Source organism: Talpa occidentalis, unplaced genomic scaffold, assembly GCF_014898055.3.
Source record: "Talpa occidentalis isolate TD23 unplaced genomic scaffold, MPIMG_talOcc4v2.1 talOcc4.2, whole genome shotgun sequence".
NCBI lineage: Eukaryota > Metazoa > Chordata > Mammalia > Eulipotyphla > Talpidae > Talpa > Talpa occidentalis.
The window spans coordinates 13,580,458-13,701,331 of NW_023602073.1; the positions used below are offsets into that span (position 1 = coordinate 13,580,458).

General features: G+C 42.2%; 3 protein-coding genes and 1 long non-coding RNA gene across 6 annotated transcripts; 2 read left to right on the forward strand and 2 right to left on the reverse strand.

Moving 5' to 3' along the window:
- Positions 1-326: 326 nt before the first annotated feature.
- LOC119251691 (uncharacterized) lies at positions 327-15,009 on the reverse strand. 3 transcript variants are annotated; one of them, XR_008553010.1, is made up of 6 exons: positions 14,851-15,009; positions 12,661-12,831; positions 12,297-12,347; positions 5,587-5,651; positions 4,161-4,265; positions 327-580 (listed from the first exon to the last, which is right to left on the reverse strand). It is a non-coding gene; the product is annotated as an uncharacterized LOC119251691 (long non-coding RNA). The 3 variants fall into 3 exon arrangements; XR_005126571.2 differs by having other exon boundaries at positions 4,161-4,287; XR_008553009.1 differs by having other exon boundaries at positions 4,161-5,651.
- Positions 15,010-15,107: 98 nt separating this feature from the next.
- On the forward strand, positions 15,108-38,262 carry MRS2 (magnesium transporter MRS2). Its single transcript, XM_037518930.2, has 11 exons — positions 15,108-15,366; positions 16,190-16,263; positions 18,616-18,652; positions 20,675-20,787; positions 23,515-23,688; positions 25,546-25,676; positions 26,711-26,827; positions 28,086-28,238; positions 28,468-28,585; positions 32,215-32,328; positions 33,167-38,262. The coding sequence occupies exons 1-11, from the start codon at positions 15,198-15,200 to the stop codon at positions 33,266-33,268; spliced, it is 1,302 nt and encodes a 433-aa protein (XP_037374827.1). The 5' UTR covers positions 15,108-15,197; the 3' UTR covers positions 33,269-38,262.
- Positions 34,517-81,987, reverse strand: GPLD1 (glycosylphosphatidylinositol specific phospholipase D1). The gene is given in 28 exon segments (XM_054698347.1): positions 34,517-35,763; positions 36,535-36,675; positions 40,129-40,179; positions 40,289-40,315; positions 41,420-41,580; positions 41,933-42,109; positions 45,274-45,367; positions 45,455-45,560; positions 46,674-46,815; positions 47,736-47,892; positions 47,985-48,059; positions 48,890-48,924; positions 48,927-48,999; positions 51,872-51,921; positions 51,924-52,057; positions 56,253-56,392; positions 58,485-58,605; positions 60,711-60,776; positions 64,434-64,573; positions 64,673-64,700; positions 64,928-65,035; positions 68,710-68,764; positions 70,224-70,272; positions 71,158-71,268; positions 71,686-71,783; positions 75,748-75,826; positions 78,880-78,935; positions 81,619-81,987. Coding segments are annotated over 27 exon segments (2,517 nt in total). The 5' UTR covers positions 81,716-81,987; the 3' UTR covers positions 34,517-35,763; positions 36,535-36,588.
- Positions 81,988-87,840: 5,853 nt separating this feature from the next.
- Positions 87,841-119,576, forward strand: ALDH5A1 (aldehyde dehydrogenase 5 family member A1). The gene is made up of 10 exons (XM_037521030.2): positions 87,841-88,179; positions 95,243-95,326; positions 96,335-96,505; positions 98,078-98,194; positions 103,037-103,180; positions 105,228-105,371; positions 106,761-106,919; positions 111,593-111,762; positions 114,528-114,586; positions 116,187-119,576. The coding sequence occupies exons 1-10, from the start codon at positions 87,841-87,843 to the stop codon at positions 116,390-116,392; spliced, it is 1,593 nt and encodes a 530-aa protein (XP_037376927.1). The 3' UTR covers positions 116,393-119,576.
- The last annotated feature ends 1,298 nt before the right edge of the window (positions 119,577-120,874 follow it).

Sequence of the window (120,874 nt, forward strand, 5' to 3'; positions counted from 1 at the left end):
CATTAGGGATCTAAAGTTGCTAAAGTTATAAAGAAAAGGGAATGTAACAGACAGTTAAGGAAATGGTTAGCCACTGGGGTAGAGTCAGAGCCATAAAGAGGATGCGATCTAGCAAGAACACCCTGAGATGGTAGGAAAATGGTGAGATCTTATACTTTGCTGGGGGCAGGGGGCATACAATCTTTTTAATATTGTTAATGTTTTATACCCCTCACATACATGATAAATGCTTGCCACACATTCACATTCAAAATTTAGTAATACTTATTTTTGAAAAAAGTTTTGAAACAAATAGGCAAATTCTTTTTTTTTAAAGATTTATTTACTTATGCATACAAGAACTGGGGTCCAGGCCAGAGGTGTGGGGGGTGAGAGGATTTACCAGAGACAGAGTGGGGAGCAGAACAGGCAGATTCACCGAAATACACTGCTGAGGGGAGCAACAGGTGAGGCAGGAGAGGTCTGCTGCGCCATGTAGGTTGCTCCCTGGCCGGCCAGGGATCAAACTCGAACTCGTGCTGCAGAGGCTGAGTATAGCTTCATAGTGCTGTGCTTAACCCCTTGTGTCACTAGGGAGACCCTGAAACAAACAGGCAAATTCTTAATAGAATGAAAAAAATAAGGTATAAAAAAAAAGAAGAAAGGAGGGCCTCCCTGGTGGCGCAAGGGGTTAAGACGCAGTCTATGAAGTTATCCGCAGCCACTACAACACGAGTTCAATCCCCAGCCAGGGGGCTACTCACATGGCGCAGCAGACCTCTCCTGACTCGCCCACTGCTCCCCTCAGCAGTGTACTTGGGTCTATCTGCCTATTCTGTTCCCCACTCTCTCTGGTGAATCATCTCACCCCCACACCTCTGGCTGTACCCCAGCTCTTATATGCATAAATAAATAAATCTTTAAAAAAAAAAAAAAAAAGATCCCAGGTACTTGTGGGCATTCAGCAAAGAAGAGATTATTGGAAGCACTAGCAATCAGGGAGGACCACAGAGAGGAGGTGAGTCTTAAGACAGCCTTGATGAACCTGACATAGTGACAAGATAGAGAAGAAATAAAAGGAAAAGAAGATAAGTGAAAAGATGAGCAAAGGCAATATGGATAAACAAGACTGGAAGGAATAAAAAAAAACAAATAGTCCTCCCTGATATCAGGCCTGGTCCCAGAGACTATGAGGTGGCCTGTGCAGCTTGGGGCAGGGGGTGGGCAGTGGAGGGTTGGAGGTGTGAGGTAGGGGGGCTCATGATGCAGGACAGTGACACTAGAGGTCAGAACCCCTTTAGAGAGGGGGGCTCTAGATGCCCTAGGACCAGGAAAAATCAGTGAGGCCGCCTGAGAGGAGGTCCAGCCTGTGATGACCAATGTCTTCTCTGAGGAGATGAAAGAGAGACACTGATCCTCATGGGGGTGCTAGACCCTCAACCCCCAAGTCCCTTAGCCATCTTGGGGAATCCAGGTTTTTTTTTATATATATATTTTGCTCTCTCAGAAATGCCCCATGGAAATTGTAGAAATTTCTACAATTTCTTTACCTGCTAGAGTTTAATTATATGGAGTTTCCTGAGAAGAAGGGGGATGTGGGCTCCTTACTGCCTTCTCACTGCATCTGCACCTGAATTGGGATTTCCCTGAAGCACCCCTCCCTGTGGGATGAGGTTAGAAACCCTGAAAACCATATGCCCAGAGGCCCCATTAGAGTGTGTGGTGAGTTGGGAATGTGACTGGGTCCCAAGAGGGATCTGCAGAGGGTCCCCATCGCCGAGGTCCCTCTGAGACAGGGTCACTCACATGGCCTGCTCCAGATGGGTTCTGACAGCAACCTGGGGGAGTGGAACAAGCCAGCCATGGGTGGGTTCCATGTGAAAATCTCACTTCTTACGTCTTTAAGGACAGGAAAGCTCTCAAAGGCGGATTATAACACATAATATAAATATAAATGCTGTGTATAAATATAAATGCTGTGATTTTTAAATGTCAGGTTTTTGTATATTATGGGGAATTATAGGGTCTTTTTTGTCATTCAGGTGAATGACCTTCCCTTTATAAAGTGTATCCTAGCTATGTCTGGCAGGATACCCTGTCCTGTTTCCTATTCATAACACCTGCCACTTTCTAGAATGTTTAGGAAAGTGGGACATTGTCTGTTTTGTCACTGCTCTAGCTGAGGTGCTTAGAGCAGTACCTGGTACATAGTTGATGCTCGATGAGTGTGTGTGTGTGTGTGTGTGTGTGTGTGTGTAAAGGAGGGAGATTTAAATAAGGGTTGAAGGGAGCATAATGGAGGAAGGGCAGGTCAGAGGAGGAAGGTGACCTAGTTCAAATCTCAGCCATGTCCACTACAGGGATTCATCTATATTTTCACATCTTCTCTACTGTTAGGCAGACCTGCCAGGAATGTGTTTTTGTGAGAAACTGATGCATCACTTGAGGAAAAAAAAAAAAAAACTCATCCAAACATACAACATAGCAAGAAATCAACTTGGTCCCAAATAGAAAGACTAGATGGTGGGAGGAAGACAAACTTAAATTTTCCATCTCATCTGTCAGCTTCTGATCCTCATATGCTTACTACAAGGAATTAGACTCGGTGTCAGTAAAACTTGTAGTCAGTATTTCACTATAAATTCCACAAAGCACTGAGCACAAACAGTTCTTTTACACTGTCTGTATAACAGAACATGGAGACGGTGTGTGGGGAGGTGACAGGCACTCTGGTGTTGGGAGGCAGTGCCTCCTTGCACCTGAGGACTCTAATCTAGCATCCATGGCACAGATGTCTGGCAAGAGATCAGGTTGCCTCACAGAGGAGACAGTGCACCAGTGCTGGTTTCACAAGCAGTAGAAACCTTTGCACAAAATAGCACCAAAAGCACATACAGCAGAGAATTCAGGACATGCAGAAGCTGTGCAGACTTAAGAGCTCACTTCCTGGGGACTCCTAGAGTTAATAGGGGGACTTCTGAGGGGAGAGGTTATGGGATGCACATGCACATTTCGTAGGATGCAAGAGCCCATCAACCTCTGTCTTACTATTTTTACTTTTTTTAAAAAAAAGATTTATTTATTTATTTATACAAGAACCAGGGTACAGGCCAGATGAACGGGAGGGTGAGAGGATTCACCAGAGACAGCGGGGAACAGAACAGGCAGACTGACGAAATACACTGCTGAGGGGAGCAGCGGGTGCGACAGGAGAGGTCTGTCACGCCATGTGGGACCCTCCCCGGCCGGCTGGGATCAAACCGGTGCTTCAGAGGCTGCAGACAACTTCACAGCGCAGCGTCAACCGCCTGCGCCACCAGGGGAAGCCCTCTGTCTTACTATTTTGACCAGTTTTATCTCCTAGCCTGATGTGACCTAGGAAAATCTAGGGGTTTGAGCTCTTGAACTTGAGAACAAGGGAGAAAGGTATAGAGAAAAAAAAAATCAATACAGCTTACTCATTGGCAAAAGACAATTTAGTAATAATTACTTTAAATATGACAGATTTTGTTTGTTTTTGTTTTTTTTTTTTTAAGAAAAGAAACAAGTCTGCATTAGTGAGTTTCTTAGAGAGATAATGCCAGGCAACATCAAATCTACTTTCCAGTTTCTTCACAAACATGCCACTTCTAGAGCTCCCATTCTAAGGGGCATGATTAATGAGATTCTTTGACCAATAAGGCCACATGTAAATACAGAAATCCGCAGAGGGATTCATCAATGCCCCATGCCTTCTGGAGGCATTTAACTAGCCACCTGGAGGATTCCTCTGTCTCTAGACTATTATTTCACGGCAAGGAAGAAGAATTGCCTGAGGTTTTCAAATTCATCGGAGTCAATAAACATGTCGACAGTCTGTGTATCTGCCACAGGTCAAATTTGGCACAAAACTACTCCAGAAGGCTTGCTCTTTTTCCATACTGGATAGCATACAGATAGGACCAAATGACAGAGAATCGGATCTCCACAAGAAACTATTTTTGGTAATGACGGACTTTTATTACAAGAGAAAAATGAAGACAATTGTTGACTAGAAATATTTTATATTTCAAAATGCACACACATTGAAATACATTCATCAAATTATTTAAGTCTCTTCATTTGGTAAAGATTTACATCTATTTTACAGTTCTCAACATTGACATTAACTTGCTTCATTGAAAATGTGCTATTGTATTTACCTGTGTTGTTTTTATTTATTTGTATTCTGGTTTTGAATCTTGATCCTGCCACTTAACAGCTGTGTCACCACAGGTCTGATACTTAATAAGTCTTAGTTTCCTCTTCTGTAAAATGAAGAACAAAACACTACCCACGCAAGATTTAAAAAGATAATGACTGCAACACCTTTACCCCTATTAATTAATTAATAAAAAAAAAGAATGGGAAAAGAATTGAAAAGGCACAGGATTTAGCATGTCCCTTTCATAATGTTCAGAGTTTCCTATGGCTCCATTAAGACAAACATCAGTCTAACTTAGTTCAAGTGATAATTATGGGCAAAACAAAATTCCTGTGAAAACTGAATAAAAAGATGATGGAGAAAAATTTTTTAATAAAGATAATGACCGCATAGTGATTAAAGAAGTGCCCTATATAGTAGATGCCAAATTAACTATTCTCTCTTTTTTTTAAGGTCTTTCTTCTCCTGTGCAGATGAGTGTGAAACATGACTGTTGGTGGTCAGCCCAGATCCTCTGGGATTCCTATGAGCCTGGTTATATTAGCAGCCAGACAGAGGGGTACCCCAGGACTCCCAAACCTGCACACTCTCTATGGGTTCTGCCATCCAGTGCATAAAGACAAACTTATTCTTAGTGCATAAGATCATCCATAGGAAAGAACTTTAATAGAATTTGTGTGCAATAGAAAGAAGAGAAGATAACAGTTTCCAATGAAACACCTGCTACCCATCCCCTTGTGGGTAAGTGTCCAGTTACAGGGTTGGCCCAAAAGCCTGCCACAAGTCTAAGGCAGCTTCTGGTGGGAACCATAAGAAAAGGGCAGAAGGGGCCAGGCAAGTCTGGAAGAAACAGGCAAGATCAAGGGTAAAATACCTTAGCCACTGTGATTTATAATAAATAGAAGACACTGATGAAAGAAACTGACCCCCTGCTGTGAACAAATGAGAGAAGTTAACCATTACAAAAATAACAGTTTTGCAGGAAATTATGTCACTGTTACAGAAGTTACTGTTTAACTGCTCTCCAGTTTCTGGATTATTGGGAAAAGGCTGTGTAAGTGAATGATGACAATCTGTTGTCATTCAAAGTCTGGAAATTCTAATTTTAAAAATTTGTATCAATTAATAAGACCATGAGTAGCATAAGAGTTAGAATGATGAAGGCCAGACACCCTAATATTTTCTATTCATATGTATTGATTTCTAACAATTACAAAGTAACTACAGTCGTTTCAGTGATTGCACAAACTAACATTTTTCAACCTCTCAGTTTTATGACCTATTTGATCATTTCCCAGTGACATTTTCAAATAGTGTGGTAAAACCATTATTGGGATAGATTTGAAAAGTACTCTTAAAGACATCTATGTGACCAGATGAAAAATATTTAGGGACAGTTAAGTTAAAAATATAGAAAAACTTACTAGTAAGAACACAGCACATCCTGAACACAGTCTAAATATTTTCCCATGATTAACTCAATTTTAATCTGAAAGAGACAAATGATGAAACAAGTTAATACCAGGAATTTTCTCAAGCCAGAGGGAGTGGGGAGAGGAAGAGATGAATCATCACAGTAGGAGAGCAAAAATCTGCATCCCCAAATAAGCTTTTTGGCAAAAGGCTGATTTAAGAGGAGGGGCTCTGAAGGCTGGGGCCTCTCTGGTGGTGCAAGGGGTTTGGACGCAACTTATGAAGCTCTCCACAGCCACTGCAGCATGAGTTTGCGCCTTGGCCAAGGAGCTACCCCTATGGCACAGCAAACCTCTCCTGTCTCGCCAGCTGTTCCCCTCAATAGTGTATTTCAGTCATTCTGTGTGCTCTGATCCCCACTCTGTCTCTGGTGAATCCTCTCACCTCCCCACTGCCCTGCAACCCTGGTTTGTACCCCAGTTCTTGTATGCATAAATAAATGTAAAAAAGAAAAAGGAAAAGAGGGCCTCCCCGGAAGCACCGCAGGTTGAGCACAGCGCTATGAAGCTGCCTGCAGCCTCTGCAGCGGGGGTTCGATTCCCAGCTGGCCAGGGAGCAACCCACATGGTGTGGCAGACCTCTCCTGTCTCACCAGCTGCTCCCCTCAGCAGTGTTTTTGGTCCGTCTGCCTGTTCTGCTCCCCACTCTGTCTCTGGTGAATTCTCTCACCCTCCCACTCCTCTGGCCTATACCCCAGTTCTTATATAAATAAAATAAATCTTTAAAAAAAGAAGAAAAGAAAAAGATGTTTACATATAAACTTTTGTAGGGATGGGAACCAGGAAGTTCCAATCTCTTATGCGCCATATGGGTAATCTCCCTGACCGGGGATCAAACTCTTGCTGCAGTGGCTTCCGGCAGCTTCATAGTTCTGAGACTTAACCCCTGGCACCAGTGGGGAGGCCCCTCTTTATTTCTTTTCAATGCAGAAGATAGAACTTAATCTGTATACAAGTATCCAGAGCGCCTGCCCTGGTAACCTTCCCAGATGACTTCCCTTTCTCCCCTGACTCCCAGTCTCCCTTGTTTTAGCTTTTTAAACTGATGGTGTGTGAGGCCAAGTGGGTGAATTAGACAGTCATGCTGGGTCTTATCCAGGTATACAGGATGGCATACATGCCATTAGTAAACTTCTTTTGACATTTTTCTCTTATCAATTTGTCAGATACTTATTTGATTATTTGCCAGCCTAGAAGCAGCCAGAAGGCTATGGGATGATCGCCTTTGCACCTGATCACATTACATTTATTACAGCATGCACATTATTTTCCACTTCTTTTAAGTCTGAAATCAGGATGTGTCTTAGTGTCAAAAAAATCTTACATTTGTCATTGACCATGTGGTACTTTTTTGCACAGGCAGTAAGAAGAACCTGGCCATACTGCTAATATTGCCAGCACTTGAATTGAGCTACATGCATGGATACTACCTCATGTTAAGTCTAACTGATTGTTGCATCAGCAACACCCCACTGATGAAGAAAAGAAACAGGAGTTGTGGAGCAGGCTGTAGGATGCAGGATGCTGTTCACAAGCATGAGCCTGGCATTTTTACTGACAGAGAAAAGTGTGGGTCAAACTGAATACTGAATTTAGGGCTTTAGGGAGGGTGAGTCCACTGATATACTCGACCCCCACCCATGGCTCCAATCTTATTAACAAGGCATTCCACTGATCAGCCCCTGGGATGCAAAGTACATCAGTCAATGGCCCCCCTGGACTTTCCTGGTCACACCTCACCTATTGCCCCAGGGCAATCAAGCATCATGCTCTTGACTAACTTGAAAGGAGCCTTGTACACCCACAATTGACTTTTAAATTTTTTTTTAAGATTAGCATTAAAACAAAAAAAATTAGGAATGTCTTCACCAATATTTTGCTTATATTTTCTCATCTATTTGCAGGAATGTTACACAGTAGAAATTTCATCTCTATGAGTCTAAAAGAACACTTTTAACAAGTATAAAAATTTTAAGAATCTATGCTGTAAGAAAGCATTGTGTCATCACCATTTTTTCTTTGTTGGGTTACATAAAAGAGTGAGGCACTTTGTAATCACAGGTCTCTGAGATTAGAAAAAGTAATATCCCGGTCCATAGAGTCAGCACTCATAAATCTCTCCTACAGTTTTTACATGTACAGCTGGCCTCTCCCATCTGACCCTCCCTGACAAGACTATACTCTAGTTGCCTCTCAAATCAGTTTCCCTGTAAAAGGAGGAAGCAAACCCTGGGGCTGGTTTTTCTAAACCCAGTCATCATCTTATACTCTCATCAGCCAGTTTTGATTCCAAAATAGTATAAAAATATTTTTTCATAATATTCCTAGGGTAGTTTACCTCGGGTAAGGCCAAGTGCTAGTATATTAACCAAAAAGAAATTACACTTAGAATCATGACTCAGATTACCAAAGACTAATTGTTGTAGGAAAAAATAACAAAGTCTAGAATCATTCCGAAAAAAAAAAAAGCATTCATGACTCTCTGTCAACTAGACCTGGAACCATTCCCTGCCCAATCTGGTTAGCTTATGTTACACCATTCTGTATTATAATGTGGACTCCAGGAGCCCTTTCTTTAGGCGGTATACAGATGTATTCTACCAGTTTCGAACCTTCACTTCCACATTGGGTAAACTGGGGAAAATCCAGAATTATTTCCAACCTTCCTGGGAAAATCAAATCAAATCATTTTCATATCATCCTAGATAAAAATTCATGTCTTATGAGGCTTCATATTGTGTTGACAAAAGGGTGCAGAAAGAAGAGTGACAGATCCTATACAAGCTAGGTTTTTTCAGATAATGAAATGATAAAATTGAATGAATAGGATACCATGTCATATAAGATTATTCTATTCAACCATCACTCCCAATCTAAGTTATTTTAAGGAAATTTTTATCAAATTCCTTGTATCATTTCTACCTCTTAAGTAGAGCCAATTCAGCATATCACAATATGAATATATAAATACACATTTATTATTTTAAAGCACACACAGATATATGCAGTTGCCCCTGGAACAATGCAAGGGTTAAGGATGCCAATGCTCTGTGCAGTATAAAATCCACTTGTAACACTTTTTCTCCCCCCAAAATGTAACTACTAGTAGCATGCTATTGACTACAAACCTTACCAACAACAAACACTTCATTAATACATATTTTGTATGTTGTGTCATGTTCTTACAATAGACAACAAACTGGAGAAAAGAAAATGTTAAGAAAATCATAAAAGAAATACATTTAGGTATTTATTGAAAAAATCTACATCTAAATGGACCTACACAGTTCAAACCAGTGCTGTTCAAGGGTCAATTGTAGTTGGTATTTGTCTACTATATTTACAAGTCCAAGCAATTTTAACATTTCGACAGAAGCTAACTCCTAAAAAGCAAAAAATGCTGTCTTCTCCACATGCCTATAGATATTATATAAAGGCAGAAGCTCTATCAATTATCTACTATCACCATATACCACGTGTTTTCTTCAAAGTGGAGGATGTTAGTTTTAACACTTTTATTCTCAGGAATTCTTTAAAGCCACTGTGTGGTGTAACAATGTCGTCTATGGGTGCTGATTTCAAAAAATATAATTAGGAAAGAAATGCGGTTGTAGGTGGGTATGACCTTAGGTTACAAAAACTGGGGGTGTGAACAAAGGGCAGAGTAGGCCCAGTAGACTGATGGAGGGTTACTGGTGATTCGGCGGTGGGCATGGTGTAGGAACATGCAATGGAAGAAGTGTGAACTTGCACTCCCTAAAACATATACAGTGTTGTAAGCCAACGTCAACTCTATTAAAAAAAGATAGTGAGAGAGAGAGATTAGATTAGTTGTGAGGGTTAATCTTGTATGTCAATTTGACTGGTCCATGGAGTACACAGATTAGACATTATTTTTGGGTATCTGTGAGGGTGTTTCCAGATGACATCAGCTTTTGAATCAGTAGACTTGGTAAAATGTATTAAAAGAGTTAATAATAAGCAAGCATATGGATAGTGCTCCCTCCTGTGGTCAAATTCCTTGAAAATTTTCCAACATAGGAAAGCTAGTCTTTTGCAAAGCCCACATGGATGGATCATGGACCCAGACCTCAGAGTCTACCTACCACTCTAGGTGCTGGGAACAAACAGGGACTTTTTTTTAATTTTAATTATTTTTGCATAGAAGAACTGGGGTATAGGCCAGAGGTACAAGGGATGAAAGGATTCACCAGAGACAAAGTGGGAAGCAGAACAGGCGGATTTACTGATATACACTGCTAAGGGGAGCAGCAGGCACTGTGCCATATTTATCTCCCTGGCTGCGGATCGAACTGAGACCATAGCGGTAATAGCACTGAGACTTAACCCCTAGGCCACCAGGGAGGCCCCAGGGACTTTTTATTTGAAACAAAGGACATAAATAAATCAGGGCACACTTTTAAGTCATAAAGACATTGAGGAAAATGGAATTTAATTAATTTAATTTAGTGCCAGTGTCTGATAACCTTAGATTTTCATATTTTAATATGCAATTATGAATAACGGGACTATAACATTTAAAGAAATGAATCTTCTGAAGAGAAAAAATGGTCTTGAGATTTGTGGATTCTTCTCGTTATTATTAAATGTAGTGGTTTTCAACCAGCAGTGATTCTGCTCTCCAGGAAAGAGTAACAACATCTGAGACTTTTGGTCATTCACAATATCACGGGGCCTCTGGAATACCCTGGTCCTTGTTTGTTACCTTCCTGTTGTTGAAAACCTGATGAACTGGAATACCTTATGTGGGATGGAGAGTGAGATTAAACATGAGCCCAAGTAAAGCTCCTGTAAGTGCTTAAAGGCCCCCTGAAACCTGAGCTAGAAATCCTCTGAGTCCAGTCTATAAGCTGCTTAAAAACCCCAGCCACCTGATACTCTGCTTCCCTGCTTCCTTGCCCTGGTGACCAACCTCATAAAACCAGGATCCCCACCACACTCACCCATTCCCACCACGCTCACCACACTCACCCCACTCACCCTTCCCTACTATATGATCCTCAATAATGTTCCTCTATTGAAACCACAGGCTCTTTCAAAATTCATATAGATTAACTAGTGAAAGTCAGAGAAAGACCCTTCAGAATCAGTAACAGCACCATAGGGTGCTATGGGACTTAGTAGGTAGAGGCCAGGGATGCTACTCAGCATCTTCCAATGCACAGGACAGCCTTCGCCCCCAACAATCTGACCCCAAATGTCAGCAGAAACAAGGTTGGGAAATCCATATAAAATATTCTATAATCCTTTTCACATTCAATATATAAACTTCAAACTTTGAGCAGCTATATCATCCCTATGCCTATGCCTATGCAGGCGTCTCTTTAAACAAACAGGTCCCTCTCAGAAGTAGCTCTTCCTGCTCGCTTGTGTCTGCGCAAGAGTCTTCTTCTCCTTTCCTTTTTTTTTTTTTAATATAATAAACCTGCCCATTTGGATATAAGCAAAAGTCTCTTCCTCATGGGGAAACTCACTACATGCTGCTGAAAGGGAAACTCGGGTTAAACACTAATATGAAGAACCAAGTTTGATGAGGTAGGGAAACTAGATTGTCCTCACGTGTGTAAATCAGCAAACTATAAGACAGGACTCAACGTGTCTTGAATCTCCCGCTCCTTCCCCCTCAGTGGAACTATGGAGGAGTTTATATACAGTTATTAGCCTTTGATTTGGGGGAGTGCATGTAGGTCTTGCCATAAATGCACTCCCTAATCAGTCCTCTCTTCTATTGTTTTGTTTCCAAATAAATCCCATTTGTGGTTGGAATAACTGATGTCTTCTGTTTGAGGTCAATAGCACTCAACAATGTCCGTTTTAAAATCTGTACGGCCTGTAGAGAACATGATACTACCTTCCAATAAGAACTTCTGGTTTATCTTACTTTGCTGCACAACCCTGCAGTCAGAAAGTTACCACGGAGAAAGAAAAGCTACATGAACTGGTATAGAGAGATATTCTATTCACTCCAAAATTTCCCATTTGCCTCCAAACCCAACAACAGGAGAAGGGCCAAGCCTTTCCTTTGAATGAAGATCAAAGTGATTAGTAAATTGAGTCTGACACTGCAAATTACTGAATTGAAATTAGCACATAAAGTGAACCTTTTCAATGAACCTAAGACTAAGACTGAGAGATCAGAAAGTCGTGGAACCAGCCAAGAGGCAGAAAGACTTGCCCCACTCAGCAGAATTAAAAGGACAGAAATAAAGTGACTTCTCTAATTACACCCCATGAGTCCTAGTGTTCTGGGAACTAGGCATAGTGGTTTCAAATTGCAACATCCTATTGGGGTAGAGAAGATCAGCCAGAAAAGTTCTGATGGGAGAATATAATCATCATGGGTTTGAAACTTTAAGGAGGCTATGATCAAAGAAACAGCTCTGGGTGAGAACAGAATCTACAGTATGAGGTTGGGGTTACATAAGCAACATGCTGTGGAGCTAAAGCGGTGGAGGAGAGCATAATTTGCCACCCCAAAGTATGCCTCCTTGGCATAAGAATTACCTGGAGCTAATTATTTTTAAGAATTAACAAACATGGGAATAGAACCCGCTTTGACTCAGACAGACTCCATCCAGTAACTGTATCTATTGGGTGTTGTTTAAGCATTGAGGAAAACAAGAAGGGTTGTTAAAATTTACCTTATCCCTTGCACTGGTGAATTGGCAGTGGAAATTCTATGGGGACTACACCTGAGAAAAGAAAGCAAACATTGTAAGAATAAATAAATAAATTTTAAAAATTCAACAGGCAATTATAAGTCAGAGGTATTCTGTAGGGGAGGTGGGAGAAGGATCAAAATGGGGTGGGAAGGGCACAAGGGACTATGATGATGGGACATGTGTGAATTGGTGGTGGAAATTTCATGGGGACTACATCTGAGAGGAGAAAGCATACATGTACAAAAATGAAGAATGACATAAAATATATACATTAAAAAGTGGGGTAGGGTGGTTAGTGTGAAATTTAATAAAATCATTTTCTCCCTCAAATTTTTTTTTTTACCTTTATTCCTTCAGAGCCTTATAGTCTGGAAACTGAGAGTTTCAGCAAGGCCATAAATTTTGAAGTCTTTACTTGAAGGTACTTATTTACTTCGACACAACTTTTTATTGTTGCTAATGCAGTATCTTCCCAAGGTCAGGTCAGCTGTTCCTTGGCTCTTTAGCTTGATCCCTTTAGTTGAAAGGAGAGAAAAGAGAAACCTTTTAATTGTTTTATGTTTACAATTTAAAGACAGAAACTGAAATGAGTCTAACAATGTTAGAAAGTATAGTCTACCACCATTTTTTTTTTCCCTTTCTTGGTGGTGTGGAACCAACCGTAAGTATTCTTAGCCATTGCTTTGTCATTTTGTGTGTAACTGCCATCTTAGAATTTTAGGTTTTGCTGTCTCAGGAAAGACTGCATTCCAGGGAATGTTTTGACTCCCACCCCACTCTGGTCTTATCTCAGACGGCCAGCCACAGTGGAGCCGAGTAATGGGTTTAACTAGCCATAAAATAGAGCCAAGCAATTAGTGCCACTAATGGGGTCAAACTAGCCATAAAGTAGAGCTGCATCTTGATGTGACCAATCAGCTCAAAAACTGAAACTGTGTACCCACTGTTGTTAAGAAATGCACCTGTGTAACCAATGAATGATTGCCAACATGATTTAATTTTTAGGAATCTACTTGTAACCCTATATAAGATCCCTGTTCCCTTTGTTCAGTGCTCTCGACCTCTGCCCTTGCATCGGTGTGTGTTGTGAGCCCGGACTCGAGCCCGTGATAAACTCCTTTGTGTTCTTGCATCGGCTGTCTGTGTGTGTGTGTGTGTGTGTGTGTGTGTGTGTGTGTCCTTGGGGGCTGCACTGGTCGACGTTGGGCACAACAGGTGGTACATAAAATAATGGTAGCTTAAAAAAAGATACTCTTACAGTTATTTAAATATGAAACATATAAACCTTAAACATTTTACCTCAGTCTTCACTAGCAAAAATAAACTTATGGAATAATGCACTAAACTTTTGCTAGTGTGGAAGGAGCACAAGGGACTATGGTGATGGGACATGGTTGAATTAGTGGTGGAAATTAAAAACCTAAATGTAGTCGAGACGAGGCATAACTTCCTTACATCCAATTTGCAGGTTTTATCCTATTTATCCAAACATTCCAGCTATTGCAAAATCTTCTGCACACGTTGTGCAGTTTTCCTATTTAATGACTATCAGTTTGTTAGAGGGAAGAGGATGTCCTAAAGCTAATTCCATAAAGGCTTTGTGGACTCCACCCTCCACTCCAGACCAAAGCCAAAAGACATTGGGAACTCCAAATCCCATCACCACCAAAGGGAAGGTTGCTGGGACCAGAGGATGGGGTTAAGCAGCCAGGTGAGGTATAAAGCCAGACACGTGGGCTTTGGAGGGGATTCCCCCATCTTAGCTCCCCACCAGCTCACAGCATCCAGCCAGCTCTGAGAGTGCCTCTGGGTTTCCAGGTAGGCGGATCGGGTAGGACACATTAAAGACTTTATTTCCCTATTTTCTCCCTGAGTTGTACATTTCCTCATTTCCCTTTCCCTTGTAAATAAACCTTTTATTAACCTTTTTTGTGTGCTCCTGTAGTGGAGTATTAATAAGTCCCTTTAAAGTGTGCAGGTGAGGACCTGTTGAGGGCAGCCCCGATACTGAACGGGTTGCCTAGCTGTGGGTCCTCACCCGCGCGCTTAAAAGGGACTTACTAATACTCCACTACAGGCACACACAAAAGGTTAATAAAAGGTTTATTTACAAGAGAAAGGGAAATGAGGAAATGTACAACTCAGGGAGAAAATAGGGAAATAAAGTCTTTAATGCGCCTGACCCGATCCGCCAACCTGGAAACCCAAAGTCACTCTCAGAGCTGGCCAGACGCTGCGAGCTGGCGGAGAGCCAAAATGGGGGAACCCCCCCCCCAAAAAAAGCCCACGTGTCAGTCTTTATACTCACTTGACTGCTTAACCCCACCCTCAGGTCCCAGCCACCTTCCCTTTGGTGGTGATGGGATTTGGAGTTCCCAGTGTCTTTGGCTTTGGCCTGGGGTGGGGGTGGAGTCCACAAAGCCTGTATGGAATTAGCTTTAGGGCATCCTTTTCCCCCTAACAGACCCACAGCCAGGCAACCCGTTTTTATATCGGGGTGGCCCCGTAACAAGTTAATGGAAATAACCCCTACTTTTTAAGTGTGGCCTGACCACTCCCAGCGTGCCAAGGTCGAACTTCGAACTTCGCCGGGACAACTCAGCCAGCGCAGATAAACACGCCCTGTCCCTCCACTTCTCCCAGGTAAGCGCCATAAACGAAGGACGCAAACTCCGATTGGCCACCGACGCCGAGAGCCTGCACAGAGACCTTCTGAGCATGCGCGGAAAAAGTACGCAAGCGCGGCGCGCCCTGCGCATGCCCAGTACGCACCTGTCGCACCTGGGGCGCCCGCGCCGGGTCGCGTAGTGCCGGCTGCTCCGCCACCGTCCGGCATGAAGCGCGGGGGTCTCGCTGCAGCCTGCTCTTCTCTCCGGCGCCATGGTCTGCCTGCGGAGCCTGACCCGCTCTCTGCCGCTCGCGGCGGGGCTGCCCCGGCGCACCGTGAGTGCTCTGGCCTGGAGCCTGACCCCCGTGACGCGTCCTGTGATCGCCCTGGGAAGGAACCCGGCGGCTCTGCGCTGTGGGCCCCGCCGGCTGCCCGTGGCAGGTACCGACCTCCCGCCCCCGGCCTGCTGCGGCCTCGGCCTCCGGGCCCGCCCTTGGGCGCCCAGGGGTCTGTCGGCTTGCTCGGTGCGCGGGCCGAGGTCGCTCTGTGCCCTGCAGGGACCCGCCCGCCTTCACGCCCCGAGCTGCAGGTCTCCCCGCTCAGGTGCCCTTGAAGGTGTTTTTGTTTTGTTTTACTCCAGCTAGTGTTTTCCCCTCTTTATGCTTTACTGTAGTTCTGAAGTCAAGATCTGAAGTCAAGATCTGAAATCTTTTATCGATCTGAAATTTTATATCCATCTGAAACCTTTTTCTGTGTGTTCATTTCTCCTCTCGGTCTTCTCTCTCTTTTGTACGTTTGCGCAGTTCTCAGGTGTGGGGGTGCGAGAACGCACCCAAGAGTGAGACGGGGGGCCTCCCTGTGGCGCAAGGGGCTAAGACGCAGCAATGTGAAGCTACTAGCCTCAGCCACTGCAGCATGAGTTCGATCCCCAGGCCAGGGAGCTACCCATCTGGTGCAGCAGACTTCTCCTGACTCTCCCGCTGCTCCCCTCAGCAGTGTATTTCAGTAGATCTGTCTGTTCTGCTCCCCACTCTGTCTCTGGTGAATCCTCTCTCCCTCCTGCACCTCTGATCTGTACCCCAGTTCTTGGATAAATGAAATCTTCTTTAAAAAATAACAAACAAGTAAGAGTATATTTTCCCCTCTAGGGAAAAATGCTCAAAGCATAATAAAATTGTTTGAAGAAAAAATAGTATGAAAGTTGTATGTTAGCTGTGTGTGAAAACCAATTGTCTGACCATAGAGAATTTACTTCTTTCTTTAGGTGAAATACAGCGGTTTAGAACTTCTGATGTCTCTCAAGCCACTTTAGCCAGTGTAGCCCCAGTGTTTACTGTGGTGAGTATGGCATATTCATAACTTACAGAAATTAGTTTCATACTTATTAACTGGGTTGGACTGTGAGCCATGATAGTACTTATTATTTTGTTTTAGAATGAGTCATCATCAACCATGTTGGCTTTATGTTGTGAGCTGAGTGCCAGCATCCTTGTTGAAATTTTACTAGTGTAACTCATCTTTTTATACTACAACAGAATTTTTAATACTACACAGTTCAGATTTTCCTACTTGAATGCTCACTTGATTTAATTGGGAATTTCTTGAAAGCTATAAGCCATGAAGGTGCTAGAATCTGTGCTGTGCAACATAATGTATGCAGGAGCATTTTGAGGGCAGGGCAGCACAGTTTCAGAGTGCGTTTCAGCACTGTTTCAGAGTGGGTGCTTAGAAGGGTCATCATTTCTGGCACTTTTTTTGAGATGGTTCAGGGAAAAAAGTAAATAAAATGATAAGAACAATATGTATCACACACATATTTAGAGAAATGAGGTCAATACAACGCCCAGAAGTGTTAAGAAAGGGTAACTTGCCAAAAGGCGCGGTTATAATCTTGCAACATTTTTGTAGGTTTTTAATTTTTTTTAAAGATTCATTAAAAAGTATGCTGTACAATTGAAACTACGGGGGGAAGGAGGAGGTAGAGAGCAAAGTGGGGAGAGAATACAGTTGAATATGGTAGGAGGACTATGAATGCCTTGGTGGTGGGTGTGTATAGTAACACACATCTGAACAGTGTGATCTTTTAAGTCTAAATAATATACAATGTTGTAAACCAGTCACCGCAATAAAAAAGAAAAAATAACCTGTGGAGAATTCAGATCTCAGCTCTGCCTCTACCATTAATTTGGACAAGTTAAAATAATATCCTTGTACCTTTTCCATAAACTCAGGATAATAGTACCCACCTTATAAGATTGTAATAAAGCTGAAATTGACTCATGTACATATTTGTGTGTGTGTATATCCCTTAAAATAGTGCCTTATGTATGGTAAGCATTCAGTATATAGTAGCATCATATATTTTGAAGACTTACTAACTATGAACTTTTCTTTATAAACTATGCCAGACAAGATAACCCCACATTTGCATATAAAAGTTAGCACTGTTATTTGGTATTCTAGAAGAGCTGGCCATTTTAGTTAAACAAGCATATAAAATCTGATGCTTGTAGGTAAAATCTTAGTCCACCAGGATACTTAAGAAAATCAACAGATGCTGTTTGAAATAATGACAGTTTAGACCATCAGGTATCAATTCACTTTCTGTGTAACAGAGTTGCATTATAAAGTAAACATTTTTTAAAATTAATTTGTATAATCTTATTTTTTAAATCAGAAAAATCCCATTAAAGAAAAAAATGAAATATAAATAAAGTGATTTAAAAATGAGTATGTATTCTTAAGTTGAAAGCAAAGGAGAGAGTGCAAATTAGTGTGTAACCTCAGTATGTTAAGAGAAGGGCTAGAAGAGAAAGATATTCAATAAATGGTTGTTTTAGTTTTCTCTGCAATTTGATGTTTCCGGTGATTCATTTTACTTTGTTTTCAGATTTTCTGCCACAGGCAACATTTGTGGAGGAAAGCTAAATTTACACAAAACAAAGCTTCCTTTGACATAAATTTCCCTTTTACACTGATGTTCTGTGGTATCCTTTATATATTCATATTGCTATGTTTTTGCTCATGAGAAACAAGCAAAACTATATATAGAGATTTTACTATTACTAGTAGCATGCATATATTTCTGTGGTAATAACCCACGATTTGTACCTACAACTGTACCCTAGAGTATGTCTTTATGAAAATACATTCTTAATAGTACTTAGTGTAGCCCCAGTACCTAGTGATTCATTATTATTTGACTTGTTCATACTTAACTATGGACAGATAGAAAAATGTTACCTCTACTTTATAGAAAGTCCTCTCCTTTGGAAAGTCCTCTCCAAACTATCAGAAGAGGCCTTTTTATAAATCTTGATTGCTTCTGCAGCACCCACCAGAGCTGATTTCCCACCAAGGACCTGTAATTCATTTATAGTCTTCCCAATCCAGTGTGGTCCTAGTCCAGTGGGCATTTTTACCATAAGCAGTGTTGCCTAGTAACGTAACTGATAAGCCTTTATCACGTTTCCAGGAGAACCAAGATAGAAAGCTAATTCAAAGTCAATATTGTCCTAGCATTAAGAAAAGGATTTTTTTACCTCATAACTGAATTTAACCTTGTAAGGTAGTTATGGGCTATAGCTCTATTTCAGTATTTGAGAGAGAATGCCATATGGGATATAGTACCAAAAATAGTATGCTAACTTGGGAGGAAATAATATTTTTTTTTTGTTCATCTTTCTTTAGACAAAATTTGATGAAGGGGGAAATGTTACTTCTTTTGGTGAGTATCTTTAATTTTCTTCCAAATTACTTCTTATTTAATCATTGAATGAGTTAATCTGATGGAATTTAAGAAATTACAGTGTTTTGAGTCAGATTCTGTATATGGGTATGTTGAAGGAGATCTTCAGCACTTAGCAGTCCTAATTGGAACAGGCAGTGCCTGTAATGTACAGTTTCTTCCAGAATTGATTTTTCTTTTTTTTCTGTTTGGAACCACCTTTACTCTGCAAGAATATTAAAAGGAGTGTTTGGAGAGCAGAGGCTGGTTCCTGGCTACAGCACACATGCTCTTCCCTTTCTCTTCTTTGGTCGCTCTTTGACTGCCCTAGTCTTCAGGTTTATCTACTCCTGTACCATGTTTAAGTAGAATCACATAGGGCCTCCCCTGGTGGCGCAGGCAGTTGAGCACCACACTGTGAAGCTGTCTGCAGCCTCAGCGCCGGTTCGATCCCGGCCGGCCGGCCGGCGAGGGTCCCACATGGCGCGGCAGACCTCTCCTGTCACATCCGCTGCTCCCCTCAGCAGTGTATTTCGTCAGTCTGCCTGTTCTGTTCCCCTCTTTGTCTCCTCTCATCCTCCAGCCCATCTGGCCTGTACCCCGGTTCTTGTATAAAATTAAAAAAAAATAGAATCACATAATTCTGCTGAGATTGCAGTGGCAGCAGGGGGCAGAAGACAGGAGGACTTAGTCTTTGGTGGCAGTCAGGTGGAACTCTGCAGTGGTTGCTGCTATAGACAGTTACTGTTTCAAATGAAAACAGACATTACTGTCCAGTCTCAGATTTAGCTCTGCCATGCACTGACAGCCCCATGATCCTGTTCCTGCTGTTGCTGAGATCCTATTAGAATATTTGAATTTTTTTTCTCATTGTCTCCTACAAAGGATTGTTTTATTTGCAAATCTGTCAGAGGTGTGACTTGATTCTCTAAGTACATATAAAACTAGTATTCTTAAAGTAATAAATTTAGTCTTGAGGTAGGAGAATCTAATGAAAGAGCTGACTTTACATTCTCATTTTGTACTAATCCAAGAATAATAAAAATTGAACTTAACTTTTCACAGATTAAAAATACTGAAGATGGGCCTCCTTGGTGGCGCAAAGGGTTGAGACACAACCTATGAAGCAATCCACAGCTACTGCAGCACAAGTTCAATCCCCAGCCAGGGAGCAACCCACATGGTGCAACAGACCTCTGCTGACTTGCCCACTGCTCCCCTCAGTAGTGTATTTCAGTCAGTCTACCAGTTCTCTTCCCCAATCTGTCTCTGGTGAATCCTCTCACCACCTCCCCCACACCTCTGGCCTGTACCTCAGTTATTGTATGCATAAATAAATCTTAAAAAAAAATAAAATACTGAAGATAACATAGATATTATAAAGAAGAAACAGAAAATGTATATGTCATCTTTAAAAAGTATGACCTGTTTTTAGAGCTAGAAATTGATACTGTAAGTCCTAATGCTGTTCAGCAATATTTTTAAAGATTTATTTTTATTTATGCATGCATGCAAAAACTGGAGTATAGTACAAGAGGTGCAGGGGGGCGGGAGGATTCACCAGAGACTGAGTGGGTAGCAGAACAGGCAGATCTCCTGAAATACACTGCTGAGGGGAGCAGTGGGTGAGACAGGAGAGGTCTGCTCTGCCATGTGGGTCAGCTCCCTGGCCAGGGATCTAATTCGTGCTGCAGTAGCTTCAGATAGCTTCATAGTGCTGAGTCTTAATCAGGGAGACCTGTGTATAGCAGTATTTTTTATATTCGTTCCAAGGGGCTTCTAAGTACAAAAAAACATTTTACAAAGTATAGATAAGAGGAGAAAAGAATAATTAGTTTGATTACTTTTAGCCTGAGTACATTTTTTGAGATAAAACTGAATATTAAAAGGATCCATTTTAGCTTTTTTTCCTGGTAGTAAAAGAAAATTATCTTGATGGTGGCAGGAGGGATGCTCTGATAGGAAAAGTCTGAACATTTTATTGGTTTAGCCCTGTCTTTATCGAGAACATTTCTTTTATAGAGAAGAAGAAGACTGACTTATATCAAGAGTTAGGCCTACAAGCCAGAGATCTGAGGTTTCAGCATTTAATGAGCATCACAACAAGAAACAATAGAGTCATCATAAGAATGGAGGTAAAGGATTCATTTCATCTGTTTCTCTATTACAATCTTACAAAAGTTACTTCTTGACTTCTTGACTAATATGTAAGTTAAGAGTAATTTTGTAAAATCTACAAAGAGCTGATGAGACTCAAAAAAAAACAAAGAAAATAATCCAATTAAAAAATGGGCAGAAGAGCTGAAAAGAAACTTCTCCAAAGAGGAAATGCAAATGGCCAACAGGCATATGAAAAAAATGTTCAACATCGCTTGTAATCAGGGAAATGCAAATCAAAACTGCAATGAGATACCATCTTACACCAGTGAGAATGGCACATATTAAAAAACTAGCAACAACAAATGTTAGCAAGGATGTAGAGAAAAAGAAATTCTCCTGCACTGCTGGTGGCAGTGCAAAATGGTCCAACCACTATGGAAAGCTGTGTGGAGATTTCTTGACCTACTAAAGATAGAGCTTCCATATGATCCAGCAACTCCTCTCCTAGGTATTTACCCAAAGGACACAGAAACATTAATTCAAAAGGGCACGTGCACCCCTGTGTTTATAGCAGCACTGTTTACAATAGCTAAGCTATGGAAACAACCCAAATGCCCAAAAATAGATGACTGGATCAAGAAGTTGTGGTACATATACACCATGGAATATTACTCAGCAATCAAAAAAGATAAACTCATGCCATTTGCAGCAACATGGATGGAGCTGGAAGGGATCATGCCCAGCGAAATAAGCCAGAAAGAAAAAGAAAAGTACCGGATGGTCTCACTCATAGAAGGAATTTAGAAAACCTAAACAAGGGACCAGGAAAAAGACTAATTGCAATAAAGTAAAAATCAAAATCAACAAGCAACTACAGACCAGAGACATACTACAGTGAGGGGCGGGGGGAGGAGAAGAGGGATTATGGTCAGAAAAAGGGGGTGAGAACTGTATGGGGAATATAACCAAAACGAAAATGCATACATTATGCAGAAATGAAAAATGATATAAGAATTACATAAAATAATTCATAAAAAAAGTAATTTGGTAGTCAAAATAGCTATGAAACAGCATTTTATAATAAAACACATTGTGAGAAGAACTCATTTTACACAGATTATTTACATATATGCGCAGCAGCCATAACACTGCACTACTTTATGTTGTGAAAATTCTGACTGTGGTTTTCATTCTATTTAAAATCAGTCTGAGAGCCTCCCCTGGTGGCACAGCGATTGAGCACTGGGCTGCAAAGCTGCCCACAACGTCTGCTGCACCGTTTCTATCCCCGGCGGCCAGCCAGGGTCCCACATGGCGCGAAAGACCTCTCTACCGCGCCCGCTGCTCCCCTCAGCAGTGTATTTCATCACTCTGCCTGTTCTGTTCCCCACTCTGGCTCTGTTGAATTCTCTCACCCTCCCACGCTTCTGACTGTACCCAGTGCTTGTATAAATAAATAAATAAATCTTTTTTAAAAAATAAAGTCAGCCTGAAATGTAAGAGAGAGAATTGGATTTATAACAGACATTTTCAGAAGTATACAGTTATGTGTAGTTACAGAAATAGCAAGAAAATGTCCAAATAGCAAGAAAATGTCCTTTAAATTTTTCAATCTTAAACTTTTGATTTTATGGAACACTCTCTAAAATATTTTTATTCCCTTCTATGCAAAGTATACCAAATACCATCTGACTTTCTGCAGAGATTCAGAATTTATATAAATACAATTTTGGTAGGCTAAAGTTTAAGGTTTAGAAATAGATGAGGAATACAGGTGTCAGTGGTATTGGTCTTACAGTGGGCATGTGACAGTGGGCAGGTTTTCATCTATCTAGAATTAATAATAAAAAAATATGGAAGCAGTCTTCACGCAAGTGATTTTTTTCAAAAAATATTCATCACTTTTTTGTCAATATTTAGCACCTCCAAGACCGTATGTCTTTGGTAGAGAAATATGAGAGAGCAAATTTAGTGGGATATTAGTTACATAATCTAATGGCTATATAGATGTTTGCTGAATAGGTTTTCAAATTTATAAAAATTGTCAATAAAATGTTTAAAAGCTAAAAAATCATATTCAGTTTTCATACTTTTTGTATTAAAAATACAGGGCCACAGTTTGCTAGCTTCTGTTAATCTTCTAACATGATAGATACCTTTCTCTTTGGAATCTAAATTTCTAATTTCATAGTGTTCTAAATTGAGCGCTAAGGCTGTATTTTGTCTTTATAATTTCAATTTAGCTTACTGTTTTGGTGATATTTTAAAAAGGAAACTTTCCAGTTTGAACCAAACTATTTGTGATTAAACTATATCTTTTCTGCAGGTCTACCCAATACATGATTTTTAACACTTTGTTTTCTTTATTCCCTGTTTTTCTCAGTTACCTTAAAAGTCTTAAAGGGGTTTTTTTTTGTTGTTTCCAATTCTGTTAAGAGTTATTCAGGACAAGATTTTAGGCTTCCCTTTCTTTAAAAAATAGTTTAGATTGTATTTTTTTGAAAACCAAATGAATAGTGGTTTTCTTTAGGCTTAATCCAAAATTAATACAATATAAACCCAATTTTATCAATGTTTTTTTTTTTTTTTTTTTTTTTTTTGGTGGGACCCTTGCCTGTGGCCAGGGAATCGAACTGGCGCTGCAGAGGCTGCGGGCAACCTCTCAATCCAGCGCCCAACCGCTGCGCCACCAGGGGAGACCCTCAATGTTATGTTTTCCTACAGCTTTACAACTTCCATATTTTTTTCTTTTGTTTTTACAGTATTTGAAAGCTGTGATAACTCCCGAGTGTCTTCTCATATTAGATTATCGTAATTTAAATTTAGAACAATGGTTATTCCGAGAACTCCCTTCACAGTTGGCTGGAGAGGGCCAGCTTGTTACATACCCTTTACCTTTTGAGTTTAGAGCTATAGAAGCACTCCTGCAATATCGGGTAAGTGTGTTTTTATTTCATTTCTTGAATTTATTCTGGTTTTAAAGTCTTACTAGTAGGAAGATAAATTGATATTGTTACCTGACCCTTTCCCTAAACATCCCTTCCCCCAAAGTCATAAAACATCTTTAAAGCTCTGTTTGGAGAAATACTTAATTCTTAAACTTTATGACCTAATCTGAGGCTGTAGGATGCAGGATCCTGGCCTTTTTATTTACAGAAAAGGGTGGATCCAGCTGAACACTGGATTTAAGGCTTTAGGGAGGGTGATTCCAAGATAAACTCCCAACTCCTACCCATGGCTCCAATCTTATTAACAAGGTGGTCCCTGATCACTCCCTGGGGCACAAAGCACATCAGTCATGCCTCCCTCTGGTGTTCATACCTTGAGATGTATACCTATTGCCCCAGGGGGATCAAGAGTCCTGCCTGCCCTTGTCTAACTTGAAAGGAGCCTTATTCGCCACATCCACAGTAATCAAATCTGAAGTCTCTAGATATTGTGTGTGTGTGTGTGTGTGTGTGTGTGTGTGTGTGTGTGTGTGTCTGTCTTCACTGTTATGACATTCAGTGAAGCACTTTTCAAGTTGGTGATCCTTTGTCCAGTTTTAATAACTATTCAGGAGTGATAATTCAGAATACATAATATCCTAAATATGTTATAATGAACATAAGTTTCAAATTGTACTCCATTTTAGTCTCTGGCTAAATTAAATTGTATATGGCAAAACTATTTACATGTGATAAATATTATAGCCTAAATCGTTCATCAGATTATACTAATACTTTGCAGATCATTCTTTGATTTCTTTGCACAAAGCTTTGTTTGAAGCAACTAAATGATGCCTGTTTGAGATCTGTTTTAACATAGGAATCTTATATAATTCTCCTAAAGACTCCCCCCCCCCCCATTAAATTGATTCATTAGTGTCAGCAGATCCTGTTAGGCCCTGAACAAGAATGGTCACAGCTTTTCTGGCCCCCATAAAGCTTTCATTATCTTTTCTTGACCCTGTTTGACACTTCGGGAACTGAGTGCCTGCAAGAGTTAGTGAGTGCTAAGAGCATGCTACCTTGAGTGGGAGGAAGAGGGTAGGTAAAAAAGACATGAGTTGGTAGGGACTGGGTGATCCCGGGACCCCTCTCTTTTTTCTGCCTTACTCTACTGCTCAGTAAAGGGGGTAGGAGGTGACTACCTACCCTACTTGGGCTAATTAGGCCACAGTACCAGCCAATACCAGCCTTTCCCTAATTGGAGCCCAGTTAGCATGCAAGGAAAAGAAAAGGTCAGTGGTCAGTGAGGAGTTATAGGGTTAGTCAGCTCTCAGGAACTCATGCTGATGTAAACAGACTATGCTGGAATTTGTATCACTAATTAATTTTACTGTTTAATTTAGTTACTATTATGCTCTTTACCAATTAGTATGGAAGATTTTTAAAGTCCAAATTTTATAGTTTTTCCAAAATTTTGTTCATAACAATTTTGAATTATATTCCATTTATAAAAAAACATAAGTATTACTTACCGAATGTAGAGTTTGTGTTGTAACTATGGGATGACATATTTTAATCAACGCCCCATTCCTTTTATAGTAAGTGTTTATAGAAGGAAGACATTTATGAGAGTTAATTTCCTGTCAATAAGATGCAAGCCTTATAATAACATTTTGCATGGTTATTTTTAGGAGATACGATAGTCCTTGAATCATCTAGAATGGGCATTCCAACAGTGACCATGTTCTGAAATGAACTTTCCTAACTGCTGTAGATTTCTGTATTGAATCAGAGGATTCACTGACCCTAAATATTCTAAAAAGATTTGTTTTAATTCTTATGAAAGGTCATGTTGTTATCTAGATCAACACCCTTCAGGGGAAACTTAGCATTTTGCAGCCACTGGTCCTTGAGACATTGGAAGCTTTAGTGGATCCCAAACATTCTTCTGTAGACAAAAGCAAACTTCATGTCTTACTGCAGAATGGCAAAAGGTAAATATCTTGAACTTCTCTTTCACTAGTTTTTTGTTTTTTGTTTAAAGATTTATATATTTATGCATACAAGACCTGGGGTGTAGGCCAAAGATGCGGAGAGTTAAGAGGATTCACCAGAGACAGAGTGGGGAGCAGAACAGGCAGCTCTACTGAAATACACTGCTGAGGGGAGCAGTGGGCAAGACAGGCAAGGTCTGCTGTGCCATGTGGGTTAGCTCCCTGGCCAGGGATTGAATTTGTGATTTAGTAGCTGCGGATAGCTTCATAGTTCTGAGACTTAACCCCTTGCACCAACAGGGAGGCCCTCTTCCAGTAGTCTTCACAGTGAAATATTCCACTTAAATACAGATATAAAATTAGTGTGATTATTACCAATGAGATCATTTAAAAATTGCCACCTCATATTGCTGATGGTAATAAGTAATAACTAACAGTGCTTTCACAATAGAAAAGTAGCCTGTGTGGGAAGTTAAGCCTAACAGGACACACAGACTAACGTTCACTGAGAAGCCATTTTACATGAAATGTTCTGTCAGGCTTCTCTACCTTTGTGAGTTTATCTCTTCCTGTTGGTAATCCTGCTTAGCAGTTAGTAGTGTCCTCATTTTCAAGATGAGAAAACTTGAAGTTTAAGTAACTTGCCTAAATTTATGCAGCTGGTAAATAGCAGATCTAAATTCAAATCCAGTTTTCTCCCAAGATAATGTTGTTCTTTCTTTCAGTTTAGTATAATGCATTTTAAAATTTAAGAATGATATTTAATTAATTTGTATCATAACTTGAATAAACATGCTTTCAGGAATTGTATACCCCAAGATTCTTTCAAGAGTTAACGTTCCTCAGTCAATAGTTCTTTTGTCCAAAAATGTTGGGGTGTTTTTATCAGTCCTTATATTATCACTGCCATAAATTTCCTAACCAGAAACCTAAAAAAATTCAGTGATATGTTTCTGAAATAAGTAATATATGCTGAGATCAATTCCAATGAGTAATTTATGTTGTTGATCATTTCTGTACAATTACTCTTACAGTCTATCAGAGTTAGAAACAGATATTAAAATTTTCAAAGAGTCGATTTTGGAGATCTTAGATGAAGAAGAGTTGCTGGAAGAGCTCTGTCTAACAAAATGGAGTGACCCGCAAGTCTTGTAAGTATATAATCATGCTTAGGATCAATCTTCTGTTCAGGATGATTTTTCATAAAGAACATGACATTTTTCTGGAATGTGAATATAAACACATTGCATTCCTACTCGGTTTTCTCTTTCTGTGCTCTATTGCGTATATTAATAATTCAGTTTAACAAAGATATATTAAGTGTACAACACTATGCTGGGCTGTGACATATTAAACACGCCAGTGGCTTTATCGTATTCTTACAACTGACCACCAAAATTGCACATCTGCCAAATAGCTTATCTAGGGAATACGGAATACAGCAAAAGAGGAGGGGAAATTCCTATGGGGAAGGGAAAACATGGGGTAAAGGGAAATGCGTAAGACATTGGTCTAAGTTCTGTAAATTTGGTAGAATTGAAAATTCTCATCTTACCAACTTTTTCATCTCTAATGAATTTAGAAATTACTCATCTTGTGTAAACTCAAGTTGAATGTTTACTTTTAAATATTCACAGTATTTCACTTTTCATTATAGACTAGTCTTAGAAATTAATACAGACAACTTTGTCATGTTTGTTTCCATAGCCTGTACAGATTTTTAAACCATATTAAGAAATTATTTTCTAGTAAGAAAACATTAAGATAAAAAGGGATATTTTACTTTTAGTCTTATAACAAATACAGTAGCAAAAACTTGAACAAACTTGTAAGTAACTCAGTTGCATTGCTTATTAGGCTAATCTTTCTAATATACTTCATGATATAAATATCTTTTATAGAGTGCTTCATTTTCACTGAACTTCTTGTTGGGGCTAGGGATGTTGGTAAAGGGGAGCAAAGTATGTCTTGACATGAGTCAAAAGCAGTCTTCATATATGAAAATGACATACATTTGAAACAAAATGTTCTTTATATTCATGGTTAGTGTTTGGCTTTGTTTTGTCTCAACAGTTTGAGGTTTGCACTATTTCATCAGCATTCACACTTGTGGATTTCCTGTAACTGGTAGTATTTATTTGCATGAAAGTCCCTTGGATTAGGGGCACAGATTATAATGACTAGCCAGTATAGAGGTGGGACTTATGCCCTGGATGTACCTCCAGAGTGCTCAGGGTCAGTTCACAGTGCCACGTATAGATTGGCCTCAATCACAGTAGTAGAAAAGGCACAGTCTAGTTTTTTTCATTGACACCTGAATATTACCTACTAATTCAGGAAATTTTTAGTACTGAAGGCAGGGTGGATATATTAGGGTCGTGTTAATTATGCTAACTCTTTCAATTGAAGTGAAAAGAGCAGTGCTGGCATTGACCACGCAGAAGAGATGGAGTTGCTGCTGGAAAACTACTACCGATTAGCTGACGATCTTTCCAATGCAGCTCGGGAGCTTAGGGTGCTGATTGATGATTCACAAAGTATAATATTCATTAACCTGGACAGGTAAGAAAGCATTATATAAAATAATATTTTCTGTATTATACAATAATTATTAAGTAGTAAAACTTTTAAGGAATCATCATTTTGGGAAGGATTTATACAATCATTATCATCTAGAACTATATGGAAGTCTGTCTTTTTTTTGTTTAAGGTATAATCCATGAGGTCTTTAATAGATTATTCGGTGAATTTACTAAGTATAGTTCATAGGCACTTCTGTTCTCCTCTCCAGCCACCGTAATGTGATGATGAGGTTGAACCTGCAGCTGACCATGGGAACCTTCTCTCTTTCGCTCTTTGGACTAATGGGAGTGGCTTTTGGAATGAACTTGCAGTCTTCCCTTGAAGAGGTGAGAATATGTTATTTCAGTAATGTAGAAGTTATTTTTTAATATTTTGAAGATCAATAGTAGGTTTTTAAAAAGCAAATCTTATTATGTATACTCCCCTAGTGAAATAAAACAAATGCCCTAAAATCATTTAAAATTCAGGCAGTATCATTATACCCTCCACTGTGAAGCAGTGTTTTATACTGTGAGGCATAAGATCTTTAATGAAGGATTTAAAAATTTTTTAATTCCTATGCATCAGGCATTGATGTCCTGGCAGTTTGCATGCTTTATTTGGCTTAATCATAATTCTGAAAACTGAACTGTTATCCCGACTTCATAGAAGAGAAAACTGAAGCTCAAAAAATTTAAGTAACTTGTCCAAGAGCACAAAACTAGCATTTAACCCAAGCTCAACTTTCCATTTTACTCTATTGCCTTTTCATATTAATATGATTTGGAATTCCTGGAGTTCCATCATAAACTTGTATTTTTTAAAAAATCTTAGTGTAAGATTTCTAGAAGTGTATCTGAGTATTCTTGTGGCATATTCTGGCACTGGGTTCTTTGTCCTAATTGACCTAGCAGGTCTGTTCTCTCTCTCCCTCTCTCTCTCTGGCTGTTTCCTTAGTTCAGCCCATAGCATCTCATAAGGACCACTGCATGATTTTAAAGATAAATTCATACCAATTTCCAAAATGGCTGTTCCAGTTTACATTCCTACTAGCAGTGTATCACGGTTTTTCTTTCTCTACATCCTGTCCAGCACTTCTTGTTGAAGTCTTTTTGACGTATCGTCATTTTTTTTAAAGATTTATTTATGCATACAAGAGCTGGGGTACAGGCCAGAGATGTGGGGGGGTGAGAGGATTCACCAGAGACAGAGTGGGAACAGAACAGGCAGGCAGGGGAGCATATGCTAAGGGGAGCAGCGGGTGAGACAGGACAGGTCTGCTTCACCATGTGGTTTCTTCCTGGCCTGCCAGGGATCGAACTCATGCTGCAGAGGCTGCGGATTGCTTCACAGTGCTGTGCTTAACCCCCTGTGCCACCAGGGAGGCCTGATATATCGTCATATTTTAAGATTTTTCATGTTGTTATACTTAACACTATTTTTTTCTTTTTATAACTGAGTAATACTCCATTGTATGACTATCCATTGAATTCCTTATACATGCACCTCTTGGTCTCTTGGATAGGGGCTTCCCTTTTCCACTAGGAAATCTTCCCTTTGATTCAGAGTCAGGAAAAGTGGCTGGTGTCATACCAGATGTATTCCAAATGACCTTACAGGAGTTGGGAGCTGTCTCACAATCTTATTCCCATCCTTTGCAGTGTTTCCCAAAGGTGTTTCCCATCCTTTGCGGTTCTGGTCTGGATTGAAAGTGCTTCTCTGGATTAGTTCTTTAATCTTTGTCTTTCATGAACTTGACATTCACAAATAGCGGCCAATTATTTGACATTTTCATTATTGGCTTCTGGTTTTGCATTTTGTCAGTGTGTTCTTTACATTGAATTCCATAAGGAGACACATGATGTCAGTTTGTCCTGCTAGTGATACTAACTTTGATCAATTCATTAAGGTGGTATCTGTCAACTTCCCTATAAAATTACTCTTTTTCTCTTTGGAAGGAGGTATCTTATAGGGAGGTACTTTGAGAGCTGTGTAAAAATCCTGTTTTGTCCAATATTCAACCTCTAGTTTTGGCATCCTCTAATTGATCCGAGTTTAAATATTACTGTGATGGTTTACTCAGTGCAGACTTTCTAATTCTGTCTCCTCCTAACTAATAAACTAACATTTATTAGTTATAAAGTAAAGCATTCCCTCCTCTCCCAGTTATTTATCCATTTACATCAGCATGGCCTCCTGGGATCGTATTTTAGTCAATGAGGTTGTTATCATGTTATCACTGTTTCTTTTGATGCTCAAATTATCCCTTTTTGCTTCTGAGTACTTTTGACATCAGTTTTTAGTGTTTTTCTAGCCTCTGGCAGCACATCAAGAGGTTATAGGCATTTTATTTCTAAGTGTTATCGACACAGTAAATAGTGGAGGAGATAAAGAGGGCTGAGAGTTGAAAAGTGGGGACTTCAGGCATCCAGCAAGGCTCACGCAGAGCAGAGGTAGCGTTAGACCACCCCCTCTCAGACATTCATCCTTTCCATTAATTTCCTAGAGGTCTCACACTCTGCTGTGTGTGTATTTTAATGACACATGACATTTGGAGTTTGGTTTGCCTCTCACTTGCTTACCTGTCAAGTTGGCACATTTTGGTATTCCCAGACTTTTGATTTACGGGGTATTGCAGACAAACTTACAGCAAAGAACAATTGTAATCTTTGTATTATATTTTTCCTTAATAAATTAGGAACCTCTTTTTGGATAACTAGAAATGGGCTTGACATTTAAAAACAGTTAACTCGTGTTAGCATGCGTCTTTCTAAATCTATGCCTGAAATCTGACTTCATGTTAAAAGGATAGATTTCTACCTGATCTGAGATAAATTTCCATCAGTGCTAACTGATCACTTGTGTAAGAGGCTATCTTGAAAGAAAGTAACCTCAATCACTGATAGCAAACTAATGGTATAGCTACAAATGGGCTATAATCTTCCCTGTGGGAGATTAAATATTTTGTGAAAAAATAAAAAATATTCCGTGAATCTGTCATAAATACATGAACTAAAAACATTACACAGCAGAAATAACTACAATTTTGAAAATGACAGTGAAGAAAAATGCTTTCTTGCTTTCATGATGCTTTTTAGTGTCTTAGTAATTTTTTCCATAGCATCTCTAAACCAAAAGTTTCTTTTATTATTAAGTTACAGCTCTCTAACGGTTTCTTCATGAAGTAGCCAGGTCAGAACATTTTAAAGGTCATAATTTTCATGGTATCCCACAGATGTACTGTGTTAACCTTGAAAATTTAGAATATTTTGGGGCAGTATGCTATTTTGTACCTGAGTTCACAGTTTGGAAACTGTGGTTCTAAGCAAAAAATTTAAATTAAGTTGAATGTCCTATCTGATTATAATTGTTCAACTTTGTATACATAAAAGCAAACACAAAGTAAATTTTTTCATTATGGTATTCTTATAAGCGTCATATTGTTACCATTCTAAGAAGTACAAAAAAGATTTTCATATTGGGGGAAAGATGTACAACTACCAGTGCTTGATTCTTATCAAATGTTCAATTGCTTTCAGTTTTGTATTCACCAAAGGGATATTCTTATGAACCTCAGAGTATGTGCTTTTTCTTTATTACATCTTTTCCCCAATGTGGAAATCTTTTTTGTTCTACTTAGAATGATAACAGTATGTAGCTTATAAGGATACTGTGAATCCCTGCCTTATTTTTCATGATCTTCAGATGAAGACAAACACTTTATCTGGAATTCTTGAACTGGTAAATTTGCAAGGAAACTGTTTTGTACAAATGAGACTTCATACCTGTTGTCACAGTCTAGTCTGCCTGGAGCGGACTCTGGATGCTCTCAAGGCACTTATTCTTAGTTCTTTCTGTAAGAGAGACCTGGGAGGGAAAAGTCTTCTTTTAAACTCTGGGGCAATCATAATTCGGGAAATTTTATCTCTATGGAACATAACCTTTTGTGATTGAAACTTACTGTGTGTTCTCTTAGGACCATCGGGTGTTTTGGCTGATTACAGGAATTATGTTTATGGGAAGTGGCCTAATCTGGAGGCGTTTGCTGTCATTCCTTGGACGCCAGCTTGAAGCTCCTTTGCCTCCTCTGGTACGAAGGGTCTGGTTCACAGCACAGTGACGAGATGACACGAGGCCTCTAAATTCTGACAACTTGGGCTTAATCTGTCACAGGCTATGTGACCTTGACCGAGTTCTATAATTTCTCTAAGTCTCTGTCAGTTTTCTCATCTGTCAATAAAGCCAGTGACCCCTGGTTCAAAGAGTTAATGGGAGAATTAAATAAGGTAACATATATAAAGTACTTACTTAGGATTTATTAGCAGTGACTAGCACAATAAATAAGTTATATTTATTTTGTACAGAACACTGTGACAGGCATTATATTTTATGTTTAGACAGATCTTAGTATTTTGGGTGCAGATTTGTCATAACCAAATTTAAAATGTAGAAAACATGTGTAGTGTTCTCATTAAAATACAAGCGCCCGTTTTTTTTCTTTTCTACTTGTAGTTCATACTACTGGAATAGTTAAAACATTGATAATTGACATGCAGTCCTTCCCTCATTTAGTATTTACGTATCAATTTACTAGGTTTTTGTTTTTTTTTTTTTTTTAAAGATTTATTTATTTATACAAGCACTGGGTACAGTCAGAAGTGCGGGAGGGTGAGAGGATTCACCAGAGCCAGAGCGGGGAGCAGAACAGGCAGACCGACCAGGTACACTGCTGAGAGGAGCAGCGGGCGGCAGGAGAGGTCTGCGCGCCATGTGGGACCCTCGCCGGTGGCTGGGGATCGAACTGGCACTGCAGAGGCTGCGGACAGCTTCGCCGCCCAGCGCTCAACCGCTGCGCCACCGGGGGAGGCCCCACTAGTATTTGTTTGTTTAAGAAAGACAAAGTAAAATTAGTTTTCTGTTTTATTTAGATGGCATCTTTACCTAAAAAGGCAGATAGAAGGTTGGAATTGAAACACAGCTTCCGACCGGATGGACTTGGATCAAGCAGGAATGTCCTAACAAACCGTTAGGAAATACCCACTGGCAACTGGTATTTTTCATGGTAGTCATTAGAAACTCCTCTTATTCTTATGACTTTCTTTTATAGATTCAGGGACTTGGAAAAAAATGCTGATATTTAAAATATAATGCCTGATGATAAAAATAATGGCAGTCACCAAACTTCATTGCTGTCTCAGAATTCTGAGGACAGAAAGTGCTTGCTTCAAAAGGCCAAAATTCTATTTCCTGTAAATTTAAAAGGCTGTTTTTATAGACATGAGAATTGTAAAGTGTTAACACAAGTTATATTTTAATTTATACCTAGCAAGAAAAGTTCAATTTAATGCCTAATAAAGCCTGGAAACTTGACACACACACAGTTTTTCGATCACATAGCCCCTTCTTACCACAACGAATTATATTCTTGTGAATTTTCTCACTCCACAGGTCACTACAAAGCTAGTAAAAATGTATTGACCTTAAAATAACTCTGGAAGTTTGTGCTTTAAACCTTGACTTATAGTTGCCTTTTTTTGAGGTGAATAAAAAGGAAATACTTTAACATGAGCTTTTGATAATACTTAACATTTCACAGAGCACTCTTTGGCACTCCTTAAAACTCATCACTGTAAAATAAAGTAGTATTATTATACTTAACTGTGACATAGGAAGAATTAGAAGCTCAGAGGGCAAAATGTGATTTAACTAATCAGGTATAGGATAGAATGTTGGTCATTTTTCCTTGTGTTCTTAGTTTATAAACTTTTTTTTTGATAAGTCTGTTTTTTATTGGAAAAAGGGAAAATAAATGCAGCTACCTCATTAAGTCTCATAAAGGGAAGTCACCGATGTTTGATAAAATTTGCGAAGGTGCTTAGATCAAATCTGATTTGATCTAACTTTCAAACTCAACTAGCTCTGCTTTGGTGATTTCAGGATACTTCTTATAAAGTTCCCTTTAATAAAACAGCCTACGCAAAAAAAAAGTTGATTGGTTTTAAAGTTTAAGTTAAAATAATAAATTGAGCACATAAAGTACTATTTGAAAGTAAAGTGATGGAATAAATGCCAAACTTAATTATGTAATTAATCTTAGCCCCCTTTTAACATGTGAAATGCATAATATGACACCCTTAATAGACTACATTTGCTTTTGGAAATCCTCTTAAAGTGTGCAGAATACATGTCATTTTCGGATGCTAATAACACTTGCTTTATTCTTGATAAATATAAACTGTGTTGAATAAAGTTAAACAATCTCATATTATAAAGCTGTTTATTTTGGTCAGTTGCCCCAAAAGTTGTACACATCTTTATTATTTAGAATTGCAATATTAAGCTCACGCTTTAAATATAAGATTTACTTTCATTTACTTCAGTAATATCTACAGAGTGGTCTCATGGGTGATGCATGGGATATGGGCTTCAGAAACATCAGTTGATCCCCAAACTTAAATCATATTTATTCTCTTAGATCTGTGATGCAAAGGCATAAAATAATTTTGATCTTAAAGTTGAAAATTGTTACATATATACACATAATAAACACTGTAAAGCTGTAAATGTGATTTGCCATCTTGAAATAAAAGTAATTTTGACTTAAATGGCATAAAATTTAAGATTTGTATTAATGAGAGCATAAAACCCTACCAGGTATTTCCATTTTTGTTCCTCTACATTTCAGAGTGAATGCTTTAGAACTACAGTTAATACTTAGTAGAATGAAAAATTAATCCACCTACCAGAGTAATACATTTGATAGTCACACAGATTTTTTTTTCCTGAGTGCCAGGTTCTTACATATCTGCCATACAGGTTTTCCTTCACCAATAAGAGCGCAGTTTACATCATTTCTTACTATGGGGTTAGTATGGTTAAATGTCCTGTATGAAAACTTGCTTACGATTGGTAATTTTAATCTTCTGCAGCTGGGGGTTGCTACCTGGTATGTTCAGACATTATAAAAACTCGGGTAATAATGATGGTTTAAGCATGAGTCCTATCATGTGATAATTGATATAATAATGACAAAGTACACATTTTTCTAAAGGAAAGATCTAGTACAGAGAGAAACACTTCTGACTGAAATGCAATGTCATCAGTTTGTTCTTCACCCAGGCTTCTTGAGAAACATCTACGTAACTCCTTGTCGTTTAATATCAGGCTTCCTTTTAATTAAAAACACTTCCTGAGATGAGTTGCCAATAATTGTCACCCAAACTAAGCCAGTTTCCACAGGGAAAAATGCAGCAGCTTATCTCTTCCAGAAAGATGGGACAATGCCAGGAGTGAGCCAGGGGTGCTGTCTAGCTGCATGCCTAGTCATGTTCTTTTCCTGTATAGACTCACTTTATGCTCACAATTGTAACTTTTAATTTTAGTTGATTTCTAATTTACCTTTATGCTTCACTGGACGCCTCTGACCATCTACTTCTGCCTCTAGGAAAACTGAGACAGGCTCTTGCCCTGTGTTATTTTCTCCCGTTTTTAGTTTCCTTTCACTGATAGCAGAAGAAGTTCTCCCCTGATTAATAGAGAATCAAATAGTTACGTTTACAGATAACCCTGTAATTTTGTAGTAAAACTAAAACCCCATGATGCATTCCTAGTCCTTAAATATGCCTGCACGCCTAATGGGCGAAACCACGCTATTAAACCAGCCCGGGAAGAAGGAAAGCCAAGCCTGCCCCACTCCTCTTGGTCACGCTACTGCCTTTGGCTCAGCCCAGATCTCTCTTGTCTGCTTTCGTTCTGTTGGCACAACTTGTGGCATCTAATGCAACAGAGGCCACTCTCGGGGTGACTGACTTAGCATTCTCTACATTTGTCCTTCACTAGAGGGAACATTAAAAATAATTCTCGTTCAGAAATGACCGCATCATTTACATGATTTGAGAGTTGTGAGATCATTCCTCACACCCCCATACTTTTTTCCTCATTCTGCTGTTTCTCTGCACTGTTTGACCCTGTTCTATGCTATGGCATTTTGATTAGAGAGGCACCAATTTTAAAGGACATCTTTAGAAGAAATTGTATATAGAGGTTTTCCTAAAAGAAACAGAAGCCTTTCTAGGCCCCAGAAAGATAGGGATTCATGTGAAGGAAGAAATACGTTGTACAAAAGGGCATGAATAACCACTGTCTGCCACTTCCCATATTTCTGACGTCGTCATAATGTGTCGTATGTCCAGATAGTCTGGCTGTGTATGTCTTCACTCCCAGGAGCCTCATCTCTATCTAGAAGCATCTACAAAGGCTCCACTGGTCATGACAGTTTGTCCACCAGACCTCTCACCTTGGAGATGACGTGGCAGGAGAAAGGGAGGGGTAGATAGGAAAAGCGAAATCTTTAATCTAAGCCAAGGCTGTAGATGTGGAGGGCGCCTGAGAGCCGGGCTCCAAAAGAACTCCTTCCGGCAGCAATGACCACTTGATTCTGTAGAGAACATGAAACAATTCATTATTCATCACTACTGTTACATTCCTGCTATAGTCCAGGCATCGTGTTAGGCTCTGGACATCCAGACACAGGTAAGAGACTGGCTACACCCTATGTTGCTCACTCTCAAAATATCTCCTTTCCCTCAGCTTAAAACCACTTTGACCCTTCAGTAGGTTAGAAACCAACCACAGCGAAGGAAGTTCACTACAGCCCCCTCTCTGGCACACAGAGAATAAAGAACATGTTCATTCTGGTTTTCTAGTGGAGGTACATGACAGACAGCAGACCTGGAATAATGATGATTGTCAGAAGGGGCTGCCTTTGTCAGTGTGTTTGCAACACTTCTACTGCCCCTGCTGCTAAGATCCATCCTTCAGAATTCCTTTCAAAGCCTGGTACAAATTATTTTTAAAGATTTATTTATTGATGCATACAAGATTTATTTATTGATGGGTACAGGCCAGAGGTACGGGAGGTGAGAGGACTCACCAGAGACAGAGTGGGAAACAGAACGGCAGACTGAGTGAAATACACTGCTGAGGGGAGCAGTGGGCAAGACAGGAAAGGTCTGCCTTGCCATATGGGTAGCTCCCTGGCTAACTAGGATCAAACTCATGCTGCAGAGGCTGCGGATAGCTTCACAGTGCTGGGCTTAACCCCTTGCGCCACTAGGGAGCCCCAAGCCTGGTACAAGTTTTTAAACATTTTCATTGGTGGCAAATCTATATGCTTTGAGATTGGATTTCATTTTTGGAAACCACCAAGAGATATTCTGAACAAAGGCTGGTAAGTGAGGTGTAAAAAATATTTTCATATGCCTACTGGCTGGCTGTCTTTAGAGAAATGTCTGTTCACATTCCCTGCCCATTTGTCATTCCATGTAGTTTATTTCCACTCTGATTTTTATTATTTCCTCCCTTCTACAGACTTTTGGTTTCATTTCTAGTTCCTTTTTTTTTTTTTTCATTTCTAGTTCCTTAAGGTGTAAGGTTAGATTATTTGAGTTCTTGTTTCTTATAGGCCTGTATTACTATACACTTCTCTCTTAGTACTCCTTTTACTGTTTTGCATTTGTCCTAGGCATTTTTAACTCATCTCCAGGTATTTTTTAATTTCCTTGATTTTTCTCATTAACCCAACAGTCATTCAGTAGTAGTATTCAGTCTCCATATATTAGAGATTTTACTGGTTTGGATTTCTAGTTTGATACCATTGTAATCAGAGAAGATAAGATACCTGATGTGACTTCAATATTCATGAATTTGTTGTCAGTTGGTTTATGACCCAAAATGTGGTCTATCCTTGACAGTGTTCCATGTACTCTTCAGAATAATGTGTACTCAGCTCTATAGTACCCTTAAATGTTTAGTCCATCTGGTCTTACCAATTTTTCCTTGTTGATTTTCTGTCTGATTTGTCCATTAATATAGGTTGAAGTCCCCTATTTTTTAAGATGTTAATAGTTGTCATATATTTTGATGCTTCTTCATTTGGTATATATGTGTTGATGAGTGTTATACAACATCTGATGTATTGGGGCCTCCACTGGTGGTCCAGCGGTTGAGCACTGGGCTGCAAAGCTGCCCGCAGCCTCTGCAGCACTGGTTCGATCCCCGGCCACCGGCAAGGGTCCCACAGGGTGCAACAGACCTCTCCTGCCGCCCGCTGCTCCCCTCAGCAGTGTACTTCGTCGGTCTGCCTGTTCTGTTCCCCGCTCTGGCTCTGGTGAATTCTCTCACCCTCTTGCACTTCTGACTGTACCCAGTGCTTGTATAAATAAATAAATAAATAAATAAATAAATCAGGGGGAAAAAAATCTGATGTATTGATCTTAATCGTTATGTCCATCCCTATCTCTTGTTACCTTCCCACCTTTTTGGGTTCTGTTTGCTGGTAGGATTGTCTTAACAACCATTTACTTTAAACCTATGTTTATCTTTGAAGCTCTAGAGTCTCCTGGATATAGCAGAAAGTTGGGTTTTGATTTCTGATCCAGCCAACTACATTCTGCCTTTTGAAGGGTAAATTTAGTTCCATGGTTTTGCTACTGACATTTTGTCTTCAGTTTTCTGTTTCAATTTAATCTGGTTTTTCTTTATTTCACTTTCCCAACACTCCTGATTATAATTTTTATATTGACTCGAGTGAACTACTACTAGGAAGGTAAACTTGCAGTGTTGTATAGAAAAAGTTACTTTTGGATGATCGAATCACTCTCAGTGTAAATAATTGTTGATTTATTGATAATATCTAATTTTTGAAAAATACATAAAATTTCAAATGCAAGGTAACCTAACAGTATTTCTGTGACTAGACTTTTTGAGAATCCTGTCATAAATTTAAAATGCTCTTTTGTTTGTATTTAACCCAAAAGTTGTGCTGTGAGGCTTGGCCACTTGAACTGGTGACCAGTAGGGGACAATATCACCATAATTCTTATAAACCAAAACAGGGTCCACAACACTTCACATCTTACAAACCTTAATGTACAACATTACTTAGTGTTCACACTACTCTTTAGCATTTAATCTTATAGCATGTAATCTTTTAGCATTTAATCTTAATGATGTAATGATTTGCATTGTATTTAATTTCCCATGTGTCTAATTCATATACTATATATCTCTCAGCCTAGCACACATATGTCCTGAGATGAATGAATGGATCTGGCATAGTTTAGCAGTATAATTTAAAATAAAACCTTGATCTAGCAGATATTTGCAGTTACATAAAGAGATAGCTGCAAGAATGCTCAATAACATTATCTATAATAGTAAAAATTTGGAAATAAAAATATGGTCCATCCAGACAGTAAAAGAGTATGCAGCCATTAGAATCAGGTAGCAAATAGCTCTATAGGTACTTCTCTAGGAAGAGACATAATATAGTATATGATTATCAAACAATGAGAAGTGGAAATGTGTCTATGTATATGTCTCTAAGTCTGGAAGAAAACATCAACATACTAACTACAGTTACCTAGTGTGGCAGTAAATTTTCTAGGAAGGGCCAATATAATTTAGAGACTGTGGGACATTAGCAGCTAAACAGTGCTGTTATTGTAATAAAGTGGCAAGACTGTGTCCCAGTAAAACTTGATTTACGGACATTGGAATCCCAACTTCATGTCAATTTCATTTGTCATGAATTAGTCTTTTTTTTCCCAATTAAACATGTAACAGTGTTTCAGTTTCTGGGCTATACAAAAACAGGTGACCCAAGGGAGTTGGCCCCACACGTTGGGATAGGTCAGTCCAGCCCCCATTGTAGAGGATGAAACTGAAGGGGAAGTAGGGGAATTAAAAAAGTAATGAGTTATGTGAGAATGTTATTTTTATGTTTTATGTTCCTCTTCTTCAAAGAAGAAATGAACAAAATGAGATAATCCCAAAATACCAACCATAAAACAAATATCAAAGGAGTATAGTCTTGATACTTGGAACTCACCTTGTTCTTGGACCTCACAGTGATCATAGCGCTCCCAAACCTTGAGCTTGCCTGTAAGATAAGCCGTGTTATTTTTCTCACCTTAAAATAAGAGAAAGGCTTTGTTTTTTTTCCGGGGGTGGGTAATTTTTCTTTCACCATTCCTTCAGGCAATACTTACTTCAGGAGAAATCAATACATATTGGGCCTAAAAGAAAATAGTGAGAAAGGGAGGCTATTAAAATTGGTTTTAAAAAAAACCATCGTGATAGTAATATCATACCCTTACATTGACATTCCTACATTTCTAGTGTAGCCTTTAACGTTTGCATGCTCTTTGGCACCAAAAATTCCACTTGCAGGAATTTAGCTCAGAAAAGAATTCATTAGTCTAATAGTACTAATAGTCATTTAAAAAAAAAAATGGTTAAACCATGTTTTATCTGTAAATAAAATAGTAAGCATCCAGAAATGTGTTGTAAAAAATACAAGCTGGCACAGAAAAATCCTACAGTAGTGATAAAATCAAATACACAGTTGCCTACAAAATCATCTGCGATAAGATGGTTGTTAACGTACACAGTGAACATCAGCAGCAACTCTTGGCTCGAGTGCCTGCTGGGCCATTTCCTAGCAATTTGATTTAAAACACCTTTTCTGATCTTCAAGTTCTCTATCTGTAAGTGGGCACAAGGCCCATTTGGTAGCTTCAGTGTGCTTAGCGTAGTGCTAGACAGAGGAAATGCACCAAAATGGTATCAAGGTCATAGCAAAATACTAGGCAATATATATCAAAGGCTAACATGCACCTCTGCTGAGTCAAGCTCTAGGTAGGTTTATTTGTGCTTTGTAAGAATTTTACAATAAACCTTTTTTAAAGAGGTGGGGTGGGGGCCTCGTGGAGGATTATGGGTGTGGTAGCATACATCTTAAGAGATGTGATCCTGTACCTCTGAATCATGTCCAATATTGCCTCAATAAAAAAATAATAATGGGTCAGTGTTTAATTCCAGGAAACCTGAGCATGGGAACAATGAAATAGGAAATCGGTACTCCAAGGGGTTGCAGCCAGATTCCTTCTGTGGTCTCTAACCAAGCACCAGAATGATACCAAGTCCAAGTAAACTTTAGCTCTAGGGAAGTGCTGCAAAATGCAAGTACCTGGGCCAGTGAACTACACGCAAGTGATTGTGCCCTTTAACAAACCAGGACCTCCCCATAAACATGGTAAATTACAGTGGATGTAACAAGGACTTGGCAAAAGGCCATCCGTTCCCAATAGGGTATAGACGTTTATATGAGAACACTTTACCTTTTCTTCTGGACATGGAGTAATCCATGATTTACATTTTCCTGTCACGTCACCTAAGGTGGTGTGTTTGCCATTGTATACATAAACACGGCCATCTTCTCCCCCAATCAGTCCGGAGGTCACATCTGCTATCCTCAGTGGGGCTGCCATGATGATTTCATCTGTAAACAAAACCCGCCAGAAGAAAGTTTCTTGTCATCCTTTCCATTGTTCCCCTACTGGAACCTCACCCAGCCTCCCAAATATTACTAATGTGCTCTTCAATTAGCCTACCCTAACTGTATCCCATCATAGTCAAAAGCTTGTGTCATGATTTATCACTAACGATTGACATGGGTGACTCATATTTACCACCCTCGAAGAACAACTCACTCTTGTACATCTGGCGCCAGTCTCACCTGACTCAATCTACCTAAAGGCCCTAGGGCCCTGGACTGTCAAGCACAAGGACAGAGCCTAGATGATCTGGTTAGGGGACCGGTCTGATGGGCAAATGCACTAATTCTTCCCTACCTAAGCCATCGTTATCCAGGTCACTAAGGTGCAGAACTCCACCAAACCGAGAAAAGCGGCGGTCTCCACTGAAAGTGCTGAGCAGAGAAGGCTGGGAGTCTGGTGTCAGTTCATACATCCGAGTAGTTCCGCCTTGGTGCAAGGTCATGGTCAGGAATGCCATTTTGGACACATCATCTGAAATAAAGCACAGTACAATTCCTGCTGCCATCCTGAGAGCAAAGCTAGGATGCAGAGCACTGAGTAAAATCTCAGCGCCACAAGGGACCCAAATCACTCAGTCATACCGGACAGACTATTTAGTGTCAGTCAACTCTTAACTGTCAGGAAGGTGAAACTATCTGGGACCCCAAGACCCAGACATTTGAGAAAGTTCAGTGATATCCCATCAGCCTTTTCAGTCTTCCACCTCCAACATATCCTCCACACAGCTCTTGTTTTACATCACAAAGCACCTATGTCACTCTCCTGACTTAGAGCCACTTGGCTGAAATCCAAACTCTTCAAGAATCTAACTCCTACTTGGGACTCTAGCATTCTTTGGGGCCACACCACCCTGGCTCATTGCAAATTTAAACCAAGTTTAATATTTCTTAAATCTAGGCCTTTGGAAATGATGTGCTCTCCGCCTGGAGTAGAGACCCCTCAATTTGAGACCCCAGAATTTGACGGAAGAGTCGCCTCTTCTGGAATCCTTTCCTCACCTCCCTGATCTAGAGTAGGTGCTGGTCCCTCCTGCACAGTCATCACCAGGGGGCAGCACCAGCTCCTGTGTCCCAGCCTCAGGCTGTCAGTTTACATGGTGTGTATTTCTGTCTGCAAAATGATACACAGATGCAAGTGTGTGAGGTGACATACACACACGTACATATAATCACATGTTTAACCAAAGTGCAGACTTTTGAAGATTAGGAAGTTCTATATTCTTTTTACATTGAGGCCATTTCTAACTTTTTGCTATTATAAATAATACCATGATAATTCTTCCCCAGTTTTAAATATTTTCTGAGAACAAGTCTTAGAGGTGGTCCACACAACATCCATGGGGACTGCCTTTTTTGAAAGGCTTTTGCCCTGTTTTCAAGCAGTATAATGGTCCATATCTCACTTCCGCCTTGCCACCTCTGAGTGTTTTTCATACTGTTAAGTATTTGACAGTTATTAATCAACACCCAAAAATTCCCACTAAATATTTGATTTGATTCTCAACTGCACACTGAAGCACTCTGCTGAACTCACAAGGACGCTGCAGCTACTTTGAACCTTTGAAGGTAGCACAATGACATCTGTCTGATGCTTCATCAACTACCCGGAGGCATTCACAGTGTCAACGCTAAAGCCTTACATTCCTTTTGATGACATCCTACCTTTGCAAAACTGGGGTTTCCATGGTTGTTAATGACAAAATGATGGCCCCAGGAGCAAAATCAGTGTGGAATGGAAACAAGATTAGTAGTGTCTGAAATGATTCCCAGGGCCTCCCTGGTGCCATAAGGGGTTAAGACGCAACCTATGAAGCTTTCCGCAGCCACTGCAGCACATGTTCGATCCCTGGCCAGGGAGTGACCCACATGGCACAGCAGACCTCTCTTGACTTCCCTGCTGCTCCCCTCAGCAGTGTATTTCAGTCAGTCTGCCTGTTCTGTTCCCCACTCTGCCTCTGGTGAATCCTCTCACCCCCACACCTCTGGCCTGTACCCCAATTCTTGTATGCATAAATAAATAAATCTTTTAAAAAATGATTCCCGGGTTTCAGAAGTCGTCCAATGGCCAAAAGGAGCTAACTCGTGTGTGTGACATATGCAGTCACAGCAGGGGTGGGGTGTACACTTAGAGAGGTGCTGTGTTTGGCTTTAGCCTCCTGTCACCAATTTGAAAATCAGAATAATTTTATAGCAAAGGATTCTGCATTTTTATTTTGTTTTAGGGCCCATAGATTATGGTGAAAATGGGAAAATCTCAACAGATCAGATCGGTGGAGTATACCAGTGTCGATAACCTGGTTGTGATATTATAGTTTGCAAGACAGTGCTGGGGAAACTAGATAAAATGTAACTGGATCGCTCTACTTTTTTCCTGCAAGTGCATGTGAATTTATAATTTCCAAAAGTTTTATAATAGATATAGACATAGTCACCATTTTATTTTACAGACTATTTTAAAACAAAATTACAAAGATAGCAAGGAAGTGGGAAGCTCTAATTCACAGCATTCTGACAGAAAGACCAGTGAGACCAATAAAACCAGTAATGTGTGTTGCGAAAGCTGAGAAATCTCTACCTAGATTCTGTAAAGGAGAAAAGAAAAGGAGATGTTATCCCAAAACCAAGTCAGCCAACTCTTAGCGTTCTAATGCTGTGTCTTGTGTCACGCAATACAAATTATAGCTATTCCGTTGCACACACTTCTGCTTATCAATCATATCTTCCCCATAATGTATTATGCAAAACTTTCTGAAAAATAATCTGTCAATATGTAATAAGAGCCTTAAAAAGATTAGACCCTCTAGTCCAGGAAGTCTACCTCCAGGGATCAATCTAAAAAAACGATTCACAAAGGCCATCAGATTTATGCACCTGGACTTCAGTTACACCTTATCCTCCATGGTAAAAACCTGGAAAGTCTAGATTTCCAGCAATAAGATTATGTTAGCAAATGTTGGCATGCGCCTATGGAAATCTGATACATTTATCAGAAATCAGTTTTAGAAGAGTATTTAATGACATATTCACATACTATCTGGCTGGATAAGGGGTGATTTATATATATGTAAACTTCCTTGTATTTTCATAACAAACATAACTCTTGTAACCTTGGAGGAAATAGTTTAGTTAAACTCTCCCACACTAAATCAATCTTTCTTTTTGTGTAGAACTGGAGTATAGGTCAGAGGTGCAGGGGGGGTGTCAAAGGATTTATCAGAGACAGAGTGGGGAGCACAACAGGTAGATTGAATGAAAAACATTGCTAAGGAGAGCAGCTGGTGAGCAGGAGAGATCTGCTGCACGTATGTGGGTCAGCTCCCTGCCTGGGGATCGAACTCAGGCCATAGCAGTCATAGTGCTGAGACTTAACCCCTAGGCCACCAGGGAGGCCCCCCACACTAAATCTTTCATGTGTGATTTTCGACAATCTTTGAGGTGGGAATTATAATTTGTATCTTGCAGACGATGATACTAAGGTTCAGGGAGGTAAAGTAATTTTACCAAGGTCACGCAGCTTGCTATTAATGAGAAAAGAAAGCAGTCCAAACAGTTCTAACTCCAGATCTCATGACTTGCCCTCAATATAGTCAAGGAACCACATGACTAGAAAGAAATGCTTCATGTTTCATGACCTACCGTGAGTTGGGGCCCCAACCAGAAGCACTTGTCTCTGGGTTCCGTTCACCATCACGTAGCCACTTGACAGAGAAGTACCCAGCTTCCCCATTGCCTGTGAAACGCAGTCAATCAATAGAGCATAGCACTTAAGAAAGCTCCCTGTGACCTCCACTGTCCTGGGAGGGAGTGGCCCCCATACCTTGTCTCCAGAAATAGTAAACCGGCTTTGGCAGTTTGGTGGGAAATAGCCATAGACCCGTCCAAGACTCTGTTTCTCATCCTGAGTGCGGAACAAACTGCCCAAACTAGAAAGAAACACACTGGGCTTAGCTGCTGAGACAGAACTGGCTGGGTATTCAGGTGCAAGAAAAGGGCACATCTCCACCTCACCCATATACCCCTCCCGCACGCCTGGGGATGGGGTTGCTCTCAGAGTGAATCCCAACATCAAGATTCTCCAGACACAGAGTCCACCATCTTGCCTCTCAATTAACAGCAGAGCCTGGGATACCTACTCTTCTGGGCTGAATTTTTATCTCCCCCAAATTCATGTGCTGAAGTTCTAACACCCACTGCCCCAGAACGTGACCTATTTGGAGATGGGATCCTTAAAGAGGTAATTATATTAAAATGAGGTCATTAGGGTGGATCCTAATCCAATATGAGTGGTGTCCTTACAAGAAGCTATCAGGGATGGACACACAGAGAAGACGAAAAATAAGGACAGAGGGAGAAGCTGGCCATCTACAGGCCAAAAAGAGAGACCTTAGAAGAAAACAACCCTGCCCGTACCTCAATCTCCAATTTCCAGAACTTGAGAAAATTAATAGTTTAATTAAATTAATAGCGCTGATAGCACTGAAACAGTGCTATCCATATGGACAATTCCTATTGTTTAAGGCCCCTAATCTGCAGTACTTACATGGCAACACTGGCAAATTAATGCAACTATCTACCTCATTTTTAAGCTTCTAAGGGGGCCTCCTTGGTGGTGCAAGGGATTAAGTGTCGGCACTATGAAGCTATCCACAGCCACTGCACCACGAGTTTGATTCCCAACCAGGGAGGTGACCCACATGGCACAGCAGCCCTCTCCTGTCTCACCCGCTGCTCCCCTCAGCAGTGTATTTCAGTCAATCTGCCTGTTCTGCTCCCCACCCTGTCTCTGGTGAATCCTCTCACCCCCCGCACCTCTGGCCCATACCCCAGTTCTTGTATGCATAAATAAATCAATCTTTAAAAAAATAAAATAATAAACTTCTAAGAGGACGAACTTGCAACTTTTTCCCAGAACCTTAGCTTGTCCTTGATGGGTGACAATTTCTTCACCCCTCTTTCTGAACCCTACACTTAATGGGTTCCCACGGCAGCAGGTACCTACCCTTTGGGCTGCCTTGGATCCCAACATGTGCACTCACCTGCTGGCATTCTTCCAGGTCGGGCTCCCAACCAACAGCAAAGTTCTGTTGTTCACGCTGACCCCGTGAAGCGAGTATCCCAGCCAGGAGAAATCTTCCTCGCCTTTCACCATCCAGTTGGCCGCCTCCACGTTCAACTGTTCTACACAAAACAACCAGTCCCTTCTACTTTAGATGGGAGGGATGCTGAAGTGGCAAGAGTTATCTTTGGAGGCTAATGAGAAACAAATTCATTCTGCTGAGATTTTGCCAGAACTCATATGCCCCCATGCAGTTCCCATTCAGAAATGGATCTGCCACTTCATACAAGAAATAAGTTTGTAGAGCTCACTTCTGTGGTGCATAGAAGGCTACTTAAAAAGAGCCTCTCTCTGGTATAGCATAGAGTGTAACATGTTACTTCCCAACTTTTGGAATGCCAGCTCTTTTGTAAATTTTTCATGACATTTAAAAAAATGTATTGTTGGGCCTCCCTGATGACGCATAGCACCGTGCTATGGAGGGATCCGCGGCCTCTGCAGCACGAGTTCAATTCCTGGCCAGAGAGAAACCCACATGGTGGAAACAGATCTCTCCTGTCTTGCCCGCTGCTCCCCTCAGCAGAGTATTTCAGTCGGTCTGCCTGTTCTGTTCTCCACTCTGTCTCTGGTGAATCCTCTCACCACCACCACCCCTTCTCTGGCCTGCGCCCCAGCTTGTATATGCATAAATGTATAAATCTTTGAAAAAATGTATTGTTAATGCAAAATTTTTTTAAAAAGCGCCTTTGGACAGAGCACCACTGGGGTGCTTTTATTAGTGTTTCAATTCTTACACCGGGAAGCTATGAGAAGAATCCATTGGCCCTGGTAAATTTGGATCTAGAAGTTGGGTCCTTTTTTTGTAGCTTCAGGGAATCTATCCCTATCACTCACCATAACATCTGCAAAAGTAAAAGACTATTAAAAAAATGGAGGTGAAATGATATGGAAAGAGGAAGTAAAGACATAAATCATATAGAAAAGAAGTCATTCCAGGCATAGAGAACAGAAGGTAACCACCCATCCCTCCAGCCAGCACTACCTTTGTCAGTCCGTCTAGGGTCAGAATAAAATGCAGCCACAACTCCCTTCTGTTTCCCTCCACCTGGTGCAAAAGGGGAACCAATCACCAGATCAGGCTTGTTGTCCCCATTCATATCTGCAGCCAAGAGTGTCCAGCCCAAGTTACAGTAGACGTCCTTAAGAAGAAACCACATTTGACTCAGCCTTGGGGCCAGTTAAGATACAGTGAATGTTAGTTTTCTGCATCTGGCTACGGTGATAAACATACCTGACAAGAGATGGTGATGTTGGGGGAACTTGCCATTCTCCCTTGCTTGGAACCAAAGTAGATGTACACTGTACCCTAGGCAAGGACAAACCTCAGGAAAGTCAGATGGCTCATGACTTTAAATAGCAAGATAAAGAACCTTAAATTGCAAGACAAAGATGGCTAATGATAAATCACCATCAGAGCTCAGGGACTGACAGAAACCTGTTCTAATGGTTGCTGCTGAGCTAAAAAAAAAAAAAAAATACTTTTTTAAAGCTTATCATTTCCATCAGACTATTAGAGACCCCAAAGTAGAAACTGTTATTTCTATCTTTGCCTCCACAGTGTCTTGCCCAGGATCTGACATCCATGACTGTTGACTGCATTTGCAGAATAACTTGTTCAGCTCCTCCCCCTTCAAGGCCCTGCTGGATTTCTGGCTTTTCCAGGAAACCTACCCCAGCCCAGCCAATCATTCCTCTGAATACCCTGTTAATACCATTCATTTGCCTTGGGACACGTGCTGTACTTTCATTCTGATTTATCAACCAGTTCCTATCTTATAACTTGCCTGTCTCTAGGCCTACCCATTACACAAGCAGTTATTTCCCATGCGGGGCTAAAGACTGGATATACAACAATAAATAAGACCAATCTGTGGCCTCCTGGAAAAGTACCTGATGGAACTGGAAAACCATGAGGCCAAATCAAAGCCAGGAAGGCAGGACCAGGTAACCCAAATTCATGTCAAGGACCCAAGGAGGTCCCTGAGGTCATCTACCCACAAATGTTCTGCCAGATAGTTGGCTGGCTGTATTTCTCCAGAGGTTCTACTCAGCACTGGCCTCCCCTCAGCAGCACCTCACCTCCCCCAGCTCTCCTCCCCCACCTCCCCAACTCCCCAACTCCATCAGCAGCCTTACCTTATATGTGAGCTCCTCCGAGCCCACTGAGGGGCCCCCACCGCCAGGTCAGGCAGGCCGTCCTGGTTAAAATCTAACACGGCCAAAGCTGACCCAAATCGGCCTGAGGGCTGAAGAGGCACAAATTAATTTTTCCTGGGCTGAGGAAAATTAAAATTTGCAAAGAAGCCCCAATTCTCTGGCAGTAGAGAGGCCGGGGACCCCATCCAGCATGCAGAGGGACTGGGGCACAAAATTAGAACAGCATGTTACACACCCAGGAAGTGTCAGCTAGGTAGCTTGGCCCTCAGGATATTTTTGGCATGTCTGTGTTTTTAGGGGAAGATGAAGTACCAGAAAGAAGGTAGTCGAAGGTATTCTTCTAAGTCCTAGGTCTTTAGAAAATGGGCTGGTGTGTACTCTATTCTACACAATGGCCAAACTGTTAACAGCAGCTAATATGTGTTGCGGACTCAGGGTGTTCACTGTCCATCCAGTAGCCACTAGCTAAAGGTAACAATTGCACTGACATTTAAAGTAACAAGAAACAGGGGCCTCCCTGTGGTGCAGGGGTTAAGTTTCAGCGTTATCCATATGGACAGCCACTGCAGCATGAGCTCAATCCCTGGCCAGGAGCTAACCCACACATAGCTCAGCAGACCTCTCCTGCCTCGCCCGCTGCTTCCCTCAGCAGTGTATTTCAGTAGGTCTGCCTGTTCTGCTCCCCACTCTGTCTCTGGTGAACCCTCTCACCTCCCTACACCTCTGGCCTACACCCCAGTTCTTATATGCATAAATAAATTGAATCTTTAAAAAAAAAATAAGGTAATGGGAAACAAAACAAATTCAGCTCCTCAGTTGCACTAGCCATAGTTCAAATTCTCAAAAGTCAGTGCAGCTATTGGTTCACACACTGGACAGCCCAGCTGTAGATCATTTTCATCATTACAGAAAGTTCTATGGGACTGCAGTGCTGGAGACAACATTGTAAGCACTTTACATGGGTTAAGGTAAGGACTGTCGCTACCAGCCCCTTCATAGTTTGTAGATGGAAAACTCAATCCTGGAATGGTGTTCTTCCAAGATAGATTTTCTAGATCTTTCATCTCCGACTGTCTAGAGTCAGCTTAGACTCCAACGTAACTCATTTTTAGGTTCTCAAATTCTTTCACAACATACATACATATGAATAGTCTTGCACAAGGGGATATTTGCCACGTAATACACATGCCACAGGGCCAACATCTATTATTTATTGCCTAATATCTGTATACCTGAGAGCAATGGCATCTGTGGACACTGCCCTTTCAACAAGACTGGAACTTGATAAACAAGAGAGGATATCCAGAACACAAAGCACACTGGGGCAGGGTGGGAACAACAGGTCCCCTCTGTCAAGTCAGGATGGGTTCATTTCATCACTACCAGCTGCGCCACCAAGCCCTTCTGTTGATCCACCAGTCATTCCAAGGAAAACACCTAATGTTAAGATGGGCAAATGCTTGAGAGTTGCATCCTAATCCTTCAGTTTATAGGCAAGGACACAGAAAGGTAAACAGACAAGGGAAACAGTAGGGGATTCCCATCCCCTAGTACATGCTTTAATTAAAGCACCTTCCAAATTATCAAAGAGAGAAGAGGGCATGGAGCCTCCTCCATATCCTTGCTTCAAATATCTTAGAGTTTATCATCCATAGGGTGCAGCTGTCTCTCTTGTTCCCTGCCTACAGGAGCCCAAGGAATGTATTTTACACAACACTGATGGGACTAGCTTCATGAAGAAGTAGGAAGCAACAGGAATGAGTCACTCTATTTTGGAAGTTTCTCACATGGTTTCAGAAAACACTGTCCATGGGTGAGCATGTGAGCTCACACGCTGGCCAGACAACTTACTCACACCTTTCAGATTCAGGACTCCTGCTCTCAGAACCTAAACTAGATCACAAACCATTGTAGTTTTCATTTCGTAAAGGTTGTTCAGGCATGCCATCTTATTTTATCTTCACAACATTAATGCTGCTATAACAAGAAGTTGAGTCAAGAACCCTCTCACCAAGAATGAGAGTTTCTTTTCTTGTCTTTGATATTCAGAGCATGTGGTGCCCCAAGGCCCTCACAGTCATCTGTGACTAGTAGCAGGGCTACCTGCCCGGGGTATTGCTCTTGTAAGGACTCATGTCAATGATGCTCTGGAGGAAAGCCACCCAGGGCCCACTGCTCCCAGCAAGAAGAGTTAATGCTCAGTCCCTGAGGAGTTTCCTGGTGATAAATAACTCCTTAAAGGAATGAAATCCAAGCAAAGTGATGGACCAATGTTGCTTTCTTCATTTTTGACAAGTCTACCGTAATTATGGAAGATATTAATATAGGAGACTCTGGTTAACAGGTAAATGGGAACGCTGAACTGTCTTTAAAAATTTCCCATGAATCTGAAAGTCTTACAAAATAGAACCTTTATATAAAAAGGGGAGGTTTGGTATTATCAAGAAATCATCCCCTAGGGCCTCCCTGGTGGCGCAAAGGGTTAAGCACCGCACTATGACGCAATCCACAGCCTCTGCAGCATGAGTTCGATCCTCGGACGGCCAGAGAGAAACCCACATGGTGAGGCAGACCTCTCCTGACTCGCCCCCTGCTCCCCTCAGCAGTGTATTTCAGTCAGTTCATCTGTTCTGCTCTCCACTCTGTCTCTGATGGATCCTCTCACCCCTCCCCTGCATCTCTGGCCTATACCCCAGCTCTTGTATACATAAATAAATAAATCCTTAAAAAAAAATCACCCTCTAATGGACTCTTCAAAGCAGTTCTAAATTGTATGTTGGTGAGACTCAGAGGAAGAGACAGACAGAGAGAAATGAAGCGAACATGTTTTGAAAACTGAAAAGTGCTATTTCTTACTATCATTATTCTTGTTAGGGGTAATTTGTCCTGGAGAATTTTCCAGGTAATGTGGGCAGAGGCTTACTGACACTAAAGGGGGAAAGCCTAACATTAGTGTCATACCTGGAAACCCTCCAGGATCTCGTGGGCCTCCATGTCCAGGTCCACGTCGATGGGGGCAGGCCCAGGTCATTGCCATAGATGAGGTACACACGACCAACCTGGATGTGGCCAGGGTGGCTGTAGCCCGGGGCACCCACCACCAAGTCACCATAGCCATCCTGGTTGAGGTCAGCTGAGGCCATTGCCCTGTAGGGGAAATGAGGAAACCCACCACAGTGACGATGAGTACTCTGGGTAAAACTGTCTCCTGCATCTTCCTTTTCTAGAATCTAACATTTTGACTTCCTCTCAGTGGTTCTTCCATCTGCATAACAGCTGAAAATATGAGATCAATATTGTTTATGTAATTCACAGTCTTGCTCTCCAAGAAATTTAAAAAATCAAGCTGAACAAGTTAAGGCTCTGGGCTTTTCTGGATCATATAACCTGAGTAGCTGAAAAGCATGCGCACAAGGCATCCTGGCACATATGAAAGCCCAGAGCAGCAGCAAAATCCTGGGCTGACCTGGTAACCAGAAAAGTCGTCTTTGCCAACCCCCTGCAGCTCATGGCACATGTCCATTTCTAATCTGCTCAACTCGTTTTAATTTGCAACCTGACCAACAAAGGCAAGCTTGAGTTAAATACAGCATTTTATTTCTACCATAGCTATATAGGGTGCCTTTCATTGGGCAAAAAATTAAATACTTGACATATTTAGCAGATCTTTCTAAAGGTGATTCCATGATCTACTAGTTATAGAGATCAACAAAATGAGACAGAGCTTGAAATGTCTCTGTTAAGGGTGGAGAAACCAAAGTCACTTATTTATTCTAGTGCGGCAGGCTGCGCCTCCCATGCTGTCTCTTCACAAGGTCCGGGGTAATTTGTCTCCCGGGAGTCGGGGGAGACTCCCGAGAAGCGGGGAGTTCCTGTGCTCCCCCGAAGAGGGAAAGTTGTACTTCCCAGAAGAAGGAAGTTCTTGCACTTCCCAAAGAAGATCTGAACTAGGGAGTCTCCATGGCAATGCCTGCTAATGCTCTCCTCTTTGTTCTTAGTTAATGCTGAAGTAAGTCAGTTACAAATTGGCCTGTGAAAACCTAATTCGGACTCAGGTGACAATTGGCTTATTGTTCTTACGCATGAACTATCACAAAAGTAAAATAATTGTTTAAGGTATTGTTAGGAAAGAAATGTTTTGGCCCTGAGAACTATGGAGAACAAGCTGCCCTGAACCACCTTTGCTTGGAAACCATAGCCTAATATGGGGGGTACCTGTTTGCAGCAACAATACATTTCCTGGTGTATGAGGTCAATAATTCGCAGGCCGTGTGGAGGCTAAGAATTTCTAGTTAAGAGTTAGACTTCAGTAGAACTTACGTAGATCTGATGAATTGTTTTAAACCACTTTGAAGTAATTAATATATTATCCAAGTTATTTGAGTGCTAGGAAATAGATTGATTTTAGTAATTGAATATAGAATAGGAACTTTACACCCACATTTGTAACTGGGAAAGTTTAAATGTTGCCAAATGTTGTGCTGTTGATCATGCTAGTAAATGAGCTGTACCTAGGAAACTAATTGTTCTTAGGTTACAAAAAAATGGCCTACAGGTGTAAGGCCAAGGGAGTCTTTACATGACCATGAAAAAATATGTATTGATTATCTTTGCTCTGCTTCAATGCTTATGCTGATGTAATCCCACCGCTCGCCTTAAGGTATAAATAAAGACCCGCTGAGAGACCCTCAGCAGGAGATACTTGCACCAGAGAGGGTGTCTGTGTCTACCTCACTTCTACCTCGCTCCACTTCCCCTCAGCCCTCAGTCCTCCGAGAGAAAACTTGGCCGACACCATCCTCTCCTCTCTGAGACCCCTGACACAATTTCTAGCTGGGGCTGGTCTCCAGCATTCTAGCTCCTACAGCCACATAAAAAATGACAGAGTAGAAGGAAAAGAAAAAAAGTAGTTTCTGAAGAGTTTAGTACCAGGTGGAAGGGTCCAGATACACACAACATGGAGAAAATGCTGTTTTCTCATCTCCTGAGGTGGACACTGACTAGTAGTGAGCCCAGAGATGGCCTCTGCATTGCTGCCCCACAGTGGCAGTGAGCCTAGAAGGAGGCCTTCTTTTGGATCATTCTGGAAAGCAGCCAAGAAGTGACATGATTCACAAATGAATGGCCAGTAAAACTGTATTCACCTCCCAATCTCTGTCTGGAGCTGAAAGCATTTCTAGCCAGGGAAATGCAGTGCACTGGATTTAAGCTGTATTATTTTAAAAGGCAATTTCAGAGCTTCCAGGTTGGTGAATAGATAGATTCAAAGGGAGAGGTATACTCAGAGTCTTTCCCCTTGTCTTGCCCTATGCTTCTCTTTCATCTAGCTGTCCCTGAGTTCCAACAAAGGGGTCACTGGAATTTCCAACCTATAGACGATTCTGATGGAAGCACAGATTGTTTTCTTAACATCAAAAGCAAAGGTAACAAGCACAAAAATAAACTAAAAGACTTCTTTCCAGTAAAGGAAGCCATGCATGGCAGAAAATAGTTGCACATCCTCATCTGGTACAGGGCTAATATCCAAAATATATAAAGAACCCATACAACTCAGGGAAAAAGAAAAACACAATCTAATTTAAAATGAACAGAGGAACTGAGATGTTTTCAAAAAAGACATATTGATGGCATGAAAAGGTGCTTAGAAAGTACATGAGAGGTACTTAGAAAATCATTAATCAACAGGAAAATGCAAAACTAAAACCACAACGTATTTTTACTTCACACTTGTTAGAATGGTTATTATCAAAAAGAGAAGAATTAAGTGTTGGTAAGGATGTAGAGAAAAAAGAACTCTTATGCACTGTTGGTGGGAATGTAGGTTGGTGTAACCACTATGGAAAACAGCACGCCATGTTTCAAGAAATTAGAAATAGAACTACCAGATAATCCAGCAATCCCACTTTGGTATTTGTCCAAAGAAATGAAAACACTAACTTGAAAAGAGATGTGCGCCTCCGTGTTCATTGCAACATTATTTATAATTGCCAAGACAAAGGTAACCTATAGAATGGAAGGAAATATCTGGAAACTATATCTGATAAGGGGTTACTATTGTAAAAATATGAGGAAATCATAAACTCAACAGCAAAAAAAAAAAAATCCCAATTAAAACTGGTCAAAGGGTCTAAGTAGATAGTTTTCCAAAGAAAACATATAGGTACATGTAGGTACATGTTGTATCTATATATAGATAGATAGATAGATAGATAGATAGATAGATAGATAGATAGATAGATAGATATAGATATATAGATATAGATATTGTTGGTAGATGAAAAGACATTCAATAGCTTAATCATCAGGGAAATGCAAATCAAAACAACAATGAGATTTTATCTCATGCTTGTTAAGATGTTGCTATGTAAAAAAACCAAAAGATAACAAAGATAACAAACATCCTGACAAAGATGTTCAGGAAAATCGAAACTGAGGTACTGTGGGTAGGAATGTAAATTGGTTTGGTCATTTTGAAAACAGAATGGAGGTTCTTCTAAAATTAGAAATGGAGCTACCACATGATTCACCAATTCTACTTCTGGGTGTTTATGCAGAGGAACTGAAATCAAGATCTTACAGAGACAATCTCCAAGGAATCTGATTTTGGTCAATTTTTTTTTAAACCAGAGGAATCCCAAATAATTCTCCTATAAATTATTGGGTATCATAGGCTTTTGCCATATGAAGTTACCATATTCTAGTCACCATAATAATTTTCTCCTATTATCCCTCTAAATCATTAAATTCCAGATAATCTGTAACAATATATCTCCATGAAACCATTACAAAGATTCTATAATACTTTATTGATGTGATTATTTAGCAAAGCAGTTCCTCATATTTAAACATTTTTTGACCAATTATAAGAAGATAGTTTTTATCTTAAAAATAACTTAATGTTATTGTTCATTTATAGTGCTATAGGGCCTCCCTAGTGGCGCAAGGGGTTAAGCACCGCACAATGAAGCAATCCACAGCCTCTGCAGCACGAGTTCGATCCCCAGCCAGCCAGGGAGCAACCCACATGGCACAGCAGACCTCTCCTGTCTCACCCGCTGCTCCCCTCAGCAGTATATTTCAGTCAGTCTGCCTGTTCTGTTCCCTGTTCTGTCTCTGGTGAGTCCTCTCAACCCCTGCATCTCTGACCTGTACCCTAGTTCTTGAAGGCATAAAAAATGAATCTTAAAAAAAAATTATATTGCTATATAAATGAATGAATTAAATTATTAATGAATTGATTAAAAAGTAAGGTACTAACAGTCACAATTTTAAACATTTGTTGTATGACTGAATGAAATTAAACTGATGAAAGTGTTCAAGAATTAGGTAAACTTACACCTACCAACCAAGTCTTGCATAGGGCAGTGTCAAGAAATAAGATGCTGAGGGGCTGGAAATGTGCTTCAGGGACTGCCAAGAGTCCTCTGCAAACATTTTCCGTAGGTTCCTTTCCACAGTCCGGTACATAAATGATAGGGAATGCTGAAATAGAAAAATCACACAGGCAGATGAAGACAGATGCATCATCAACAAAGCTACCAGTTCCCATCAAAACCATTTCATAAAGGAAACAAGTTTTTACAAGTCCTAGAAGGTAAAACATTCATTCTCGTCAGCAAGGAAGATCCCTTAGAATAGGCAGTTAGGTATGCTAAGGGATGGAAGTTATAACTCTGGCGGGGGGGGCTGGGGGAGAGGCAGGGCAACATGGAAGAGTCAGCTGGGACTTAACCGGAACCAACTAGCCAGCATGAATCTTGCACATGTGAGTTTCAATGCATCGTTATAAATCAAATCTGTACAGGCACTATCTTGTACCAGGAGGCCAAAATACCCTCCAAACCCAAATTGAGATGTTGCTGCATTTGCTTTGAGACCCAAGACATCCTGTGCACTGTGCTGGGAGCTATAAGAAAGAGAACTGTAGGGACAGCAAGACTCTCAACATGGCTCAACGTGGTTACTGCACACCAGAGCTGCCCTGGACAACCTGACCTGACACTACATCCATGTACGTTCAGGAGACATGATTTTAAATCCACCCAAAGGTGACATGAGACCAGACAAGAATTCCCAGGCAAGCCCCAGAACACAGCAGGATGTGCTCAGAAGCATTGGGGAAGCCCTGGCCAGCTCAGACTCTGGAGGAGAAGCGCAGGTACTAAGGGTCACTGGGGAAGGGATCAGACAGCCTCTTGCAGGTTTTACACTGATCGTCTATCCTCATTCCAGTTCTTACTCATTCATCCAGAAATTATTTACTCAGCTCCTACTGTGTCTTAGCCACCACCATGACAGGCCATAAAGTAGACAGTGCTTCTCTTATGCAGCTTATTCTGATGCACATTTGATCCCAGTAACTGCAAGGTAAAATGTTATGATTTGATAGAAAGTTCCCAGGTCCAGAGCTGGCAACATCATTTGTGGAGCTAAGTGAAAAATGAAAATGTAGAGTCTAGTGCTCAAAAGGGGCCCTTCCCTGTGACTGTTTTGGGTGCACACTCCTGAAGCAGGTTTTCCACAAAGCCATGGCCCAGCTCCTAGGAACACTATTCCCCAGGACATTAAATCTTTGTCCTGATATCAGGAATCCCCACTCCTACTTTCCAACTCTCTTTTAGTCTCTTCTATCTCTTGTCTCCTGTTCTAGGCAAATAAGACTACCCATATTTCCAAACATCCTGAGACTTTCCCAGTTCACTAGCAGAAAAACACACTCACGGATGAAATAATATCAGCTATTCAGTATACCAGCTCAAATGCCACATTCTCCATGAAGATTCCTCTGATGCCCTCCAAGATCACAATTATAGCCCTGCTAGCAAAACACCCCGCCATGTTATTTGTTGCATTATACTCATAAATGGTTATTTCTGTATTTATCATTCTTACCAAACTGAAATGTTCAAAGTCTGAACCTATTTTCATGTTATATCCCTTCCTCCCAAGCCCCAGCACAATATCTGACACTTAAATGACATCAAGAATGAATTCCAGGGGCCTCCCTGGTGGCCTAGGGTTAAATCTCAGTGCTGTCACTGCTATGGCGTGAGTATGATCCCCGGCCAGGGAGCTTTGGCACAGATGGTGCAGCAGACCTCTCCTGACTCACCCGCTGCTCCCCTCAGGAGTGTATTTCAGTAGATCCGCCTGTTCTCCCCACTCTGTCTCCGATGAATCCTCTCACCCCCACACCTCTGGCCTACACCCCAATTCTTCTACACACACACACACACACACACACACACATACACACAAAGAATGAATTTCATATACAATTATGTCCCTTAGCATAGAGCTAGATAGTGAGTCCATAATATTGCTCATACACTTTGCACTGAGGACACAGCAGCCCTGGCCTGGGTGCCCAGGGTCACCCTGAACTCTATCAGATTTGCTGAATATCTCAGGAAGTCTCTGAAGCAAACCAGATTTGGAGGCCTAGGATATCTGCCAGCCTGTCAAATGCCAGGTGACTTTCAGGGAATGGTGAATTAACCAGCGAGTCTACGCAACAATGAGATCACAAGAAGTAACTTGTCCTCTTTCTTTATTCAAAAGCAGAACTTCTTACCGAGGTCCAAGGATCCATGCTAAAGAACACTCCTCTCTTGGTATGGTTTATATTTCTTCCAATATCTTTAGTGAGAGATGTAGTCAAATTTCTATGAAAATAATTCGTCTGTACTTTTGAGCTGCTGAAGAGAGAGAGGAGCAAAATGGTTGTGACTGAGAAAACAGCAAATGCCCTGAATAACTGAGTTGAAGAAGTTAATCATGGGTTAAATGACCATTAGAATTTTCACATCTGAAAGCTGAAGGAACAGAAACACAAAAAAATAAACTTTTAGAAAAACCTTCAAAGGAGAGTCCACAAAATCTTTCAGTAAATGCATTTCCAAGGCTTATGGCTTGTCCTGATGTAAAGTATTTCCTATAGCCTCAAAGTTCTATAGAGCAGAAGCTTTATATTACTTCCAAATGACAAAAAAATGTAAAGTGTTCCTTTTTGAATTATTTGTTTTTAATTGCGGTAAACTCAGGATACCCCCATCAAGGATCACCACCATGGTGTACCCACCTCAAATCACCCATATTTCACCACCAGAACACAATGTGCTTCCTTTCTCCTTGTTTCTCCTCACCCAACCCTGCCTCAAATTAAAGGTATTTCAAAATTTCACAAAAACAGGCAAGAATTAGGTCTATAGTGGGTAGAGAAACTGGTAAGCAGGTATACTGATTTATCTTTAGACACATGTTAGAGTTAGTTATACACTCAAAATATATTTCAAGTTCCTATGTTTTTAGCAACCTCTGAAACCTGAAGGATCCAGATAGCCACACAACAGAAAAAAATGGAGGGCCCATTACGACACCAGTGAGAGCAGGGATTTGATGACCAAGAGATTACCAGTGTAATCTAAAGTCAATCAAATCAATTTTAAAAATTTACTTAATTTAAATAAATTAGCCAGTGAAGTCTTAATTGTGAACCCTTTCTGCCTTAGAACATTTCATTGCAAGCCCTCTTTGAGTATCCAACTCAAGTTCGGGCTTAAATATTTCCATTGAAACATCACTTCTTCACACCAAGCTCTCCAGTGACTGGCTTAGAATCCTCACCCATCCCCAGAACACCTGGCATGTTCCCTTCTTAACACCTAACAGGGTTTACGAATCCACCAGCCAGGCAGTACACCCAACCAGAGCAAGAACTACTTGTTGGGCCTCCCTGGGGGTGCAAGAGGTTAAGCACAGCACTATGAAGCTGTCTGCAGCCTCTGCAGCACGAGTTCAATTCCTGGCCGGGAGCTACCCACATGGTGCTGCAGACCTCTCCTGTCTCGCCCACTGCTCCCCTCAGCAGTGTATTTCAGTCAGTCTGCCTGTTCTGTTCCCCACTCTGTCTCTGGTAACTCCCCTCAGCCCCCACACCTCTGGCCTGTACCGCAGTTCTTGTATGCATAAATAAACTTATCTTTAAAAAAAAAAAAAAAAAGAACTGCTTATCATTCACAACATGGTGTCTAAAACCTAAACTAATTCCTGGTACTTAATGAGGAGGTATTATTAGTACTATTTGATAAACAATAAATACGTATAATATTAATACAGTTATTAAGTATTAGTACCTGACTCTAACAGGAAATGCCATCTCTTAGAATACCAGTCAGGCCTTTTGGCCCTCTTCTTCAGAAATTACCATAGAGGACTTCTCTCCACCCAGTCTCATTATAAAAACATTTTAAGGATAAAAAACTCAAAAATACTCTTTGAGTTAACATTCATGAGTAATAACAGTACTAATGAAAGGAATACTATTAACTACCATTTGCTATTGAGGAACTTACTGATAGGGTAATTGTTTTATACTAATTGTTTATACCCAATCCATACCATAATTTGGGGAGGATGCATATGTGTTTTTCCCATTTTTCCAAAGGAACAGCCACTCAAAAACATTAAGAAATCTTGTTTAAAATCACACAGTTGTAGGGAAGAGAAGGAAGAGGCGTCAAAACAGAGGAGGGAAGAGCAACAAGGGACTGTGGTGATGAATCACAGATGCAATCGTGGTGGGAGAACTACAGGGACTACACCTGAGGGAGAAACCAAATATTGTATAAAAATGAACAACAATGTCAGAAAATTAATTAATTAATAAAAATCACATAGCTGTCAATGGCAGAAATGGAGTTTGACCCAGTCTGTCAATAAGTCCCAAGCATTTGAGTCTATTGAACACCCCTCTGGGTGACATGTTCTTTTTCTATGGACAATTCTGGAATCCACTTACCCACTGGTATTCTTCCGCTGGTCACCACATGCAATGAACAGAGGGTTCTCAGGTAGGCTGCAGTCACTGGGGAAATAATAGTCCAATCAATTAGGCATATTTCTTTTTTTTTAAAGATTTATTCATGCATACAAGAGCTGGGGTACAGGCCAGAGTTGTGGCGGGTGAGAGGGTTCACCAGAGACAGAGCAGGGAACAGAACAGGCAGACTGACTGAAAACACTGCTGAGGGGAGCAGTGGCAAGACAAGCAAGGTCTGCTGCACCATGTGGGTAGCTCCCTGGCCAGCCAGGGATCGAACTCATGCTGCAGAGGCTGCGGATTGCTTCATGTGCTGTGCTTAACCCTTTGTGCCACCAGAGAGGCCCAAATTAGGCATATCTCAACCTTCTTTACAGATAGGGAGTTTACGGACAACCCATGGTGCACTTCAAACCACCTCCAAAATTCTTAGTGCAGAGGGTGCTCATTACTTACAGGTACAGGACAGGACAGGTAAAGTCCTTCCCAACAATGGTGGATAACTGATTGTAGAGTATACTGTGATGCAGGCAGCCCCACACTGCCCGTCACCCCGAACCACAGCCTTCCTCATCCCACCTCCCTCTGCTGAGTTAACCATGTGCACAAGAACCTTCTCAGAGTCAAACCCTGTGAAAGGAGCCAATCCCCAATTATGACATCCTCTGCCTGATTATGCCCATGTATGCCCAAATGGGTCTTCATTTTTTCATCTCATTCCTTTAAAAAACAGAGTTATTCTCTGTAATTGAAAGGATATCTAAATACCCCCTTTAACAAGTGAAAAGGCAGCTGAGAGAACAGAAGCATCAGGGAGTGGGTGTTGCGCTGGAAGAGTCTGCTCCAGAGTGAAGACTCTTTTGAAGGAGAGACAGGTTGACATGGAGGACCTTGCGGGAGGTCAGGGTAGTATGGAGTCTGGAGGACTAGTTGCTGGAAAAGGATAAGTGGGTGTGAGTAGAAGGCAGGTTCCCTATCAAGGTCTTTCTTCAGGCCAGTTTTAGGCAGAGGAAAAGGTTTTTCTTTAAATTCTCTTTTTCTCCACCACCAGGCTTCAGACAATAGTCTCACAACATCAGCGCTACTGCTCAAATACTGTTTGAGTTAAGCAGAGTTCTGACTGGGAATGTAACATTTATTTCCATTTCTTTAGGAAGAGACACTATGAGTTTCAAGTAATATAAATTCACCTTCGACGATAACCTATTATTAGAAAGTTGAGCAGTATCTATAATAACTATAATATGTATATAATATATAAAATGTTCCTGTTCTTCTTACTGTCATGAAATTGTATGGTCTTTCTTTGGAGTCTTCTCCAGATTACCCATCAGTCCTGATGAGTGTTTGTCAGTGTGTAGAAAGATGCAATTAATTCAATGAATGTCCCACCTTGATAAATTAGGACAGGTCAAGAAACAAGAAACCTTTTCCTTCTCAATGAATTCTTCCTAATTAAAGGATGAGGTTGAGCTATACTTTCCTTAGCTACTGGACAGCCTAACCAAAAGCAAACACATAGATTGTTTTCCAGTTTGAGGATTAACACACATGGGCTTTTTAAAACAAATAAAGGAAGGTCACTCACTCTAACAAGGCCGTATGTTACAAATCCACTATAAACTTAACTTCCTTCTAATAATAAATATGGTACTAGTAGCAAACACTGATTAAGAGTTGACTCCATGCTGAACACCGAGTGATCTCATTTACTGCTCACAACAACCCTATGATAAAAAGAGAATTGTTATTGCTCCCATTTTACAGGGAAGGAAACTAAGGCTTATGGAGGTTTAGTAACTTGGTTGGGATAACTCAGTGGTAAGTGGCAGCTCTCAGATTCCAAAGCTCACACTCTGCTTGTTAACTCTTAGACACCTAAAAACCCACAGCCATAGGAGAGCTTGGGGATGTTACTGGAGGTTCATTTCACTGTTTAAAAAAAAAAAGGATCTCCCTGGTGGCACAAGGGGTTAAGACACAACCTATGAAGCTGTCCAAAGCCTCCACAGCACAAGCTGGATCCCAGGCCAGCCAGGGAGCTACCCACATGGTGCAGCAGACCTCTCCTGACTTGCCCACTGTTCCCCTCAGGAGCGTACTTCGGTCAGTCTGTCTGTTCTGTTCCCCACTCTGTCTCTGGTGAATCCTCTCACCTCCCACACCTCTGGCCTGTACCCCAGCTCTTTCATGCATAAGTAAATAAATCTTAAAAAAAATAAAAAATAAAATAAATTAAAAAACTAAAAAATAAATAAAAATAAAAAATAAAATAAATTTAAAAAATGACATTCACATTGAATTATTTGTCTGCCAAACTGTTACTCACTGAGTCTTAAAAACAAGTTTAATTATCCACAAGGCCAAAGTTGAATTTATCATCAAAGGGGATTTTTGTTTCAAATTAACACAACATATAATTATGGTTAATATGACCTGAGTACCAGCAAATGTTTTTAAGGACAAAGCAACATGATCCAGTGTGTAATATTGCAGAGCTATGCCTACATAGGCCACTGAGCTAAGAAACCCCCACCCTCCTATGATTCTTTCATGGAACAGTCACTCAGGGGCAGCTTCTGCCATGGAACCCTCTCTCCTTTTGTGGTTACGGTGTAATCTTCCTACGTACCCCATTCCCTGCATCCAGGGCTGCCCCCAATATCCCTCTCCAGACCCCATTCCTGCCTCACTCAGTACAGCAGCATGGGAAGAGCTGCATACTCAGTGATAGGGCTGGGAACAGCTTCTGAGAGGAACATAGACTTTCTGGGGCCCTGGATAGATGCTCTGAGACCTGGAAGTGGGGATAATCTCAGTATACCCTGGTCTGGCCCTGGTCATGCTGGGGAGAAACAGAAAACTTACTGGAGGTTGACCAGCTGTCACATCTGGACTACATATCAAATTGCAACAGAAGGCTGTGTTTTACAAGTACAGTCATTTCTGATTTCATTTTAGAGTATGGAGAGCTTGACCTGACAGCGGTTGGTAAAGTGGGGAGAAAGGAGACTCTCCACATCCAATGCTGGAGTCTCTGGAGAGCTGACACTTGGCCCACAATATAGGTTCTTCCAAAAGAAACAGACACAGCTCAGTAGTGGAAGCCAGTTCCTCCTGAATTGAGCTATTTCTCATAGACCACAAATTTTGCAATATTTATCAGCCCCCAAAACATGAGCAACAGCAGCAAATTGAACTAGATGGGAGTTAGCTGGGTCTTTGAAATGATTGAGTTTTCACTCTTCCCTCTTCATTAGGTGGGACAGCACTTCATGAGACATCTTTTTTGTTGGTTTTTTTTTTTTTGTTTGTTTTTTTTTTCCATTTAGTCAGTTTCAAGAAAACCCAGAGGGCCTTCCTGGTGCCCTAGGGCTTAAGTCTCAGCACTATTACCAATACAGCCTCAGCACAATCCCCAGCCAGGGAGCTACACACATGGCGCAGCAGACCTCGCCTATCTCACCCGCTGCTCCCCTCAGCAGTGTATTTCAGTCAGTCTGCTTGTTCTGTTCCCCGCTCTGTCTCTGGTGAATCCTCTCACGCCCGCCCCTCTGGCCTATACCCCACCCAGCTCTTCTATACACACAAAAGTAAATAAACATAAAATAAGAAAACCGAGATTTACCTTAGGGAGTGGGGAAGAGGAAAAGGAAAAGCAAGGCAAAAAGTGATGAGTGAAAAAAAAAAGCAGTAATTCACCTGGTTCCATTCTCTAACATGAAGCTTGTCAGATGATAAATTTTAGTAGACCAAAATGCCATGTCATCAAGTCCTCCAAGGAAATATTCTTGGAATTGTTCCACCAAAAATGGGGACTTTCTAGAAAAAGTAGGATAAAGCTATGGCAGAAAGAAAAACAGTTAAGTAAATAAATAAGTTGGTTTTCCTGGTATCTTTATAATCCCTTAAACTAAGATTTTGAAGGATGAAGCTTTTACCTTGGAAATGGCTAACATCTCACCGTGCCTGCAACACAAATAATAATTTTTTAACCATAAGCTGTTGTTTCTTTAATGAAGCGAAACAAATAATGCAGGAAAAACCCCACCAACATGTATCCACCATTACAGTCATCTTTGCATAAGCAAAATCCAAGAAATCAAAATTCACTCACAGGAAACTAAATCATTAAGAAGCATGCCAAAGAAATCACAACAACATCAGCTGCAAATTTTCCTGTAGGTTATACCTACATTTCTAAGAACTGAAGGTAGGAACAGTCTGTAATCACATGTTTACTGATGACTTCTCGCCCATACAGTTTCTTGTAAATTTCCAGGAGATCTGTGACAGGCACATACCTGAGGAATGCGTTAGAATAAAATAAGCATTGTTTTGATTATGAAGTAGAATAACAACAATAGTATGTATCAGATACCATGCGAAGAGCTTTATAGCCACCATTTATTTAATCCTGCCAGCAGGACTTCCCTGGTGGTGCAGGGGTTAAAGATAGCACTATCAAGCTGCTGCCAGCCACGGTAGCATGAGTTCAATTCCCCAGCCCTTGCCAGGGAGCAACCCACATGGCACAGCAGACCTCTCCTGTCTGGCCCGCTACTCCCCTCAGCAGTGTATTTCAGTCAGTCTGCCTGTTCTGCTCCCCACTCTGTCTCTGGTAAATCCTCTCTCACACACACACCCCCCCCACCTCTGGCTTATACCCCAGTTCTTGTATGCATAAATAAATAAATCTTTAAAAATAATAATAATTCTACCAACAACCCTGGGTGGTCAGTGTTACCATATTTCTTTCACCAAGAGGAAACTAAAGCATAGAAAAGTTTAATAACTTGTCTAGTGATGCAGGGGAAATGTCTGGTAAAACATTTATGAAGGTTATTTATGAAAGTACATGCAAAGATAGGAAATTAACTATAAAATATAAAAGGCACATTTAATTTTTGGATTAAGAGTTCAAAGAGCAATAAAGTGTTCTTATCCTTTAAATTGAATTATTCTTGAGTTATTATTTTGAAAACACCAAGATGGCTCCTCACCCCAATCTCTTACGTTTAAGATGCACAGTGCAAGACAGTAAAAAATGTTCTATGTCAGGCTTTCGTTTCACAGATATTATTTCAGTTGGAAGAATAGCATCTTAAACATTAGATTTGTATTGAATCACCTTCATCTCAAAATCCTTAGAATATACCAGACAGAAATAAGAACCAGTAAAATCTGATTTTACTATCTTTAATAGAATCTATTGAGATGTACACTTTGTCCTCTTTAACAGCACCCCAGAATGCTCCTCCAAATATAAACAACCTGAGAGGCTAGACAAAAATATTTTTTTAGATGAATCACCAAGCTAGTAACAAAATGAAAATTTTCCAAAGGCCAAAACAAATTGAAACTGGAAATTTTAGAAGGTAAATGAGTATGAAAAGCAGATTTTGCCTTCAGGACTTCTGACAAACTTTGGGAACCTGAACGTATTTTTTTTTTTCACAATTTTTGTGTGAAAGAACTGGACTGTAGTCCAGAGGTGTGGGGGACAGGGGGTTGGTGAAAGGATTCACCAGAGACAGAATGGGGAGCAGAACAGTCAGATTTACTGAAATACACTGCTGAGGGGAGCAGCAGGCGAGACAAGAGAGGTCTGCTGTGCCATGTGAGTAGCTCCCTGGCAGGTGATCAAACTCAGGCCATAATAGTGATAGCATAGAGACTTAAACCCCAGGCCATCAGGGAGGCCCCTCAAGGTATTTTTGATGGTTGTGCAGTTTGCAGGAGGCAGGAGATAAAGTATAGGAACCAGCTAAAGAGGGTCATCTCAGAGAAGACCCCCGCTTAAAAGGTTACCTCTTCTGCACAAGTATAATCTAGTTGGAAACCCAACATACAAGTAAGAACAACAAAGAAACATGTCCATCTTCATTTTGACAATGGATATAGAGGGGTTAAAAATCATCTTCACTTAGAATTAATAGCCTCTACCTAGCCCCACAAATATTTTGTATTATAATCATGCTGCGCAGTCAGAAAAATCTGTAAGGGTTGACAACATACATGGAGCTCAAAGGGATTATGTAAGCAAAATAAACCAGAACAAGAATGACAAATACCAGATGGTTTCACTTATATATGGAATAGAGAGAAACTAAACAAAGGGTCAGATAAAGTCAACTCAAAAAACCAATCCCTGAAAGCTGATTATAGAACTGAGGCATCCAGATCGGGAGGGGGAAGTGGGTTATAACAAAATGGGGAGGAGGCACAATAGACTATGGTAGAAGACTGTAGGTGCCTTGGTGGCGGGTGTGGTATGGTAGCATATTCTGAAGGGGTGGGTTACTCTATCTCTGAATCGTATATAGTGTTGAAAGCCATGTTTAAGAAAGAAAAACTTTGGGCCTCCCTGGCAGCGCAAAGGTTAAGATGCAACCTATGAAGCTATCCACAGCCTCTGCAACACGAGTTCAATCCCCAGCCAGCCAGGGAGCAACCCACATGGCACAGCAGACCTCTCCTGACTCACCCGCTGCTCCCCTCAGCAGTGTACTTTGGTCAATCTGCCTGTTCTGCTCCCCACTCTGTCTCTGGTGAACCCTCTCACCCACCCTCCACACCTCTGGCCTGTACCCCAGCTCTTGTACGCATAAATAAATATTAAAAAAAAAATTAAAGCTTTAATGGTTGTATGTAACTTGATGTGGTGGTCCCAGGTTATTAGTGCCTGAAGGCAACCTGCAGAAGCCACGGCCAACTCTGGAAAAACTGCAAATCTAACTCAAATCTTGAGGTCTTCAAGCAGCATGGAACAGAGCAGTGGAAGTACAGTTCTGTCTGACAAAGTCAACTTGAAGGCAACCAGCACTGTTAGAAATACTACATCTGTGAGGATTACTACATCATGGTAAAAGGTGCAATTCACTAGAAAGGTAAGATTTTTGAGACTGAATGTACCAAATGACTATGTACCTTGCTTGTTTTGCCAAGTTATGTGGTAACTTAAATATATGTGGTAATTTGGCAAAACAAAAAGAATTGGAAAAAATCCATTATCATAGATGAACACTTTTAAACAAATTTCTCTCCTACTAATTGTTAGATCAAGCTGATTTACAAAATAGTTAAGACTATCTTACAGCTTATACATCTTTTTAATTAAACAGCAAACTTAGTAAGAGCTAACAAACACAAATAAAACATTAAACCGGGCCTCCTTTATGGTGCTAGGGGTTAAGCACAGCACTATGAAGCTGTCTGCAACATGAGTTTGATCCCCAGACAGCCAGGGAGCAACCCACATGGCACAGCAGACCTCTCCTGACTCGCCCGCTGCTCCCCTCAGCAGTGTATTTCACTCAGTCTGCCTGTTCTGTTCTCCGCTCTGTCTCTGGTAAATCCTTTCAACCTCTGAACCTCTGGCCTGTACTCCAGTTCTTGTATGCATAAATAAATAAATCTTTAAAAAAAATTAAACCCAAAAATTGAAGAATTACCACTCTTCCCAAGCACATATGAAATAGTTACAAAAGTTGATCACATGCTAGACTTTAATCAAGACTCAATGAATTTCATAGGAACCCAAAGGAAGCAGGAGAAAATAAATATGAGTAAAAAGTAGTGAAAGAGAAAATGAACATAAAGAGGATCAATAAATTCAAAAGTTCTTTCAAAAAAAAATAAAACTGAAAAATACTTGGCAAGACTGACAACAGGAGGCAGGATAAATAACATTGTGGGTAACAAAAAGAATGGAACTATATATTAAACAAGAGAAAGAAGACAGCCTTATAGCAAAATCGTTAAGCCTTTGATGAAATGGAAAAGTTCTAGAAAAACATAAAACTCTTTAAGAAGAAATTGAAAAACTATCCAATCCAATAACCATTAGAGAAGTTTTTTAAGTCTCTACCAAAAAACAACAACAAAACCCTAGACATAGAGAGTTGTATATAAAAGTAAGGACAATGCTCCTGAATGCTAGTGAGATATCACATTTTTAAATAGACATTGCTCTTACCAGCGCCGTGCCAGATAATTAAAATTAAACTCAGACTGGCTCAACACGTCTCCTCCTATGGGATGACAAAAGTATTTATACATTGGTGACTGAATCACAACACAGCATTCAACAGTAATGTGCATAATCCGGATTATTGGTCCTTCACATTATTATATACTTATGTTCAATGTTTCAGGTACAGGCATGTCTTCAAGAAAAAGTAACCTCTACCTTTTTTTTTTTTTTACATCTTTTAACATCTTAGCTAGTGAAACAAGAATTAAGAAATAATCACCCATCCAAGTACTAACCAGGCTCAATCCTACTTATCAGACAAGATTGGGTGCCTTCAGGGTGGTATGGCCGTTGACAACAAGCCACTATAAACCAGAGACACACTAGGTGGGGCGGGGTGGGGGGTGGGGGAGAATCAAAACAAGGGGTGTGGGAATTGTATGGGGAATATAACCAAGATGAAAATGCATACATTGTGCAAAAATGAAAAATGATGTAAAAAATATATAAAATTTTTAAAAATAACAAAAAAGAAATAAAAAAAAAAAAAGAATCACCCATATCAGCAAAAGGCTTTAACTTTAAAATGGGCCATTAAGGTTCTGTAAGCAAACACTTCTCACCATCTAATTTTTGTCTTTAAAGATAACTTACCACCACAACAACAAATGGTTGAGCTACCAATCTAAGGCTAAAGTATTAGGGACACTAGGTAATGAATTTTAATCCGCTATAAAAATAAAGTTTTTCTAAAATTTTGACATAAATCGATGAAAAAAATTGTAGCAAAGATCGTGTAACTTATAGGAGGAATATAGGGGACCCAAATAAGACATCAGTGTGAAAAAAAATAACAATACAAAACACAGCAAAGCAAAACAGACAATGATAAATCAGAGACATCCTGCAGGGAAGGAGGAGGGAGAGGGATCAGAGGGAGGGAGGCGCACAGGGGGCTGAGATGATGGTGCACAGGTGCATTGGGGAAGGAAATTCTATGGGGATTACACCTGAGGGGGTGGGGGGAAGCAAATATTGTTTAAAAATGGACAATGATGTAAAAAATAAACAATGTAGGGCCTTCCTGGTGGTGCAGCGGTTGAGTGCTGGGCTGCGAAGCTGCCCGCAGCCTCTGCAGGGCCGGCTCAATCCTTGGCCAGCCGGTGAATTCTCTCACCCTCCCGCGCTTCTGACTGTACCCAGTGCTTGTATAAATAAATAAATAAATCTTTAAAAAAAAAAAAAGAATACATATGTACACAACTTGTCAGAAATTCATCTCTGTATTGAAATGTGGTATTCCTATACTCTATAAATGAATTGCAATATTAAAATAGAAAACATTAGTATCTGCTATATACTAATATACTAATACATGTTAGATACTAATATACTAATAGCTGTAGAAAGTATATTAATAGATGCTACTAGCAAGGTAAGATAAAACACATTTTATTTCACAACAAATGAAACATAACTCCCACAAAAGAAAATATGGCAAATGTAAATAAACATACCAAAGTCTCCAGCGGAATGCGCATCAGAGTAGGAGCCATGAAAATCAATCTGGAAAAGAAAGAGAAGCATCTAGTAGAAATCACAAAAGGAAGCCCAAACTCCTACTCCACAGGCAAGTGAGGAGATTACTGCCTATCCCAATTACTGAGAAGGTTCAATCGATGGACTCAATTTTCGGGAGAACATTTCATTTCATTATTTTATTTGTTAAGAAAATTACATTGGCACCTGAGTTGTATACTGTATGTCTGAAGACAAAGTTCTTATAGCTATTTGAACCCAATAAGATATGCTCAAAATGTCTAGTGAGTCCAAGTTTAAGCTTCTTATAGAATAATATTAATATCAATGAATGACCAGAGGGGATTTCCAGAAACAAGTTACTAGGTAAGATCTCAATTTTCTGTTTGGGGCGATGACATTTTCATATAGAAAATTAAAAGGGAAAATCAGGGCCTCCCCTGGTGGCACAGCGGTTGAGCGCTGGGTTGCGAGGCTGCCCACAGCCTCTGCAGCGCCAGTTCGATCCCTGGCCACCGGCAAGGCGCCCACAAAAAAAAAAAAAAAAAAATTTAAAAGGGAAAATCAAAACGCATGCAATAATTACTTTTCAAAAGACCCAAGGAGTTGGTATACATACCCATATTAAGATTCTCAAATATTGCTTGTACTAAAACAGAACAGCACCTCTCCTGCTGTCCACAGAGCATGTTACTCATTTTCCCTGTGTGGCCGAATTTACCCAGTATCGAAAGAGGAAGACTATCGTACAGAGAAAGGTGGAAATCTAACAAATACCTGTTAGGGTGAGAAGTCTTGTTTCCGGATGATATCTGAATAACCTAAAGTTTTCCTTTCCTTCACAAGGGTCTTTTGACATTGAGTGTGACTGTACCTCCCCTTCAGTCATTTCCCTTAAAGGCGTGTACTCACCATTCCCATTGTCCTAAGGAATCCTTGCTGAATGCCCAGGCTATGCCAACTGATATCTGCCACCATGTGAGAGGTGATGCCAAACAAGAAAGCTACCAGTTTCTCTGTGTCCTGCCAAATAAGCAAACTAGAGTCATGTGTGTTTAGATTCCTTTACAACAACAACTCTCTAATTTAGTTTAAATAAACATGAATCCTTTTCCATTACTGAGAAGGAACCAAAAAAAGTCAGAGGTAGATACACTGGACTTTTTGAAATGTTTTGTTTCAAAAGCCTGGGAAGTGCTTTCAGATTAATGACTCCAGGAGCAAAATGACGAAGTGACTTAACTCGCACATTAAAAAAAAATATTTATCCACGTATGAACTAGCCATCTACGATGTTCCAAGCATTATGGAACATGGAAGAAACAATGGTGAGGGGCCCTACAGGGTCTGGGGTGGGGGTTGGAGACAGACAGGGCAAATGCAGGTGTAAAAATATGAATGGAACTGAATTTGCTTTTCCGGTTAGAGGGCCACACCTACCTCCTCCCAGGGCAGGGGATAGTTCTCTCGGATATAATGAATGCTTGCATTCAGAAATGGCGTCCAGTGAGTGCTCTCTGACACGTCATGGAATTTTCCTGACAAAACAAAAGCAAACCTCGACCCTTAAATGGCTGGAGATTCCCAGCCAAACCACTGACTGCTGAGCTGCTGTATCTCTTTTCCTTTCTCTCCTCAAGACTCTTAGTTTCTTCTGTCGATGTTCAAAGGAAGTCTCTGGAACAGAAGAGTAAGTCAAACAAGAAACCTAAACTGGCTCATAGCCTCTTGGACTGCAAGAGGGTGGACGTGTTCTCAATATCTGTGCCCTAGAACTAAGAAAATAAATTATGTGTGTTGTGTGTGCATGAGAGAGAGTGGAAGAGAAAGAAACCTTTGTCCATCAACAACCTAAGTGAATAATTGGAGAAAGAAGATGCAGTGTATATACACAACAGAATATTACTCTACTATAATTTTTTCATCGTAGTAAACCTCTCCAATAGAACAAAAAACAAAAGCAGATTCCAATGGCTTTCAAGCATTATGTTTACAATCATCGCCTTAAAATGGCATCAGCCCCAAAGAATACTCTACCCAAGTATTATCTGAGTGAGCCGGTAGTTGTCCCTTGTTTCTCTTTATTCCCACAAGAGGGGCTGGAAAAACAGAACTAGCATCTATTTTAAACATCCAAAGGCCACAAATTCTTCAAGAAGAATCAAATATCTCAGGGGTAGCTCAAAGCAAAACCCCGCTGTTCAGATCCCTCAGTTCAAATTTTCTATGATGTAGCTCAAGTAAAAATTTTCTAAGCACTTTTAAATCATTGGTTTTTCTAAAAATGATTTTCAAAGACGTCATAACTGAGAAATTTTAGTTGTTCCACCCGTTGTCCTAGAGATAAAACTTAGAAAGCCTATTGCATAGCATAGAGTGAAAATCCAGAATTAAATAGTATAGCAGTCACTCTTTTGACAAGCTTCACTTAACCAAATTGATAGATTAACCAAAGCTTATTTTCCCCCTGCAACTAAGACTGACTGGAAGCACAAGAATAGCCATGTTGGATACTCTCTGCACACAGGCCACTGTCCAGAGGCCTTAGCCCTTCTGTCCCCACAGCAGCGCACAACTTACCAACAGTCAGGTCTGTTTCTAACCCAGAATATAAACCAGTGATCATGTAACTGTAATTACAGAATTCAACATTAGGTAAAGTGACGAATTATGAGTATAAGAAGAAACCGCTGTCTCTTTGGCAAGTAAGTGTTTAAGAAAGTAGTCTTTTGAAAGATTACATTAAAATGAATCATACAAGAAGAAAGAGATCTGCTACTGAATTCACAAAGATTTAGAAAAATTCATGAAAATCTATGAACCTGAACTCAGATTTGTTGTAATCAGTGTCTGTTTTATAATCCTTTCCAATTGACCTTTCTGATTTCTCAGTCATGCAAGGGAGTTGATCTTCACCTCAGATGCAAAGGTATTTACTGCTTAAAAAAAAAAAATTATACAGGGGCCTCCCAGGAGGCACAGAGGTTAAAGTCTCAGTGCTATCAAGCTATCACCAGCCACTATGGCATGAGTTTGATCCCCAGCCAGGGAGCTACACACATATGGCACAGTAGACCTCTCCTGTCTAGCTCCCTGCTCCCCTCAGGTGTATTTTGGTAGATCCGCCTGTTCTGCTCCCCACTCTGTCTCTGGTGAATCCTCACCCCCACACCTCTGGCCTACATCCCAGTTCTTGTATGCATAAATAAAAATAAATCTTTAAAAAGGTAAATAAATAAAATTACCCCAATTACTGGGTAATCTGCATTCTTTTCACTCTTCCCAGAAGCTTTATTATTGTGTTTTTTTCTAGCTCTAAATATGGCATACATTAAACAATGTTTCTCAAACTGAATTGACAACAAATTCCCTTTCTGTTTTGTTCTTTTTTATGTTAGAAGATATCAAGGAACTGTTAAAATATCAAGAGACATTGCAGCCCCCCTCATGGGAATATGGTTTGGGAAGTGACAGATTTTAAGTAACAGGTTAGAAAGAGGGAGAAACGCAATAAACATGCAAATTAATAGAATTGAGATATGAGAGTTAACAGACTTGAGGGAAAAGGGGGAAATCCATAAATGAGAAATATACAAGTTTAGCTATCTGGGTTGATAACTATAGGAGTAAACAGCCCCCAAACATTTCATTGACCTTAAAGGCATCACTGTATTTTATTTTATTTTTTCATTTTCTTTAAAGATTTATTTATTTATTTATACAAGCACTGGGTACAGTCAGAAGTGCGGGAGGGTGAGAGAATTCACCAGGGCAGGGGGCAGAACAGGCAGACTGACGAAGTACACTGCTGAGGGGAGCAGCGGGTGGCAGGAGAGGTCTGCGCGCCATGTGGGACCCTCGCCGGTGGCTGGGGATCGAACTGGCACTGCAGAGGCTGCGGACAGCTTCGCAGCCCAGCGCTCAACCGCTGCGCCACCGGGGAGGCCCGGCATCACTGTATTTTAAAAAAAGGTTGGGGGAGAGATGATCAGTGCTGAGGACACCAGGCCTCCAAAAAACAGACTTATTCAATGAGGCAGTGTGCTGGATGTTTTTTTTTTTTTTCATCCCTACAGACCCATTCTCATTTTCCCCCAACCTTCAGTGAGCCTCTGAGGTGACCCTGCATCAAATGCCTCTGGTTTTGGTTCGGCTGGGTTTGACCAATGGGAAAAACAGACAGTTGAGAAAAAAGACCAAGAAAGGTTGGGATATTCATTCTCTGTGGGTTCTGGGGGCTGCCATGTCCCTTGAGGGAAGTTCTGACCCCCAACCCCACCAAGCTTCACTCTTCACATCCCTTCTCTTTGTCCACAGTTCCAGTAACCACTCCCTCCCCTACACCATCCCTTGCAATTGTCTTACTTCTTGTTTATACCTTTGTAAACAGTCCTCTTATAAAATGTGCTTCTAGTTACTCATTTGGGTGTGTCCTGCTGGGGCCCTGACCGATACAACCCATAAACCCAGTTTGCTGATAACACGACCTCAGATTTGCCAACCACTGGGCAAAATAGTGTCTATTAATGCCAACAAAAATTCAGTGAGGAAGCAGGACCTGCATTAATTAACATCACTATTGCTACAGACATGGAAACCGAAACTTGGTGTACAAGTGACTGTGAAAGTCACATGCTAACTGGCAACATGGAAGGAACAAAAACTCAGGCCTTTTGACCTTTTTCAAAATGCTTTTGCTTCTGCCATTGAAAAGCAGTAAAGGGGCCCTCCCGGGTCACACAAGGGGTTAAGCACCGGACTATGAAGCAATCCACAGCCTCTGCAGCATGAGTTCGATCCCCAGCTGGCCAGGGAGCAACCCACATGGTGCAACTGACTTCTCCTGTCTTGCCCGCTGCTCCCTCAGCAGTGTATTTCAGTCAGTCTGCTTGTTCTGTCCCCCATTCTGTCTCTGGTGAATCCTCTCACCCCCCACATCTCTGGCCTGTACCCCAGTTCTTGCATGCATAAATAAATAAAACTTTAAAAGCAGTAAAGGGGCCTCCCCTGGTGGTGCAGGTGGTTGAGCACAGTGCTGAGAAGCTGTCCAGAGCCTCTGAAGCACCAGTATGATCCCAGCCAGCCGGCCGGTGAGGGTCCCACATGGCCTGGCAGACCTCTCCTCTCTCACCCACTGCTCCCCTCAGTAGTGTATTTTGTCAGTCTTCCTATTCTGTTCCCCACTCTGTCTCTGGTGAATCCTCTCACCCTCCCACGCATCTGGCCAGTACCCCGGTTCTTGTATAAATAAATAAATCTTTTTTAAAATTTTTTTTAAATAAATAAATAAAAATAAATAAAAGCAGTAAAGTGAGTAAGGGTCCTAAGAATAAAACATTCAGAATTTCTATGGTGGTTAAATGGAAAACTTGGTTAAATGAACCAAGTCATTGAGCAACATTTATGGAACATAGAATGTGCTGTTACATCTTTTTTGAGTCACAGCTATGCCTAATAACTAAGTAAAAGTGGGACCTTTGGATCTGCAAATCGTCATCTTACCTCCTTCACAGATGCCGGGATAAAAAGAATCAGGAAACACGGTTCCAGCCTGATAGGCATCCTGGTGTGCAAGTAACAACTGGAAATGAAAAAAATACAGAGATTAGGGGGCAAGATACAATAATTTGGGAAATACTATTTACCAGTCCAAAAGAGGAAGGTTTCCCTAAGGCTATTTCACTGAGCTGAAGCAGGTTTGTGGGAAGATTCTCCATGATCCAGTGAAATGAGGAAAATACAGACATACACACATATACATGTATATCTATGACTATATAGAGATATCAGAGAAATAGACATGGGCTGATTTATAGTTGCACCTATAATTTTGGGTAGGATTATGCATTCTTACTTTTGGAAAGTTAGAAAAATTATCCTTTCCCTTTAAAAATGATTTTAAAAAAGTAGATAGTAAAGCATCTCTTTTAAGTGTTCTTCCTTGGGGACTCCCTGGTGGCACAAAGGGTCAAGACACAACCTATCAAGCAATCCACAGCCTCTGCAGCATGAGTTCGATCCCCAGCCAGGGAGATACCCACATGGCAGAGCAGACCCCTCCTGACTAGCCTGCTGCTCCCCTCAGCAGTGTATTTCAGTCAATCCTCCTGCTCTGCTCCCCACTCTGTCTTTGGTGAATCTTCTCACCCCCCCCCCACACCTCAGGACTGTACCCCAGTTCTTGTATGCATAAATAAATAAATCTTTAAAAATATATATACTTTGAATGTTCTTCCTTGGTTAACTGGCTCACTCCATTCTAACCCACAAAGGACATATGAACACTGATGTGAGGTTCTTACAATTCTGATTAGTGAATACACCCATTTTCTCAGCTTCGTCCATTATTCTCCTATTAATTTAGTTAGTGTCAGTCAACATTGTTAAAGTACAGTTGGCTCTGATGTCCTAACAAAAGATAATGTCCCAAAAAAAGATAAATCCAGACTAACACGAGTCAGACCCCATATGTGCAGACTCTACCCAACAGTCTGTGGGACTCTATCCACCCACCCATCAGGCCATTTCTCACTGTATCTCTAGGGTAAGGTAAAAAGTATCAGGCTTTTCTGCCTTCCCGCCAATAGGATTGATGACAGAACTCTGTAGTCCTGAATGCAAGCCTGATGCCAGGCACCTGGAGTAGGGTGTGGGCATATGTAGATGGGGTACACCTGGGCTAAGGCTGGATTTATAAAGGCGGCGTCATGGGGACGCCAGCAGAAGCAGAACCACAAGAAGAGAACAAATGGAGAGCGGAAGAGAAGCAGAGCAGGAGCCAAGAGAAGCAGAGAGACCCCAGACAGAGTGAAGACTTGCTGGGGGCTGGGAGGCCTGCCAGCCTCCCGGCCCCCCAGCACCCCTGCCTGCTGTGTACCTGGTAAATCCCAATAAAAGCCAGAAAAGGCACTGAGGGCTTCAGGACTCCCCTTTACCCCGTCTGCTCCGTGTCCTGTCCCTTCCTGCCCTTACAGTATCATTTCACCAAACTGTACCAGTGAGTCCTTGAGGTCATCAAGAAGCAGATTTAATAGGGAGTATAATTTTGTCTCTATTCTTTTTTTTTTTTGATCCTTTGTTTGCTTTCCTATATTCCTCCTATAAGGGAAACCATTGATATTTTTCTTTTTCCTTCTGACTTATTTCACTCAGCATAATCCCTTCTAGTTCCATCAAAACTTGCAGGCAAACTACAAATCTGAGGCACACAGCAGGGGGTGGGAGGGAGATGGGTGAATAGGGGAAGGAAGAGCACAAGGGACTATGATGACGGTTCCTGGGTGTTGGGGTGATGGGAGGTTTATGGGGACGACACACGAGCAGAGAAATCAAATATTGTGCAAAAAAATAACAATGTAAGAAAATAAAAAAAAATGACAGCAATTAAAAAGTAAAAAAAATAAATAAATAGGGAGACTAGGAAATGACAAAGATTCCCATCAAGCTTTGAAAAGAGATTTGACAAAATTAGAGAGAGCAAGATAATCCCTGTCTTCATTCTTTCCTTTCTGGTTTTTTTTTTTTTTTTTTTTTTTTTTTTTTTTTTGCCATTCTTAAGGCAGTCCTATAACTTGCAGTACAATGATCTCTGGTGTGAAACCATGATCCAGAAGAAAGCAAGAATATTGCAGAAAATAGACTTTCACTGTTTACTAACTATGCAGCCTATTTTTTTTTCATATTATTTTTTTAAAAATCAACGCAAAGTGGATAAAAGAACTGGACATAAGACCTGAAACCATAAAATACATAGAAGAAAATATAGGGAAAACACTACAAGACATACATCTCAGAAACATCTTTAAAGACTCATCACCCAAAGCAGTGATAGTGAAGGCAAAGACAAACACCTGGGATTACATCAAACTGAAAAGCTGCTGCAAAGCCAAAGAGACATTAACTAAAACAGAGAGACGCCCCACTGATTGGGGAAAAAATCTTTGCACTCCATCCAACTGATAAAGGACTGATCATAAAGATATACAAAGAACTCACCTGGCTCAACAAAAACAAAATAAACAATCCAGTCAAGAAATGAGCAGAAGAACTTAAAAGACATTTCTCCAAAGAGGAAATGCAAATGGCCAACAGTCATTTAACATGTTTTCAATTGAGCTAATGAGTTCGTGAATCCCTCTACTAGAAAAATCACTCTCAGGACTGAGTGATGAGCTCTGCTTCTCTTCCTCTTGCCTGGCTAATTTTTGTCATGTGAATGAGGTTGATGATCAACTTTAAATACTGTTTTTAAACCATGTGAAGATGACTACAATATAAATACAATATAAATACTGGCATGGGGCCTGTGATTAAGGAAGTTGAAACTAGTGACTAAAAGTAATTTGGGGATATAATACATTTTAGTTATTTGACCATTGCACTTCCCATTTGGTTATCAAGATGTGCTGGTAATAATGTGATCTAATTCTGATAGCACCAGGATATAGTCACCACTCTTATCAAAAGTAAATATTTAAGAAACATCTTTGTCTCAAAGAATTATTTAGCTGTAGAGCTAGAAATATTGGTAAGAGCCAAAATGGGCTTAACAAATTTGAGAATAGGTAAATATCTGTGAGGACCTTCATTGGAAGAAAGTTAAGCACAAGGAATAAAAGCAAAATCAAACTCTACCTTTTTGTAGTTAACACTCCTATCCTGGAGATGGAGAAATTCCAGAGCTCTGTGTCCTGAGAGAAATAAATACATAAGTCAATGAAGTTCAGCTGTAACTGAAAACGCACTAGAGGTCATTTTGAAGGGAAAATAAATAATTGTGTGGTTGTAACTATCAAGGATTGGGAAATGAAATGTGTATGCACTTGTCATTTTCATTCGACATATTTATATTGTTATGATACAAGTAAAATTTGCATGGTGATGTAAAGTTTCTGCTTAATTACCTCTACGGACAAGTTACTTTACCTCTCGAAGCCTAAGCAACCTTCCATAGACAACAAGTACACAATACCTACAGAGAATCACAGAAAATAAATGCTAAATGAGAAACACACTGGCTGACACATAGTAGGAATTCAAGAAACAGAAGTTGTCATCAGATTTTCCCTCAACAACACACTGAGGTAGAGAAGTCTAAGCAGGAAATAGGAGGCAAGGCCTACACCATTGACTGAATCATTGACACACAAATGTTTCTTCACTCACCACTTTAGAAGGACAAATAAATGTCAGAGGCCACCTGCTGCATGCACATGCCCACACAAGTACACACACACACACACACACACACACACACTGAATCTTAGAATCAATAGGTAAATAAAGATTCCTTGTGAAGACACATTTAGTAGTAATAGATTATTTCTACTCTGAATCACATCCAAATTTTTAATGCATACAGCAAAAACACCTAGCTACAACTACATTATAATAGATACCATAAGAGACAAGTTTACAAACCACCCAAGTAGCGTATAGATAGGATTTCAGTGATTTACAGACCCAAATCTTTGGATGAAGCCAAATCTAATTAACTAATTCACTATATAAGAAGCAAAAACATAAACCACGATCTTTATAAAAACATCTAAGTTATTAGTAAATAAATATAGGAGCTTTATCTCCTTATATAAAGATGCCTCAAAATCTGCAGTTTAGAAGTTGCCTTCAGTTGTGTTAATATGAACCTATGTATGTTTAATATATATTAATATATTCCATATTTGATATTCTATATTATATTTAATACATTTAATATATTAATACTATACATTAATCTGTTAGGACCTTTGGTTTCTACTAAATAAAAGCAAGTAATTACTAGATTTTATTAAACTTTAAGATTTCATCTCTCTTATAATTGCTTAAAACTTAATTCCATTTATATTTGGGACAATGTTTATATTCCTCTTTAGTCCACTTCAACAGTTTTGGCAACTTCGGTTTCAAAGAACTTAGACTTGGAAGTTAGGATTCATTTAGAAACTTAGACTTGGAAGTTTAGGATTCATTTAGAAATTCAGCCTCATTTAAGAAGAGGAAGTAAGAGAGAATTGAATTGCTCAGACTCACATCTAGTTTGGTGCAAAGCTGGTATTAGAACCTCAGATCAATTTTCTTTTCCATTGTTTTCTAACTCACTTTCAGCAATAATAATTTTGCAAAAAACACTGGACTAGCTGTTAGGACATGTAATTCTAGGCCATGTCACTAACTAATTAGCTATGAAACTGTCAGATCCGTTTTTCAAATGTGAAAGAAAACAGGAAGTGGACACAGTGACCTCTTCTGTGCCTTCAAATGGCAAAGGTCTGGAACTGCATATCTAGATCATTCTTCACTGATACATGTTCACGTTTCATTTGTAATCTTGTTCTGTTTTATTCCTTCTAGAGGTGGCATAACTCTAAAATATTATTTTTATATAAAGGAAAAGAAACCTAGAACATCAGGTTGGATACATCCAAAACGAACCTGAACTTTGTCGAAGGATATATTGTGTAACACACTGATTCACATTCCCATGAGTTGCAAAAATAATACAACTACACCTCATGCAAGAACCAAATCTCTGCGCTATCAAGCACCTCTATCCAGATAAAGCTTCACCCCTAAGCTTGCTGAACCTCCATCCTTTCCAACTCCTGTCATAATCCCGGGCACCTGTATTGCCAGCAACCAAACTCCCCTGCTTCCCTGACATGCCTGAAACCAACCATCTTTATATATATTTTATATATACAATGAGCATGATTCCGAGGTTCTTTGGATCTAAGTTACCACACCGCACCCACCGCCAGGCCCGATAGTCCTCCAGCCTAGTCCATTGGGCCCATTCCACACTTTGCTCCCCACCCTCTCTCCCTTCAGGTTAGCCTCAGTTCTGCAGGCAGATTTCTAGGATTTTAGTTTGATTATGTCTGTTTCTTTGGTTAGTTTCAGAGAAACAAAACATCTTTAAAGCTACCTGAGCCAGGGGACAAACCCCTGGGGCCACAGGAGCGCGCGCGCGCGTGTGTGTGTGTGTGTGTGTGCATACACAATATATATATATATATATATAAATCAACATACACACTTGGAAATGTAAACTAGCAAAAATTAGTTCCTCCTCTTACCAGAGTCTACCCATTTTGACCATTTTCTCTCCCATTCGATCTATTCTTTAGCTTTGTGGCAACCCTCTAACTTATCCAGCCCCTTGTTATTTCTCTACCCAGAAAAACAGCACCCCTGTACCCAAAGAGACTTGGGTGCTCCAGCTTCTTCCCTCTTTCTAGCCAACCTCCTCAAAGCGTTCTCCCCTTCATTGTCAGTTACTGTTTTCAACACACAAATCGCCTATAAATCAGCTGCCTACCATCTTTAGACAGATTCCTTGTCCTTCTTACCTGACGAGTCGAGGGCACCCACCTATTTCGATGTGTGTGGAGATGCCACACGAGGAGGCTCCCGGGCAGAACGCGCCCAGCAGAATCAGCAGGCCAGACCAGATCCTGGAAGCAGACATGTTCTGGTTACTCCCTGCAGCCGCTCACAGACTGAAATCCAGGTCCAGACCCACAGCTTCCCATTCAGAAACCCAGCCTCCTTTCAAAAGAATATATTTTTCGGGAAATCCAACTGTTTAACTACTGTTTAACTCCACCAGGACAGCAAACAAACCGCTGGGCCAAACCACTGGGCCTGGGAGAGGAAAAAAAGTGATACAGTGAAGTGGAAAAGTCTCCGGGGGAAGCAGTGGCATCTTCTGATTAAGGTTTTCTGTGGGTTTCTTTTTAAGAGGAAGTTCATTTCAGATGCACGTGAAGTTGTCTCCCAACATCCTTTGCTTTCTTAAAAGAAGACTCACCTGCCTCTATCGATAGGACATATATTAGATCGCCTCATTTTATTAGGGCTGATCTCCCATGCATCCTTCCCCCACATGTATCAAGCTGCTGGGATTCCTCAGCCTGCGAAGCCACGAGTGCTGGGAAAGTCTTATGATGATCAGCCAGAACCAGCTTCTCTTTTAGAATTTGGCAACAGATACTGACTCTTCTATGAGATTACACAAGAGCAATCACTCCGGCTCTCTCGACCTGACTGTTCCTACAGGGCTTATCTGGAGCCTGTTACACAGTCAGATTCCTGCAGCCCCAGCAAAGATGCTGATGCCACTGGGTGTGGGAGGGAGGCGAGGGAAGTCAGCTTTAGGACCAAGAAACAAGACTCAGAAAATGCTAGACTCAGAATTTACCTGTCACGGGGTATCCCACCAATAGCATTTAATCCTTGGGAAACTTTTTTCAATGAAAGGTAAAGATCTCCATGGAAATAATAGTGATCTTAGAGCTCAAATTATGAGTATGATACTTTATGCATTCTCAGATGAGCCGAATGGAAGTGATGAAGAGAAGATGGGATGATAAGGACCTGAGGTATCTACCAAATTTCCTCCGTAAACTTAGCTCAACCACCTGCAAAGTCTTGAGGAAAGGCAAACAGCTTTTCTCCTGAATTGAGGGCAGCTGCTCCTGGTTGCTTTTAGGCCAGAGGTCATAAGCTAATATGCTTTCTTGGCTAACAGGGTGTCTTATAAACTTAGGCCAACTTTTCCTTGGTGGCACAGGGGTTAAAGACACAGCACTATCAAGCTACTGCAGGCCACTACAGCACAAGTTCCCAATTCCAGCCAGCCAGGGAGCGAACCGACATGGCACAGCAGACCTCTCCTGTCTTGCCTGCTGCTCCCTCAGCAGTGTATTTCAGTGAATCTGCTTGTTCTGCTCCCTACTCTATCTCTAGTGAATCCTCTCACCTGCCCCCCGCACCTCTGGCCTGCACCCCAGCTCTTGTATGCATAAATAAATAAATCTTTGAAAAAAATAAATAAACTTAGACCAACTTTTTTAAATGAGAAAATTCACATAGAAACACAGATCTGGCTCTCTTTAAAACAGTCAAACAAGAATAGGCCTTGTGATATAACATTCCCCTGTGACAAGACAATTAATTGGTTGGAGCTGGAGAGCAGGCTCCCCCTGCACCCCCTTCCCTGCCCCCCAACATCTTCTAGTCCCCATGTCCACATAATACATGCAGGTGTCCCTTTTGGCCACCAGAGGCATTTGCCTCATGATCTCTGGGCCTTCCAAAGTCTCCTGGGGGATTGGTGACAATTATAACTTGGCAGAATGATAAACCCAGAGGCAGCCAGAAAAAGTCAATGAACAGAGAGGGTTGCGAAAGAGTAACATGGAAAAAATAACACTGCCTAGAAGTACTAGGTAGCTTTAATAAAACAAACCTATCCCAAAAGGACCATAGAAGGAAATGTGTTCCATAACTAAGCAATACTAATCCCAAATTTCTCATTAAGCATTTATTTGTATTTAAGGTTCAGAATGACTTAACTTCATTAATACAATAAAATAGAGTACTTGGGAATTTATTTTCTTAGGCTGTATAGTGTGAAGATCATATGTACACCATGGCCTTTCTGTGACAATACTGCAAGATTTTTTAAAGACCATCTTAAAGAGGTCTTTTTAAAAGACATATTACTTTAGTAAGCATGAAAATACCACAGCTATGACTTTTAAAGGAAATTTAAAGTAGAACTTGCTGTATTAAGAAAACTAAGTGGTAAATAATTAAGTGTAATGGAAATATTTTTTATTCCATGCCACACCTCTTTCCCTAATAGAGGAATCTTTCTTATAAAGAGTTCTACCATTCTGAGGTCTTCAGGAAATAGGCACAAATTGAGAAGTAAATAGTCACATTAAGAAGGAGGGAGGGAACCCTGGTGGTGCAAGGGGTTAAGCACCGCACTATGAAGCAATCCGCAGCCTCTGCAGCACGAGTTTGATCCCCAGCCGGCCAGGGAAAAACCCATATGGCAAGGCAGACCTCGCCTACCTCGCCCGCTGCTTCCCTCAGCAGTGTACTTTGGTCAGTCTGCCTGTTCTGTTCCCCACTCTGTCTCTGGTGAATCCTCTCGCCCCACACACCTCTGGCCTGTACCCCAGTTCTTGTATGCATAAATAAATAAATCAATAAAAAAAAAAAGGAGGGAGGGGAATATGGACTTTAGAGTCACAGGGCCTCAGGCTTCCTTTGGCTCCCTGTTCTGCTACCTTCTTATTTGGGTGACCTTAGGCAAGTTACTAAAAATTCTTTTGCCTCACTTTACCAATAAAATCATCCATAAAAATGAGAACAATAATAGTGTGTCCACCTTATAGGGTCATGAGAAGGTCAGATGAATAAATACATGTGAGGAGCTTACAACAGAATCTGGTATACAGTAGGTATTCAACGAATGTTGATTGTTACATTCAAAACTCATGTTCCCCTTCCAAAAGATTCACCTTAGATTCCTATTGAGTAACTATTTTCTTGATAAAATTTTTAAAAATCAGGAAAAATTATTTTACACTCAGTATTCAACAATAGTCTTTGTTATTGTTGAATAACAATAACAATAATTGTTAAATAACAATTTAAATATGTGCATACGGCAAAATTGGGTGGGGTTTTTGAAGTGAGAGTGGGTCTCCCAGTGCAGATAAATGAGGTGCAATTTTAATGTCCAGGAACTTTCAAGATAAAACAGACCATGTCAACTCACTCCTACATACACCTAATCTGTTGCTGCCATCAGAGTATAAGCGCACAACCGAGGGGTGTCCAGAAACCCCAAACCAAACGGTTAAGGGGTGTGCATACTCAGCATTCAGCCACCCACATTTGGAATGGCAAGGAAAGCAGATTCTTAGTGTGAACAGAATTGCTGTCCGGAGAAAGAGAAGAAAGGTTAACAGATTCAAATAACAGATTCCCAATAAATCTCCAAAAATTACCCATCACTTCATGGGCAAATGCCCAGCCAAACTGGTTCAGCCTGAAGTGGCACCACCGAGACCTCAAAGCCTACCACACGTCTAAGTCACCTTCTGGTGGAGAACCACAAGAAAAAGGTTAGGCAGGTCTGAGAGAGCTAGGACAGGAGAGATCCCAAAGTCAAACTGTACCAAGTAATCCACCATGAGGTCCGGATAACAGCCGCCATTGTCTCTGCCAAAAGGTTACAAAGTCCCAGGAACAGCTTTTCCAAGTGTTGCTCAACCACAGGAATTTTCTCCAAGTATCTCCTCTAAGTGTCTCTTTTTCCTCTTCTCCTTCATTTCACCTCAATTTATAAATCCACCTTTGTCTTTCCCAGTTGCCCCACCCACTCAGAATGGCAGGCTGGGAATTGTAGTCCCAGGGGCCTGTATTTAAGTGGGTGGGGAGGTGCCATGGCCCCTTTCATTCTGCTGCTATGCTCCTCCCTCTTTCATGGAGATGCATCTTTAATAGGAAAGTGCTTAGCAGATGAGGGGAAGGACAGAGACCGGCAAGAATGAGGAGGACAAGGGCAGGCTAAGGAGAAAGGAGAAAAAGGTCCTGTCACCTGGTGATCTTGTCCTTAACATCCTGATGCGCACACCTAGCCTAGAGCGTCAGGACAGCCTAGAAGTAAGACAGCAAATGGGAGGAAACTGCTCCTACTCTGAATGGGACTTGCAGAGGCTACAAAACAGAAGGGCCAGGAGTTCCTAGGCTGCTACACACTTCTGCCTTTGGGGGCCCCATACTTAATAAATAAATATCACATGTATATTTGCATTGATTGGCATGATCCACATATTAATGTTCAAACACACAAATCATGGCATTCCTAGGCTGCTACACACTTCTGCCTTTGGGGGCCCCGTACTTAATAAATAAATATCACATGTATATTTGCATTGATTGGCATGATTCACATATTAATGTTCAAACTAAAAGTTCGTTTTCGTCTTCTGATTTTAGAAAAATTTAAACATTTTTGCGCATTCCTAAAAATATGGTGGACCCTGGGTCTCGTGCCTATTGAGTCTAAAGGGGATGTCAGCTAGGAAAGGGAGTGGCCACTGTTTTAAGTAGAACCTTATAAAGGATAAGTAGACTCTCTTTGGATCTAAAGAGACAACCACAGTTGGCTTTTCTGCGCCACCCCCAACCCACCCAGTTTCCTCAACAGAACTGATTTCCCCAAGTCTTTAGAAATCAGCAACTGGTAAAGCAGGCCACAGATGGAAATAAGTCAGCTCCCCAGGCTGGGCTGTGATGCCCAACTGGCAGCCATCTCTAAAAGGGCGTTCTATCTCCCCAACTCCTTTAAAAAAATAAGAATGAAGTAGTGAACCCACACTATCACAGGCAAGATCACACTCTGCTTCTGCCAGTGTGACTGACTCAAGACTGGGTGGCTCTGACTCAGCAACAAAAAAAAAGTTAAAATTTCAAGTACTAATTCAGCATTTTGCAAATACAAAGCCAATGCCCCAGAAAAACGGGACACAGCACACATGGTCTGCAAAAGCCAGAAAGAAACTCTCAACTCAGTAGGAATGGAGGAGAGCTATGTTGATGCAAGGGTCTCTAAATTAATGCATAAGGTTGGGCTTCCATTGAACCCACAAATAGGGAGTATAATCCTGCCATTTTCATTTTTATCCTCAATTCGAGTGGCTACCTCCAGCTGCTTCCCACGTTTTAGGCCAGTTTAATTGTGCCTGGAAGCAGCTGCCATTTAACAGCAACCATAACTGTGCCAAATCCTTGTACCTTGATTGACTGATTTGATTTTGGAAATTGGTTCTGAACTTTAATCCTACTAGTGGCTTGACCTGTGGCAGCTGTGACGTTGGACTATGTACTAAATTGAACATAGCAACTGCCCTAAGCATTCGTTGTCACACAACAAACCTTTAGGGGTATCAGTCCATTATACCAAAAAATAAAAAATAAAAAAAAAATAACCACGGTTATATTTGAGGTTAAGTAATCTGTCAAAGGTCTCACCACTTATCCACAGATTCTGAGTTGGGATCCAAATCAGCTTGTCACTAAAGGCCGCTGATGGAAATAAGTCCAAATAAGTCCAGCAGTCTGGAGGTGAGTGCGCTGGCCTCCAGTCAGGAATCCCTAATGGAGGGAACTGTCAAACCACCCGAGGCAGCAGCCCTACTCCCAGCAAATGGAGAGTACCTTCACACACACCCAGAAAAGCATCCAACCACAGAATCGGGGTCGCACTTCACCCCCTCAGAGAAGCCTGGACCCGAATCCTACGTGCACACTTGCTGCGGCGACCAAGAAATGTGATGGAGACCGTGCCCTTGACAGGTGGGGCAAGCAACGCCCCTGCGCACCCGGCACAAATGCTGCAGCCGGGGAAGGCAGTTTGGGGTTTTTTTTTGGGGGGGGGGTGGACGTGAGGGCAAAGGCGCGGTTCCCCCGCAGCAGATGGGGTGCTAAGGCATCGTTGCAGACCGATGCGCACCCGAGAGGGCGCGCGGTGACCGTGGCTCGCAAGTGTCCCGGAGCCACATTCCCCCCGCGCGCCCAACCAAGGCTCCCCAGGCGGCGCGCGGCGTTCCAGGCCGGGTGGAGCCGGGCGCGGCGGTGCAGCGCGAAGGGCTCGGGAGAGGGGGCGCTGCTGGCGCCTCTGCAACCTGCGCCCGCGCCCGCCACCCCGCGCGTCCCCGCCGCCTCGGCCCCGGCGCCCGGGCGCGCGCGCTCGCTTGCCTGCGTCCCGCGGCGGCCGCCTCCCGGGCCATGGCCGCCTGCTTTCGGCTGCGGAGCTGCGGGGCCCCGCGCCTCCCGCCCGCGCCCTCGGGCCACGGCCTCCGCCCGGCGCCCGCCCGGCGGCGCGCGCCCTGCCCGGCGCAGCCCCGCCGCTACGCTGGGGCCCCGGCGGGCCTCTCCGCGGGGCTGCTGCGCACCGACGCCTTCGTGGGCGGCCGCTGGCTCCCGGCCGCCGCCGCCTTCCCGGTGCACGACCCCGCCAGCGGCGCGGAGCTGGGCGTGGTGGCCGACTGCGGGGTGCCGGAGGCCCGAGCCGCCGTGCGCGCGGCCTACGAGGCTTTCTGCGCCTGGAAGGGGGTCTCGGCCAAGGTGAGTGCGCCCCGGGGCCCGGGGGCCAGCAGGTTTCCTTCCACTCGTGGCGAAACCGGCCGCGTCTCCTCCCCGCGTGCTCCAGGATACCCAAGGCGGAACGTCAGAGAAGCAAGAGATCAGCCACAATAAGTTTAGCTAGGGCACTGGGTATGTGCCAAGCACCCTGGCAGGAGGCGCTAGGGACGCGGGGCGTCCTGCCTGCAAACCCCCAGGGTCCAGTAGGGGAGGCAGAGCACCGACGAGCATAAGGGAGCCGAGGGGCCTGACGCGCGGGTGGCCTTAAGGGCATCTGGAATGGTTTCCTGCCTGACCGTGCAGAAGGCTGGTGCTGAGCGCGCTGGGCTGCAGTCAGGAATCCCGAATGGAGGGAGCTGTCAGATCGGCCCGGTTAAGGCTAGGACAAGGGAGCCGTCCTGAAGCTGTCTTCAGCTTTTCACCTGCATGGAGAGATGCTGCTGTTGACCCACAGAGACACCCCTGTGGAATTGGGGGAATGCAGATGGTCAGACCAGAAGAAGAAGAAAACTATTCCAGAGATTTGCTTCCTCCTTTATTAGGCCACCTGCAGCGAGCAGGCTCTGTGAAATCATTTGCTACCCCAGCCTCCCTCAGAAGACACACTTCCAGCAATGAGTCCAGGCCCCCAAGGGAGCTTTAGCATTCATTTACCCTACAGATGTTTGCTGAGTGCCTGTTGACTTAAGGAAGAGATGCGCTTGAGCTAGGATGGTAGCAGCGGAGGTAGTAAAGAGCAGTCCCAGTTATTTATTTTTTTTGACATGGAAATTTTATTTAGAAAATTTATTTTCTAATCAGGAAAATTTTTTTTAATTTTTATAAATTTTATTTTTATATTCCCCATACAATTGCAACCCCCTTATTTTGACCCCAATCCCTCCCCTCCCTGCCTCCCACCCCTTATATCGTGTCTCTGGTTCATAGTTTTTGTTGTTTTTGATTTTCACTTTTTTATAGTTATTCATTTTCCTGGTCCCTTATTTAAGTTTTCTAGATTCCTGCTATGAGTGAGACCATCCGGTATTTTTCTTTTTCTTTCTGCCTTATTTCGCTGAGCATGGTCCCTTCCAGCGCCATCCATGTTGCTGCAAATTGCATGTGTTTATCTTTTTTGATTGCTGAGTAATATTCCATGGTGTATATGGACCACATCTTCTTGATCCAGTCATCTATTTTTGGGCATTTGGGTTGTTTCCAAAGCTTAGCTATTGTAAACAGTGCTGCTATAAACATTGGGGTGCAGGTGCTCTTTGGAATTGATGTTTCTGCGTCCTTTGGGTAAATACCTAGGAGTGGAATTGCTGGATCATATGGAAGCTCTATGTTTAGTAGGTCCAGAAATCTCCACACAGCTCTCCATAGTGGCTGGACCAGTTTGCACTCCCACCAACAGTGCAGGAGAGTTCCTTTTTCTCCACCAGTTATTTTTTTGGAGGTAGAGGGAACTGCAAGATTATTAGAGGGTAAGAGAGGTGTCCGTGATGACCCCAAGCCACTGAGAGGTGGGAGTCCCCATCAGCTGGGGTGGGGAAGGGTGCCTAGGGCTGCCGTTGCAGTGAGAAATCAGGGCCTGTTCTTTTTTTTTAGATTTATTTATTTATTTACTTATTTATACAAGCACTGGGTACAGTCAGAAGCACAGGAGGGTGAGAGAATTCACCAGACCCAGAGCGGGGAGCAGAACAGGCAGACTGACTAAGAAGTCTGAGGGGAGCAGCGGGTGTGGCAAGAGAGGTCTATGCGCCATGTGGAACCCTCGCCAGTGGCCGGGGATCGAACGGGCGCTGCAGAGGCTGAGGGCAGCTTCACAGCCCAGCGCTCAACCACTGCGTGACCGGGGAGGCCCCAGGGCCTGTTCTGAACACGTGGAGTCTGAGATGTCCTAGAGACTCCCTAGTGAGGATGTCAAGTAGGCTGTGTGGCAGAGCACCATAAATGGTGCCATGCTATTGGGGTGGCCTAGGATACCTCAGTCAACAAAGCTTCTTGCCTTAGGAGCTCACTTGGGCTGGAGGGGCAGGAGCAAAGGTGTGAACTATAAACGGGATGTAATATCTAAGCAAATAAGCATATTAGAAGTGATGATTGATGTGAGCAGAGAAAGGCAGAGCAGGTGCAGAGGATCACCACCAGAAGGAAGAGGCAGGGTGCAGGGAGGGGCAAATGTATTGTTTGCTAGAGCTGCCCTCCCACAGACTAGGTGACTTTAACAATAGAATTTTATTGTCTCAGAGTTCTGGAAGCTAGAAGTCCAGGATCAAGATGTGAGCAGGGCTGGTTTCCTCCAAGGCCTCTGGCTTGCTGGTGGTCCTGGGTGTGTGCACGTGGTCTTTCCTCTGTGCATGCCCATGACCCCATCTCTTCTTGTAAAGCACCAGTCCTATTGGATTGAGACCCTCTTAGTGATCTCATTTCACCATAATAAGCTCTTTCAAGACCCTGCCTCCCAATACAGTCACTGGGGGTTAGAACTCTGACCTCTTCATTTGGTCGGGGCACAAAATTCAGCCCAGACAAGCTGTCCCTTATTGAGAATAGGAGATGCCAGGACTAAGGGAGGTGAGGGGTTTGGCCAGAGCTAACATCCTGAGTCAGGAGAAACATACCTGAGACATTTGTGAAACAGGCGAGTGGTCTGACAAGGAGGCAGTGGAAAGACAGGTTGTAGAGACAATGGAGGAGCACACAATCCAGGGGGATGTAAGTCATGCTAAGGACCTTGCATTTCACCTTGAGAGAGGTGGTGCTCCATCTCGGCACTGTAAGCAGAGGATCTGATTTACATTTTGGAAGGAGACTCTGGCCACGGTACTAAGAACAGACTGAGGGGCCCTGGTGAAGTGCAGAGAACTGCCAGGGAGTCAGTTGTAATTTATTTTTTTTTAACTGAAATAATAGGATATATATAATATATATACACATACATATATGTGCATGTATGTATATGTTTATATTAGGGGATTGGTTCAAGTTAATATTTTTTAATTTATTTTTAATAAATTTATTATATCATCCTTCATATTTGTACAATGTATGATTTCACCGTGAAATCCCACCACCAGTTCACCAGTGCACCATCACCATAGTCCCTTGTGCTGTTGTAGTGATCTATGGAAGAGATGCACTTGAGCTAGGATGGTAGCAGGGGAGGTAGTAAGAGCAGTCCCAGTTATTTTTTTGGAGGTAGAGGCAACTGCAAGATTATTAGAGGGTAAGAGAGGTGTCCGTGATGACCCCAAGCCATTGAGAGGTAGGAGTCCCCATCAGCTGGGGTGGAGAAGGGTGCATAGGGCTGCCGTTGCAGTGAGAAATCAGGGCCTGTTCTGAACACGTGGAGTCTGAGATGTCCAAGAGACTCCCTAGTGAGGATGTCAAGGAGGCTGTGTGGCAAAGCACCATAAACATGGGGACTTAAACAACAGACATGTATTTTCTCAGTGCTGGAAGCTAGAAGTCTGAAATCAAGCTGTGGGCAGGGCTCCTTCCTTCTGATGACTGCGAGGGGAGAATTTGTCCCAGGCCTCTTTCCTGTTCATAGAAGACACAATCTTCCTGTGCCTTCCCATGTCCTCTCCCCTCTGCTTCTATGTCCAGGTTGCCCTCCTTTTGCAAGGACACTAGCATTGGATGAGGACCCCCCCTTGTGACCTCATTTTAACTTGATAACTTCTGTAAATCCTCTATCCACAAATAAGGTCACTTACTCTCTGAGGTAAGAGGGTGAGGGGCTAGGAATCTGACCTGTCATTTTGGGGTAGACACAATTCAGTCCAGAACACAGGCTTTCACACTGTCGGGGTGTCACCGCCCCTGCTGGTATCAGAGTTTATCCCAGGCATGGTGTCTTCTGCCAGCAAGCAGAATCTGCTTTTTACTCTTACACTTCTGCTGTTTCATATTCTTCTCTCATCCTCTTTCAGAGTGAGTGTGGTGATTTAGCCCTAGCAGGTCATTCATTCAGATAGTTCATTTCTTTTTCTGAGCCAGGCCTCCAAGCTTTTATTTAGTCTTTGGTCTCTCACCCAGTATAACCCCCAGCACATTGGCCTGCAGCGGTCAGATTCTCAACCTGGATTATTCAGCCTGAGGATAATCAAAATGACACCTGAGTAGAGGAATCTGGTGGGAAGAGATGCCTCTTCTCTGGGGGCCAATATTTAGACACTTAATCTCAACCACACCTTAGAGAGAGACATTAACACAGGTCTTAGTCTGGCCAAAGTAAGGGCTGTTGGAAAAGTCATGATGCATTTTTGCCTGAAAAACACAGAAAAAATACTTCACGACTTCTCCAACAACCCAATAGAAAAGGCAGGAACCCAGAGAGAGATGGTTAGTGGTGTTTACACAGTGTTCTTCAGGCAGGGAAGAGCAAACCAGTCGATTCTTCCTGGCTTCAGATGCAGGTGTGGGACATATCTTTATTTCAAGCCCTCCTATGTGTCCTGGTTGACCAGGATGCTGTGGGTCCTCTTTTTTATTTTTAAGTGGTTTTAATATAAATGAATTCCTTTTTCTTTGTTTTAATGTTTATATTTTTAGAAACTAGTTCTTTCATCATATTCTTAATAATCCAAACTATCCTTTCATTCATTTTCACTCATTGAATTTTTTTTAATCATGGTAAAATATAGACAACATAAAATAAGTATCATATGGGCCTCTCTGGAGATGCAAGGGGTTAAGCACAGCACTATGAAGCTATCCTCAGCTGCTGCAGCAGGAGTTCGATCCCCTCGCCAGGGAGCTACCCACAGAGCGCAGCAGACCTCTCCTGTCTCACCCACTGCTCCCCTCAGCAGTGTATTTCAGTCAGTCTGCTGGTTGTGTTCTCTGCTCTGTCTCTGATGAATCCTCTCACCCCCTATATGTCTGGCCTGTAGCCCTGTTCTTGTATGCATAAATAAATAAATCTTTTTATATATATATATATATATATATATATATATCATGCTAGCCATAGAGTAGTATACAGCCAGTGGCAATGAATATATATTTACAGTATTGTGCCTGGAGCCTTTTCTTAAGTATGTAAACTGCTTTTTTTTTTTTTTTTTTGAGGCATGTTTTATTTATTTACTTATTTGTTTGTTTCGTTTATACAAGCACTGGGTACAGTCAGAAGCGCGGGAGGGTGAGAGAATTCCCCAGAGCCACAGGGGGGAGCAGAGCAGGCAGAAGGACCGAAGTACACTGCTGAGGGGAGCAGCGGGCGGCAGGAGAGGTCTGCGCGCCATGTGGGACCCTCCTCTGGTGGCCGGGGAGCAGCCGGGGATCGAACCAGCGCCGCAGAGGCTGCGGGCAGCTTCGCAACCCAGCGCTCAACCGCTGCGCCACCAGGGAGGCCCTGTAAACTGCTTTTGACACCTCACACTCCCCCATCCTCAGCCTGCACCACAGTCTGTGGAACTTATCCAATTTACCAGTGACTTATTAGAAGGAACTCTGCTTGAGGACATGCTGTGAGTGAAATAAGCCAATCACTAAAAGACAAACACTGATTCCACTTGCATCAGATATTAATGAAACAGAGGACAAAGAACATGGGGGCAGGGACAGGTCAGTCCTGTACCAGTCACTGGCCACCAGAGGGTCCTATAGCTGGGAAGACTTGATCGACACCGCAGTGACTGGGTTTTTCTATAATTACTCAGTTTCTTTTTCTTTTTTTTTTTTTTTTTTTAAGATTTATACTTATACAAGCACTGGGTACAGTCAGAAGCGCGGGAGGGTGAGAGAATTCACCAGAGCCAGAGCGGGGAGCAGAGCAGGCAGAAGGACCGAAGTACACTGCTGAGGGGAGCAGCGGGTGTGGCAGGAGAGGTCTGCGCGCCATGTGGGACCCTCCTCCGGTGGGCGGGGAGCAGCTGGGGATCGAACCGGTGCTGCAGAGGCTGCGGGCAGCTTCGCAACCCAGCGCTCAACCGCTGCGCCACTGGGGAGGCCCTATAATTACTCAGTTTTTGCCCATTTTATTGTAACTTATGCATTGTTCCCCTCTTGCTTTGTTTGCCCATGGGCACTTAGTTCTGGGTACAGAGGGGCATTCTGCCGGTTTACCAGCAGCCCTGACCATCATGTAACATCTGGCATTAAATCCTGCCCTCCCTCTGCCTCCCTTATCCTCCTGGAGTGCAAAGGCTAATAAACCTTGCCTGGTTGAACTCCACTCAACACTGCCTGGTAAATTCTTTCTCCAGGGGACAAAGGACTTACACTCTTCTGTGGGTGGGTCTGTAACATCTAGAATAGTTAAATTCATAGAGACAGCAAGGAGAATAGGGGGAATCAGAGGCTTGAGAAGGAGTGGGGAGTGAGTATCCAATGGGGACAGAGTTTCCGTTTCTGCAAGATGAGGAGTTCTGGAAATGGATGGTGGAGATGGTTATACAGCACCTGAGAGCTCCGAATGCCACTGAACTCCCCCTTAAGGATGTGAGGTGTAAATTTTATATTCTGCATATTTTATCATCATTGAAAATGATCATATAAAAAATAGGGAACCATACCTGTGTGAGATACAATTAAAATTTACTCATAGTTGGGCCTCCCCTGGTTAAGTGCTGGGCTGCGAAGCTGCCCTCAGCCTCTGCAGCGCCAGTTCGATCCCCGGCCGCCGGCGAGGGTCCCACATGGCGCACAGACCTCTCCTCCCGCACCCGCTGCTCCCCTCAGCAGTGTACTTCATCAGTCTGCCTGTTCTGTTCCCCACTCTGGCTCTGGTGAATCCTCTCACCCTCTCGTGCTTCTGACTGTACCCAGTGCTTGTATAAAAAATAAATAAATCTTTTAAAAAAAAATTTACTCATAGTTGCCATTAACAGTAACAGCTATTCCACAAGACTCTATTTCTCCTTTACAGATTATGACTCAGTTTACTCCTTTCTATGCAACATATCAGATCTTACTGTTTATCAAAGAAAGGTCAATGTATGTCTCCCCCAGAATGAGACCACATAGCTAATTATTTAGGAAGTTACATGTGATTTAAAGTCTCTCTTAGACTTCATCATTCACCCTTTCTCTTTAATTTCTTTTTCAGGAGAGGAGTTCATTACTTCGAAAGTGGTACGACTTAATGATACAAAATAAGGATGACCTTGCCAAGATAATTACAGCTGAAAGTGTAAGTTCAGGGTCCGAACATGCTACTCTGAGCAACTGTCCAGGAATTCTCAGGGTGAAAGTTAGGAAAGTCTCCCACTTCAGTGCTGATCTAGAGCTAAGGAAAATGCCAGTTCCTTGTCACATCAAATCATCATTGAGCCAAGAGTGAACTTTTTTTTTATTAAGCCAGTCGTATTTGCTAAGACAAAATTAGTATGTCCTCATTTATTCTTTTAAAATAGTCTCGCCTGCTGCTCCCCTCAGCAGTGTATTTCAGTAGACCTGCTGGTTCTGCTCCCCACTCTGTCTCTGGTTTATCCTCTCACCCCCCACACTTCTGGCTTACACCCCAGTTCTTGTGTGCATAAATAAATCTTTAAAAATATATAAATAAGTGTCTCCCCTGGTGGTGCAGCGGTTGAACACTGGGCTGTGAAGCTGCCCTCAGTCTCTGCAGCGCCAGTTCGATCCCTGGGTACTGGCGAGGGTCCGGCATGGCATACAGACCTTTCCTGCCACGCCCGCTGCTCCCCTCAGCAGTGTATTTTGTCAGTCTGCCTGTTCTGTTCCCTGCTCTAGCTCTGGTGAATTCTCTCGCCCTCCGGCACTTCTGACTGTACCCAGTGCTTGTATAAACAAATAAGTAAATCTTTAAAAATAAATAAATAAATAAAAATAAAAATAAATAAAATGCAAGAAGTTTCTCCATGGCTATACTAAATGGCTGTACACTATAGGAGTGTGTGGGAGATAGTAGAAGGGGACAAAATTAGAAGATGTAGTTTTAGTCCTCACCTCCTAATTTATAAAGGCAATGAGAATACCGGCACAATTGTGGTTAGGGTTGGAGGGCAGCCTTCATCCTGCCTACTTCTGCTTTCCAAGTTAGAAATTTCTCAGCAGCCCTGGGGTCTTTCCTCATGGAAAACTCTCCTTACTCTACTTGCAGCCTTGAAGAATTTTGAGACTTTTTGTCGGCTTGCGTTATTAAACGATAATAAATGTGTCCTTTTCTGGTTTTGTTTAGGGCAAGCCACTGAAGGAGGCACAGGGAGAAATTCTCTACTCTGCCAATTTCCTGGAGTGGTTTTCAGAGGAAGCCCGCCGCATTTACGGAGACATCATCTATCCCCCGGCGAAGGACAGGAGGGCTCTGGTCCTCAAGCAGCCCCTGGGTGTGGCTGCTGTCATCACCCCGGTATGTGCTGGCAGGATCAGCAAGACCTTAGGGTGGGAGATGGGAAACAGTTTTCTTCCTGGTGAAGAAATCTTGTTAGCTCGGTCACCTGTTCTTGACTTCCTGATCCCATTGCTGGAAGTGGAGGTGTGTTTCTGGTCCTCTGTGATGATGTGGGGTGTGGTGGTACTGAGTGGGAGCACATGTTTCCCAAGGCCTGGGTAAGTGGGATGAATCCTGGGAGGAATGAGCAGCCTTTTCTGACTTGGCTTCAGGGCTTCTCTTGGCATTGCCTAGCACCTCTGAAAAGACCTGTATCATTTTTTTAAGATTAATTTATTTATGCATACAAGAGCTGGGGTACAGGCCAGAGGTGTGGGGGGGGTGGCCAGTGAGAGGATTCACCAGAGACAGAGTGGGGAGCAGAACAGACAGACTGACTGAAATACACTGCTGAGGGGAGCAGCAGGTGAGTTAGGAGAGGTCTGCTGCGCCATGTGGATAGCTCCCTGGCCGGGGATTGAACTGGTGCTGCAGAGGCTGCCGATTGCTTTATAATGCCAAGACTTAACTCCTTGCACCACCAGGGAGGCCCCAGGACCTATTATTTTTAATATGCCATCATTTTAGAAAAATGTTACACCTGATGGGTGATTATGATCAACAGCAAGGTATTTGTGTAGCTTCCAGCAGACTCTGGACCAGGTCCTGGAGGTAAAAATGCTAAGAAATAAGAGATTGTGTCTTCCTGGGTGGGGCTGCAGTATTCTTGTGGGTGCCCAGCCTTCTATTGGTGACCAGGCACTCCTGCTCTACCTTCTTGGGGTCCCTGTTTATGTCTCTACAGGCTCTGCCAGCTGGTCTGCTGGTTCCCTGCTCAGCAAGGTTAACACAGAGAACCCCCCCCCCTCACTGGCTCTACTCACTGAGTTTGACCCAAGCTCACTGGCTGTGTGACCTTGGACAAGTTACTTAACTGCTCTGTCTCAGTTTCCCCAAACTTGCAAACTTGGATAAGAAGCCAACCTCATTGGATTGTAATGAGGATTTAGTTAATTTTGAGTTAAAAGTGCTCAGAATAGTGCCTGACATAATGTCAGTATTTGTCAAAACACTGTTAATACAGATTTGAATGTATCTACAGATAGCTACAAATAGAGGGGGTGCGGGAAACGTAAGAAATGCTCTGCCATTTTCAAAATCGCCTTTGTTAACATTATCCCCAAAGGGTCAGGGAACTACAGGCTGGGAGATGCAGCCACTTAACCTTGGAGTTGAAGAGTTGCCACAGAAACTACATCCCACACCACTTTTTACAGAAAAAGTTTGCCACTGCTGTTATAGATAATGTGCTCTTCGAAATTCTGAAAATGTTTCCTGTCTTTTGGAGCCTTTGTCTCCCAAGACTCTCCAGTTGACAGGTGTGTTACCTCCACTAGCAGGTGTTCCAAGGGCTCATCTGTGCAAGAGCCAGAGAACAGTTTTGCTGGTTAGTCCCATGCATGGAGTTTGTTGACTGGCTACCCGACCTGCCTGCCTTTGGACCAGGCGCCTGTGCCTCCTCTCACTATTTGTCTGCTCTTCTGACCCCAGTGGAATTTTCCCAGTGCCATGATCACGCGGAAGGTGGGGGCCGCCCTGGCCGCTGGCTGCACCGTGGTGGTGAAACCTGCTGAGGACACACCCTTCTCCGCCCTGGCCCTTGGAGAGGTGAGCCTCCTGCCCCACCTTTGTGCAGAGCCCACCAGGCCCCACAAAGAGTATTCATTCAGGACGCAAAGAAGCTGGTTTGCAGTGTCCCAGCCTCTGTCTTCGCCTACATCTCCCCCAGGACATTGTTATGTTTTCATTAGCAGCCCTCATTTAAAAGCAGATGTTGCTCTTTATAGACGAGAAAAGTATTCCCTGGGGATTCTCTGACATCTGTAGGAAAGGTCTTTTTCTTTTTTTTGGCTACCCTAAAATTGAGATCATTGCATCATTTTCGTTAAGCAGGCAGTCAGAGTATATGGCGAAATATGGGCATGTGGCACATTTAGGAAACTTATTTGCCACTCCCTTGGGAGTTTGGTCAGACCTTGTCTGCCTTCTGTTTAAAACCATCTCCTGGCCTCTTGTGTCACTCAGAGGAAAATCCAAACTTCCCCCAGTTGCCTTCAAGGCCCTATAAGATGCGCCTCCCCAACCCCATGCCCCAAGCCTTGTCTGTCACTCCTTAGCCCCTTGCTCAGCAGCCCCAGGCCCTCTGTGCTCACTGGACTCTACACTGGCTTTGCCCTCTGTCTGGAAAGTTCTCCCTCAGGTGTTCCCTTGGTTCCCTTCTTCATGTCTTTACTCAAATGCCACCTTCTCAGTGAGTCTCTGCCCCACCCCCACCACCCTGTTTGAGAGTCATAGGCTCAAACCATGTGCTCCTGATCCCTCCTCTGCTATATTTTCCTTCCTGTGGCATTTACCACATCACCTAACATGACGGGTAATTTACCCCGTCGTTGCAGTAATGATCTGCCCCCGCAACAGTGTGCAGCTCTGCAGAGATTGGGATGTGTGTCTTTTGTTCACTGCTGGATGCCACAGCCAAGAGCAGTGCCCCTATATAGGGGACACTCATTTGTAGGTGGGACCCTGGGAGGGGACCACCCATGCATGGATGATCTTTGGGTGTCAGTTTCTAGCCTGTGCTGCTGCTCTTGCCTTTGCTCTGTGATCACATAAAGTCTTCCAGAAGCCCAGACTTAACCTTCATCACAACCTTCATCAGGGTGTCATTATAGCAGATGTTGCTACACTTGCTGTTCTGGGCTCCGAAGGTCCCCTGTGGCTCCAGGTCCACAGACTGGAAGCTTCTATTGTCCTTAGGGGTGTATCCCCCCAAAAGTCTCCTTATTTCAGCAGCAAATCATTCATTTTAGTCAGAGAAACTAAACTGACTGGAAAGCATTTTATTAGCCTGCAGAGGCATAGATGGAGCTAACGGTGCATTTCCTACTCATTCTAGTGTTTGGGGCCAGTACCCACCTAGGCCTAGTAGAGGCCACCAACTTACAAAATTTATCTGAAGCACACACCTCTATTGATTGGATACAGTAAGGACCCCGTTTTTCTAATCCTCTAGAAACTGAGAAATTGTTTCAACGTAAAGGAGCAACTTCCTAGACCCACAGAAAATAACAGGTCATGAGTGAAAATCCTGGAGACTTCTCTGCAAAGGCCTTGTGTCTTCACCTTCAAAATAATTGTAAAATACTTGCATCCTGTTAATCAGTGTTTTTTTGTTTTAAAATAGAGCACAGATAAAAGCCATACAGAACAAATTTATAGTGACTCAGCTACTGCCTATCGGTCTTGGTTTAAATATAGGTCATTTGACTTCAGCACAGCAGCCTTAATTTCAGCTATACTGGAGCACATGGATATTTAAATAGAGGCCTCCCACTTCAGCACTTTTCTTATCAGTCAGTCTTCAATCATCTATAAACAGCATGACTTATAAAAGTGAAGATTCCTCTTCTACAAGAGCAATGCACAAAATCTTGTAATGCACAAAATCTACAGTATGGCAATTTAAGAAATGAATACATGGAGAAAGAGTCAAATATGCAGACAACAAATTGGGGAAAAAAACAGTTAAACAGGAACTTTACTATGACCTGAGAGATCAAAATTAAATTTCATTTAGAAAAATCGCTAGCGTCATAAATAATAGAACACCCCCGTGTAGCCCCCACCCAGTAGAGAATGAGAGCTTTGCCAGGTGGCCCAGAGGTGCTCTGTGGTTTCAGTCTGAATCCTGCTGCTTCCCTCCCACCTGTCTTGATTTGCATAGTACCCACAGCACATGTTTTGCAGCTGTCACCCACGCGTACATCCCCACACACTATGGACTCACTCATTTTTATTCTATTAGTTCATTTTATTTTTTTCCCATCCTTATATGCCCTTGTCCCTCACCCTTCTCCTTCCTCTTTTTTTTTAAAGATTTATTTATGTATGCATACAAGAACTGGGGTACAGGCCAGAGGTGCGGGGATGAGAGGATTCACCAGAGACAGAGTGTGGAGCAGAACAGGCAGATTGACTGAAATACACTGCTGAGGGAGCAGCGGGTGAGACAGGAGAGGTCTGCCGCGCCATGTGGGTAGCTCCCTGGCCGGGGATCAAACTCATGCTGCAGTGGCTGTGGACAGCTTCATAGGTTGCGTGTTAACCCCTTGCGCCACCAGGGAGGCCCTCTTTTAATAACTTTATATGGGATTTTACTTCAGCATTTTTCTGAGAATTTACTTTGTTTTTTTAATGTAGGTTTCCAAAGGAGACCTAGATGAGGAGGCCTTGTCTAACTTCACAGAGTAGCTCTTGGTGTCTGCTTTCTAAGACTCCCTGACCTCATTCCGTTCTCCTCCATCCACGGTCCCCAGGACTTGTGCCCTCCCTGCCCTTCAGCCCTTATTGCACAGTCCCTGGCACTCCCCTGCAGTTGCACTAGGCAGTGAATGCTGCTGTTCCCAGATCGGCTGCCATAGACACCCGTTGTCTGTTTGGGGTTCGCTTATCATCTGTCAGCTAGCCTACTGCTTCCCTCTTCTTTTTCTCACACCAATGCTCCCCAGGCCCCGACACTGTCAGGGTGTGTCCACGCCCACTTATAATTTGCTGCTCGTGGAAATGCTTTGTCATCCAGTGTCTAGTACCTGTCTCAGCCTATAGATAGTGACACAATGGGCTAGAATGCCTGGAGGTGCTCACCTGGGCCTTCAGATTGCTCCCCCTGGACATTTCCTCAACCAGCGCCCATGTGGCTGGACCGGTCCTTGTGGTTCTTATTATGATCACTGATGCACCTCAGCAAAAGCCATCAAGGAACTTTGCAAAAACAAAATTTATTACTTCACATTCTGAAGAGTACAGCAGGACCAGGGCCACACAGCAAGGGTATAGGTAGAGAGGCAGAGGCCTGGGGTCCCGCTTTTATTGGCCAGGTTTAGGGTTTTGCAGGTTCACTCTTTATTGGTGGATTTAAAACACAAGAGTGATTGTCTGTTTCTGCTTTGTTGTGTTTTGTACTGTTATTATTTTACACTGATGTCTTATCAGGTTCCCCCATATTCCTGCTATGAGTGAGACCATCCGATAGTTTTCTTTTTCCTTCTGGCTTATTTCACTTAGCATAATTCCTTCTAGCTCCATCCATGTTGCTGCGAATAGCATGAGTTTATCTTTTTGATTGCTGAGTAATATTCCATGGTGTATATGTACCACATCTTCTTGATCCAGTCATCTATTTTTGGGCATTTGGGTTGTTTCCAGGTTTTACCTATTGTAAATAGTGCTGCAGTAAACATAAACCAGAGACATCCTACAGGGCAGGAGGAGGGAGAGGGATCAGAGGGAGGGAGGGAGGAGCACAGGGGACTGAGGTGATGGTGCACGGGTGCACTGGTGAAGGAAATTCTATGGGAACTACTTCTGAGGGGTTGGGAGGGAGCAAATATTGTTTAAAAATGAACAGTGATGTAAAAAATTAAAAAAATAATTTTAAAAAGTTAAACAAATACCTAAAAAAATAAAACACAAGTAGAAATGAAAGCACAGTAAGGCAAAAACAAGCTGCCCAGCGTGCAGTTTTAACTGAAATTTGAAGGGGGCAGGGTGCCTGGCTCTCCATTTGTGGGACTGGCAATGTGTTTCTTCAAGATAAAGAGGCTTGGAAGTGGATGCCTCGAAATCAAAGCTTAAGTCAAACTCTTGTATTACAATTTAAAAAAGAGAAAAACTAACTCTCAGGGGCTTCTGCTCCATCCAGGCTCATTGTAAGTGTTGGCTCTGATATTTTGGCTTTATGATCTAACTGCTCTGTTTTATTTTGGTTTTTGCTCTATTTTTATGAGGGGATCCAGGGAGATTCAAAACCTCTGCTGCTACCATCATCTTCACCCAAAATCCCCAGTCAGATTTGTGTAAAAAGTTCACTGTTAATGGATTCAGGAGTTAAACACATTCAGGATGTGCCTGATTTAAAGAGAATCACCACAGACAGAGCACTGGTTTCTGTGCCAGGCAAACAGCTGACTGCCGGTTGTGTGACGAGGGTATGATTCCTCCCTGCCAGCCTTCCCATCCTCAAACTGCCAGGGAGATGACCATGGAGAGGCCTTACCCAGTCCCTGCGCACAGTAGGTGTTCAGTGAAGCCTCCTTTGCACGTGCTCCCCTTGAGTCTCAGGTGGATCAAATAACATTTTTTTTGAACTCACCTCTGGTTTTTCTTGGGAAAGACATCCAAGGTTCTTGGTTTTGAGTTTTACTCTTTTAAACAGAAGGTGGCATTGAAACTCACCCTGAGAACTTTTGTGATATGTGTAGCAGCACATTAATATCTTTATCACTTCAGCACCACTGAGAATCTTATTCAGTTCCAAGTACATTCCTATTCTGTTCTCAAGGCCTAATTTCTTGGCCCATTACTTTTCGGGTTAAAACATTTATATATTTCTCTGTTCTGTTTTTCTAGTTTGCTCATTTGCTGCCACATGTGTGCTGTTTCTCTTTGTAGCTTGCCAACCAGGCTGGCATTCCTCCAGGCGTATACAACGTTGTTCCCTGCTCTCAGAAGAAGGCCAAGGAGGTAGGGGAAGCGCTGTGCACTGATCCTCTGGTGTCCAAAATTTCCTTTACTGGCTCAACAGCAACCGGAAAGGTAAGTCACTTAAGTCTCAAAGCAAACAGATGTCATTCTAACATTTTCTCTTTAGGGCTATAATAAAATACTATTTTACCTTGATTACCACGTGTGGAAAGATTTCCAGTGGATGTTTAAAAACATTGTCAAATGAACATTCGTTTTTCAAGTGTTGTCTGACCGTCCTCTGGGGGAGCGTTCTGCACTGTGACGCACCATAGCTTCTTATTTGATGATTTCAGAGGAGTTGGGGCTGCAAACATTCCCGTGGTCTGTCATACGTGGAGTGGCTGAAAGCTATTGGTTGCATTTCCTCAACGCTGGAATGCATGTTTATCTCGTAATCTGAATTACAGACTCCAGAAGCACACATTTGATATTGAAATGCATGTCTTAGAACTGTTACAAAAATTATTTTTGATATAGAGGTACTTAAAGAAGCAGAGAGTTCTCAGTCATGCCTGTATTTTCCCTTAAACATTGAAAAGTTGTTTCCCCAAAATTGAGTGGATGTTTATCCTTTTATTTTTTTCATTGCCCTGATAAATTTATTCTGGTTTTGCTTTTTTATAATCTATTTTTTTTATTTATATATTTTACATCATTGTGTAGTCCCTGTAAAATTCCCACCACCAGTTCACCCATGAACCTTCACCATAGTCTCTTGCGTGGATGTTCATCCTTTTAAATGTTTAAAAGGGAAAAATGTCATAGTAGAATGTCAGTTTTATTTATGGTATTTATCTGCAGGTAGTACACTTTTTTCTGCCGATATTATATGTGTGTTTGGTTACATACTATGTACATAGATTGGTGTATATGTATACCTATATATGTGTGTGACTTGTAAATGTATATACGCTTATATAGATGATATATACACATATGTAATTGTGTTATGATAGACACACATAGAAACACTTATCAAGGTAAAAATAATATAAATCTAATTGAAAGTTTTTGTGAAACTGTGGTCATTTTTAGACACCATGAGAGGCAAGAAGGAATAAAGCAATTTTAATAACTGCCAACCATAATCGTTTTTTTCATAGCCATAGGCGCATCCCTGGGGAGTTATTCCCTGAGTGACCTTGGGCTTGTGACCCCTATCTATTTGACTTGAACCACCCAAGCGGTTCCATCTTTCCTGTAGCTATGACTGGATAGAGAACCTGCTATCCTGTATTAAAACTGCAGTATCCCAGGCCGCTTTCCTAGGCCATAATATTCCTGAATATTTAAATTAAATTAAAGTCTAATTTTGCATGAAGCTATTAATTCTACTACAACTGCTGAGTTTATACTTAGGGGAGGAAATATTTATATTCCTGCCCAGGGAATAAATGCAGTGTTATTTTTAGTATCAAGGGCATGGAAACAATCTAAATGCCTAGCATTTAGGGACCGGATAAATGAATTATAGAACAATCTTGCAGTAGAACCCCCAAGCATCCAGAGGAATATTCTAGAAACACAGGTACTAACTTGAAAGAATCATCACATTACCATGTTAATTAAAAGAGGAAGTTATAAAGTGTTGTTAATGTATTAAGATGTCACAATTTTATGGTTAATTGGGAAAATAAAACAGGTTATAAAACTATATAACTATCATGTTTTCTTTAATTAAAAAAATAATATATATCTGTGAATCTGCATGGCCACATTCTGGATCAGATGTGGGTTATAAGATGCTGGGTGGTTTTAATACCTATTTCTACATTCGTATTTTTGAACCTATCATATAATTTTTTCAAAGAGGTAAGTTCACTTATATAGTTCAAAATTCAAGACAGTATAGACATGTTTACATGAAGAAGTCTCACCCTGACCCTGATTTCTCCCTTCTTGAAGTTAATACATTTATCTCTTCCTAGTATTTCTTCATCAAACAGAAGTAAATGGGAATCTATATTCTTGCCCTCCCTTTTTCATGCAAAAAAATGGCATCCCATATATACTACTCTTCATCTGACTGTTTTCACTATTGGAGAACTTTTTAAACCAAGGCAAACCAACCCTGGTAGTTGATTTCGGTGCTCACTGCTTTCTCCTATGCTTACAGATACTGCTGCACCATGCAGCCAACTCAGTGAAAAGGGTCTCCATGGAATTGGGTGGCCATGCCCCATTCATTGTCTTTGACAGTGCCAACGTGGACCAGGCTGTAGCAGGTGCCATGGCATCGAAATTTCGGAACTCTGGTCAGGTGAGTCCTATAGTGTTTTTCAGGGTCTGTGTATATTTTACAAGAACCCTACCACTTTCCTCATTTCCTGTAAAGAGCTTCTTCCATTCTTCACTCTTTATTCACTCACTTTTTAAAATTGAAGTAACATTGCATGATAACATAATGTAAAAAATGTATAAAGTGTCTGGTGTGCATCATTGGGAATCAACATGTGCATGTACACTATGTTATGTTCACCACTGGACACTCAGTTTCCTCCACCATTTCACTGTCCCCTTTGTCATGATTTGCCCATCTCCCTGCCCCTTCTATACTGGTGACCATTAATTGTTCTTGTGTTCCAAAAGTTTATTTTTGTTTTATTTAGTTCATCTGTTTGTTTTCTCTCTATACCACAAATGAGTGAACTCACAATGTTTGTCTGTCTACAGCTGACTTATTTCACTGCATAATACCCTCTAGGTTTATCCACATTGTTGCAAATGGCAGGGTTTTATCTTCTTGTTAGCTGAGTAATATTCCATTGTGAATATATATACCACATCTTCTTTATTCATCTGTCGGTGGGCACTTAGGTTCTTGCCAGCTCTTGGCTATTATAAATAATGCCACAAAGAACCTGGGAGTACGTATAGCTCCTTGAACTAGTGTTTTTGTATCTTTGGGGTAAACACCCAGAAGTAGATTATCTAGATCATACAGAATTTCTGTTTTTAATTTTTTGAGGAATCTCCATACTGCTTTCCACAATATTATACCAATTTACATTTCCCTTAACAGTGTACAATAGCTCCCTTTTCCCCACATCCCCGCCAACACTTCTTCTTTTGGGGATAATAGCCACTCTCACAGGTATGAAGTGATGTCTCATTGTTGTTTTGATTTGCATCTCCCCAGGAATAAATCTCTATCTCAGAGAACATCTTTTCATGAGCCTATTAGCCATCAATATGTCTTCCTTGGAGAAGTGTCTAATTAGATCTTCTGCTCACTTTTTAATTGGGTTGTTTCATTGCTGAGTTGTATGAGTTCTTTGCAAGTCTTGGATATTAACCTCTTGTCAGATATGTTACCCTATTTGTTTCATAATGACTTATTCAAGTCATTTGAAAAAACTCAGGTTAGGTGGCTTTTTGGTTTTTTGTGCACAGATATTTACACTTGCTTACTTATTTAATCATAGAGGTATGGCAGCTGTGCAGGCACTTGGAAAGGAATGTGCATTTGCTCAGTACACTTATCTTTAGGGCCAAGCCCACATGGGAAGGAAAATAACAGGACAAAGGACAAGAACCACCTAAGGAAGTGTTTGCACATTCAGTGTGGTAATAGCAAGCGCACATCAATAAGTTGGGTCAATAGCTTCTGACAAAATATCTATGTGAGGTTTTTCTTTTTTCTGCTTAGACCTGTGTTTGCTCAAACCGTTTCTTGGTGCAAAAAGGTATCCATGATTCCTTCGTGAAAAAATTTGCTGAGGCAATTAAAACAAACCTGCATGTGGGTAATGGATTTGAGGAGAAAACTACTCAAGGCCCTTTAATTAATAAAAAAGCAGTAGAAAAGGTAAGTCCATTCTATTTTCTGCTAAAGTAACTTTCATTGTTTTGATATCAAAAAATTAAATAAAAAAATACACTGGTAAGGTGCTTAGAAAGACTATTCTGGAAACGATGGAAAAATCTAGAAAAAGTGAATTTCTGTCCGTTTGAGTGAATCAGGTGCTACCAACCAGTCATAAGCTGATCCAGCTCTGTTATTACCTTGAGTCCTCATGAAAGCTGTCACTTTAGGTCTTCTACTCTCCCTAATCATTCTATCCCTAAATACCTCCAGAATTAGAATTTTGAAATTCCCTGGTGGCCTAGGGGTTAAGTCTCAGCGTGCTATCACAGCTGTGGCCAGAGTTCAATCCCTGGCCAGGGAGCTAATTCACATATGGCACAGCAGACCTCTCCTGTTTCACCCTCTACTCCCTTCAGCGGTGTATTTCAGTAAATCCACCTGTTCTGCTCCCCACTCTGTCTCTGGTGAATCCTCTCACCCCCCACCATCTGACCTATACCCCAGTTCTTCTATGCATAAATAAATTTAATTAATCTTTTTTTATGAAAAGAATTTTGAAGTACAAAGTTCTCTAAGTTTTTGAATACCTAACAGGAAAGGAAGATCAACTGTTTTTGAGGACATTTGTTTCAGCTTAAATGCAGGCAATGGTCTATTGTTTCTTCCCTTGACAATAAATGCCCTCTCAGAAGAATCCTTGATGACAGCATCCAGCAGAGGGCTATAGAAATGTAGAAGCCGGATTCAGGATTTAGAGAAAGCGGGAAAGAGAAACTTCTTTAAAAATGTATTTGTTCAGGGGCCTCCCCGGTGGCACAGCGGTTGAGCGCTGGGTTGCGAAGCTGCCGGCGGCCTCTGCGGCGCTGGTTCGATCCCCGGCTGCTCCCCAGCCACCCGGCCACCTGAGGAGGGTCCCACATGGCGCGCAGACCTCTCCTGCCGCCCGCTGCTCCCCTCAGCAGTGTGCTTTGGTCCTTCTGCCTGCTCTGCTCCCCGCTCTGGCTCTGGTGAATTCTCTCACCCTCCCGTGCTTCTGACTGTACCCAGTGCATGTATAAACAAAACAAACAAATAAATAAATAAAAAGAAAACATGCCTCTATTTAAAAAAAAAAATGTATTTGTTCAAAAAAGGTCACTATTGATTAGATATCTTTCCTTATTCTACTCTTCATTATTATTATTATTATTATTATTTTATATATTTTTACATCATTTTTCATTTTTGCACAATGTATGCATTTTCATCTTGGTTATAGTCCCCCTACAATTCCCACCCACCCCTTTGTTTTGATCTTATACTCTTTTTAAAAAAAAATACCCTTTTTAGCATTGCTTGCAAGGAACTTCCTTGCAACACCAAACATCCAATTTGCTCCCTAGGTCAGCCTCTACTGCTGGAAATGATTTTAACAGCATAATGTAAATCAGACACAAAAGGTAGGCTGGAGAATGTGTATGGACAGAAAGGGAGCCAAGGTGGTCAGAAGGGGCACAGCCAGCTTCCTGGGTCTCACTGAGCATCCAGAATCGAGTTAGAGCCAACTAAGTACTCAGGTGGACAGCAGAGCCCAACTACTGTCCTTTGGTTCTCCAAAGGACAAGCCCCTGAATGGCTGTCCCCACCCAGCGGGCAGTCAGGTAAGCTGAACTCATCTGTTGCTCTCCCCAGTGAAAACCTTTGACAGAGCTCTTATAACTGTCTAGTTATCACTGTGGGATTCCTCAGAGACAATCTGTGAAAGCTTACCTGTGCACCACCTGCATCGCTGAAGTGACTGTGGACCCTGGAACTACTTCAGCCAATGAAGACAGTCAGGCTCTATACCTGCTGTGGTTCAAGTCCCAGAGTTATCACCTGTAGGAGAGGCAAAATTTTCCTTCTATCCACCAAGTTCTTTGGGCTATTATTAAATTGACATAAGGCAAATGAACAGGACAAAAACAAATTTTATTTTGTACATATGGGAAACACCAAAAATTTGAGCTTCAATGACAAGTTGGGCAATTGAGACTTATTTGTCATCCTGAGCTAAGGAATGGGATAGGGACCTGAGGCTTTAAAAGGGAGAAGTGTAATTCGTAGGATAATAAGAGCAGATATTGGTGATTAGATATTCACCCTGCCATACAGATGGGTCATCCAGACAGAAAGGCAACTCTGGCAATAGGTCTTTCTGGGCTGAGCACCCATCTACATTCTTGTAGCAAATTATGGGAGGGGTAAAAGTTTCTCTGAAATCTGCTGGATCTTTCTTGCTTTCAGCCCAAAACAATCCGCGCACCAAAGTGGTACATTTTGGGGTGGCATGTTCTGCTCCCCTACCCTGTGCCTTTGACAACTACAGGTGCATAGGCACTACCCGAGGAAATTGGATATGACTATGTCTGGAGTAAGGCTGCTTCACTGGTATTTTTGAAATGCCCCAGTTAATGCTAGTTTGCAGCCAGACTGAGGAAACCATTGTCTTTTTTGGGGGAGAGGGGGCCCAACATGGACGTGCACACATTGTCCTCTAGAGGGCGCTGTTTCCCAGGACTTCAAGCGATTAAGTTGCTTTTTTTTTTTTTTTTTTTGGTTGAGCGCTTAGCAGCAAACACATTTGTCTGAAAACAATCCATTGTGTTGGTTTTAGTATACAGTATGTATACATGCACTATCCAATTCTGGAGGTCACTTGCTGATCACATTAATAAGACAGGAAAAAGACAAAGGAGGGTCTATTGGTGGGGGGAAGTAGGTTTACCATTGGGCAGTAGGTTTTTGTTAAGTATGTTCATTATAATTATTTTTAGGGATATAAGTCACAGAGAGTAAACCATCCTGGCTAATGGGGATTGTTGCCAACAATGAGCTATGAAAATGTTTGTGGGTTGGTAGATTTAAAAGTTAGTCTAGATAGCAGAATGTAAGTTCCTACGCAACATTCAACTGAGAATGGGCGCAAGGGAAGGACTCCAGTGAAAGGCTGTGATGAGTTCTGGAAGGCAGAGGGATCGTGTTAACAGAAGAGTCCTAGCAGCCCCAGCATGCCCAGGGAAGCCTGGAGAAGTGGGTGCCATTTTTAAGGATGGAGCCTTTCTAGAAATGGCTAGGGTAGAGGTTGGGAGTGGGGTGTGGAGGGATAGAATTGGAGTTAATTGGCAATATTTTTGTGCAATTTTATGAGTCATTCCCACACCACGCCTCCTTACCATCACCAGACAGCATTTGCTCCAGGCAGGAAAATACCTCTGAATATATGTATGTAGCAACCTACTAGGAGAGCTACAGCTTGGAAATGAGAGTAGGTACATGGGGGTGGGGGCTGTCTTGGTCCTTTTTTTTAATATCAAATTTTTTGGTAAAAATTTATTTTACTTATTTATGCGTACCAGAGCTGGGGTGTAGGCCAGAGGTGCAGGGGGATAAGAGGATTCCCCAGAGACAGAGTGGGGAAAAGAACAGGCAGATCCACTGAAATACACTACTGAGGGGAGCAGCAGGCGAGACAGGAGAGGGCTGCTGCACCATGTGGGTAGCTCCCTAGCTGGCCAGGGATCGAACTTGTGCTGCAGTTGCTGTGGATAGTTTCATAGTGCTGAGACTTGAGCCCTTGCGCCACCATGGAGGCCCTGTATTGGATCTGCCCCTAAGGGGAAGCCTGCCAAGAGAGAATCAACTGAGCTTGCAGTTGTCTCTCACTCAGGAAAGAAATTGGAAAAGACAGAGGCACCCACCTAAACTGTTTAGCTTAGTCCTTCATTAGAAAGATGAGCCACTGAAGATTACAGCACCTTTGAGGGAAGCCCTCAGCACATGACAGGAAGAATAAACCAAGCAACTGACCCTGGAGGGAGCTGGAAAGTCAGGCAACAAAAAGGAATTTTCTAAGAGTCTAATATAATAGTGTCTTCCAAGAGCTATGAGAAGTTGGCCCTTCTGTTAAAACAGAAGCAAGTTCTGTGAAAATGGAACAACAAAAACAAGGAAGAGTTTGTAGACGTAAATGCATTATGATTTAAAAAAGTAAATGAAGATAAAACTTTAAATCAAGGTGATGTCCAGACCACTGCAGTAAGGCGACTTTCATAATAAATGAGTGACATGACACTTCTGGCTTCCTGATGTGTAAACACTATCTTGTAGTCTGCTAAGTAGGCAGTAGCATTATGTCTACAAAAAACAATGTACATGCCTTAATTAAATAATACTCCATGGCTGAAAAATGACAACTATCATGTGAGCCTTCAGCAAGTCATCTTTTTGCTGGCAGAGGGTCTAGTAAAAATCACACTGTGAATCAAAATAAAACGAGGTGTGCCTCTGTTAGTACAAAGTGCATGCAAAGCCCAGGGGAGAGGATGACATGGGTTGCAAAAGTTGGAACTAACCCAGGAATGAAATGACAGAAACCCCTGGAAAACAGCTGAGCATCAGGCCATTCCAGGAACACTGAGATCAAACAGGCAGGGAATCAAATCAGAGCTGGAAAGTGACCTTGCACACTTCACGTGTCCTCTTAGTGTCTCTTTCTGCATATTTGAAACGAGAGTAGAATGTTCTTAACTTTTTTCCTCCAAAAAAGAAAAAAGTTACAGCTTTCTGCAGCTTAAAGATTCTATGACATGTTCTCATTCCACCGGTATCCTCAGCCTGCATTCCTGTGGGGTCTCCTTGTTCTCTTCGTGCAGGTAGAGAAACAGGTGAGCGACGCAGTTTCCAAAGGAGCCACCATCGTGACAGGCGGGAAGCGACACCAACTTGGACAGAACTTCTTTGAGCCCACGCTGCTCAGCAATGTCTCCCGGGACATGCTTTGCTCTCATGAAGAGACTTTTGGGCCCCTGGCACCAGTTATCAAGTAAGATCACACAGCTGGTAGGAAGACAGGACAAAAATCGAAAGGGAAATAAAAACCTAGAGAGGGGTCCAGTTCGTGAGTAATCATGAGGCCTGAGTGGGCCAGGGGGTGGCTTGAGAGGCAGAGACCTGTATGTGGCCATTGAAGTCCCAAGTTCAACTGAAGAGCCAAGTTCGATTTAAGAGATTTTTTTTTAAATGTGATTGTTGCCTATTTAGACCTCAAGACGCACTAATGCTCTTTCTGCTGAACTAATTTTCTTCTTAATGGAGTACAGCCTGGAAGACGTCTTTCAAGAGAGTCTGTGGGGAAATAAACTTTCTCTGATCTTACATGTAAGACCTTTTATCTCACATTCACAAGTAAATAATAATGGACCCGGATAAAGTCCCAGTTTAACACTCGGAAGCTGCCACTCCTTGGCTGGTTTCTCTCCAGGGATCTTTCTGCGAAAGCTACTGTCGGTCTGGCTCCTGCTTCTTTGAAAGGGGTCTACTTTGTCTCCTTGGAAACTTCTGAATTCCTCGTCTTTGATGTGCTTCAAGTCTACTGTGGCCACTCCAGTGACACACAACGGGAGTGTTTACAGTCCAGGTCCCCCCACCCCATCCTCTGCCATCAGGTCTTTAATATCTAAAGTGTTGGTTTAGTCCTGGGAATTCTTGGTCATTATTTTTCCAGTGACTTCTCTCCACCCCACTTATCTTTGTCTAGCCTCCTAAGAAGTCTGCTTCTGTCATTTATTGCTCTTCACGCTTGTCTGTCCACTCCTGGTGCCTTCTAAGACTGTCCTCCTTCACCTGCCGTCTTAGTAATTCATTCTTCAGATGGCCCCATCCTGCCTTCCTGCTCCGTGCACTATCACTATTACTTTTCCATCCTTGATTTCTCCAGTTGGAGAGACCAGTAGCCATCTCTTTATAACCATCAGTTCCCCGTAACTCCCTCTTCTGCTTCCTTATTCTCCCTCGTTTTGCTGTGAATACTTACCCTTTCTTTACCTCTCTTTATTGTTTTATAAATTTATTGATTTTTAATTATTTTATATATTTTACATCATTTTTCATTTTTGTACAATATATGCATTTTCATCTTGGCTGTACTTCCCGTAAAATTCCCACCGCCCCCATGAGCTATCGCCATGGTCCCTTGGGCTCTTCCCACCCTTGTTTTGATCCTACTTCCTCCCTCCTCCCTGTAGTATGTCTCTGATTCATATTTGCCTGTTGATTTTGATTTTTACTTTATTATATTTTTCCCCCTGATCCCTTATTTGGATCCTCTACATTCCTGCTATGAGTGAGACCATCCAGTAATTTTCTTTCTCTTTCTGGCTTATTTCACTGAGCATGATCCCTTCCAGCTCTATCCACGTTGCTGCGAATGGCATGAGTTTATCTTTTTTGATTGCTGAGTAATACTCCGTTATAACATGTACCCCATCTTCTTGATCTTTACATTTCTGTTCTGTTCCACTCTTTCTGCCTCCTCTGATATAGGTGGTTCTGCTTGTTGCTTTTCTGGGTCTTGGAGCACCTCACATCTTGTCATTTTCCCTGGGTACCCTCTTTAGCTTCTGAACTCTCAGCAGCATTGGCCACATCTACCCTGGGACTGTGGCAAAAGCTCTGAGCTTGGATATGCCCCTTCTGATACATGTGGAGGCAAGGGTTGACCTCAGGAAAGAAGCCTCTACTCTGAAGATCCCATCTCAATACTAGTCCCCCTACCCCAGCTATCCTTTGCCCTGGGGATACCTCCATATCCTCAGTTACCTCTTTGGTAATGAGTTGGAGCAAAGTGGATTCTGGTCCATGGTGCCACCCACACTTATTTGGATGACTCACTAAGCCAGCCGGGCTGAGCCTCATCTGGGTCACCCCTGCCCTGCACAGGCCCTGCTGCTTTTCTGCCCCATGGTGATGGAGCCTTGGTGCAGGGATCCAGGCCTGTAGGCAAAATCCCCCGAAGTATACACAGCAGATGGGGGAGGTACCGCCCCACCTCTGCAGGCTCCGTAGAGCTCTGACCCTTCCTACCCCTTCATGCATGCTCAGCTCTCCCCCACCTGGGGTCTTCCTCCCCTCCCCACCTGGATCCAGTCACCTTCTTGGCCTCCAAAAGTGTCTTGCGCTTTGGCACTCGCTGCTGATTGAGGTTTGATGGGTCATGACTCTCTTCCTGTCTCCTCTGCATTGGTTCCCAGAGAGAACAAGCACAGGGGCTGCCTGTGCCGTCTCACCAGAACAGAAATCTCTCTCGACATATCCTTTGCATTTCGAAATGGGGGTACCTCTCATGCCAGTTACAGGTCTGAAGCAACAGAAAAATGCTACTCACAGCTTGTCCTAGAGAGAAAATGATAAAACTGGAAGGGACTGCAGAGGGCTTGGCACTCTCTTCCACTTCAGGGAGGAGCCAGTATGTGGGGTTAAGCAGCATCCGTGGTCACCCCACATTAGAACCCCAGCCCTGAACCCTCTCAGTGGGTTTCTTTTCAGACCTGAAAAGGGGCTGCTTCTGAAGCAGCTGTGTGCTTGTGACATATGCTTAGTGGGTGGCAGGAGCAGAAATCCTTTTATTTGACAATGTGACTTGCCACAGCTCCCTGCACCTCAGCTGCCTGTCTCCTGCACTGGCATCTTTTTGCAAAACCAGGGCTTACCCCTTGCCATTATTTGGGAAATAAATGAGGAGACAAGCTGGCGGGGTTTCTTTCCTCTCCCCTGACTGACAGGGCTGATGACCCATCCTCACTTTGGCAGGTTCGACACAGAGGAGGAGGCGGTGGCCATTGCAAACGCGACTGACGTGGGCTTGGCAGGTAGGCGTTTGTGCTCTCCCAGCAACGTGATAGTTCCCTCTCGGGCTGATAAGGAGTCTTCCTTTTCGACACTGTCCTGGGCTTCCAGAAGGAAATGTTACTGGGACATATGGCATGTTGCTTCGCAAGGGCAGATGTGTGCCAGCTCATGATCTCTTGCCTGGTTCTCTGAGATGCTCGTTTGGGGCTCCCTGGCTGTAGCTGGCAGGGGAGGCGGGGGGGGGGGCGGAATCAGCAGAAGGTACAGCACAAATTGTTCTAGGTGCAGAATCTTTTTTTAAAGATTTATTTTTATTTATACAAGAGCTGGGGTACAGACCAGATGTGTGGGAGGGTGAGAGGATTCACCAGAGACAGAGTGGGGAACAGAACAGGCAGACTGACGAAATACACAGCTGAGGGGAGCAGTGGGCGAGACAGGAGAGATCTGCTGAGCCATGTGGGATTCTTGCCAGCCGGCCGGGTTCGAACCCATGCTGCAGAGGCTGCGGACAGCTTCACAGTGTGGCGCTCAACCGCCTGCGCCTTAGGAGAATATTATGGGCACGGGAGGCCCCATGTTCTCAGAAGCTTACTGCCTGGAAATTCCAAGTGCTTCTCCCACACTTTGCCTGGGTCCCAGAAGCCTGACAGAGAGGAGGCACTGGGGTAAGGGATCTGCCGAGGCGGGCAGCCAGCACAAGTAGCAAAGGCAGCGTGGGCTGACAGAGCCCCATGGAGTTGGCCACAGTTCTGCTAGCTTGGAGACGGTTAGGGTGGCCCGGGGCACACGGTATGTACCTATTTCCCTGCAGAGACTACACACGTGTAAATGTGCTCGACAAATCTTTGTTAGCACCCACTGTGAATGCAGTGCTGAGGAAGCTACAAAGACATAAAGACACAACTGTTGCTCCATATAAGTTGTTCCCACACCCAAGGGGAAGTGCCTAGCCGGGGAGCAGTCAGGATGCCGGGAGTCCACGCTACCCGTCGTCCCAGAGCTGGAGTGAGAGGTTAACGCGGAGGCCACTGGCCCTTGCTCCCCTTCTTGATTGGATGACAGTGGGGAAGGCGCAGGCTGACCCATGTCACCAGGGATGGCAGCATTCAGACGGCGGAGAGATGGGAGGAGAGGGATTCTGGGCAGATGTGCCCAAGGGTGTAAAGAAGAAAGGATAAGAATTGGATCAACATGTTTGGAGAAGATGGTTGGTGACAGGAAAGTGAAGCTGATCATGTTGATTGAGCTCACCCTAGGGAGGGCTGGATACCCACAGGAAGTCCCTGGAAGGTTTGGGCTAAAGCTTCCTGGGGCTGATCTAACAGGTGTGCAGGATGGGCAGGATGGGAGACACCAGGTACTGGGGAGGTCATGGTTGTCATACCGCTCAGAGATGGGCCAGCCCTAGTGGGAGGTGACAGCCCTTGTGAGGGGCCAGAAGCAGAGAGATGATTTACAAAGTCTTTAAGGTGAAGCAAGGATGGAACCAACTTGAGGGTGCCACTGGGAACAGGCCCATGAGGCTGGCAGGTAGTCATCAGTGGCGTCCTCGGCCTTAGGCATGGTGTCTCTAACGGCTGTTCTAATGCCATCTGTGTTCTTTTCTCCCTGTGACAGGTTATTTTTACTCCCAAGACCCAGCCCAGATCTGGAGAGTGGCAGAGAAGCTGGAGGTGGGCATGGTGGGTGTGAACGAAGGCTTGATCTCCTCCGTGGAGTGCCCGTTCGGTGGGGTGAAGCAGTCTGGCCTGGGGCGAGAGGGATCCAAATATGGCATTGACGAGTACCTGGAGGTCAAGTATGTGTGCTTTGGAGGCCTGTAGGATTCTTCCATTCTTTTAAAAATAAAAAAGGAAGCTTACCTACAGCTATGGGGACATGCCATCCGTTCTTTTAAATGAACTTAGAGATTATGTGAATTAAGACTTTTTTATAGCTCCTCCAGTCCTCATAGTCTTAAGCACATGCCAATCCTACTCTTCCCCTTATCTCACTAGGGACCAATACATGCCATGGGCCGATGGCTGCAGACTCCCCAAGAACCAGCATCAGTTTAGAGAATGATGCCCTGGGCCCCGATCCCTGTCTGCCTTGGAGCAAGTGTGGCGTGAGGCAGGTGGTCCTGTGGCCCCGTCACAAAGGCGGGATCACTGCCTGGGTGATGACACAGCCATCTGCCATGAGGCTCCAGAGCTTAGACCAGGAGGTCTGTAGGCAAGACCCGGGTATTACTGGCCGGCTGTTATGGGGTCCCGGCACCCCCTGGCCGCCAACTCAACACTAGAGATGCTTGCTCTGTATTTGGAATGTTGCTGTGAGGGTTGAATTTTTAAGATATCTGAAATAGCACAGAATTGCCTGTGCCTCTGGGGAATGAGAGAGCCCCTGTCCCTTTTTCCAGGCCAGTTTTTTTCACTGAGGTTTTCATCGTCCTAAATTCACTGCCTGAAGATTGTTTTCCTGTCTGTCCTGTTTTCCATTTCACTTTCTGTCCTTCGGGAAATGAGCACAGGGGTAGAGCAGAGAACAGCAGAGCAGGTGGTGGGCAGGCAGGCACATGAGTGGTAGCTTTCTGCTGTCAGACATGCTGTTCAACACCCTCCTTCCAGCCCTCAAGAGCATGCCTTACTTATTCGGTGAGCTATTGTGAGCCCAAGAGAAAGCAAAAGTATTTGCAAAAAAAAAAAAAAGGAAAAGAAACTAATATAAGAACCACAGCCATTAACAGGGAAGCAGTGCCTCCCTGGGACACTGGCAGTAGCTTGGCCAAGGTAAGGGCAGGCTAGTTCCCACCTGCTCCTCTCACGCCCCAACCTGCCACCTGAGTAAGTGGCTGTCACCTATAGCCTGCTCTTGCTGTCCTCATGAGGCCCTGCTCCTTTACCTCCAAATGAGCAAAAGCACAGCACTCTCAAAAGGAAAAAGGATTTCCTTCATTGCCAAACTACCTTGTGGAAAAGGTGGGAGGTCTGAAATTTCAGGCATCTTTTCCCCAAATATGAGCATCTACAGTTCATCATTTAGAAACCCAAAACCTAAAGCCCTATGACCAGCATCTCCTCTCACAGGGAGAGCAAAACTTTAAGAAAATTCGAGGCTTATTCTTTCATCTCTCCCTTCATCTTGATCCACTGAGGAAAGGAATACAGTCACACATTGCTTCATGTTTTGGTCAAGGATATACGTGGGTAGGATGGCAGTCCCTGGGCAGAGCCTGGCTGCCATCTAGTCTGTTGCTCGGGACCTATGGTTGAGAAGCTAAAGGTCTCCAATGTCCCTGAGGCCCCAAGGAAGGAGCTGCCATCAGCCCCCTTATAGCATACCTTGCCCAGGCCCTGTCAAGAATCACATTATGTCAGCATCTTGACAGCAAATACCTACTTTTTTTTTTATAGTTTTTAGATTGTTTTATAACATTAAATAACTTAAGATTTGGGTGTGTCCATCTGTTTTCTATTTTAAAAAATAATACAGCATCTTTATTGTTGGCTGGGATACTTGAAGGTGTTTGGATCATTACATTCAAATAACTTTGTAACTTTCTTAAGTCAGTGATTCCTTGGCTGGGTGGTGGATTTTGGATTTTGTATATTTGGCTCAGTAGGTGCAAAAAGGAAGGGTCAGAAACTCACTGCAATATCTTTGATTGATTTTGTAGTTAAAATAATTTGAAAAGGAAGTAGCTAACTGTTTAGTAAAATGATTCTGGGTTATGGGGAGAAAGAGAAGTGTTTTTAAATGAACATTCAGGAGCTGGGAATGTCTTTTTCAAGAAATTAACCATATGTGATGGATGGAATTTTTTAAAATATATTTTATAACAGGAAATGGCAAAGGCTTGGCAAACAACAGCTCATGGGCCAAATCTAGCCCACCACCTGTTTTTGTACAACCCAGAGCTAAGAACAGTGTTGTATTTCAAATGACTCAGGGAAAATAAAAGAAGAATCATATTGATGACACATGCAAATTACATGATGTTGAGATTATCCAAAAGAGCAAAAGCGTAGCACTCTCAAAAGGAAAAAGAATTTCCTTCATTGCCAAACTACCTTTAACTTTACACTGTGCCAGATGACTGTATTCTCTAAAGACTGGAGCCCAGGGTTTTAATTATTCATGCAGCTATGGAAGAGGTGGGAGGTTTGAAATTTCAGGCATCTTTTTTCTCAAATAAGGGCTTTTACAGTTCATCATTTAGTCCATAAAGAAAATTTGGGAACACGATCACCCCATTTACGGTGACCCATTCATGGTCACCCCGCTGCACTATGGTGTATGGTTAATTTCTTAGCAGACAACCTGACCTGCATTCACTCTTCAGCTCTACAGAAAATGTTGCCACCCCTAATCTACACCAGCAGGGAGAGATTGACCTTACCACATTTATTGGGCATTATTTCATTTCACTGACCCCTATTATGTAAAAAATACTTTTCCGGGCATTGCTCCAATGAGTCCCACCAAGAATCCCCAGCAATTGCACATAACTCAAATGAAATTACTCAGATAACAAGAGACTATTGGCCTTGGCAAAAACACTTCTCGATTTACTCTCCGCAGCTGTGCAGGGATTCTCATCTGCATCTGGCTGTCTGTTCAAGAGACTTAAATAATAAGTGTGATTTTATGTCAACTGCTGTTTCTTCTGCCTTTATTTGTATGGAAGCCTCAGTGAAAATAAAGATCAGAAGTCGATGCAAATAAAAATATATTATTGTCAACTTATGTTATTAACTTTACACTGTGCCAGATGACTGTCTTCTCTAAAGACGGGAGCCCAGGATTTTCATTATTCATGCAGCTATTTTAGGTAGCATTTTACTTGAATAATATTTAAGCTGTGATTTTTCTCGTGCTGCTTTGTGGAATAACACTTGAGAATAAATGTGGAAACACTTGGCTTTGTAAACATGAGCATATCACTCATTTGTCAATTTTTGATAATTGTGTACATCTATCAGTGTCTTGTTAGCAGAGTTGTGTGTGATTAATAAATGTTATATTAACAGAATTTCTTATTTCTGTGTTGTCTGCTTGTGGTCTTTTTCTTGTCAGTTCCTCATTTGAGTTTGTATTGGATATTATTACACCGGTTCAGAAATGTACAAAAAGCAACAGAATCTGCCACCCAAAAATATAACTGTAGGAATTTAGGACATGCCACCCCATATTATTTTGAGCTGAAGGCAACTGAGAAGAAGCAGTTGCAAGAGTTCTCCTTGCTTACACATCCTTTGTAAATCATCTCTCTGCTTCTTTCCCTCACGAGGGCTGTCACCAGCAGGTGACAGCAACCAAGTTATTCCGAGCAGGATGGCAACCACAGTAACCTCCCCAGCTCCTGGTGTCTCCTGTCCTACCCATCCTGCACACCTGTTAGATGAGCCACAAGATGCTTTTGCCTAAACCTTCTGGGAACTTCCCGTGGGTATCCAGGTCTCCCTAAGGTGATCTCAATCAACATGATCAGCTTCACCTTCCCGTCACCAACCATCTTCTCCAAACATGTCAATCCAATTCTTATCCTTTCTTCTTTACACCCTTGGGCACATCTGCCCAGAATCTCTCTCCTCCCATCTCTCTGCCATCTGAATGCTGCCATCCCTGGTGACATGGGTCAGGCTGGGGCTTCCCCACTGTCAACCAATCAAAAAGGGGACAAGGACCACTGGCCTTCAAATTAAATCTCTCAAAATATCCTGCAAACCTGCCCTGCCATTCCCATGCCCTTTCAAAATTAAAGTCACTGTTGTACCATCAGTGCAGCTGTCTACAGTACCAAAAATCTCACACCAGGGCCTCCCCTGGTGGCGCAGGCGGTTGAGCACAGTGCTGTGAAACTGTCCACAGCCTCTGCAGCGCCGGTTCAATCTCGGGCCGGCCTGGCGAGAATCCCACATGGTGCAGCAGACCTCTCCTGTCTCGCCCGCTGCTCCCCTCAGCAGTATATTACGTCAGTCTGCCTGTTTTGTTTCCCTCTCTGTCTCTGGTGAATCCTCTCACTCTCCCGCACATCTGGCCTGTACCCCAGTTCTTGTATAAATAAATCAATCTTTGGGGAAAAAAAGAGAAAAAAAAAATCTCACACCAGTGATTCTCATTCAGCTCCTGGAAGACTTCAATTTCAGTCGGGTCTCTATTGTGTGGGTTGCATGCTGACAAGCTGGCTTAGGTTTTTCTCACACCTTAGGACACATCTTGCTGGCCAGTACACAAAACAGATTACGCATAGCTGCTCGCTCAATTCAAGGCTATGGCGATGGTGATGCTGAGTATACTTTCCTGTGATTTGGGTCAGTGGT

Coding starts and splice junctions, on each gene's coding strand:
- MRS2 (XM_037518930.2), top strand. CDS start 15,198: ATGGTCTGCCTGCGGAGCCTGACCCGCTCTCTGCCGCTCGCGGCGGGG. Junction 16,264..18,615: donor TAGCCCCAGTGTTTACTGTG/GTGAGTATGGCA, acceptor ATCTTTCTTTAG/ACAAAATTTGATGAAGGGGG. Junction 32,329..33,166: donor AAGCTCCTTTGCCTCCTCTG/GTACGAAGGGTC, acceptor TGTTTTATTTAG/ATGGCATCTTTACCTAAAAA.
- ALDH5A1 (XM_037521030.2), top strand. CDS start 87,841: ATGGCCGCCTGCTTTCGGCTGCGGAGCTGCGGGGCCCCGCGCCTCCCG. Junction 95,327..96,334: donor AGATAATTACAGCTGAAAGT/GTAAGTTCAGGG, acceptor GGTTTTGTTTAG/GGCAAGCCACTGAAGGAGGC. Junction 103,181..105,227: donor GCTCAACAGCAACCGGAAAG/GTAAGTCACTTA, acceptor CTATGCTTACAG/ATACTGCTGCACCATGCAGC.